The 140,760-nt window shown below is 51.9% G+C and overlaps 3 protein-coding genes across 3 annotated transcripts in view; 2 read left to right on the forward strand and 1 right to left on the reverse strand.

Moving 5' to 3' along the window:
- The first annotated feature begins 10,005 nt into the window (after positions 1–10,005).
- Positions 10,006–43,388, forward strand: LOC131917080 (rho GTPase-activating protein 23-like). The gene is made up of 4 exons (XM_059270718.1): positions 10,006–10,134; positions 40,614–40,775; positions 43,228–43,279; positions 43,363–43,388. The coding sequence occupies exons 1-4, from the start codon at positions 10,072–10,074 to the stop codon at positions 43,386–43,388; spliced, it is 303 nt and encodes a 100-aa protein (XP_059126701.1). The 5' UTR covers positions 10,006–10,071.
- Positions 43,389–44,940: 1,552 nt separating this feature from the next.
- LOC131917663 (rho GTPase-activating protein 23) lies at positions 44,941–106,358 on the forward strand. Its single transcript, XM_059271649.1, has 21 exons — positions 44,941–45,289; positions 45,473–45,551; positions 45,680–45,734; positions 48,492–49,650; positions 51,015–51,170; positions 51,337–51,448; positions 51,570–51,627; positions 53,570–53,713; positions 64,717–65,034; positions 66,040–66,101; positions 66,295–66,425; positions 67,255–67,376; positions 67,731–67,886; positions 71,234–71,312; positions 76,028–76,101; positions 76,338–76,427; positions 77,088–77,213; positions 94,163–94,204; positions 95,492–95,588; positions 97,409–97,440; positions 104,515–106,358. The coding sequence occupies exons 1-21, from the start codon at positions 45,223–45,225 to the stop codon at positions 105,532–105,534; spliced, it is 4,179 nt and encodes a 1,392-aa protein (XP_059127632.1). The 5' UTR covers positions 44,941–45,222; the 3' UTR covers positions 105,535–106,358.
- Positions 106,359–122,993: 16,635 nt separating this feature from the next.
- Srcin1 (SRC kinase signaling inhibitor 1) overlaps positions 122,994–140,760 on the reverse strand; it is a 59,389-nt gene continuing 41,622 nt past the window's right edge. The window contains exons 10-18 of the mRNA XM_059270719.1: positions 140,734–140,760; positions 139,522–139,697; positions 131,574–131,704; positions 131,314–131,461; positions 130,779–131,025; positions 129,955–130,189; positions 127,949–128,103; positions 127,525–127,677; positions 122,994–123,221 (exon numbers count right to left, since the gene is read on the reverse strand). The exon at positions 140,734–140,760 is cut by the window's right edge and continues 164 nt beyond it. Coding sequence (XP_059126702.1) covers positions 122,994–123,221; positions 127,525–127,677; positions 127,949–128,103; positions 129,955–130,189; positions 130,779–131,025; positions 131,314–131,461; positions 131,574–131,704; positions 139,522–139,697; positions 140,734–140,760 — 1,500 coding nt within the window. The remainder of the gene's footprint in view (positions 123,222–127,524; positions 127,678–127,948; positions 128,104–129,954; positions 130,190–130,778; positions 131,026–131,313; positions 131,462–131,573; positions 131,705–139,521; positions 139,698–140,733) is intronic.

Below are 140,760 nucleotides of genomic sequence, written 5' to 3' on the forward strand. Positions count from 1 at the left end.
ATGGGCGTGGTGTGGTGGGATGTGTGAAGGCAGAGTGGAGGGACTGGCTTGGCTTGACATGTCTAAGACCTTGGGGTTACCCTATGCCCGGGGCCCTGCCAACTTCTCTGCCAGTGGCTGGTGTTCGAGGTCACCGGAAGCATGGTTTGTAAAGGGGTGTTTCTGAAACCAGAGCTGCAGCAGCTCCTATTTTAAGTCTCCCATGTGCTGAGCCCTCTTGAAGGCAGAGAATCCTTTTATAGTGCAAGAGCCTCCCTGGTGTGTCGGCTTGGTATGTGTGGATTCTGGCATGTAGGGTTTCCTAAAGGGGAGCCTGTCTGGAATCTCTCCCAGGGGCTGGATTTGCCAGGTTCCCCCAATCTTGTTTCCAGCTCCGCCCCCTTTCCTCTCCATTGGACTCCCCTCTCTCCACCCAGGGCTGGCTTAGGGCCAGACAAAGGAGAGAGGGGCAGCTGCTGGGGATTTCCAGAGCTTCCAGGGGGAGGTGGGGGAGGTGGGAGCCACCCACCCCTTCCTCCTCTCTCCTTCCCTCCCTCTCTTTCCTTTTCCTCGGCCCCCTCCCTCTACACTCTTCGCTCCGTCTACCCTTCCAGGAGGGAAGCATGAGAACGAAGCAGGACCCCTCCTATGTGGGGGCTAGGCAGAGTCTAGGTCTTCTTACAGAACGATAGAATCCCTGGAACAGGAAGGGTCTGGCTGGCCTGATACCCCTCGGCTCCCACAATGCCCTGCGGCAGACTTTGCTCGAGTCCTGAGACTGAGCTGGGAAAGCCTGGATAAATTACTTAACCTCTCTGAGCCTGTCTCCTCATTCACACAGTGGACCTAATTATATCCGCCTTACAGTGTTCTCATGGAGTTGAACGAAATTACATTAGGCAGACCGTGAGACGTCATCATCACTCAACACAGTTCCGTCCCTTTCCCCTCCATCTTGGTGTTCCAAGGTCCTGCGACCTTTGTGAGCATTGTTCTCATGCTCAGCCACTCAGGCCATGGCCCAGGGGCTTCACTGGCTGATGACATACAGTTAGGGCCCTATTGCAGGGCAGGGACCCCACCCAGGGCCTCATCTCTTTGTGCCACCCCATAGGTTTTCCTAGCAGTCAGCCAGTTCAGATGGAGCAGAGTTATCACCTCCTGCTGTGACACTTGCCCAGGCTTCATGTGGCTGCTGCCAGCCCAGGGAAACTGCACCCTCCTGCTCCTGCTCCTAGCCAGCTGTCCAGGAGTTGCTGGGCTAGGGGCCCCAGCTGTTTGGCAAGTCCCTAATGACTTGGCCCTAACTTAGCCAGAGGCCCTCAACACTTCCCGAGTGTGTTAGGTAGGGTTTCTGGCAGCAGGGATCGAGTAGGGGCTGGCATCTTTTTGAATGAATAGTTTTCCCACTGACACCATTAAAAATCTTTGTGATAGCCGGGCGGGCGGTGGTGACGCACGCCTTTAATCCCAGCACTCGGGAGGTAGAGGCAGGTGGATCTCTGTGAGTTCAAGGCCAACCTGGTCTACAGAGTGAGTTCTAGGACAGCCAGGGATACACAGAGAAACCTTGTCTTGAAACCACCCCCCTACACACACACACACACACACACACACACACACACACACATTCTTTGTGATGCTTTAAGTCTTTAATCCCAGCACTCAGGAGGCAGAGGCAGGCAGATCTCCATCAGTTTGAGGCCAGCCCTGGTCTGTCTAGCAAGTTCCAGGCCAGGCAAGGCTACATTGTAGACTGTCTCAAGAAACAAAGCAAACAAAAGGATGTGAGTCTGCGGAGGGGAGCCGTGGGGTTACCAGAGCTTGTATCCCACTGCTTCCCTCCTTCCTCAGCTCTTTGCCAGTCAAGGGCCTTCAAGGGTCTACGCTAGCCTCCAAAGGCCACTGCCTTCTTTTCTCAGTACCCAGCCTCTCTCTTGTTTTTCTCGGGACTGTGACTGTCCCTCCATTGCAGCCCCATCCCAGAGCATCCTTTGGGGGTCCATCACCCTCCCTAGACTAAGGGTTCCTGGAGGGTAAGTACACCTTCTGTTTCACTAAACTGCCCCCACCGAATGCCATGGGCTTTGGAGATACAGGCTGTGCAGAGGACAGGGTTTCCTTTGGGAGACTAAAGAGGATCCAGGGTGCCAAGACCAGCTCTCCTGTCTAGCCCTACCCTCCTCTCTTCTTCCACCAGGGGGCGCTCGTTTTCCTTTATTGGAAGGGCTGCTGGAGAGGCCAAGTTCATGGCCCTTTGGCCCTTTAATCCATCGCTGCCATTTTATAGACAGTTCCTAGTATATGGTGCTCAAGTGATGACTTCTTAATTTTTTTTGAGACAAGGCCTTATTAGGTAGCCAAGGCTGACCCAATACTTGCAGTGTAGCCCAAACTAGCTCTGAATTGATGACAACCCTCCTACATCAGCCTCCTGTATGTTGAATTACAGGGATATGCCACCACACCCAACTCAGTGTACAAGGTTTTGACTTTACCATAGTGTAAAAGCAATATAACTTGAGCAGAAACCACATTCCTTTTTTTTTTTTTTTCTCTAAAAATAAGGTCTCATGCCAGGCGGTGGTGGCGCATGCCTTTAATCACAGTACTAGGGAGGCAGAGCCAGGCGGATCTCTGTGAGTTTGAGGCCAGCCTGGGCTACAGAGTGAGTTCCAAAGGCAGGCACCAAAACTACACGGAGAAACCCTGTCTTGAAAAACCAAAAAAAAAAAAAAAAAAAAAAAAAAAAAGAAAAAAAAAAAAGGTCTCATGTAGCTCAGACTGGCCTATAACTTTATATATGTGGTTGGGGGAGACCTTGAACATCTGATCCTCTTCTTTCCACTTCCCCAGAACTGGGATTATAGTATGCACTACCACACCCAATTCACAAAGATGGAATCCAGGACTTCATGTGTGCTAGGGGAACAGTCTACCAACTGAGTTCCATCCTCCACGCTTGTACTTCAGCTTTTAAACCTGACCTTTTCCTGAGGTGATGATATGTGACCAGGTCCTCTGTGGCAGCGAGGCACAATTTGCAGCCAACTCCTTAACCTAGGGGGAAATAATCTGGACCTTGAACTGTTTGACTAGATCAGGGTACTCTGCAATGTCGACCAGGATGGCTCAGAACTCACAGGGATCCTCCGGTTCTGCCTCCCCGGTGGGTACTGGGACTGAAGGTGTAGACCACCACACCAAGGAACTTAGGACGTTTTCAATGGAAATGAAACTGCGTGGAGCATCCTTACAGCTCCAGGGTACTTCCGGTCTGTTGTTAAATGTGAGCCTCCATGCCTCTCTCACAGCCGGATGAGGCAAGGCCTTAAAGGGTGAGATGGAAGTTCAGAGAACGTACTTGTCCTCAGTCAGCTGCCTGGTGAACGGGACTGGGCATCTCATCTCAGAGCTCCCATGATGACACTTTTTTTTTTTTTAAGATGTATTTATTTATTTATTTATTTATTATGTATACAGTGTTCTGCCTGCACACCAGAAGAGGGCACCAGATCTCATTACAGATGGTTGTGAGCCACCATGTGGTTGCTGGGAATTGAACTCATGACCTCTGGAAGAACAGCAGTGCTCTTAACCTCCGAGCCATCTCTCCAGCTCCCTAATGACACTCTTAAACTCCTTGCCAACTCAGGACCAGGCCCGACACTGAGGGTCCCAGTGCTGTGTTGTGTTAGTCCTGTGTTGTCTTCCTGGTCTCTGGCAGTCCTGGGATGCTTTTCTTCCAGCCACTCAGCTTCCTCCTGTGTGTCCTCAGTCTCTTTCCCAGGCACATGCTTTCAAATGCTTGGTTTAATTTTTAAATTTATTTCATGTGAATGGGTGTTTTGCCTGCATGTGCATCTGTGTACCACATGTGTGTCTGGTGCCAGTGGAGGGCAGGAGGGTCTGTTCCATCCCCAGGAGCTGGAATTAAAGATGGTTGTGAGCCACGATGTGGGTGCTGGGAACTGAACCTGAGTCTTCTAGAAGAGCAGCCAGTGCTCTCAACCACTGAGCCGTCTCTCCAGCCTTCAGATGTTGTTGTTGGTTTTTAACAAAACATTTACTGATTGATTGATTTTTGTGTGTATATTTGTGTGCACAGGCATGCATACCTGCCACTGTGCGCATGTGGAGGTCAAAAGACAAGTTTGTTCTTATTTCTCACCATGAGGATTCTGGAGATTGAACTCAGGCATTAGCCTTAGAGGCAAGTGTCTTAGCCTGCTGCACCATTTCGCTTGGCCCTATGTTAAAAACAACAATTACAACAACATTGTTCTAAAGATATATTTATTTTATGCATCTGGGTATTTTGCCTGCATGTATGTCTATGCACTACAAGTGTGCCTGGTCCCTATGGAGATCAGAAAAGTGCATTGGATTCCCTTGAACTATAGTTGTGGGTGGTTGTGAGCCACCATGTGGGTGCTGGGAACTGAACCTGGTCTTTTTTTTTTTTTTTTTTTAGATTTATTTATTTATTATGTATACAGCATGTATAACTGCAGGCCAGAAGAGGGCACCAGATCTCGTTACAGATGGTTGTGAGCCACCATGTGGGTGCTGGGAATTGAACTCAGGAACTCTGGAAGAGCAGTCAGTGCTCTTAGCCTCTGAGCCATCTTTCCAGCCCCTGAACCTGGTCCTCTTTAAGAGTGAGTGCTGTTAAGTGCTGAACCATCTCTCCAGCCCCCCTTGAAACACAGGTTTTAAAGATTTATTTGTTTATTGAGACAGGGTTTCTCTGTGTAGCCCTGGCTGTCCTGGAACTCACTCTGTAAACCAGACTGGTCTCTAACTCACAGAGATCCGCCAGCCCCTGCCTCTCCAATGCTGGAACTAAAGGTGTGCACCACCACACCCAGTTATTTTTATGTTAGATGGATGAGTGTTTTTTGGTTTTTGTTTTTCGAGACAGGGTTTCTCTGTGTAGTTTTGGTGCCTGTCCTGGATCTCACTCTGTAGACTAGGCTGGCCTCCAACTCACAGAGATCCGCCTGGCTCTGCCTCCTGAGTGCTGGGATTAAAGGCACGTGCCACCGCCGCCTAGCTGGATGAGTGTTTTACTGGATATATGTATGTGTACCATGTTTGTGTCTCATACCCAGAGGCAAAAAAATGGGTGCTGGACCCCGGAACTAGAGTCCTGGGAGTTATGAGTTGCTATGTGGGTGCTAGGAACCAAACCTAGATCTCCTGCAAAAGCAGCAGGTACTTTTAACTGCCTAGGATTCCCTTCTGCTTCTCCCCCTCAACTCCTTGTTTTTTGTGTTTTTGAAGACAGGGTCTCATTATGTAGCCCAGGCTATCCTCAAACTCGCTGTCTAGACCACAATGACTTCTGATTTGTGATCTTCCTGACTCAGCCTCCCAAGTGCTGAGATCACAGACATGGTCCACCATGCCTGGCTCAGGCTGCCTGTCCCTCAGGTCTTCTCAAGTACCTGTTTTCATATGATTTTTCTCATCTTCCCATGCAAACATCAGACTGCCTTAGCCTGAGCTCACCTGGGTTGTCAAGTGTCCTGGCTTGCCTTGCCCAACCCTAACCCCACCACCCTGCTCAGCCCCACAGCCAGGCTCCCTGTAGCTCTGCCTGTATGCACAGTTTGACCTTCATTGGCTCCCACCCATCTGCCTGCCCCTAGAGGCTGGTGTTCCTCCAGGCACTGTCCTTCATGTGGTCACCTCATCCCTTACTCTTTCTAGAGATTCTTCTACTACTTCCTCATCTCACTAGACTTCCACAATCAAGACTCTAGCTCAAGCCTGTCTTCTGGAGAGGGACTGGATCCATGATTTAAGCAGCCAGTGAATATTCCACCAAGTGTGGATTAAGTACGTGGACTCTCAGGGCGGTGTTGGTGCACACCTTTAATCCCAGCACTCGGGAGACAGAGGCAGGCAGATCTCTGTGAGTTCGAGGCCAGCCTGGTCTATAGAGCAAGATCCAGGACAGCCAGGCATACACAGAAAAACACTGCCTTGAAAAAAGGAAAAAAAAAAAAGTATGTGGACTCTGGAGCCCAAATGCCTGGTTCAAATCCTGTGTGGGTTTTCATGAGATACTTACTTAGGTGGTGGTGAATGACTGTAATCTTGAGATTATACTTGAGAATCTGAAGCAAGTGGGTCATTTGTTCAAGGGTAGCCTCAGCTACTTAGTGAGCTCCAGGCTAGACTAAGCTTATAGGTTGAGGACCTGTCTAAAAATAAAAGGCAAAGTAAAAGGAGTCTGGTGAGATGACTCGGTTAAGCGCATGCCATGCAAGTGTGGAGACCTGAGTGCAGACCCCTCGTGCCCATGGATCTAGGTACAGCTGGGCGCAGCAGCTTACATCTGTAATCCAAGTGCTAGGGAGGCAGAGACAGGCTGGATCTCCAGAGTTCTGGGTTCAGTGAGAGACCCTGACTCAGGAAACAAGGTGGGGAGTAGAGGAAGATATTCAGTGTCAGCCTAGTCTCCACAGACACACACAGACACACACAGACACACACACAGATACACATACACACACAGACACAAAGACACACACAGACACACAAAGATACATCTACACACACAGACACACAAAGATACATCTACACACACAGACACACATACACACACATACACACACAGACACACACAGACACACAGAGACACACATACACACACAGACACACAGACACACACAGAGACACACATACACACAGACACACACACAGATACACATACAAACACACACACACACAGATACACATACACACACAGACACACACATAGATACACATACACACAGACACACATACACACACCTACACACACAGACACACACAGATACACATACACACACAGACACAGATACACACACACAGACACAGACACATACACACAAACACACAGACACACACACACACACACAGTATACACATACACCACACAAAAACCAAAAAACAAAAACCATAAATGTATTTAAGTTGGTTGAACCCTAGTTTCCTTATCCATTAAACAAAATAGTAAATACTTGCATGGCAAAACCTTCATAACGTTAACTAAAGCAGAACTCACAATTTGGTGCCTGACCTGTTCACTCTCCTGGGACCATCCTATATAAACTGTCTTGAAATTGTTCTAGATTCTTCCATCTCCTTCCCCTTCACCTAGTAGGTTACCAAGTACCAAAGCCTCTGACATTTGTTGCTGGTCCCACATCCCTAACCTCCTTTCTTACTGTTCTTGGTTCCTGTCCTCACTGTATGCCTGAGAGAACAAAACACACCACTACTTCAAGTTTCTGCCAGACCGGACCAAAACCTAAGTGCCTGAGCCTTACTTACATCCTCCTGTTCCCTTCCTCATCCCTCCACACTTCCTGCCACACACCACCAGAGCCCTCCCTGCCTTTGTCTATGGGGAACCTTCTCCCCAGCTAGCCTCTCTCTCCCTTCCCCTCATCCAGGTCTGCTCAGTCACGAAACCCCACAGAGCCAGAGGCAGCTCCATTAGGCAGCCCTCCTGTTTCTCCAGCCTTCCATGGCTGCTCTGGGTTCTCGCCATAGACTCACGGGTGAGGAAGATCAGGCCACTGAAGGGAAGGAGCAGGACCTGGTCTTTAGATCCCCAGGACCACCTGCCACACCCTTGCAGGTCCCACGCTTCATGGGGTAGAACTCTGAGTCAACAGCCATGACTGGACTGATGGAGGGGTTCAGAAGGATGAGTTTGAAGGGGATCCCCCATGAGGATCGTAATCCAGTGAGGGTGCACTTGTCCCAGACTCCATAGAAGAGCCTACACGGAAGAAAGTGGATCCTGAGCCAGATAGTGGGATGTGCAGAGAGTCATACAGAGACAGAGGAGCTGGGGAGCCGGGAGAGCCTAGACGGGAGAGCCTAGACGGGAGAGCCTAGACGGGAGGGGGGTGGGGGAAGAAGGCCGGAGGAGGAGATGGATAGCAGTGGCGGGCAGGGGCGCAGGTCAAGGTGCAGGAAGAGGTGGGAGGGGCCGCAGGGTGGGGGAGCGTGGACTTTCTGGGAAGTGGGAGGGGATGGAGGAGGTTCGTGCTGTGCATTGTGGAGGGAGGAATTGGCCTGCCGGTCAGCGTGAGCTCATTTCCTCTTACCGCCTCCTGTAGGGTCTGAGGGCATCTGGCTCTGGAAAAAGTGAGCCAGGGGCACCCCAGGGGCCACCACCCTCCTCCCTGCCCCCACAGCCTCAGCTCAAATCTGCTCTCCTTACAGAGACAACCCTTTGTTCTGGGAGGAAAGGACCCTTGTGCCAGGGGGCCAATATGCCTTGCTACACCGGAGCTCCAGGCAGAAGGGCAGGAACTGGGACTCTTGAAAGTGAGAAGGTCCAGGCATTGTGACAGATGACAGTTAGGTGGTAGGAGGGACGTTTTAGGAGGAGGGGGTAATTCTGGCTTCTGACCTTGATGAGGTGAAAGAAGTTAGAGGGGTCATTATAAGAGAATCTTTGTAAGTGCTGGGGACTTAAAGCACACGGTGTGAGTCTATCAGTGGCCTTCAGGCTCTCAGGAGGAAGGACGGCCTGACTGATGTCCGCCTTCCCACAGCCTGCGTTCCGGAGCCTGAACAAGTAGCAAGGGGTGGGCTTGGCAACGTGGGTCTGTTGTGGTGGTGGTGGTCAGCCAGCGTCCTTATGAGGTCTCTGGGTTCAGGGAGTGGTGTCTTTGGGGGACACTTATTCTTTCTGCTTTGCCTGCCTTCCCTGAAATCAATTACTATTTCGTGGGGGATATCTGCTCCCCCCCCCTCATAATCTGAAGAAAGGAATACAGAAGCCTTTAAAACTGCAAGAAGGAGCCAGGTGTGGTGGCTCATGATTATTATCCCAGTGCTCAGGGAACTGAGGCAGGGATAAGCTTCAGTGCCACTCTGCAGTACTGTGGCTCAAAAACATCAAGTCACACCAAAGAAAACCCAAAACGGGGCAAGCGGCAGGCATAGTGCCATACCCTTTTAATCCCAGCAGAGGCGGGTGGATTTCTGTGAGTTGGAGGTCAGCCTGGTTTACATAGTGAGTTCCAGGCCCGCCAAGTCTACATATTTTATAAAAGAAGAAGGAGAAAGACACCCCCCCCCCCAAACAAAAAATCCTGTAAGAAGGCTCAGGAAGAGGTCAGCATAGGCAGGAGGAAGAGGAAGAATGAGGGTTAGGTAGCAAAAAGAACTTTCCAGCTCAGTGGAGGACCGAGGTACTGGTTGGTTCTCACTGGATTGTGTGGGGGCCTGTGAGCTGGGGAAACAGGGTGGGGTTCTGTTGGAGGGCTGGGAAATGAGTGGCTGGCCCAGGCCAGGAGTGTCTCTTTAGGCCTAACTCCCAGTGGAGCAGGGTAGCTGGGGGGATGGGAGTGTCTCTTTGTAGGGCCCTTGCAGAGCAGATCTTCTTAGGACCAGAGGTCTGAGGCACTGCACTCACTGGGATGGGCACCAAAAATCTGGGACGTCTGTCAGAACTCCCTCCCAGCCCTGACTCTGTGACCATCGTGGTATCCTGTCTAAGAATCTTCCTGGGAGGGGGCTTTTCCAGATGGACGGGGTCATACCTCACACCACATCCGTTGTGCTTCAACTTCCATGAGTCCCTAGAGTCTCCGCCCTAAGCCTGTCGGAGGTGAGGTGGCTTCATCCTGTCTCCGCCACTCACAGGCTTTCTGGACCTCTGGGTCCGTTCCCGACCCTCTCTAGCGTCCTTTCCTGGTGCTATCACTGGGTTCGGTGCCCTCATCCTCTTTCTATGCTCACCATTCAACATCTATCTGAGCAGGCCCCCTGCAGGCCCTCTCTCCGGAGGCTTCCCTGAGACCTCGTCGCTGGGCCAGGTTCGTTTCTGGCCCTTGGCTTCACGGTCGGCGTAGATCCCTGTCTTGGTTCTCTTTACTTTTCCGAACGGCATGTGGAAAGGCCCTTGGCTGTGCCGTGTCTGGAGCGTGGCTTGTGGGGCGGGGTGGGAGTAGGTAGGAGGAGCTACGTAGACCACGCCCCTTCGGGCCCCGCCCCTCTGTTCCCGGCCCTCCGCCCCCTGGGCCCCGGCCCGTGCCCCCAACAGTGCCCTGGCCGCAGAGCCTCCACTGCGGCCCGATGAATGGAGTCGCCTTCTGCCTGGTCGGGATCCCGCCGCGTCCGGAGCCCCGGCCCCCCCAGGTGAGGGCTCATGGTTCGGGCCAGGCTGGGGCGGGACCAGGGGCAATGTCCGGGCTGGGGTCACTGCGCCCCCGTCGGTGGGCACCGCTGCGGGAACTTGGTGTCCCGTTGGGGAGTGGCAGGAGGGACAGCTGCGCTGGGCAGAGGCTGGCTGGGACCGCCGTGCGAGGGGCCCCCGACGGGCCCGGGGCTACCGGGCCAGGGCCACCCAGTCGGTGGTGGTGCCAGGCCCTGGGCGGCCGGGCAGCAGGGGTGGGAGGCCCGCGCCTTTTGTCCGGGATTTTCAGGCGGGGCGCCCGCCGCCGTTTCCTCTGCCCGAGTTTTCGTTTTCCGTTGGCGAGGCCCCCGCACAGCTGGAGCCACAGGGAGTGGGGGAGGGGTCCTGGGGCGGGACGTCCTCGGCTCGCCCCCTCCGGGTGGGACTGCGCTGTGGGCTGCGGGGCTCGGGACTGGGACCCCAGCCCTGCCCGGCCCTCCCCTCTGCCCGCTCCGGCTGTGGGTGGGTCCGGGAGCGGGGTGCCAGGGGCATTACTCAGCGCTGGGCTGCTCTGCTTGGGTTCTTTCATCTACCAGCTGCTGAGGCTGGGGAGGGGCCCTCACCTTCCCAACAGGGTCAGTCCCCTGCCTTGGAGTCTGGCTGCCGGTCCCGCTCGATCACCCCCCAGCTCACAGTGGCAGTACAAGCTGAAGGGCTGAACACTGTCTGGCCAGTAGTTTTTCCTGAATTTGGAAAAGCCATTCCCTGGGATCCAGTTTGAGGGTCAAGGACAGAACTGAGCTGCTTCTTCTTTTGACACTCCAACGGGCTCCTGTCCTCGGGGTGTTGGTCCCGCGGGCATGTACTTCACAAACTCTTTAGGAGACTCTGGTGTCTGAACTGCATATATTAAAGTTCTCCCTCGGTCGGCTTCTCTACCCCTCCCTACAGCCAAAGTGTGTTTCCTAATTATAAACTTGAAATTCAGGATGGACAGGGGGCGGGAGGGGAGGTCATTAGGCTGGAGTCCTTCGGATGGATTCTTCCCCCCACAAATAGCGCGTACTTCATCCTTGACCCCTTACTGTCTCCACCCCTACCCCCCTGTGGGCTACTGGTGGGTGGCCTTTGATTCCATGTGGTTCTCCCCTCTGCCAGGGCAACAGCCCCATTTTCCAAAGTGGCCAACGCTGACGGCAGGAGATTTGAATCTCTATTGCAGAACCAATCATTTGGCCTGCAAACTTGGCCCAAAGGCCCCCAGCCCTGGTGGCTTTTTCCCATTGCCCACGTGTGGTTCGATCCACCCCCAGATGGCTGGGAACTCCAAGGCTCTGTGTCCTAGGCCCTACCTTCTCCTTTCACATGGTAACAGTGGATCCCCTCCATGCAATGCTCGATTCCAGGGTCTCAAAGCCCTCGTGAGTGTGTAGGAAAAGTGTTATGTTATTGGTATGTTTTTCCAGACAGGGTTTCCCTCTGTAGCCCTGACTGGCCTGAAACTCAGAGATTCAGCCACCTGCCCCCCCCCCCCCCCCCCCCCCCCCGCCTCCGTGGTTAGAGGTGTGAGGCATCATGCCTGGCAATGTTAGTGCCTATTTTACAGATAGGGTCTGACCTAAAGGTTTGGTGGTATTGTTGGGTTGGAACCTGAGTTCTGGTGGGTATAAATAAAGTCTGGGGATGGATAGGTTATTAGGAAGAAAGCTTGTATACTGCTGGGGTGGGGCAGGTTGTATGGTTCCCAGCTGGAGATGAAGGAGCTGGACCTGGGGAACAACCCTTTTGTGTGGGTAGTGTGGATGAGGCTTTCTGTGTCTTCTCTCCGGGCAACCCTGAACTCATGACGAAAGGATGCAGTGATGTTGGCATGGTTGGGGGTGGGAGTGAGGGAGGGTGTGGTATTACAAAGCAGGGCAGTGTGGGAGTGGGCAGTGGGTTGCTTCATGCCTCATTGCAAGGATACTTTGAAACTTCCCTTCTTGTGTAAAGTTAAAAGGCAGACTACAGCGAGGTATGGTGCATGCCTTTAATCCCAGCAGAGGCAGAGGCAGGCAGTTCAAAACCAGCCTGGTCTATGTAGGGAGTTCCAGGATAGCCAGGGCTACATAGAGAGACCCTGTCTATAATAATAATGATAGGCGGTGGTGGCGCACATCTTTAATCCCAGCACTCAGGAGGCAGAAGCAGGTGGATCTCTGTGAGTTCGAGACTACAGAGTAGATGACTGGACTAAGTGTTGGGGTGAGAGACTGGGGCTAGCTATTCAGAAGAACTTCCAGGGACAGGTTTGTGAGCTATAGCACCCTAGGGCAGCCTGGAGATGGTACAGGGATCTGTCCTCCAGTAGGTGGATTCCTGTGATGCTGGATTCCAATGCAGATGTCTAGAGAGACCCAGAGAACATGCAAATATATTCACATGAGCATATATGTTAATGCTAGTTTTGTTTTGTTGATTTGTTTTGTTTTGTTGAGCCAGAGTCTCTTGCTGGGTAGCCCAGGCTAACTGTTTGTCTCAGCCTCCTCAATGATAGCTGTGTTTGGGGTCAGGATTCGTAATTGTCACAAGTGTCACCTCAAGGTTGGTATTGTTTGTCATTGTCCCATCTTACAGTTGAGGGTACCGAGGCACAGTGAGCTAATAGTGTGGCCAAAGCTGCGTTGTTCATAAAGAACAGAGTCAGGGGCTGGAGAGATGGTTCAGAGGTTAAGAAAACTGGCTGTTCTTCCAGAGGTCCTGAGTTCAATTCCCAGCAACCATATGGTGGCTCACAACCATCTATAGTGAGATCTGATGCCCTCTTCTAGTGTGTAGGCAGAACACTGTATACATAATAAATAAATAAATCGTAAATCGAGAGAGAGAGAGAGAGAGAGAGAGAAAGAGAGAGAACAGTCAGGGAGGAAGGCACCCCCCAGGTTCTAGAGTCATGGCTGGCCCTCACTGCCCAGCCCCCACTTCTGTGCCCCTTTGGTAGAGCCTACATCGAATCCTCCTCCTGCCGCATTGGAGTTTGCTTGCTTGTCTTGGTTGGTCATCAGGATGGCACAGCCTCAGGTGTCCCTCAGTGTTTGTGGGTGGGGCATCCATTCCTCAGTCTTCAGCCTCCCTCTCCACCTCCCCAGGCTAGCCCCAAGCGCTCCAGGCCTGTGGCAGGCAGTCCATTGGCATTCTCCTGGTGGCGCATCAGCCCTGCTCTGCTGGCTGCAGGGGTTCAAAGGTGAGGTATTGGCTTGGTCAGGGATTTAGACAAAGCCTGGTCTTAATTATCCTGGTCTGCCACCCGGACTCTGTCATGAATAGGGCCTGTGGGAGCTGGCACTGCCTCTCCCTATGCTCACCCCCCCGCCCCCCCGCCTTCAAACAACCCGCCTTCAGATCTAGGCCCCTGTTTCTCATGAAATTGTGCCAGTGCGTCAGCAGGGCAGTGCCAGGCAGTACCGGGAGAGTGTCTTCTCCACCATCTCAGGGAGACATCAGGCCCAGATGGCCTTGGCTTTGGACATGGGTAGAGTTAGAGCCCTTGGGAGGGGGGTGTTATTTATTACCTGTCAGAGTGATCAAAACCAAAGGGCCCATCTTCTTTAACTTCTCATGCTAAAGGGGAAAAGGATGCCAGACTGTGTCATGCCCCTCAGACTGTGAGTAGCCAATGAGTACTTAGGTCCTCTGAGCCCCAGGCTCCCAGAGGGGCTGTCCGTGGCACTGTGTCCCCCCCAGCCCTCACCAGTGCTAGCCTCTGGGACTGAGTCCTGGGGGTGTGGCAGGGATGAGTGGACAATGTGTCTTGTTCATCTGTGTCCCCAGTGCCCGGCACAGGGCCTGGCACAGGGCAGCCCTCCATAAATGTTTGCAGAGTGCAAGCCAGAAGCCTCCCCCACTGGTCTCCCAGTGTGACCTGGGCCTAGCTCTTTCCCTGGCATTGGGATGGGAGACTTGTCAGTCTCCCTGTCAGACTAGAGTTACTCAAAGGCAAGAAAACAATCTAGAATCTCTCCATGGGGCTTAATGCTGGGCAGGTGTGTTATTGCTATCCCAGCTGATACAAAGAGATTCCATGACTTCCTACGGTCGGTCACAGGAGTGGGTGACAGGGCTAAGGAACTGACCATGCTCTTAACCTCATTCCAATGGCCTAAAGGTGTCATGTTTGTTACCACACAGTCTGGCACCTAGCCAGAGCCCAGAGACTGTTTGTTGACTGGCTGACTAACTGGATTCATGAATGGTGAGACAATGTGTGACAGAACCCTGTAACCCAGCATTTGCACGTAGGTGGGTTAGGGTCCCAGGAAGACAGTCTGGGAGTATTGCTGTGTTGTCTGCACTTCAGCTAAACCTAGAGAGGAAGGGAAAAGTCTCTGGTGGCTTCTGTCACCACTTGCCCTCCAAGGCTACCAGGGGCCACTGCCACCAAAACTCCTGGATTCTCTAGCTTTTCCTTGGCTCTTCATTTCTCTGAGTTCTGAGGGGAAGGTGCTGAGAAACAGGCGAGGAAGGTCTGTGGCTTTCAAAGGCCTGTGTTCCATCCCAGCCCTGAGGTGTTTAGCTCAGGCAGTGGGAAGTTCTGTTCTTGTCAAGTTGGAGGTGGTCTGAGTGTGTCTAGGACAAGGCCTGTCTTAGACCTTAACTGGTTTGTTTGTTTGTTTGTTTTTTTCATTTTCAGTGCTCAATCAGGATTGATATCAGGGTACACTGCCTACATGCTCTATGTCCAGCCCATTACCATCAATTTTTATTCTCCTGCCTGTACCTCACCAATGCTGGGATTAAAGGCAGGTACCACCGCACCTGATTTAGAACTGAGATTTGAATCTGGAGTCTTGTGCATTTAAGATGAGTGCTCTCTCATCTACATGCCTAGGCCCCATTTTTACTTTAATCTAATTAATTTCTTTATTTTTGGTTTCTTGAGACAGAATTTCTCTGTGTACACAGCCCTGACTGTCCTAGAACTCTCTTTGTAGACCAGGCTGGCCTCAAACTCACAAAGTTCCACCTGTCTCCACCTCCCAAGTGCTGGGATTAAAGGCGTGCGCCACCACTGTCTGGTACTTTTATTTAAATTTATTTTTATTATTTTATGTGTAAGGGTTTTGCCCGCATCTATGTCTGTGTACCACATGTGGACCTAGTGCCTGTGGAGGTCAGAAAAGGGCATCGGATCTTCTGGAACTAGAATTATGGATGGTTGGGAGCCGCCATATGAGTGCTGGGAATCGAACCCAGGTCCTCTGGAAGAGCAGCTAGCACTCTTAACTACTAAACCATCTGTCTAGCCCCTTTACTTTTTATTTTAAGACAGGATCTTGCTAAGTTAGGGAGGCTGGCCTTGAACTCACTCTTAAAAGTCCATCCTTGTGTGTCAGCTCCAGGATTATAGTCCTCTATCATCCAGCCTGGCTGCTATCAACTGTTTATCTCTCAAGCAACAGGTGTTGGATTTCCAGCTCGCATCTGTCCTAAACCTCGGGCCCAGGGACATCTCCAGCTTCCTCTGACCCTCACATGCCTGGGCTATCGGGTCACCTTCCTTTCTGTTCTTCTTTTCCTGGTCTGAAGTAGCATTAGTCAGTCAGGCCCGCCAGGCTACAACTTCATCTGCTCCTAGGGACCTGCGTACTGGGAGATATTTGACGTTCTGTCTTCTGACCCAGCAGACCGGCCCTGGGAGACACTGGGGCCTGGGCCTGGTATGCCCCTGCAGGCCGTTGGGAGTCTGGAGCACCCTGTGGTTGAGTGTATGGGTTGGGCCTTATCCTTCCTAGTTCACATTCTAACTCTACCCCATCTTTACTGTGTGGCTTTGGACACTAGCCTCCATTTTCTCTTTCATGTGGACTTAAGGCTTGAGCGTGAAGCTTATGTGTGCTAAGCAAGCACTTTGTGACTGAGCTATACCCTATCTCTTGACCTCCATTTTCTTACCTCAGATATAATCTATCAGCCTATTGAAAGGCCTGAGTGAGGGGAATCAGGCCAGTCTCTATCGGTAGCAGCCATTGTTAGGCAAATAATGATCAATGGGTGGAAATGAGAACACAGGCTTACTTGGAATCCGTGAGCTGTAACCCCAGCACATCTGGCTCAGTAGAGCCCTTTAGTCGGATGTGCTAGCTCACAGCTGCAATCCAAGCCCTGCTGATGGGAGGCAGGAGGCTTGCCACCAGTTCAGAGTCAACACTGGTTACACTGTGAATTCCAGAACAGACTGAGATACAGGGTGAGACCTGTTTCAAAAGCAAATAAAACCAACCAACCAAGCAAATAAACACACACACACACACACACACACAAAAAAAAAAAAAACCCAAACACCAAACATACAGAGGAGCTGAGATATAGCTCAGACATTACAGTGCTTGCCTAGCATGCACAGGCCTTAGGTTTGAGCTCCAGCCTTTATCAGGCACAATGGTGCCAGCGTATAATCAAAGCACTCGGGAGGTGGAGGCAAGAGGATCAAGATCATCCTTGGCTACATAATGTGTTTGAGGCTATCCCAGGCTACAGAAGACACCATCATAAACAAACAAAACAAACATTTATGGCCAGAGTTATCTGAAGAGGAAGTGAGCTGCCATGGAAGTCGTGAGGTCTCCATCACTGGAGGTATTCAGGCCCTGGTGCGTAATGATGTGGACTAGTGATAATTCTGGCATTGAGTTAAAGGTCAGCCCAGAACCCCCCGGGGCCCTGCTTGGAGATCTATGCTCTGTTACAGTAGTAAAAGCTGTTTCCTGGGCTCATGCACACTGGGAGACTGGGGCCAGCTGCCTGGTCTGGAAGAAGTATTAAGGGCTGGCCACTATGGTTGCGGCTAAGTGACCCCTCAGAGGCCAGATGTCCCTGACAGGCTGCTGGGAAGTCACCTGGAAGGCCTGGTGTGAGTATGAAGTGGGCTGGAGAAGGTGGGAGGCCACTATAGAGCCAGGAAGACTGGATGACCAAGGAGCAGGGAGGTACCTGGGCCACTGGTCCTGGAGGCTACCTGATCATCCTGGGTTTGAGTACCAAGGGAGAGGGAGAGATCCCTGGTCCACCAGCACAGCCTCTCATGTAGCAGGGGCCCCAGCTGCTCCCTCGAGCAGTCTGGCCTGTAGGAATGGAACTGGGGAAAGAAAGCCTTATGCCCAGTGCATTTGGGGGCGTCTGGGGGTCGGGGGAAACAGTGGAGCCTTTGTCAACAGCTGCCAGGAATCTGGCGGAGGAGCTGGCCCTGGGTCTGGCTGGGTTCTCCACAGACTGGCTGTCTTTGAAGTGACCCTTTCAAAGCTCAGCCTCTGTATCCCTGGGAAGAGAGGGAGCTTGGACAGACCGGGCAAAGGGCTTGCTGGCCTCTGTGGCATGGCCATAGGGCAGGAGGCCTGTGGGCCCCAGGAATGTGGTGGGCTGGGGGACATGTAGGAGCTGTGTGGGAGGACAAGTACCGGGGGTCTCAGTGATAACAGAGGTGTCAGTTCGGGAAAGGGCAGAGTTCGTTCTACCGGCTGCTGGCCTTCTTTCAGTCAGCAGTAAACCAGCACTGTCTTCTCCCTTAATTCCTACACTGAGGTGAGAGCTGCTTGCGAGACTAGGGCAGGAGTGCAGGACCCAGAGCTTAGGGAGAGGTGGAGTGGGGATCTGGGCCATAGGGGCTTTTCCCGCTCCTTAGAGCCTCTAAAAGGCTGGAGACCCCTCACCTCTGAGCAGAGACCTCCACCTCTGAGTGAAGACCCCTGTGCTTCGCCAGAGTTCTTTATCAATGAGGAGACAGTGATAGTTCTGCACAGGGGAGGACAGGAGGGAGGAGGGAGGAACAGCCAGTTAGGGTACCCTTCCCTGTCTCCCCATCTTTCCTTTTTTTTTTTTTTTTTTTGGTTTTTTTGGTTTTTTGGTTTTTTGAGACAGGGTTTCTCTGCGTCTTTCCTGGAACTCTCTTGGTAGCCTAGGCTGGCCTCGAACTCACAGAGATCCGCCTGCCTCTGCCTCCCGAGCGCTGGGATTAAAGGCATACACCACCACCACCCGGCAAATTTTTTTTTTCTTTTTTCCGGAGCTGAGGACCGAACCCAGGGCCTTGCGCTTGCTAGGTCAAGCGCTCTACCACTGAGCTAACTCCCCAACCTGCCCCCCCTCATCTTTCCTTTAAGGAAACTGAGACCTAGAGAAAAGGCAGGCTGGGAAGACTAGAGGCAGAGAGGGAGACAGGACCGCAAGAGCTGATGGGAGAGACAGGTCTGGTGACACGAAGTGACACATGAGGCTGAGGCAGAAGGGTCACAAACTCAAGGCCTGCCTGGGCTACGTAGTTGAGACTCTGGAAATGAAAATGGCTAGCTCAGTGGGAGAGTGCTTGCCTAGTGTGCACAAAGCCCTGGGTTTGATCCTGGAAGCTGTATAAACTGGGTGTGGTAGTGAGTGCCTGCCTGTATCCCAGAACTCAGGAGGTAGATATAGGGAGACTGGAGTTCAGCACCATCCTCAGCTCCATCTCTGTGAGGTCTTGAACTCACAGAGATCTGCTTCCAAGTGCTGAATTAAAGGCTTGTGCCACTGTGCCTGGCTTGAATTAAAAAAAAAAAAAAAAAAAAAAAAAAAAAAAAAAAAAAAAAAAAGAATGGAAGAAAGAGAAAAGATCCAGGTAAAGAAGGAGCAGGGTTTCCAAGGTTTGCTGAGGAAAGGGCACCCTGAGCATTGGGGTTGAGCGGTGGGCAGGGGAAACGTGTCCAGCCAGGTAAGCTCCCTGCCCCACCCTGATGGTGTGCGGCCTCTCTTGGCATCCTGACTACGCAGCCATGGGAGGCACAGTGAGGTTCAACAGAGGATTGGAGTGTATGTCAGAGAGTCCACCAGGTCACACTGCCTCGTAAGCTGGAGGAGAGTAGACTTGCAAGCAGGCTGTGATGGTCACACACTGAAACTGCCCAGTGACGCCACAGTCCTCCGAAAGTGTCATCAGTGGCGTGAACTGCCCTCACTCGACTTGAGGAGTCTTCTGGGGGTGTGGCCTAAGTTCCTCTCCCAGAGGGGACGGGGCTCTGCGTTGCTCCCTGTATCTTGAGCCCGCATCTACACAGCTGAGCTCTCATTAGCTCTAATGAGACCTTGGCCCTGGGCTCCTGCGCCCTGCTGCACCTGGGGCGTTGTGGGGACAGCTGAGGGTGGGCAGGTGTACAAGAAGGGAGCGATGGGATAGGTCACCCAGGCTGGTGTGAGAGTTACTTCACTTCCTTCCCCTGGAGCCTTTGACTCCTGCACCTGGTCCCAGAGGCCCAGGTTCCTCAGTGCTAGGGACTAGCTCATCTGAGGGACCAGGCATGGCCTGGGGCTGCCAAGGACATTCTCAGGCATGGCTGGCACAGTGTTCCTGTTGTCCTCCCCCTGACTACAGCCTGGGGCGGCAGAGGAGGCTCGGTGCTTGGGAAAAAGTGGGCAGTGGCCAGATCTTCAAGCAAACCAGCTTTCATTTCGTGGGTGATCATTAGTTGTAAGAACCCTGGGCTCCACACAGCCCTGCCCTCAAGGGGTTCCTTGTCTGTGTTTCCTATTGCCCAAAAGCCAGACAAAAAGACTCCACTAAGATTTCACAAACATGGCTTGTGAGATTCCCATCTCCATTACCTGCCAGTCCAGAATGTTCTCACGGCCCCCTGCCCTAAAATACCAGTGTTGAAAAAACACCCAGGCAGACCAAAGGAACAGTGTGGAGCAGACACAGAAAGCGGACTAAAGGCAAGGCGGCTGACAGACACACATTATCGATTCAGAAAGGCCTGGTTCAGTTTGGGTCCTGAGTGACCTTACAAGGTGGTGTTTTTATTTATTTACTGTTTCAGTTGGCAGGGTCCGTGTAGCCTTGGCCGGGCTGGAGCTTGAGGGGATCCTCTTGCCTCTGCCTCTTGGGTTCTGGGGTTACAGGTTATTTGCCCTCTCAGGAGCTCACTTTTGAATCTATAAATATCCAGGCACCTTGTAGTGGCCCTTGAATATCCTTCTTTGGTGTCTTTATTGCTTTAAAAATTTGTTTTTAGGTTTATTTATTTATTTATTTATTTATTTGGTTTTTCGAGACAGGGTTTCTCTGTGTAGTTTTTGGTGCCTGTCCTGGATCTCGCTCTGTAGCCTAGGCTGGCCTCGAACTCACAGAGATCCACCTGCCTCTGCTCCCGAGTGCTGGGATTAAAGGCACACCCAGCGGTAGTGCACATCTGCATGGTGAGACCTTGTCTCAAAAAACAAAACAAAAACCGATGAAGGCAGTTGCTGGTAAGGTAGCCCTGGGACTCAGTTAGAGCCAGTTTGTGGTGTGACTGCTCACTTCACTGTCTGTTACCACGCCTGAGGTTGAGATGCAGGGCCTTACCACCAAGCTGCAGCTCCAGCTCCTAAGCTGAGTCATGTTTTCTTTCCTTCTCTTCCTCCCGAGTGTGTGTGTGTGTGCACATGTAGACATGTGTGTGTGCACATGTAGACGTGGGTGTGTACCCTCCCCTTCTGCCCTTCATCCTTCCTCTTTTCCTTCCTGTGTGTTACATATGTGTGACTTATATGCATGTGTGTGTGTGTGTCCTCCCCTTCTTCCTTCCTGTGTGTTACATATGTGTGACTTATATGCATGTGTGTGTGGTGTATGTGCACATGTAGATGTGGGTGAGTGTCTTCCTCTCCTTCCCTCTTCTTTCTTCCTGGATGTGTGATCTATACGCATGTGGGGGGAGGTGCTACTAAGGAGGCCAAAGGAGACTGTGTGTGCCCTGCTCCTTCACTTTCTGAATTGTTCCCTTGAGACAGGATCGCTTACTGAACTTGGAGCTAGACTGGCGGCCAGCAGGCCCCGGCCACGCTCCGTCAGTGCCCTGCACAGGCACCTGTGCCCCAGCATGATTTCTAGGGACTTGAACTCAGGTCCTTGTGCGTACAGAGCAGATGCTCTTGTTCAGCTGAGCCATCTCCCCAGCCAACAGGTGAAAAAATTATTCTAACTTTGTAAAAATGTAATGTCTGTGGATGTTCTACTTGCGTGTATGTCTGTGACCCATGTATGTGCCTGGTGCCTGAAGAGGCCAGAAGAGAGGTTGTGAGCCACCATGTGGCTGCTGGGAATCAAACCTGGGTTCTCTGGAAGAGCAGTCAATGCTCTTAACTTCTGTGCCGTCTCTCCAGCCCTGGAAATTAGTATTACTATTTATTTTTTTAGACAGAGTCTAGCATATTCCAGGTAGCCGAGGATGACCTTGAACTTCTGGTCTTCTGCCTCTACCTCCCAAGTGCTGGGGTTACTGGTACATTCAGCCATGCTGGTTTATGCAGTGCTGGGGTTACTGGAGCATACTGCCATGCCGATTTATGCAGTGCTGGGAACCCAACCCAAGGCTTTGTACACACTACACAGGAATTCCGGCAAATGAGCCCTATCTCCAGTCCTAAGTGAGAACTCTTTAGTAAAGTACCTTCTGCTGGGTGGATGTTCAAAGGCCACCACTGCACAATTGTTTATTTATTATAAAAACAGAACAAACTAAATCTTGTATGGCCTGACAAAAAGCACATGGGTGATCACCTCCCACAGCCCAGCCTAGGCCCACTACTCCAGAGCCATGACCTGGGATCAAGGGAGGCCTGGCAAGGTCAGGAAGGGCAGCCATCCCTGCAGGTGGCTCTGGTAAACACACATCCACTTACAGCCTGAGAGTCAGACATGGACGTGAGTCCCAGTTTGTTCCGCCTTCTAGCTGTCTGTGTTGGACAAGCCACTAACTACTGCCAGGACATTCCATGCTAACTGTTCCAGCACTGATAAACCTTGCCTTGGTGAAGCCTTCTCGAAGCGTCTTGGAGAAGCCTGTGTTTACTGATATAACCCTGGGATGGTTGGAGGTGGTGACACATGCCTTTAATCCCAGCACTGAGGCAAAGACAAGCCGCTCTGTGAGTTCGAGGCCAGCCTTGTCTGCAGGGCGTGTTCCAGAACAGCCAGGGCTACAGAGAGAAACCCTGTCTAGCAAAGCAAAGCAAACAAACAAGAAAACAAAAAAGAAAGAAAGAAAAAGAAAGATGAACCCTGAGGTCCCTGGCCCCATGCAGAACAAACCCTGTCTGCAACTGCAATGAGTGCATGGTCCACTCTAGCGTCGCCAGTGATGACACCTTCCCCTGGCTGTCCTGGACTCACTTATGTAGACCAGGCCGGCGTCAAACTCATGGAGATCCTCCTGCCCCTCCTTCCTGAGTGCCAGGATTAAAGGCCTGCGCCACCACACCCAGCCCCTCCCCTGCACCTTTGTGCTAGGCAATATAGCAGTGACCACAGGACAGGTACAACATTTAGATGTGTGTGTTTATAGATATGTTTATATACTTTTTGTGTTTATGTGTGTGTGCCGCAGAACATAAATGGAGGTCAGGCAGTTCTCAACTTCTACCTTGTGGGTTCTGGGGATTGAGCTCATATATATATGTTTTTATTTATTTAGGTGGTGGTGTGGTTTTTTTTTAATTATTATTTTTATTTATACATGCAGGCAGGTGTTTTGTCTGTCTGTATGTCTGTGTACCATGTGTGTGTCTGGTGCCTGAGGAGGTCAGACAGAAGAGGGAATTGGATCCCTTGAAACTGGAGTTCCAAATGGTTGTGAGCTGCCATGTGGGTGCTAGGAATTGAACCCAGGTCCTTTGGAAGAGCAGGCAGTACTCTTAATCACTGAGCTATCTCTCAAGCTGATTGTTTTTGTTTTTTCAAACAGAGTCTAAGTTGTCCAAGCTTGCCTGGAACTCGTTATGTGTCCCAGGCCTTGAGTTCTTGGTGATCCCTGTCCCCACACCCATCCCCAATTCTGGGGTACAGACGTCCCCAGCTTAGGCATTTTTTTAAACCCTATGTCCACATCTGCTTTGTTTATTGCATGTCTACCTCTTTGATCTTTATAAAATCGGACTGCTTTTAATTTCTGCAAATCCTTTGGGACTTGCTGAACTAAAATTCGCTGAGCAGCTCCTGGATGCCAGGCATTCGGCTGAGTCCCCTGCAGGATCCCTCACAGCTGTGGAGGTGGAGGCTTGGAGAGGGAAAGGCTGAGGCCAGGTTACACAGTGGAGACCGAGCCCCCAGGCTTCTTCTTACCTAGGGTGCCAACCCCTCCACCCAGAGCCCCTCTTGGTGATAACCTTTCCATTGTCCTAGATTAGTCTCTGAAATTTGAATTGTTTGGGGACAAAGAGGGGGTAGGGTAGGGCCGCTGATCGACTCTCCTGTCCTTAAGCTTAACGTGTGTACCTCTGGGGCAGGGGCTGGTTCGATGTCATTTCCTAAGTGCTCAGCTGTTTGTGAGCTCTGACTTGTGAACTCCAAGAAAGCGAGGCTGACCTGGAGCTAAGGTAGTGAGGGATGACGTCTCAAGGAAGCAGAGCCTTATTTGGGCAGTGATAGGAACGGGGAGGTCTCCGGCAGCCCCGTGGCACCATTGAGGCTCTGCTCTGAGGTGACTGGTGACTGATGATGATCCTAAGGGGCACACAGGCTTGGGAAACGCAGCCGCTCCAGCTTATGGGCGTTGCTTGGGTAGAGTGTCCATTTCTGCGCAAGCTTCCGATGGTCAGGGACCCACCAATCAGAGGTGCCTGTTGTTCTTAGTTTGGGCGGCCACGCCTCTCAGGTTCACTTCTCAGCCCCGTCGCAGAAGCAGGTTCCGCCCCTTGGGCGCTCACCTCATTTCTGGCCCGGTGCAGTTCGTTCCGTGGGGCGGGGCGGGAGGCTGCGACCCGCCTGGCAGCCTGGCTGCACTATTCATAGCTCCGGGGCGGGCGTACTTCGCATATTTATCGCTCCTCACGTCTGGCTGGACCATCCCTCTCTGCCCTGCTCTGTCCCCTCCTCCCCGCTGCCTTCCCACCTTATCCCTGCAGCCTTTCTAGTTCTCTGCTGGCTCAGCTGCCTCCTGGTAGCCTGTGCACATAGGGAAAGCAAGGCCCACACCAGTGCCCCTTTGTTCTGGGCCTGTAGGGAGAAACTGGCAGTGAAGAGGCATGAGATAAAGTGGCCAAGAGTCTAGGCTTGGCCTGTCAAAGAAGATGTCCCTGGCAGGATCTGACACACGGTGGGACCTGGCCAGGTCCACCCCTCAGCTGCCAGGTTGATATCTGAGGATGGGGAGGCCAGTCAGGGGTCATAGGAAGGAGACAGGGGCCTGTGGAAGAGATGGGTGAATGCTGTGTCTAGCATGTCTGAGACCAGGTCAGGAGCACTGGTGGCTGGAACACCGAATGTGAGGACAAAGCATGCCTACAGAGGATGGAAGCGGATTTCCTGTCTGTGTGTGCCCTGCCACCCCCCCCCCCACCTTTGTACTCCAGTGCTCCCACTTTTGGATGTGGTTCCCAACAAAAAAGGACAAAAAGTTGAAGCATGGGCATGGTTGCACAAGCCTATGCTCCCCCCAGTACTTGAGGGCTAGAGACATGAGGATCAGAAGTTCAAAGTCGGGCTGGAGAGATGGCTCAGAGGTTAAGAGCACTGGCTGTTCTTCCACAGGTCCTGAGTTCAATTCCCAGCAACCACATGGTGGCTCACAACCATCTGTAATGAGATATGGTGCCCTCTTCTGGCCTGCAGGCTGAACACTCACTGTATACATGATAAATAAATAAAATCTTAAAAAAAAAAAAAAAAAGAAGTTCAAAGTCATCCTTGGCTAACCTGGGCTACATGGAACCCTATCTCAAAACAAACAACATAAAGAGTTGAAGCAGTTTCTGTTCCAGGTGGGCCCCCAGGGAAGAGGGGTAGTCACCCTAGTGATGAGAGTGGGTTTTGTTTGTTTGTTTTTTTGGTTTTTTCGAGATAGGGTTTCTCTGCATAGCCCTGGCTATACTGGGACTCCTTCTGTAGACCAGGCTGGTCTCAAACTCACAGAGATCTGCCTGCCCCTGTCTCCCAAGTGCTGGGATTAAAGGTGTGCGCCACCACCGCCAGGCAAGGAGAGCATTCTTTACCCCCCTCCCCCCAATTCAGAAACATTGTGCTGCTGCCCACCTGGACCACATGCTGTCACTTCAAAGCAGACACAGTCCTGAGGACTCCCAGCTAAAGGGGGATACAGGTGAAAATAGCCTCATAAACATATATGTCCTGAGAGGGTACCCAGAGACCAGGCATTGAGCACAAGGCAGTATGTGTGTGCAGTGACTTTTTTAAAAAAAGTTTTATTTTGTGTGGAGTGGAAGGACACATGTGGAGGTCAGAGCATAACTTGTGGGTCACTTCTCTCCTTCCATCATGTGGGGCCCAGGGATTAAACTCAGGTCTCAGCCTTGGTTGCAAGTGCCTTTACCAGCCGAGACACCTGGAGCTGGTGTGCTGCCAGACATTAATTCTGGGAGCTCCAAGGTGGCTAGACGTGAATCTGAGTGAGGGCTGGGGAAGCAGGAAGGGAGAGGAAGGTGACAGAGCATTCCAAAAGCAGCGTGTTGCAGCGGCCGGAGGCTGGGAGGGTGCAGAGCGCTCTCAGGAACTGGAAGGAGGCCAGAGGCCAGGGTGATTGTAGCACATGGAAGGGGGTGTGGTGTGTGTGGAGGCTGGAGGTGTGTCCTCCGGGGCCTGCTGGCCAAAATATTATCGCCTAGACTGACCTCCCAGAGGGAAACCAAGTAGCCCAGAGTGGGTGTGAGTGGGAAGTGGGCTGGCTCACTGGCCTTTGGGGGCAGGGTCCACCCTAATGGTGGGCAGGAGGCCAGGTGGATGACACCTCCCACCTATCCGTTCCTAGAATGCCTTCCCAGTAACTTTGCTGAGCAAAGAAAACCTGTGTGAACTTGACTGACAACATTGATGTTACCTAGAGAAGGACCAAAGTGAATGCCGGTGCTAAACGTGTCCCCTCCTGAATGCTGGGGTGGATGTAGGCCTGTCTCCCAGCCTTCTGTCCCCTCAGTGTCCCATGGGTGAGTGTAGAAGTCCCTATCCATCTGTGGCCTGGGTCAGGGAGCAAGGTGGTGATATCAGGGTGGCACCGCTCAGGTTCACAAGGTGCTGTGTGTGCAGAGGACCTGGATCTGCTTCTGTTGTGCCTGTACTTACATGTCTAGGGCAGAGCTGGGCTGACTGAGGGCGAGGGTCTGGACATAAGAGATGCCCTCTGTCCCTTTCTGACCAAGGGTCCCAACCTAGAAGCTCTCCCAACCCCGGCATAGTCAGGAGCACAGTGGAAGGCATTTGACATTATAAACATTATAAACATTAGGCAGGGCCAGCGTACAGGGGAATGCAGAGGTAGCCTGGACAGGTTGGGCAGGGCTAAGGTGAGGGGGTGAGTGGTTTCAGAGGTGAGGCTAACAGCCTCTTCCTGCAGAGAACCCCACATGCCCTGGGGGAGATGTTAGGAATCTGCTGAAACCTGCCTTCTGAGGGAATGTGATCTCAGCTGGACTGGAACTGAGCTGTCCCTCTGCCCTCAAAGAAACCAGTGAGAGCACCTGTTGTCTCTGCCCAGGTGGTTGGACAACAGGAAGAACTGGAGCTGGGGGGGGGGGCACAGGAGGGTGACTCACACCGAGTTTCTAGTCTGTCTCAAATGAGCTGTCCAGTGATGGAATGGGTGTGATGATTTTGTAGAGGAGGTACTTCAGGGAGCTCCTGCCTTCAGGAGTGACTGGAGTCTCACAGTCTCTTCGGGAGAGGGGATTAGGCCTCCTTGGTACTCCTGGACCAAAGGAAGGCTTCAAGGTTTTACAGGATTTGTCCCACAGGAGACCTTCTCCTGTAAGGGATTTTTTTTTTTTCGGGGGGAGGAAGGTTATACCTCAGCGGCTGAGAGTCCTAGAGAATGCAGGGTGGGTGACAGGCCACTGGAATGACACCCTGTCCCTTTCATTTCCAAGAGACGTGACCTGATGTGGCATGCATGAGCCGGCAGGGGGCTCTGCTGGCTGTGGCACTGACAAGCTGCGTCCTGCAGTGTGTAGTCAGGATCTCCTCCCCGGAGCTGCAAAGACAGGGCTGGGATGATGTGGGCACACCCGTGTGTGTGTGTGTGTGTGTGTGTGTGTGTGTGTGTGTGTGTGTGTTACAGGTGGTTGTAGGCTCACTGGGGCATAGCACAGACTGTGTGTGCTCTGGAAGGTTAGATCCCACACCAAGCCAAAAAGTTCTTCAATAGTCCCATCACCTCAGCACAGGGCAGGGCTGGGAACAGTGTCAAGGGCCATTGGTTCAGTTTCCAAGGCAAAGGATAGTACCAATAGCAGGGACCTTCTGTGTGTGTCAGGGTCCCTGGCAGCCCAGAAGCTTCCCCTGTGTGGCTCTCTCTAGGACCCCAAAGAGCATAGTAGCAGTCCTGAGAAGATGCATACTGGAGCCCCAGGTCTTTCAAGGCCACCTTGGCTAGGGCCTTCTAGGCCAGGTGTATGTAGCATCCTAGGCCACCTGCTCCTAGATATAAGGGTGGTAATTCATACCAGCTGCTATTAACATTTTTCCCCAGTCAGACTATGGTGGCGCACACCTTTAATCCCAGCACCAAGGAGGCAGAGGCAGGAGGATCTTTGTGAGTTCAAGGCCAATCTGGTCTGCAGAATGGGTTCCAGGACAGCCAGGGCTACACAGAGAAACCCTGTCTGGAAAACAACAACAACAACAACAACAAAAAACCCCAAATCAATCCATTTTTCCTCTGTGTTTGAATTCTGACTTTTCCAATTCTTTCAATTTTGACAAATTTATATAAAATTTATGAGCCAGATGCTAATCCCAGCACTTAGGAGCCAAAGGCAGGAGGAGCCCCACAAGTTCTGTGCTAGCCTTGGTTTCATAGTGAGTTCCAGGCCAACCAGGCCTACCAAAATTAACATCTAAAGCATTTTAAGAGATTTTTAAACGATTGTGTCTATGTGTCTGTGTGGGGTGTACACATGTACATTCGAGTACAAGTGCCCGTGGAGACCAGAGGTCACAGTTCTAACTGGAGTTGGAGTTACAGGCAGTTGTGAGCCACCTGACGAGTCCTGGGAACCCAACCTGGGCCCTCTGGAAGGGCAGTGAACACTCCTAACTGCTGAGCTATCTACAGCCCCTCACAAAACCATTTTTGAGTGTATAGCTCTGTGACACTAGTGTGTTTTGCATTGTCCCTGCCACCACTGGCCCGTCACCACCATCCATCTCAAACTGTAGCTCTGTAATTATTAAAGCAGTAAGTTTCTAGTCCCCGCTAGTCCCCGGCAGCCACCATTCTGCTTCCTGTCTCTATGAATCTAAGCATGACATACAATGTACTTCCTAAGAATCTCTTCTTTCGCCGTCGGTGGTGGCACATGCCTTTAATCCCAGCACTCGGGAGGCAGAGCCAGGCGGATCTCTGAGTTCAAGGCCAGCCTGGTCTACAAAGTGAGATCCAGGACAGGCTCCAAAACTACACAGAGAAACCTTGTCTCAAACAAACAAACAAACAAACAAACAAACAAAAGAATCTCTTTTTTTGTGTCTGGCTTAGTTCACTCAGCATGTCTTCAAGGCATATCCCTGTTGAATCCTGCATCAAAACTCCATTTCTTTTTAAGACTGAGTAATATTCCACTGTGTTGATATACTGTATCTTTTTTTTTTTTTTTTTTCTGGAGACAGTGTTTCTCTCTGTATCCCTCCCTGGCTGTCCTGGAACTCGCTCTGTAGACCAGGCTGGGCTCGAACTCAGAGATCTGCCTGCCTCTGCCTCCCGAGTGCTGGAATTAAAGATGTGCACCACCACTGCCCGGCTTGATAAACTGTATCTGATCACACTCATGTATTATATTGTTCACTCACTTATCTGTAGACGATGCTTGGATCACTTTCACCTCTTGGCTATTATGAAGAATACTGATGTGTCTTTTTTTATTTTATTGAGACGAAGTCTTGCTCTGCAGCCTTGATTGGCCTGGAACTCACAATGTACACCAGGCTGGTTTTGAACTTAGAGATCCGCCTGCCTTTGCACCTCAGGTACTGTGATTAAAGTGCTGTATGCTACCATGCCTGGCCAAGAATACTGTTGTGAGCATGTGACTACAGATAGTGTTTGCTGTGCTTTTGAGTTTGTGCTCAGAAGTAGAATTCCTGGATCATATGGTAATTCTAGATTGAAGTTGTGATGGAAGCTCCATACTGTTCCCCACATCAGCTGCATTATATATATAATATATCACATGTAAGATATATATATATATATATATATATATATATATATAACATATAACATATATATTCCCTCTATTTCAATTTCCCCACATCCTTTCTTTCTTTTTTCTTTTCTTTTCTTTTTGTTTTTTGAGACAGGGTTTCTCTGTGTAGCTTTGTGCCTTTCCTGGATCTCGCTCTGTAGACCAGGCTGGCCTCAAACTCACAAAGATCCGCCTGCCACCACCACCGGGCTCTTTTTTGTTTTGTTTTGTTTTGTTTTGTTTTTTTTGTTTGTTTTTTGAGACAGGGTTTCTCTGTGTAGTTTTGCACCTTTTCTGGAACTCACTCTGTAGACCAGGCTGGCCTCAAACTCAAAGAGATCCACCTGCCTCTGCCTCCCGAGTGCTGGGATTAAAGGCGTGCGCCACCAACGCCCGACCTCTTTTTTTTTTTTTTTAAAAACAATTTATTTATCTTTATTTTATGTGCATTGGTGTTTTACCCGCATGTATGTCTGTGTGAGGGTGTCAGATCTTAGAGTTGCAGACAGTTGTGAGTTGCTATGTGGGTGCTGGGATTAAACCTAGGTCCTCTGGTAGAGCAGTCGGTGCTCTTAACCACTGAGCCATCACTCCAGCCCCCCACATCCTTTTTTAACATCCAAATAATCCTCTTCCCTGCCCCATGCTCACAGAATCTCAAGTACCAGAAGTTGTCCTCAAACTCAGCATGTAACTGAGGATAAACTTGAACTTCTGATCTCCCTGGTTTTTTTGTTTTGTTTTTTTTGAGACAGGGTTTCTCTGTGTAGCTTTGCACCTTTCCTGAAACTCACTCTGTAGACCAGGCTGGCCTCGAACTCACAGAGATCAGCCTGCCTCTGCCTCCCAAGTGCTGGGATTAAAGGCGTCCGCCGCCGCCGCCGCCGCCGCCGCCGCCGCCGCCGCCGCCACTGCCACCACCCCGTGATCTCCCTGTTTTTAACTCTTGAATGCTGGCATAACATTCCTGTCATAAAATGTGTGTGTGTATCTAGGCGCACATGTGTGTGCATTTGTGTAGAGTCTGGGTGACAACTTCTGGTTACCATTTCTTGGTCACTGTACACCTAATCATTTTTTAAAATTGTTTTATTTTAAAAGGTTTATTTATTTGCTGGGTATGATGATGCACCCCTTTAGTCCCAGCATTTGGGAAGCAGAGACAGGTGGATCTCTGAGTTTGAGGCCAGCCTGTCTATGTCTACATAGTGAGTTCCAGAATAGCTTATTTCATGTGTATTGGTATGTGCAACACATGTATGCCTGGTGACCGTGGATGTCAGAAGAGGATGTCAGATCCTGAATTGGAACTGATGAGCCACCTTGTGGCTAGTGGGGACTGAACTGAAGTCAGTTGCAAGAACAGCAAGTGCTTTTAGCCCCTGAGCCATGCATCTCTCTAGAGACAGGATCTCTCATTTTCCTGGAGTTCAACAAGTAGGCTAGGGCCGTCTGGCCAGCAAACCCCGGGGATCCATTTGTCTCTACCTACCCCAGCACTGGGAATTTGAGCACACACTGCTACATCGGGACTTTTTTTGAAGTTCTTTAGGCTTGAACTTGGGTCCTCATTCTTGAAGGCCAGCACTTTACTGACTGAGCTCTCATGCCAGCCTAGTATTTTCTGAAAGTCTACCCTGGACAGAGGCTCTCTAGGGCAAATCCATTTCTGAAAAACAATGACTCTCATTCTTAAGGAGGCTGCAGAGGTACCCCGAGGACAGAGAGATGCTGGCCTGGTCTTCCAGAGACCCCAACATTGCCGCGAGGCAACAAGCCCTCACTCTCCGGGAGCTGCCAGTTTGATTCAGGGAGGCGTAGCCGGAGAGGACACCCAGAAGACCTAAGACAGCCAAGGGGCATCTGGGTGGAGGGGACTGTGTGGGCCCTGTCCCACACTGCCTGTGGTTGCCTTGGCAATGGCCCGGGTGTTTACTTTGTGGTTGACTCCAGGCTCACCCTCTTTTATAAGTGCTCATTTCCCACCATGAGCAAAGACACTGTCTTTGGGCCCCTCTCCCTTGGCGTCACCGAGGCTGGAAACGGCTCTCCCGCTGGCTGGTAGTCCTGCCAGCCTGGCACCTTTTCCGCGCTCCTCATCTGCTGGGAGCAGCCTCCACTTGGGGACTCATGGTGCCCATTCCCAAAGGGCCCAGAAGCCAGGTCTGTGGGCCTCTCTTCCCCTCTGAGGGAAGGCAGTGTTTCTCAGCCCATAAAAGCATCAGATCAGCTTGGGGTGGTGGAGGTGGTGGGCAGTGGTGGCACATGTCTTTAATCTCAGCACTTGGGAGGCACAGACAGGTGGATCTCTGTGAGTCTGAGGCTAGCCTGGTCTACAGAGTGAGTTCCAGGACAGTCAGGGCTACACAGAGAAACCCTGTCTCAAACAAACCAAAAGGCTGGGTCGGCTGTGGGAGGGGCCATGGTGCCACCGTGTGCGGTTGAGTGTCAAGCTCTGAAAGTGTGTGCTGTATCACGATGTTTTGTACAAACTTAGCTGAGTATCTACAGGTCTGGTTATCAAAAAACTTAAATTTTCAAACTCCTACTGTGTGCTCTGGATCCCCTACTGAGACTTTTTTTTAAATTATCTTCACTGTATAGGCATGTGTGGCCTGGGATTCACTGTATAACCAGGCTAGCCCCACACTGTCTTCCAGCCTCTCCAGTGTTGAGGTTACAGGCATGTACTATCACACCCAACTAAGACTTTCTTTTCTTTTTCTTTTTCTTTATATATATACATATCTTTTTTTGAGACAGTGTTTCTCTGTGTAGCTTTGTTCCTGTCCTCAAACTCACAGAGATCCACCTGCCTCTGCCTCCCGAGTGCTGGGATTAAAGGCATGCTCTGCCACCGCCCAGTGACTTTTTTTAGTTGACTTATTTTTCCCAACATCCTTTGGGTGAAAGTTTCTGTCCGCCTCCATTTTATCACTGAGGACTCTGGGCTCATGTGTTGACTCTTGTCTGGCATTGTCCCTATCTCTCCTGAACAGATTGGATGTCAGGCATAGAAAATGCTTCCCTGCCCCCTGCCCCAGCCTTCTTCTTTCTTGGCTATGACCCACTTTGAGAGGGGTGGGCCGTGATGGTGTGTCCACAGACCATCTCAACCCTGGGCACAGCGGTCTGAGAAGGACAGCATGGGTTGGGAAGACCTTTTGAATCACCTAGTCCTAGCTGTCTAGAGCAGCACGGGGTCCCAGCTGCTGCTGGTGGTGCTGGTGTGTCAATGAGGGGCTGGCCTGGAGCTTGCCCGGCCTGCTTGTCAACTTGGCCTGTTAGGGCATGTCAGGAGGGGCCTCTGCTCTATTGAAGCTGGGAGCTGGGATGTGAATGAGGCTAAAGGGTGGAGGAGGCCCGGGAGGCACTACCCTGGAGGGAGGAGGCTAGGCCAGTGGGCCGGCATTGTTTATCACATGCCCACATGCCTAGGATAGCCCCGACTGTGGCTTTGTCCCTGTGTGTGAGGTCGCAGGTGGCTTTGGGTCTGTGTTTGGTGGTGTGAGAGACCAGATGGATGGTTCTCTGGGGGTGTGGCCCTTGTTGGTCACCTGTGGTTTGGGACCTAAGGTCTGGGAGGAGGCACTGAGCAGGGGGAGGAAGGAAGAGCAGGCGGGGCTGACCTTGAGCCCTGTCCCTGGCTTCCTGAGCTGCAGGCTCCGAACGCTATCAGCTTCCCTCCTTCTGTCCCTGACCCTTGGGCTCCGGGACAGCTCTCCTCCCTTTCCCTGGTTCCTGGTGACCAGGCTTAGGCTATACAGGCTTCCGTTCCTCTGCTCTCGGCCCTCCTCTCCTGGAGGGCTAGCTTGGGAGCCCATGACTGCCCCTCTCAGAAGTCCAGGCCCCTGATGTCATGTAAGGAGCCCCCTTTGTGTGTGAGGACTGCCTGACCAGTGGCAGTGAGAGCAGCTGGCTGGACCGGAGTCTGGAGCCGGGGAACCCCGGAGGCCTCAAGAGCTGGGAGACACTCCTGATGGAAGGGCCCTGCTAGCTGGGACTGTGTGCACCTTAAGATTACAAGAGGTCTCACCCTGGCCCAAGACACCACTCTAGGTGTGGTAGTTGAATGGATAACCCAGAAGGTAATGTAGAGGGGTCTGGGGGTGGGGCCAGCCCTGGGCTACAGCCCCGTGACACACCAGTGAGGCCTTCCCTTTCTCTTTCCTTGCCCTCTTAAGTGTCATTATAATTTGAAAAATGGGGGCGGGGTAGGCATGGTGCCACACGCCTTTAATCCCAACACTCAGAAGGCAGAGGCAGGTGGATCTCTGTGAGTTCAATGCTAGCCTACTCTACAAAATGAGTTCCAAGCCAGTTAGGGCCACATATTGAGACCCTGTCTCAAAAGAAAAGTGTGTGGTTTTTTTTTGGGGGGGGGGCTTAGAAAGATGGCTCAGTGGCTAAGAGCAGATGCTCTCCAGCAAGAGGACTTGAGTTTGTTTCCCAGAACCCGTGTGGGTGGCTTACAACTGTCTGCATTCTTCAGTCCTCCCAGGTATGGTGGTGCACACCTATAATCCCAGTACTCTGAGAGGTGGAGGCAGGAGAATCAGGAGCTCAAGGTCACCCTCAGCTATACAGAGAGTTCAAGACCAGCCTTGAAAGCCTTTCTCTAAAAAAATAAAGTACTAAGAACCCTCTCTGAGCCAGGAATGGTTATAAATGCCTGTAATACCAACATTCAGGAGGCTGAGGCAGAGGAATTACTGTGAGTTCAAGGCCAGCCTGGGCTGTGTAGAGAGTTCTATGCCACCAAGGCCACATAGTAATATCCTGTGCCCCTCCCCCCCAAAAATCCATCGTGGATATCTACCACTAAGAGAAGGGTCACAATTAGAAGTACTTTTTAGAATTCTGGGTGCCCTTCCTTAGGGGTGCTGCCTTGAGCCCCTGGGCAGGGACCCTTAGGAAGATAAGTGGGATAGATTTTGCCAGCTGGTCCACTTAGTGGGCTGGGAGGGGCTGGCGGGTGCGTGATTCCGGCAGTGGGGGAGGAAGCGGGCAGGGTGTGGGGGGAGGACACACTGGGCAGGAAGGCTTGGAATAGAATCTCAGCAACGCCTGGTATTTCCCAGGCTTGCCCCTCCCCCTTGGGCTCTGGGGCCCACCCCACATTCCTTTCCCAGAGGAAACAGGAGAGCTGGCTCCCCAGGCCTGGAAGATCATGTCTAGCTGTGGCCCACCTTTGAGGCTCTACTGTGTGCACCACACCCACCCACCCTCCCTCCCCACTTGTCTCTTCTCTCCGAGTCTGTCTGCTGAGGCAGCCTTCTCCACATCTGCCAAGTTAAAAGACAGAAAGTGGACCTCGGAGATTCTGGTCTCTTTCAAGGTCTCTGTAGGCCTGGATACAATGTCACATGCCTCTGCCCTCCCTGTAGCAAGCACCCAGACCACTCCAAGTCTCAATGAGACCCTCATCATTGGTCAGCCATGAGAGGCCCATGGGGTGAAAAGAATGAAGAAACTCGGCTTAAATGTAAGGCCTGGGCTTGCAGCAAGATTAAAAAGGCAGTTGGGGACTAGGGAGATGGCTTAGCACGGAAAGGCTAGCCACACAAGTCTGGTATTTGGGTTCCAACCCTCGGAGTCTATGTAGAAGCCACAAAGGGGAATGAATGCAAAGGCTTACACTGGAGATTTTCCTCTGACCTCCTAGGGAAGTGGCATGCGTGCCTTCATGAACACACACATAAATACCAAAAAAAAAAAAAAAAAAAAAAAAAAAAGCCTGACAGGGTGGCGGAAGCAGAGGCAGGTGGATCAGGCTATCCTAGTCTATGTCTCAAGTTCCAGGACAGATAGGGCTATGTAAGGTGGCAGTTAGGTCCCTGGAAGGACTTAGTGAGGAGGCCTGATGGAGTCAAGGACATCTTTGTGTCTGCCCTCTACTTTGGGCCCCAGAGTCAACATGGCTGAAGACATCTTGGCAGATGGCCACTTGGTCTATGAAGGTACAGCTTTTGGGAGGAAGTGACAAGGTGAGCAGAGCAGGATGGTCAGATCCAGAGTTCTCCACTGGGAGACATGCAGAAAGTTTCACTGTCCCTGGCTGCCCTGCCGCCGTCCCTGACTGGTCCTTTCCTGCTCTCCCTGAGTCCTGACTCAGCTCATGGCAGCCTTGCTCTTCCCGTTGGGCTTCCGCAGGGTGGAGGTGGGGGTCCAGCTCCTGCATGGGCCCCACAAGCAGCAAACAGGAAACAGAAGAACAAAACCATTCCCTGGCTGACTCGCCCCCCCCCCCCCCAGGCCTCACCCTCACCCTTCCTCCTCTGTTCTTCCTTCCCGCCATCCTGCCCACCCGCTCCCTCTCTCTCTCCCTTCCTCCTCTTCTATGCCTTTCTGTAGCTACCTCTCACATGAGCCACCCTCCTGGCAAGTGAGGACAGTGGCTGGCCAGATGAGTGTTTGAAAGCCAGCCAGCCCTGTGGCTCTCCCCCTTAGGTGGGCTCTGGGCTTGTGTCCCCTTCTGCTGGGCATTTCCCTCTCTGTGCATAAACTGTTCTATAGCGGGGTGGTAGTGACAAATGCCTTCATGAACAGGGTATGAATGACAGTGGAGAATACAGACCAGCCAGGGCCATTGCCTGCCCTGCCTCTCTGCTGGGGCAAAGGATGGGGCCTGGAGAGCCAGCTTCCCATCTCACTCACATTCTGGAGGTGGCAGAGGGGGAGTGAAAAGCTTGGAGCCTCCTCTTAGCTTGGTGACGCCAGAGTTCATGGGCAAGGGTCCTGGGGAAGAGGAATGAACATGTTTCCTTTGGGAGACCGGAGTGGGGTCTCTGTATCTTAGGGTGCATCTTACACTCTGTCACATCTCATTCTGGGCTGGCGGTGTGCGGGCTGCTTGAAGAGCACAGTGTCCTGAAGCAAGCAGTGCTGAGCGGTGCATGCTTGTCACCAGTCTGCTTGTATGTGGTTAAGTGGGCATCTCTGTGGGGGCTGTAAGGGTCTGGCACACCTTCAAAGGCTGTGCTTGCTTGTGTTCCCCATGGGGTAGGGATGTTTGCATGGGAGGATGTCCAAAGGTGTGATATCCACACTGAGGTCTGTGAGGACAGCATGTCCCCGGGGAACAAGTGGACGGGATGCTGTGAGGCACACAGCTAGAACATGTTTCTGCAGGAATATGAAGCCAGTGGGCACATAGTGTGATTGCCCGGCAGTGTGAATCCTTGTGTTTGCATGGTGTCGTCGGTGTGTGCTGTGCCTGAGCAGGGACCGCTCAAAGCCTCTGGCGTGGGGCGGAGGGTGAGCTGGCGCGGCGCCGGGGCCGCCCCGGAGGGGGAGGCGTCTGTCCCAACGACTTGCCGGCGTGTCCCTGCCCGGCTCTGGCGGGCGCCTTCACCCGGGCGGCGCGGGAGGCGCGGCCCCGCTCCAGCCGTCCTGCCACCGTCCGCGCGGGCCGGCCGCCCCCTCGGGGCCTCGGGGCCTCGAGCCCGCGGCTCTGGGGGGCGGACTGGAACCCCTGGGCTCCGCCTGCCGCGCGGGGGTCCGAGGACGTCCCCCGCCGGGCGCCGAGCCGCCGAGTCCCGCACGGCGCGTCCCCCTCCAGAAGCCAGGCCCGGTGCGCGCCGGGGCCGCGACGGTGGCCGCGCTCGGGGGTCCCCGCAGGCCGCGCTGGTGGGCAGCGCCGTTTGGCGCGTGGAGCGGGCGGGCGTCGGGGGCTGGCGCTGGGAGCGCGCCGTCGGCGTGGACTGCAGCGCCCCGGAGCCGCGCTGCCTCTGGCTGCCCTGTCTGAGCCACAGCGACGGCCGAGCACCCGGGCTGCGTCCGGCCAGGGTGAGCAACAAACAGCTTTGGAGCCGGGCGGGAGCTGGATGTCAGGGGCTGTGAGCGCTCGGGTGACCCCCTCTCGAGCTCAGAGCGTCCTGCATTCCCAGGCGGACATCCTTGCAGTGTGTGCGTGAGAAGGCTGAGAGTCGGGGTGAGGTGGCAGCGTTTGTGTGGGAGCTTTCCCAAGGGCGCTGGATGGAACCTGGAGTGTGGGTAATGGCACCTGTGAACTCAGTACTTCTGGTTTACAGGTAGTGGAAGGATGGAATGGGGGCTGATGACTGGAGGAGTCGCTGGCATATCTAGGAATCTAGGCTGGCAGAGACCCAGTAAGAGCTAGGCATAGGGTCCCTAACCCGAACAGTGGGTGCCACTCTCTTTTCCTGTCTTCTTTCCTACCAGCAGAGACGCTGACACAGAGGCACATAAGGGTTTCTTAGTGGCCAGAGGAAGCTGAGGTGACAGAATGGCCCCCAGCAGGCAGCGGGTGATTTCCAGGGCGGGCAGTGGCCGAGCTGGGGGCAGTATTTCTGATGTTCGGGATCTGCCGGGCTGGGGCGTGAGTCACAGTGGGCGCCATGCCCAACCTCAATACTGTGTTCTCTGCAATGACCTCTTTATGCTGGGGTAGGCGGGGGCGGGCGGATCATACTGATGTGACCAGTCCATCAAGTGGCCACGTCTGCCTGATGTGTTCCCTGGGCTGTTGGCCCTTTTTTTTTTTTAAACAACAGTTGGTGTTTCTGGATGTCTCTTTGTTTTCAGACAAGAGAGTGAAGAGTGATTGTAAATAGATTCTAGCCAGGAGGGCTTAATCACCATGCCTGTGGCCCCTCTCTGTCCCCTGGCTGTGGGCCTGTGTCAGAAAGACAGAGTTAGGGGAGCTGAGCCGTACTTCTCCGTCTCCTAGCTCTCAATACTGGATCTCCCTGTCTGCTTCTGTATCTTGCACCTCTCGCCCTCAAGAGGAAAGCTAGACTCAGGGTTGTCAGAGGGGAGAAACCTGCATATAAGGTAACATGAGGGATTGAGGCTAAGTCTGAAAGAACTTCCCACAGGGGAGCAGCCAGCCCTGACTGGGTCTGTGGAGTCTCCTCTTCTGATAGGGGTGTGTGTGTGTGTGTGTGTGTGTGTGTGTGTGTGTGTGTGTGTGTCGGGGGGGGGGGGGACTGACATTCTCAAGAGACTAATTGGAAGGAGTAGGAGACTGGACCTGGAAGGAAAGACAGAGGAAGTGGGGAGGCTTAGATAAGTGAGAAGGGGGGGGCTGTTGGGCTGGGGTGAAGAGAGACCAGTGGGAGAAAGGCATACCCACTGTCCTGGATTACAAGCAGGTCCCCTCAGGGAGTGGCACCCCCAGGCAGCTGGCAGCTCTAGGCAGGATGTGTGTGTGTGTAGGGGGAGGGGAGGGGAGGGGAACATGTGGGGACCTGTCCCAGCCGCTTCACATCACTGGGGCAGCTGGTGGCTTAAACCTTAATCCAGAGCACCAGCAAAACAATGGGCCCTGCAAACACCCTCAGCTCTGAGCCTGGGTGGGAGTGGGAAGGAGGGCAGCCCACACTAGAGGGGGACAGGGGTTCTGTGGGAGAGCACTGGGGACCCATGAGATCATCTTTCCTATCAGGGAAATCAGGGAGGGGTGTGTTCAAATCTCAAGGAATTTCCAGTGAATGTTCTCCAGGCTCCTTGAACCCTATGAATGTAGGGCTCGTGGAAGAGGCCAGGGTGTAACCACAAGTAGATGGAGCTGAGGGGACATCATTGGGTCCCTGGTAAGGACTGGGACCAGGAGTAGTCTGGGTCTTGCTTGGACCCTTCTGGGAACGGAGAGCTCATGACCTAACCCCTTATAGTTTTTCAGTCTGTGGAATTGCCTCCTTTTCGGGAGCCTCGGTCAGCTGTTTTCTGTCTTCCACCTGGTTCTGTTCCCTGAGACTACAGTCCGCAAACCTAGTGTGTCGATCTCGTTTTTCTTTTATTTATTTGGGATTCGAGAATCTGCACTCTCCCCTAAACCTGCTGGATGGCAGCTAAGCCTCCTGGCTGAGCACCCTCACATGCTCTCACATGTTGACCAGGTGAGCAGGGGTGGACAGGTTCTCAGCGGCGCCTCTTAGCATCCCTGTTTGGTCAGGTGTTTGTGAGCTTTCTCCAGCTAGCTGAAGGGCAGCTTCCCAATCCAAGGAGCTCCTTACACCAGGTCTGATGGACTTCCACGGTCCATACCACCTGGGCCTTTCATCTCTTCAGGTTCCTGCCAGGGCCAAGGAGGAGCAAGGGTGGAGGCCTGTTGAAGGAGCTGGGGGGAAGCTTTTGGCATCCTGAGGACTTTGGATCAGAAGCAAATGCGAGCTCAGGCTGCCCAGTGGCTGTGGGGGTCTGAGTGAGGCTTTGCTGAAGGCTTCTTGCTTTTCTCTCAGCCTGTTACCCGGTACCAGTCCCTTCTGTCAGCCTCTCTGCATACAATTTGTCTCATACTCGTTACTGGCTGTTTATCTGCATGTCCAAAGACACTCAAGACAGTCTTCTCTGTCTGTCATCTCTTGCCTCCTGCTCCAGATGTGGTCCTACATGGCCCCCTCAACTCTTTTCTTTGGATAACCTGCCATGACATCCAGGGGAATCCCAAGCATTCTGGCAGGATGGACGGAGGGCAGTATCTGCCATCTGCCTTTCCAGTGAACCAGCCTGGCCTTTGGGCTGAGCTCTGCAACCTCAGCAAGTCCCTTTGGTGGCCTGGTGTCCAGTTGGGGCTTTTGATCCCATGCTGTTGGAGAGTGCATTTTTGTGCCAGTCTGTGCAGACATGTGGCTCTGTGCTATGTGAATGTGTGTATGCAAGACTGGTTATGCGTGCCTGTGCCCATGCTAGTGTGCCTGCATGGTACAAACATATGGTTCTGTGAGTCTGCCTGTATGCACATTTATTATTATTTTTTATTTTATCATTTATTTATTTGTTTATTTTTGGCTTTTTGGGACAGAGTTTCTCTATATAGCCTTGGCTGTCCTGAAACTCACTCTGTAGACCAAGCTGGCCTTGAACTCAGAGATCTGCCTGCCTCTGCCTTCTGAGTGTTGGGATTAAAGGCGTGCACCATCACGGTCCAGCTTATGTGTGCACATTTGTTTGTGTTCCTGTTTGTGGTATGTCTGTATATGTTGTATGTGTGTTTCAGTGTGTTCATGCATGTCAGTGTATGTGTGAGGATGTGCAGTAGTTTTATGCACAACTTCTGTGCAGAAAAGCTGTGTGTGCAGTGTCTGGCACACAGTAAGTATGTATTAGCTCGATTTCCAGGGAGGCCATGGTACCATGAGGAGACTGAAGGAGAAACTCAGAGGGAAGAAGCTGTCAGGCTTCGAAGAGTGAGAGAGGAAGGGTAGGGTGAAAGGGTCAGGGCCCAGAAGGGACCTGGACGCTGTGGCTGTGGATGATGGTGGTCCCTTTCAGGTCCTAGGCTCCTAGGCAGCTGGAGGCAGGTGCGGAGCCACGAGCATAGGCTACTCGATGTTCATCCATCTGTCTCCCTGTGCTCCTGCAGCTTCCCCTGGGCCCACGAGATGGGTGCTCTTCTCGGCGCCCCCTCCCCTGGCAGGGGCCGAGGACACTGCTGCTGCGCAAAAGTCTCCAGGATGGCTTTGGCTTCACCCTGCGTCACTTCATCGTGTACCCGCCCGAGTCAGCTGTGCACTGCAGCCTGAAGGTAGGTCCAGCTTGCCAGTGCCTGGCCACTCTGCGGGGAAGGAGGGTACGGGGGTGGTGGTGGTGTGGGGGGGTGTGCGGGGAGCTTGCCTGCCAGAGGAGTCCCTCCAGGGGTCCAGCCTGGCTCCCTTCCGAACTGTGTAAGAGGAGAGCTGTAAGGACGCAGTGCCCACTGTGCCTAGGACTCCTGCTCTGTGACTGTGGACAAACTCCTTAACTTTTCTGGAATGGGTCTTGTCAAGGGGATGCAGAGGTGAGAAGTCAGTACATGCAGAGCTGCATGCGCATGTGCAACACACACACAGACACACACACACACACACAGACATACATACATACAGACAGACATACAGATAGACATACAGACACACACACACACACACACACACACACACACAGACATACAGACATACATACACACACACACACACACACACACACACACACACACACAGTCTCTAGAAAGGGAATGATCATTTTGGGTAAGGGGCTCCTTGTTCGCTTGTCCACTGGATCTTGACCTGGATCAGCTCTTTCCATCCCCTGGCCGAGGGGTCAGGGACACCCCCCCACTTATTTCCTGGAAGGAGTCCTGGGGGAGGGGTCCAAGGGCCCCCGGCTCCTAATCCTAACTCAATGCTGTGTTGTGGATTTGGTCATTGTGGATTTAGCGCCATCTCACCCCTCTGTGACTGAGTTTCTCCTGAGGGCTACTATTGCCTTGATCCCTAAGAGCTTTCCAGCCCTAATTCAGATGCCTGAGGCTCTCTGAATCATAGATCCAGAACTTCTCAGGCCAGTACAAGGCCACCAGCTGGAGAGAGGGTCCCTGAAAGCAAAGAGTGTGGAAGACAGGCGGGTAGCCAGGCAGGAACGGGGTTCCCAGTCTCCCTTCCTGCAGAGGAGAGAGATTTCTATTAAAGTTATGAACCCCTCTCTCTCCTGCCCCCAAGGCTGGATCAGCCTGCACAACTGTTGGGGGATTATCGCTTGGGTACCTTGACCCCACCTGCCACACACCAAAGCATTAGGTTTCTCTGTATGTCTCTGCACCTGTGTATGCCTATGTGTATCGTGTGTGTGTGTGTGTGTGTGTGTGTGTGTGTGTGTAGGTTTGTGGTGTGCGTACATGTCTGTCACATGCTTTACGGCTTTCACATGTATATGAATCTTTGACACCAGGACCATCACTGTCATTGGCTGTGACTATGCCTAAGCGTCAGGTGACCAAGGGCACCAGCCCCGTCTCTCCTGGAACCCCTCTTTCTTCCTTTCCTCCTTTCTAGCTCCTGCCACCTTCTCTCAGGACACTGTGGAGAAGTGGCAGTGACAGAGACTGTGGTCTAGCCTGGTGGGCTCTCTTTCTCATGGGCCACTGGCCAACTCTGGGGCAAGACAAGTCAGGATCGCTCCCTCCCTTTCTAGAACCTGCCCTGGCCTGAGAGAAGCTCTCCTCCTGAGGCAGTAGGAGGCCAGAGTGCTCTGCCTGGGAGCCTGCAGTGAGCTTAGCTGTCTAAATGCATCTGTCTGCCTCTGCCACCCGCTGCCTATGCTGTCAGCTCACATCAGTGGGCATGCACCTCCCACGGGGAACTGGGCAGAGGCCCGGGCTCCAACAGCACTCCGCAACTTTCCTGGCCCACCTTGACCTGACTGGGCCACCAGTGAGTCCTGAGGTTGTGTCCTGGTCCTGCTGCTGAACGGGGGGCGGGTGGAGAGAGGGAGGACACAGCAGTGTGACCCTTAAGGTCCTGTCAACTCTGAGATGTTATAGTTGCTGACTCGGCCTGTCTCTGTCCTTCTCCTGGTTCTTCTCTAGTGCCAATGCCTTCCCCAAGATGGACCCCGGCCCTCCCAGCAGCTCTCCCTCACCCCTGTAGGTAGCTGCAAGAATCCTGCTCCTTGCCTGACACCCACTTCTGCTTATCAGAGAACCTTTCCTGCCCCCTCTTCTTCCCTTGCAGACCAGAATGCTGTAGTCTGACTTCTGCTACTTGCTGGTGTTGGCTCAGCACATCCAGCCCCAAGTGTGCACCCCTCCCCCTGCTAATCGGACCTCCCAGCCCAGTCTCTGAGCGAGATAGCCCTGTTTACACTTTCAGGCTACTTATCTTTGTCCTCCTGGCTCCTCTGCCTGTGTGATGGGGACCTCCTCCCCTGGGCTGCAGCCTCCCTAGGGGAAGAGGGCATGGATCCCTGGTAGAATGGATGCTTTTGGAAGCCTGGGATGCTAGTGTGATGGGATTGACAGGTCTGAGAAGAGGGTGAATGTATTACTGGGATACTTGTTCAGACCTGGGACTGCTCTGACAACTCTCCCATCTCCTTGCTGTTGGCCCGTTGGAAGGAGACAAGGGTTGGAGGGGGGACGGCTCGGCAGGGTTGCTCGGGTGCATGCTGCTGATGCTGCCGGGGCTGCACAGGTGCCACACCCATCTCTCTGTTCCCTGCAGGAGGAAGAGAATGGAGGCCGAGGCCGAGGAGGAGGAGGAGGAGGAGGAGGAGGTAAGGGGGTGGAGCTGGGGTGGGGCCGGGCTTCAGTCTCTCCGGCACCCAGTGGGCCCCACCCTCTTCTTGTCCCTGTCTAGTCTTTCTCCTCTCTGTTCCTGGCTAAGCTGGCTCCAGGCGTCTCCTCCTCATTCTGTGCTCCCTCCCCGTTTTTTTCCCTCTCACGGTGGGTGTCTTCCTATGGGCCTGTCGCTCCCACAGCCATCTGATGCTGAGTACTCTGGGTGACAGATCCCCATCTGGTCCACCCCTCCCACTACTTTCTCCCAGAAAAAAGTCTAGGCTAAGGCAACAGGGCCTGTGGATCAGGGTTGGGGCGTCCTGAGCATGGGTTCATCTTGTGGATGGACAGTGGACAGTGAGGTCCCGGAAGGGACAGTGGGGCCCTAAGGTGTGTCTTAAAGGTGACCCTAACTCACCTTATTGTCACCTGTGATGTCCTTTGTTTGTTTTCGAGACAGGGTTTCTCTGTGCAGCCTTGGCTGTCCTGGATCTCACCCTGTAGACCAGGCTGGCCTCAACCCAGAGAGTTCCCGATTGTTGGGATTAAAAGGGTGTGCCACCACAGCCCGGCCTACCTTGGCTATCTTAAGGGTCCTTTGCTGGCTCTCAAGCTCCCCAAGTATTTAAAGTTGAACTCCCCAAATAGGCAGCTTTCCTGCCTCTGTCTGTGGGCAGCCATGGGGACATGATTCTCCTGGGTTCTCGTGCCACTGTCCCAGCACAGGCTCCAATGGGGGAGTCCTGTTGGCAAGTGATGGAGTTAGTATCATCCTGTGCCCATCCTAGGACTCTCAGGCTTCTGCCTGGAGCCCCTGACCCTGGAGAAGGAAGAAGGGCGGGAGACATATTGGGTATCTCTCTGGTCCTGTGTTACCTCATCTCTCATACATGTGAGGTCTCCCACAGCTTGCATCTTCAAGACTTGATAGGTGCATTTAAAAAAAAAAAATTTTACGTTTGTGTGTGCCTGGGTATATGTATGTTTCTGCACCATGTGTGTTCAGGAGCCTGAGTATGTTAGAAGAGGTCATCAGATCCCCTGGAACTAGAGTTACAGGCAGTTGTGAGCTGCCACGTGGGTGCTGGGAACCAAACCCAGGCCCTGTGCAAGAGCAGCCAGTACTCTTAACCTCTCCAGCCCCGATAAGGGCTGAACATTATCAGTGTGTGTGCTCGGTTAATGCCAGAGTGTACCATGCCGAGTGTTCAGAGATCAGAGGACGACTTGGTGGAGTTCGCTCTCTCCTTCCACCTTTTGTTTTATTTTTTTTTAAAAATTTTTAAAATTTTATTTATTTATTTATTTATTTATTTATTTATTTATTTTTTTCCGAGACAGGGTTTCTCTGTGTAGTTTTGGTGTCTGTCCTGGAACTTGCTGTAGACTAGGCTGGCCTCGAACTCACAGAGATCCGCCTGCCTTTGCCTCCTGAGTGCTGGGATTAAAGGCGTGCGCCGCCACCGCCCAGCTTGTCCTTCCACCTTTATGTGGGTTTCAGGGATTGAATTCAGACCATGCAAACGTCTTCCCTACTGAACTGTCTTGTGGGCCCCGTAGGGGCCTCCCATATGGCACCCTTCCCTTGTCTTGTTCATTGTATGTGACGTCTGCTTGACGGTGAACTCTGGAAGGGCAAGGCTGTGTGTACACATCCTGTGTAGCCTGGCTTCTAGCACAGGATAGGGACTCAGCTCATGGCTGTGGGCAGCTCTTTATGTGTCTTTGGTGGTGTCCTTCTGTTGTGGGACCTTGTGTGGCTGTGGGCATAGGTCCTGTGGAAATGCGGGTCATTGCATGCTTGTGTCTGTATGTGATCATCCTCTGAGTGTGTGTCCCCTGTGTGTGTAGCTGTGCATGGGTGTGGCCTTCAGCAGCCACCCCCAGCTAACCTGGCTGATGCCCACCAGGACCCTCCCCTCGGCACCGCCTGGAGCCCATGGACACCATCTTTGTGAAGAATGTGAAGGATGGTGGCCCCGCCCACAGGGCAGGGCTTCGCACAGGTAAGCCTTCCCAGCGGTTTAACACACTCCTCTGTGGCTCCCTTTCCTTCTAACTGGGTTGGGGTTGTTGAACGCAGACACTGAGGAAGTTCCTCTTCTCTCACTGTCGTTCATGCTTGGTACAGGGGTACCGTCCACCCTCTGCTTTGGACTCTCACATGTGGTCCCACTCCTTGTCCCTAGGAGACCGGCTGGTGAAGGTGAATGGGGAGAGCGTCATTGGGAAGACATACTCCCAGGTCATAGGTCTGATCCAGAACAGGTGAGCACTTGACCTTCTTCCTTCCAGGGTAGCATGCAGACTCCCCTCCCCCAGCCTGGGCCCTGCAACTGGATCCCTCTCCCCCAGACTCTGTCGCCTCTGGCTTGACTCTCTCCCTGTCTCTGCAGTGATGACACCCTGGAGCTCTCTATCATGCCCAAGGATGAGGACATCCTCCAGCTGGTGAGTCCCTCAGTCTGCATGGAGGGCCTGGGCCCAGCACAGTCTTCTGGGCCCCTGTGGGAGAAAAGAGGAGGAAATTGCCTTTGGTTGCTCAACTGGGGCTTCCAGGCCCATCCCTGGGCTGGGGCTGCTTCTTGCCTCACTCTAGGCTGCTCTGTGCTAGGGAGGCAGGAGGTGCTGGCCTTGGTAGGCAGGATTCCTGCCAGGGTATCTGAAAGGGTGGCCCAGCGGGCCCTGCCAGCCTGGCATGTTCTTGTCTGCTCCTGTGAGAGATGCCTGCACCCTGCACCCCCTACCCACTTGGCCTGAGGGAACATGGCTCTATAGATGTGTCCATACATGCACACACCCAACACTACCTTTCAACACATCCCACAGTCACAGATACCACTTAGTATAGATCAGGACACTCACCCTTGCATAGCACTGTATGACTCAGCTCCATAGAAGACACACAGCATTGCAGGCCCAGGCTGACAGATCCTCTCTGTTTCTGTGTCACCATGGTTCACTCTCCAGGCCAGTGTACCACAACACCTGTGGAGCACACAGCAAGATCTCACAGCAGCCTCACTCACACCTCGGTCTTGTAACACAAATGCTGCACACATCTGGATTCGCTGCTGCTGTGACACAAACACACACTAGCGTGCTATCGCAATGCAGCCCGGAACCGTCACAGCATGCTGCAGCCCCTCTCAGGCGCCATGCTTAGTGATCTCACCGGACCCCAGATTCAGACACATGGGGATATAAATTCCGAATCCATCGCCCCAGTGCTTCATCACACTCAGAACATGATAGGGAGGGTGCCACCCAAAAGGCACGTCCCACATGTGTTGTGTAAAGTAAAGCCAAAGACCCGTGCCTGGAGCCTGGAACACTCCCTGTTGCCGAGTGCCCTGGTCTCGGTCTCCTGAATCCTATCCAGATGCCAGCTTGCTTGTTCCTTAGGTCGCTGCCCCTCCGAGGATGGCTCAGGGCCAAGCCCCAGAGGCTCGGCGCTGCTGTGCTGGCTCTGGCTGTGGCTCTGTCACTATAATGACAGGGCCACACTTGGCATGATGCCTCCCTGGGAACCTCCATTCCTGACCTCAGATGTCCCCTTGCTCTTCGTGGGGATGAAGAGGAGAGAATGGAGGCTCAGAGATGTGGATGGCTTAAAGCGCTTGCCTGTATGCCAGACTTGAGGCGAGGCCACTTATGAGAGAGTAGCAGGACATGACCCTGGGGTACTCGGGCTCAGTCCAGCTTTCAGATCCAAGGGGGCAGCAGCCTTGAACTCTGCCAGACTTAGACCCAAGTGGGCTGCCAGCCCCAGATGTCAACATCTGGGAGCTTCCACTACCCCGCCATCTCCAGCCAGCCTGAGGGTGGGGCCCAGGCATTCCTGTGGTTGGGAGCTAAGGCTGGAGGCCAATCGGGCGGCGGCAGCTGCTGACGCCACCACCGACGCGGCAAGTCCCCTCCACACCCATCCTCCCTCCTCCTACCGCCAGGCAGCCGAAAGAGAGCCGGGTGGGGAAGAGGGGGAGCTTCAGGGAGGGCTGACTGAGGGGACTGAGGGACCCAAATCAGCAGGGCAGGGGCTGTGGTGAGAGGCAGCAGGGTAGCAGGCGCGGGTTGGCGGGATGCTGCCTCCACCACCGTGATGCTGGGAGCCCCGGGAGCCGGCAGGATGGCAGGAGGGAGAGGTATGTGTTGCTGGCCCAGTATGCCAGGCTGGAGGGGCCGAGTGTGCGGGGGTGTGGTTAGCTGGTCCTTGTCACATGATGTTTGTGTTTGGGACTGGAGGGGTAGTTGTTTGTGTATTTCATTGTGTGTGCTGTATGTGTGTGTCAGGGTGTGTATTTTGCCATCTCTGTGATGCGGTGTAGTATGTGTGTGTCTGGGCTCACCCTCCCACCACCCTTTGCTTCTTCATCCTGAGACAGTCCCCCTCAGCTCAACTAGCGCTGGGCTGGGCCAGGGACACAAGACTGCTGTCCCTGGGGGGCTGCCTCCTTTTTAGGCTGAGTCTGGGCGCCAGCCCTGTCCCTCTTCAGCAATGCAGCGTCAGCTTTAGCAGCCCGTGCCAAATTCCAGGCCTAGGGGTGGCCGGAGGTGGCCCAAGGCCCCTTAGCCAGTCCAGCCCCTCTCTAAGCTGGCTACTGGGGAGCAAGAAGTGGTCATGTTCATCCCAAGGCTCAAGCCCTTGTATTAAAGGGCTTGATAATACCACCCTGTATTAAAGGGGCAGTGGGCTCTTCCAGCCTCTGCCCACCCTCAGACCACCCCTCCTTGAACACACCCCTTAGCCAGCTTTCTACTGTCTTCTTCCACTTTGACAGATTTCTGCCCATTTCCCAGTGTACTCCAGGGGCTGTGGGCATCGCTGGACATAAAGGAACAGTAGGCGGCAGAGGACAGGATGGGGGAGGCCCCTAGCAAACAGATGTTGGAATGTTTGTGGCTAAAGGCTGTCCTTGTTATAAATCTTAGAGAAATCTGGCTATTTCTTGAGAGAAGGGAGAGAGAGAGAGAGAGAGAGAGAGAGAGAGAGAGAGAGAGAGAGAGAGAGAGAGAGAGAGAGTCAGAGTCTTATTTCTTTGTCCTCCCTCAGGACTCTCCTTGGAGCATATACTCATCCACTCAGGATGCCCCTACTTAGGGATATCTCCCTTCCATTCCCTTCTGAGGACTTTGGCATCCTAGGGTTGTCTCATTTCTGTCCTGAGTCCAGTCTGGTCATGGTTCTATGCCTCTGTTTCCGGTCAGGCCTACTCCCAGGATGCCTACCTGAAGGGCAACGAGCCGTATTCTGGAGAGGCCCGCAGCATCCCAGAACCACCTCCACTCTGCTACCCACGGAAGTCCTATGCCCCGCCAACCCGGGCCTCTGCCTGGGCCACTGTGGTGCCTGAGCCCATGTCAGCACTGCCCACGGATCCCCGGAGTCCTGCTGCCTGGAGTGACCCAGGGTCCCGTGTCCCATCTGCCACCCGTGCCCAACTGGACAACTCTTTATTGGGGATGAGCCAGCCCCGCCCAAGCCCTGGTGCCTTTGCCCACCACCCTTCAGAGTCCCGGACGCCGCGTGCCTTCCCAGAGCCCGGTAGCCGGGTGCTCCCCAGCAGACTGGAGTGCCAGCAGGCCCTGTCACACTGGCTGTCAAATCAGATACCCCGCAGGGCGGGGGAGAGACGGTGCCCAGCCATGCCACCCCGGGCCCGCAGTGCCTCCCAGGACCGGTTGGAGGATGTGACTGCCCACCACCCATGGCCCTGCTCCACCTCCCAGGATGCCTTGAGCCAGCTGGGCCAGGAGGGTTGGCACCGAGCTCGCTCAGACGATTACCTGAGCCGGGCTACCCGCTCTGCTGAAGCACTGGGGCCCGGAGCGCTGGTGTCACCTCGCCTTGAACGCTGTGGTTGGGCTCCCCAGCGTCCGTCTGCCCGAACCTCTGCTTGCCCTTCTCGGGACCTTCCAGGGTCCCAGGCCCCTCCCCCGTCTGGCCTGCAGGGTCTGGATGACATTGGGTACATCGGATATCGGAGCTATAGCCCATCATTCCAGCGCCGGACTGGTCTCCTGCATGCTCTCTCCTTCCGGGACTCACCTTTTGGGGGACTCCCCACCTTCAACTTGGCCCAATCTCCTGCACCATTCCCACCAGAGGCCTCTGAACCACCTAGAGTCGCCCGACCGGAACCTAGTACTCGAACCCTGGAGCCTCCCACAGAGGATCACCGTGATGAGGTGGTCCTGAGGCAGAAGCCTCCAACAGGTCGCAAGGTCCAGCTGACCCCTGCAAGGCAGATGAACCTTGGATTTGGTGATGAGTCCCCAGAGCCAGAGACCAGAGGGGAACGCCCAGGCCGGAAGGTGGCCCCTTTGGCCACTACAGAAGACTCCTTGGCTTCCATTCCCTTCATTGGTGAGTGGTGTTACAAGCAGCTGGCTAAGGATCCTAAACTCTGTCCTTTTGTGTCCCCACTACCTGTCTACTGTGCCATGACTCTGGCTGTGTACTGATAGGCTCCTCTGGGTTTGCCCATCCTTCAGTCATCCTTTCTTCCATCCTGTCTCCCACTTATCCATTCTTCCAGCCATCTTTCCAGCCAGTTTTTCCTGCCTGCCTTCTGCCTTCCTTCCTTCATCCTTCTCCTCTTCTTTTTGCCTTCCTTTATTCCTTCATTCCTTCCATCTACTCATTCATCATCCTTAACTTTCATCCTTCCTTCCTTCCTCTGTTCTTCCTTTCACCCTTTGTGTCTTTCAGTCTTTGTTTTTTTTCCCGCCTGTCCTACATTCCTCCCACAAACATTTACGTCAGGCACTGTGCTAGGCTTCTGCTTCCCTGGGGGATGGAGGTCAGACAGAAAGAAATGGGACAGACTCTGGGGATGGGGAAGGGCTCTGTGGCCTAAACGGGTGTGGTCGGCACTGGGAAAATATTGGAAAAACACTTGGTTAAGAAGGATTCAAGGTAGACTGAGGAAGAGTGTTCAAAGAGGAAGATGGGACTGTGTAGCGCTTGCAGTGGGAGAGGCAGGATGCTCTTCCAGGCCATGTGGTCCTCCCTGGCCCAAGGCCAAGCTTGGATTTCACCCTAAGAACCGAGGAGGCTGTGATGGCTATAGAGTGGGGGAAGCAAGAAGGCAGAGAGGCAGGGGTGATCCCCAGCTCTCTGGCTTGCCTGGAGGGTGGCGCCTTATCTCTACATTGGGGGTAGGAGTGCCGAAAGAACATGAAAAGGGTTAGGGCTGTGAGGATGGAGGCTGGGCTGGGCTGGGCTAGGGGCTTTGGAGAAAGCCTGGAATGCAAGATGATGATGTTAGGCCTAAGACCTGGGACTGGGTTTGGAGCTGAGCAGCCTGGGAACTGAAGAGGAAGTTTAAATAGGGTGATGTGATGCCATCAGCAGCCTGCAGTGGGGATCCAGCTGGGCCTCTGTCAGGTGCCCCCATCCAACGGTCTAGTGGGGAGACATAGTGCTTGTCCTCAGAAGCCACCAATCTGATGGACTACTGTCTGTGTTTTAGGAGCTCGCTCCAAGTGGGGTGGCTCGGTCACACTCCTTGGTGCCCTTGATGCAATGGGAGGCTCAGCCCCTGCTAAGAGGATATACTCCCTGGCCACAGTCTGGTGGGCGAGGCACCCTGGGCAGTGGGCATGTGGCCAGAAATGCCCTCGTGAGGGAGAGTTGAGGGGTTTGCAGCTTGTGTGTGCCCAAAGCCTGATATGACTGGGGTATTCAGGCAGCTTGTGTCCTTCACACCTTCCGTCCTCTGCTGGCAGATGAGCCCACCAGCCCCAGCATTGACCTCCAAGCCAAGCATGTCCCTGCCTCTGCGGTGGTCTCCAGTGCCATGAACTCAGCCCCTGTCCTGGGCACAAGCCCATCTTCACCAACCTTCACCTTTGCCCTCAGCCGCCATTACTCCCAGGACTGCAGTGAGTATCTCCATCCTGTGTCACCCCCTCCTCTGCTGCCTGGTCCCTGTGGGTCTTCTAGGGCCCCATGGGAGAGCCCACTCCTGACCCTGACCGGAAGGGAGGGCTCCTAGGGTCGCTCCCAATCTGCTCGCTAATGCTGAGGCCTCGTGTGGCACCTTTTCAGGCAGCATTAAGGCAGGCCGTCGCTCTTCCTACCTACTGGCCATCACCACAGAGCGCTCCAAGTCCTGTGACGACGGACTCAACACCTTCCGTGATGAGGGCCGAGTGTTCCGGTGAGGCCCTGTCTGTCTGGGGTGGGGTGGCTTCTGCTCGTCTAGGTTTGGGCCGTGGGTTTGGGTGGGTGATGAGAATGAGGACCGTCCACAGCCCTCACCTTGGGTCCTTGCTCCCCAGGCGCCTTCCCAACCGGGTACCCAGCCTACGGATGCTACGGAGCTTTTTCACTGATGGGGTAAGCCAGCAAAGCACATGTGTGCATTTGTGTGTGTGTGTGTGTGTGTGTGTGTGTGTGTGTATGTGTGTGTAGAAGGGTGATAGCTCTATATGTCCTTGGTTCCACATCTGTGATTCCTGTGACCCCCTAAAGGAAGTACTCTGGCTCCTGGCCCCTTCCCTGTACCTCATCTTCATGCCACTCACATGACCTGCCTCCCACCTGAGGACTTTGCATTTGTCCTTGAATCTGGAAAGTCTCAAACCACAAAACTGCCAATCTCTCTCTCTCTCTCTCTCTCTCTCTCTGTCTCTGTCTCTCTCTCTCTCTCTGTCGTCCCCCCCCCCCGCCCCCCCCACTCTTCAGTGCTGGGAATGGAACTGAGGGTCCAGCACGGCAGGCGAGAGCTCTGGCTGAGCAGTGTCTCCTATTCTTTGTTGATTATTTGTTTTGAGTCAGGGTCTTAACTTTTATAGCTGTTGCTGGCCTCGCTCTGTAGCCCAGGCTGGCTTTGAACTCAGAGATCCACCAGCCTCTGTCTCTCCAGTGCTGGAATTAAAGGCACATGCCATCATGACCAGCTTCCAACTCTTAATCCCTCCCACCTCCAAATCAATCAATTAATTAATTAATTAATTAATTTATTTATTTATTTATTTATTTATTTATTGTGTGTGTGTGTGTGTGTGTGTGTGTGTGTGTGTGTGTGTGTGCGTGTGTGCAGCTGAGCACAGGTGCCTGAGGAGACCAGAGGCATGGGAGCCTCCTGGAGCTGGACCTGTAGATGTTCGTTAGCCCTACAATATGGGTCTTTCCAGATTCTTTTTCTTAATTTTCTTTTAGATTTGTTGATTTTGTTTCATGTGTCTGCGTGTTTTGCCTGTGTGTGTCTGTGCACCGTGCTCATGACTATTGCTGTGGAGGTCAGAGGAAGGGCATTGTTCCCCAGGATCTGGTGTCACAGATGGTTGTGAGCTGCCATGTGGGTGGGAACCGAACCCGGATCCTCTGCAAGAGGAGCCAGTGCTTTTTTTTTTTTGGTTTTTCGAGACAGGGTTTCTCTGTGAGCTTTGCGCCTGTCCTGGAACTCACTTTGTAGACCAGGCTGGCCTCGAACTCACAGAGATCCGCCTGCCTCTGCCTCCCAGTGCCGGGATTAAAGGCGTGCGCCACCACCGCCCTGCGGAGCCAGTGCTCTTAACCACTGAGCTGTCCTTCCAGCCCTCAGTTTTCTTAGGACAGGGTCTTGATAGACCATGAAGACAGGGTTTGAGTCCAGGCTGGCCTCGTGACCTTCCTGCCTCAGCCTCCTGAGTTCTAGGAGCACTGTCCCGCTGCTGTGCTTTTGCGGACGCTCTGAGGCTTGCTTTGAAGCCACAGCCTCGCGCCTGCTGCTTCCTGCCGCTCTTCGGTACTTGTGCACTTTCCTCGCACGCACATGTCTCTTGTTGGCTTAGCACCTTACAGACATGGCCACCCGGCTGCCCCTCATCACTTCCTCAGCTCGCTGACCTCTCCCTGGATGTGCCAGCTCTGAGGCTGGATTCCTGTTGCCACCACCACTTCCTGATCGACTCCTGGTGGGGCTGACTGCCTATCACTACTCAGTCTTTGTTGATGTTCCCACTTCCCCTGTTTACTCACCTCCTTATTGCCACAATCGCTTCCCCTGTTTCCTCAATTCCTTCAAGGCTATAAAGCTGAGGGAAGGCCCAGGTTGTCTTTTCCAGCGTGGGGAGGCATGCTGGCAGATCGGAGCCTTTCCTCTTCCTGGCTTCTTCATGAGGTCTCATGACCTCAACACAAACGGTCCAGTGAGGACAAGCAAGGCCCATGAGGTCACCCAGCACATCAGCACAGACACACGCCAGGCCTGTGTGGCTGCCAGTGGTCCATGGGCTTCCTGAGATGCCGGTACTGTGGGAGCCACCCTAAGTTGCCCTCTGTTTTCTCCCTGCAGTCTCTAGATAGCTGGGGCACCTCTGAAGATGCTGAGGCCCCCTCTAAGCGACACTCCACCTCTGACCTCTCCGATGCAACCTTCAGTGACATCAGGCGAGAAGGCTGGTTGTGTTATAAGCAGATCCTCACCAGGAAGGGGAAGGTAAGGTGGTCTGAGGAGGGAGGTCCAGGCTGGATGGAAGCTGGCTCTGACAGAACTTTCCAGGTCCTCTTATACCTGTCCTGAAGCTCTGGAGCCAGAAAAAAAACTGCCTTAGGCTCTAGCCTGACACTCAAGGTTAGATGGCAGGAAGAGCTTCTGGGAGAGGGGGGATTACTAAACCTCTAAAAAGGAGAGTGACAGACAGGCACTCCCTGCTGTGGAATACACAGCCGGCTGTGTTTGGAATCCTGACCAAACATTCTTCAGTGACCCTGAATGGCCACGGGGCTTATGGTAAAGGAGCAAGGCCAGGGGGTTGCTGAGGCCCAAGAAGAAAGCAGAAGCCAGTTTTCTCAGGGCCCTGGGAGGTCCTGGGGTGCAGGCTTAGCTTAAGGGCAACTGAAACCCTTGGGAGACTTAGAGAGTTCAAACACTCATGTGGCTTCCTGGGATGATGAGTTAGTGAGGGATGCCTTGGAGTAAGAAGACCATTTAGAAGTCACCACAAGATCCAGGTGAGAGACATGGGCCTGCGGGAGTGGGTGAGGAGGTGGGCAGGAGGGGACAGGCGGGATTCAGAAGAGAAGGTGGGGCTCTGATCTCCCAGGCCTGAACTTGAGTCCCAGGCTGGAGACCCTGGGCTGGGAAGAGGGGAGAAAAAGGAGGCCGGTGTGGTTCAGACAACCCTGGCCTTGATTCTTGGTGGTAGGGCTTGCTGCTGAAGGGCTCGGTCCCTCGTGTTTGTGACTCAGTGTCTCTAAGGGTGCTGACTAACACTTTTCCTAACCTCCTGCTAGGCGATTAAAGACATGGTCTGAACAAAGAGTGTACTATACTAGGTGTGGTGAGACTGGTCTGTAGTCCAAGCTATTTGGGAAGCTGAGACAGGAGGATGGAGGGTTCATGACTTGTCTAGGCTACAGAGTGAGTTCAATGACAGCTGGACAACTTACAAAATTCTTTCTCAAAATAAAATGTGACCATGTGGTGGTGGTGCACGCCTTTAATTCCAGCACTCAGGAGGCAGAAGAAGGCAGATCTCTGTCTGAGTTCAAGGCCAGCCTGGTCTACAGAGAGAGTTCCAGGACAGCCAGGGCTACACAGAGAAACCCTGTCTCAAAAACAAAAACAAAAACAAAAACAAAACAAAAACCAATAAATAAATAAACAAATAAATAAAATGTGGGCCAAGGGCTGGGAATGTAGATTATTGGTAGAATATTTGCCTAATAGGCATGAGGACCTGGTTTTAAGCCTTAGTCACACTACACACGCACACACATACACACACACACTTCTTATGAGCTGTGCTGATGAAACTCTTGCCTGACCTATGGAAGGGCCTAGGCTCCATTCCTGTCATTGCAGAAAGAGTGGGGGGAAAGTGGGGCTGGGGTTGTCATAACTTGGCACTTGGGGGCTGATGTTTTATTGCCTTATTGCCATTACAGACATCCCTCAATATCTAGAGGGGGATGGCTCCAGAAGCCCCCATGGGTACTAGACATCCATGGACACTCAAGTCCCTTTTATAAAGCAAATTAGTATCTGCATGCAGCTGTTGTAATCCTCCCATGCTCTGTAAGTCATCTCTGGATGGCATGTGCTGCCTCATACTATGTAATGCCATGTAAATAGTTGTTACAGTGAGTTGTTTATGGAATGCCGAGGAAAAAAGTCTACACCCCTCAGTACAGATGCAGGGTTTGTTTTCTGCATTTTCTGATCCATGGTTGGTTCAATCCATGGTTATGGAACCTGTAGAAGGGATGCCTCTAGGGGTGGTACCTGGAAAGAATAAACTTTGAAATAGTCAGACTCTGAATTCCCACACAGCTGGATTCCTACACACTGTTGCATGCATATGGCTTCAGGAGAGCCACCTTAACTTCCCCGAGCTGTAAGATGAGTCAGGAGGGGAGAAGCGTAGGCCAGAGAGCCCTGGAGTTTACAGACACAAAGCCTCTGGCTCCTGAGGGTCTGTCGAGCTTCTGAGGACTTAAGTGAGGGAGCCAGCTCGCCTGGTCCTGTCCTCTTGGGGTTGATGACCACAGAGAAAGTGCTAATTGCTCCTCAATGACAGGTGCACTCACTGTCAGCACAGGGAGTTTAGAGGCTTAGCAGGGTGGGGTTTAGCATGTCTAGGGGGCTGAGACAGGAAGTGTGTGGGAGTCTGGAGTAGAGAGAGACTGGGTGGGAGGGAGTATCCTGGGGGAGACCCCCTCACTAAGGGCTGGAGGGAGGCTCAGAGGAGTGTGCCAAGAGCCAGGTCACCTAGAGAACCCAGAGAAGGTGGAAGAAGGTGAAGTGGGGGTGGTACCCAGGGAACTTTAATGTCCTGAAATATGGGGTGGCGTGGGGAGATGTGTGACACAGGAGACTGGTGTGTCTGTGCTGGGAGGAGTTGGTATCATTGCTGTTGCTTATGTGAACCAGGCCCTGGGATGGGACCAGGGTCTGTCTGTAAGAGATTCTAGGGAAAGGTTGGCTGATGGCCTGGGCGGGGTGTGTGTGACTGAGGGAGGCAGAGGACAGGCTGAGCTTCCTGGCTTCCTGCATGGCTGGCAGGAGGGACTCCTCCTTGAGTTTCTGGCTGAGGAGCAGACTTAGGAAGAGGAAGCTCTGTTGGAGTTCTGTGACCCTCCACACACTCTGGCTGAGGTCCTGTGAATGGGAACATGTGGATGTGGCATACAGAGAGGCCCAACTGAAGGTCACCTTAGTCCACCAGCTGTGCACCAGTACCTGTGGCCTCAGGTACAGGGAGAAGGGGACAAGGACCAGGGAGTCTTTTGTTTTGTTTTGAGACAGGGTTTCTCTGTGTAGCCCTGGCTGTCCTGGAACTCACTCTGTAGACCAGGCTGGCTGCGAACTCAGATCCCACTGCCTCTGCCTTCCATTGCTGGGATTAAAGACCAGCCCCATGTAACCATAAGTTTCTCCCGTCCTGCCCAGACCCACAGTTGGGACGAATCTCTCCCACCTGTGTGCCGCAGCCATTGGTCCCAAGTAAACACACAGAGGCTTATATTATTTACAAAATGTATGGCCTATGGTCAGGCTTCTTGCTAGCTAGTTCTTGTACCTTAACTCAACTCATTTCTATTAATCTATATGTTGCCACATGGGCATGACATTAACGGTCTGCTGGCATCTTGTTGCTTCTTGGGGGTGGGCTAGCGTCTCTCCTTTCTTCTCCCATCTCTTCAGTTTGAATGTCCTGCCTAACCTTATTCTGCCTCGCCATTGGCCAAACAGCTTTACTTATCAACCAATCAGAGTGACCCATATTCACAATGTACAGAAAGACATCCCACAGCAGCCCACAACAGAGTCTTGACAGGAAATGGGAGCTGGGGAGGTAATGCTAGCCAGGAAACCTAAAAGACTCAGGAAAATGGCAGTCACTCCAAGAAGAGGTAGACTAGGAGAGGCAGGTGTCTGTGTGAATTGTGCAGGCGGAGCCCAGTGTGGAAACATCCTTTAAGACCATGGTAGAGAAGAGCCTGGCCCCTGCCTTGGGTGACCCTGGCAGCCCAGCTGCAGTGTTTTCTGGGTAGGGAAAGGCACTGGCTCTTTGGCTCACTGACCAGTCCTGAAGTAGAGGGGCTTCCTTCCCCTCTCTTGCTGGCCAAAACCCAGTGTCACTTGTTTACCTGGTGCCGTGCCTAGGAACTAGAAAAGGATCCTGGAGTCAGCTGCAGACCCTGGGTCTGTCTGGGGTCCCATTTTGTCACCTCCTGTCATCCACACTAGTAGTCTCAGCCTCTCTCTCCCACCCTCTGCCTGCTTTAGAGATCAGTGGCCAGGCAGAGGATGGGCACATGCATGTGGTACTCCTTAGGCCAGGGTCCAATTTGAGGGACATGACCATGGACACTCGCCACTTAGCTCTCAGTATTTGTTAGCAGTGACATTGATGCCAGGGAGAGACTTGACTTATTCAGGGATCTCCAGCTGGTTTAGTCTCAAAGGGGCCCTTGGGACCACCTCCTGCTAACACGGTCATTCTCTTGGAACGGGAGTCTCCTTTATTACATTAGTGTTAGGGCTGCTCCAGTTGCTCCAGCAGCCCTGGGCTCATACATTGGGATCTACCCTAAGGGAAGCTGGGCATGGCTGCTTCAGCCCTGCTCTCTGGAGGGCCCTGGAGCCCCCACCATCAGGACAGTGAACACTTGGCTTGCACCCAGCCCTGGGCTTGAAGCATTTGTCCCAGCAGCTTGCCACGTACCCAGGAAACTCACGGCCAGAACCTGAGATTATGGGGCTATCTGCAGGGCATTACAGTAGTCAGAGGTGTTTTATCAAGCAGCTGATGCTGGTGATGTGGAGGTGAAGGAGGAAGCCACATGAAGAAGTGAGAAAAGCTGAACACTTGGGAGTCTGAGGCACGAAGATTAGGGATTCAAGTACACCTGGGCGTGGTGGCTCACACCTTTAGTCCCAGTACTTGGGGAGCAGAGGCAGGCTGGTCTCTGAGTTTGAGGTTAGCCTGGTCTACAGAGCAAGTTCCAGGACAACCAGGGCTAAACAGAATTCTAGGATAGCCAGGGCTACACAGAGTTCCAGGACAGCCAGGGCTAAGGGCTGGGGAATCCAACTCAGTGGAGAAGGCTTACCTGATGTGCACGTACAAGTCCTGGGTTCAATCTCTAACACAACAGAAGAGACAGAAAGGGAAGAGGGATAACTATTTGTCTCAGCAGTGAGGTTGCCTCCTGCCAAGTCTGTGCTTGATCCCTGGGACCTACCTGGTGGAGGTAGGAAACTCATTCCTGCAGGCTGGCCTTTGACTTTCGCTAGCATGCTACAACACACCCACATTTCCCCACCCATATGAAATATATATATATATATATATATATATATATATATATATATATATATATGAGAGAGAGAGAGAGAGAGAGAGAGAGAGAGAGAGAGAGAGGGGACAGGCCACAGGAGAAGAGCAGCTGGTGCACAGGCCCTGAGAACGGAAGGCTATGGCCAGTCACTGGTAGGCAAAGGCCCAGTGGCTTGACAGACCAAGGAAGCAGGGAGATAAGTTTGGAGAGGGTCACCATGGGACCTCAGGACCTTCTGTTTGGTTCAAGGGGATGTTCAAAGGAGAGGCAAGCTCTTTCACTGTAGAAATTATGGTGGGGCTGCCTCCTGGAGGACCAAGGCCTGGGGGCCTGGGAAGGTTGATACTGTTGTCCAGATGAGGAGTCAATGAGGCGGGCGGGATGGCAGCATTCCAGGTGGGAACATGTGGTACTGGATGGGCACAGATGCTACTCTGAAAGCAGGAGCCTTGATTTCTGATAAGCTGGGTGTCAAGGGCAACTCCCTGGTTCCGGGCAACTGGGTGGATTGACTGAGCTGGGAAGGTGACATGAGGGTGGAGAACAGGTTTCAGGGCAGAGACTCATGCGCTACAGTGAGCAAGGAGCATGGGGCCTACCCATGTGACATGCAAAGTGGGGAGGGGGGTGTTGCTGAGCAGGCTATGAGCCGTTCAAGACTGGGCTGGTGCCTACTGCAGGCAGGCACTGTACGGTTGGGAGTTGCCGTGAGCAATCAACTGTTTAAGGTCACGGGTGTGCATGGTGTCCCTGCAGGAGCTGTGCAGGGTGAGGGGGGCTCAGGACAAAGCCCTGAGGCCCTGTTGTGCCAGGCAGGTCTCCTTCTTGTTCTCTGTTGCCTGTTGAGTCAGGACTGATGATTTGCTGTGGGGTGCTGTCTGGATAGGTGGATGGTCAGTGCCGTCCTGTGGGGTGCTGTCTGGATAGGTGATGGTTAGTGCCGTCCTGTGGGGTGCTGTCTGGATAGGTGATGGTTAGTGCCGTCCTGTGGGGTGCTGTCTGGATAGGTGATGGTTAGTGCTATTTTGTGGGGTGCTGTCTGGATAGGTGGATGGTCAGTGCCGTCCTGTGGGGTGCTGTCTGGATAGGTGGATGGTCAGTGCTGTCCTGTGGGGTGCTGTTTGGATAGGTGGATGGTTAGTGCCATCCTTGGCTACTCCCTGCTAAGCATATCTCCTTTCCACCATGTCTCCAGACAAATGTCTCCAAGTGGCAGTTCTTCCTGGGTAAGAAAGAACTGCAGGCTGGGGCTGGGGACGTGGCTCAGTGGTTAAGAGCACATGTTCTTCTTGCAGAGGATCCAGGCTCACTTCCCAGAACCCACATGACAGCTCACAACCATCTGTAACTCCAGGTCCAGGGGAGCTGACTTCAGCAGGCTCCAAATGCATATATGGTGCACATACATGTAGACAAAACACTCGTACACATAAAATAAAAATGGGGTAAAATAAAATGAACTACAGGTATAGAGCATGGACAAAAAACTATGAAGGAGCCCGAGAGAGAGAGAGAGAGAGAGAGAGAGAGAGAGAGAGAGAGAGAGAGAGAGAGAGAAATTGAGGAAAAGGCCAGAACATGGACCTCATATGTCAAAGAGGCATTGAAAGGAAAGAGAGGTTAGGCATGATGGAACACGCTTTTAATCCCAGCACCGGGGAGGCAGAGGCAGGTGGATCTCTGTGAGTTTGAGGCCAGCCTGGGCTACATAGTGAGGTCTGTGATAGCTAGGGCTACACAGAGAAACTCTGTCTCAAAAAAAAAAAAAAAAAAAAAAAAAGAAAGTAAGAAAAAGAAGAACAGGAGGAAGAGGAGGAGGAAGAGGAAGAGGAGGAGGAGGAAGAGGAGGCTGCCTGAGTCAAATGCTGCCATGGAATAGTGAGGCAAGGATCAGAAACAGCCACTGACTTTGGGGACATTATGATCCCAGGTGATCCTGAGAATGGCTTCCAGGCAGGACACCCTCTGTGGAGTCTTGAGGAAGAGTCAAGACACTGAGGGAGGGCAGCCTCCTGACCATCACATTTTTATTGAGGGGTGACATGTGAGGCAGGGTATACACAGGGGATGTAAGGGCTCAGGGTATACACAGGGGATGTAAGGGCTCGGGGTATACACAGGGGATGTAAGGACTCGGGGTATACACAGGGGATGTAAGGACTCGGGGTATACACAGGGGATGTAAGGACTCGGGGTATACACAGGGGATGTAAGGACTCGGGGTATACACAGGGGATGTAAGGGCTCGGGGTATACACAGGGGATGTAAGGACTCGGGGTATACACAGGGGATGGCTGGACTCGGGGTATACACAGGGGATGTAAGGACTCGGGGTATACACAGGGGATGTAAGGACTCGGGGTATACACAGGGGATGTAAGGACTCGGGGTATACACAGGGGATGTAAGGACTCGGGGTATACACAGGGGATGTAAGGACTCGGGGTATACACAGGAGATGTAAGGACTCGGGGTATACACAGGGGATGGCTGGACTCGGGGTATACACAGGGGATGTAAGGACTCGGGGTATACACAGGGGATGTAAGGACTCGGGGTATACACAGGGGATGTAAGGACTCGGGGTATACACAGGAGATGTAAGGACTCGGGGTATACACAGGGGATGTAAGGACTCGGGGTATACACAGGGGATGTAAGGACTCGGGGTATACACAGGGGATGTAAGGGCTCGGGGTATACACAGGGGATGTAAGGACTCGGGGTATACACAGGGGATGTAAGGACTCGGGGTATACACAGGGGATGTAAGGACTCGGGGTATACACAGGGGATGTAAGGACTCGGGGTATACACAGGGGATGTAAGGACTCGGGGTATACACGGGATGTAAGGGCTCGGGGTATACACAGGGGATGTAAGGACTCGGGGTATACACAGGGGATGTAAGGACTCGGGGTATACACAGGGGATGTAAGGACTCGGGGTATACACAGGGGATGTAAGGACTCGGGGTATACACAGGGGATGTAAGGACTCGGGGTATACACAGGGGATGTAAGGACTCGGGGTATACACGGGATGTAAGGACTCGGGGTATACACAGGGGATGTAAGGGCTCGGGGTATACACAGGGGATGTAAGGGCTCGGGGTATACACAGGGGATGTAAGGACTCGGGGTATACACAGGGGATGTAAGGACTCGGGGTATACACAGGGGATGTAAGGGCTCGGGGTATACACAGGGGATGTAAGGGCTCGGGGTATACACGGGATGTAAGGACTCGGGGTATACACGGGATGTAAGGACTCGGGGTATACACAGGGGATGTAAGGACTCGGGGTATACACAGGGGATGTAAGGGCTCGGGGTATACACAGGGGATGTAAGGACTCGGGGTATACACAGGGGATGTAAGGACTCGGGGTATACACACGGGATGTAAGGGCTCGGGGTATACACAGGGGATGTAAGGGCTCGGGGTATACACAGGGGATGTAAGGACTCGGGGTATACACGGGATGTAAGGGCTCGGGGTATACACAGGGGATGTAAGGGCTCGGGGTATACACAGGGGATGTAAGGGCTCGGGGTATACACAGGGGATGTAAGGGCTCGGGGTATACACAGGGGATGTAAGGGCTCGGGGTATACACAGGGGATGTAAGGGCTCGGGGTATACACAGGGGATGTAAGGGCTCGGGGTATACACAGGGGATGTAAGGACTCGGGGTATACACAGGGGATGTAAGGGCTCGGGGTATACACAGGGGATGTAAGGGCTCGGGGTATACACAGGGGATGTAAGGACTCGGGGTATACACAGGGGATGTAAGGACTCGGGGTATACACAGGGGATGTAAGGGCTCGGGGTATACACAGGGGATGTAAGGGCTCGGGGTATACACGGGATGTAAGGACTCGGGGTATACACAGGGGATGTAAGGACTCGGGGTATACACAGGGGATGTAAGGGCTCGGGGTATACACGGGATGTAAGGACTCGGGGTATACACGGGATGTAAGGACTCAGGGTATACACAGGGGATGTAAGGGCTCGGGGTATACACGGGATGTAAGGACTCGGGGTATACACAGGGGATGTAAGGGCTCGGGGTATACACGGGATGTAAGGACTCGGGGTATACACGGGATGTAAGGACTCAGGGTATACACAGGGGATGTAAGGACTTGGGGTATACACAGGGGATGTAAGGACTCGGGGTATACACAGGGGATGTAAGGACTCGGGGTATACACAGGGGATGTAAGGGCTCGGGGTATACACGGGATGTAAGGACTCGGGGTATACACAGGGGATGTAAGGACTCGGGGTATACACAGGGGATGTAAGGACTCGGGGTATACACAGGGGATGTAAGGACTCGGGGTATACACAGGGGATGTAAGGACTCGGGGTATACACAGGGGATGTAAGGACTCGGGGTATACACAGGGGATGTAAGGACTCGGGGTATACACAGGGGATGTAAGGACTCGGGGTATACACACGGGATGTAAGGGCTCGGGGTATACACAGGGGATGTAAGGGCTCGGGGTATACACAGGGGATGTAAGGGCTCGGGGTATACACAGGGGATGTAAGGGCTCGGGGTATACACAGGGGATGTAAGGACTCGGGGTATACACAGGGGATGTAAGGACTCGGGGTATACACGGGATGTAAGGACTCGGGGTATACACAGGGGATGTAAGGACTTGGGGTATACACAGGGGATGTAAGGGCTCGGGGTATACACAGGGGATGTAAGGACTCGGGGTATACACGGGATGTAAGGACTCGGGGTATACACAGGGGATGTAAGGACTTGGGGTATACACAGGGGATGTAAGGGCTCGGGGTATACACAGGGGATGTAAGGACTCGGGGTATACACAGGGGATGTAAGGACTTGGGGTATACACAGGGGATGTAAGGGCTCGGGGTATACACAGGGGATGTAAGGACTCGGGGTATACACGGGATGTAAGGACTCGGGGTATACACAGGGGATGTAAGGACTTGGGGTATACACAGGGGATGTAAGGGCTCGGGGTATACACAGGGGATGTAAGGACTCGGGGTATACACGGGATGTAAGGACTCGGGGTATACACAGGGGATGTAAGGACTTGGGGTATACACAGGGGATGTAAGGACTTGGGGTATACACAGGGGATATAAGGGCTCAGGGTATACACAGGGGATGTAAGGACTCGGGGTATACACGGGATGTAAGGACTCGGGGTATACACAGGGGATGTAAGGACTTGGGGTATACACAGGGGATGTAAGGACTTGGGGTATACACAGGGGATATAAGGGCTCAGGGTATACACAGGGGATGTAAGGACTTGGGGTATACACAGGGGATGTAAGGACTTGGGGTATACACAGGGGATGTAAGGGCTCGGGGTATACACAGGGAATGTAAGGACTCGGGGTATACACAGGGGATGTAAGGACTTGGGGTATACACAGGGAATGTAAGGACTCGGGGTATACACAGGGGATGTAAGGACTCGGGGTATACACAGGGGATGTAAGGGCTCGGGGTATACACAGGGGATGTAAGGGCTCGGGGTATACACAGGGGATGTAAGGACTCGGGGTATACACAGGGAATGTAAGGACTCGGGGTATACACAGGGGATGTAAGGACTCGGGGTATACACAGGGGATGTAAGGGCTCGGGGTATACACAGGGGATGTAAGGGCTCGGGGTATACACAGGGGATGTAAGGGCTCGGGGTATACACAGGAGATGTAAGGGCTCGGGGTATACACAGGGGATGTAAGGGCTCGGGGTATACACAGGGGATGTAAGGACTTGGGGTATACACAGGGGATGTAAGGGCTCGGGGTATACACAGGGGATGTAAGGGCTCAGTGCTGTCTGGAGCCCCTGTTCCTTCTCCCGGCCTCTTCCAGGTCCCTGCCTGGCAATGCTGGCATTTGGAGTGGAAAGAGGTTGGCATCGGGGGTCTGAGTGGTAGGTAGAGAGGTCTGGGCAAGTGGGCAGAGAGCCCAGCACTGGGCTGTTGGCCGGAGGCTGCCCAGGTGTATGTGAGGAGGCGGCGTCTGTCTCCTCTGTGGTCCACGGCTGCTGCTTCTCAGCCTCGGGCAGACCCGTGGCAGGCCTGGCTCTCATCGCTTCCCTGTCTCTCCCACCCCGTGTCTCCCTGCAGAAAGCGGGCGGCGGCCTGCGCCAGTGGAAGCGTGTCTATGCTGTGCTGCGGGCACGCTCGCTCTCGTTGAGCAAGGAGCGGAGGGAGCCCGGGCCGGCGGCTGCGGGGGCTGCGGCGGCCGGCGCAGGTGAGGACGAGGCGGCGCCCGTCTGCATCGGCTCCTGCCTGGTGGACATCTCCTACAGCGAGACCAAGAGGAGGCACGTGTTCCGGCTGACCACCGCTGACTTCTGTGAATATCTCTTTCAGGCTGAGGATCGGGATGACATGCTGGGCTGGATCAGAGCGATCCGGGAGAACAGCAGGGCCGAGGGCGAGGTGAGGCCCTGGGCTCGTGCCCAGCGGGCCACCAGGGCAAGGCAGGGGCAGGGCAAGGCAGGCCTCCTCTCAGCTGCTGTGACCTGGGGTGGCCACTCTGAGCCTCACTCCCTTTCCTAGAGCTATTGAGAGTCCACCTTGGGACGGCCTACCTGGGTTTGGGTGTGAGGACAGACACACAGTGACGGCAGCACAGCTGGCATCCTGAGGGTCCAGTGACGAGCAGACACAATAACAACTGCAGTAAGGACAGTAATTACTGTTATTGTCCGGACTGCCTTGGGCAAGCTCTGGCCCAGAGAGGTCAGCTCCAGGCCAGCCATAGCCTCTGGCAGGACAGAGTGGACAGTCTCCCGTGGAACAGGTTGCAGAATGAGCTGTCCTGCCCAGATGTACTAAGTTGGGGGGCAGTCACGCTGACCTTAACAGAGGCTTAGCCTTTGGCAGCAGGTAGGCAGGGGTTAGGCCAAGTGATTTGGTGGGGATTTGGAGACAGCTAAAAAAAAACAAACAAAAAACCCTGGCATCTCTCTTGGGAATTACCAGTGTCTTCCCTTGGTCTGATCCGCCCAGAGGTCATTTGCCACACCTGTGCAGAGGTTTGTGTCCACCAATGGCGGTGTGCGGTGTGCCTAGGCTCCACCCAGGACAAGCACTTTCACTGATGGGCTCCTCCCCTCCTGAGGAGCCTGGTCCCCTGTTCTGGAGGCCTGGCCAGGCTGTCTCCTTAGTTACTGTAGTAGCGGCCTCTCTTGGTTTGCCTGAGAGGAATACTACACAGTTCCGCACCCAACCCAGAGGCTGCTGTGTCTAGCTCCACCGTGATTATTGCTGAGGTGACTGAGGCTCGGAGATGTCAGATGGCTTACCCAAAGTCACACAACTGCCCAGGGTCAGTGCTGTCCACCTGGTGGATAGAGGCCAGGCTGAGGCAGGGCCAGGGAGGAGCCTTGGTGGAGGTGGTCAGCGGGCACTGACGTGGCGTCTCTCTTCTCCTCCGCTCAGGACCCCGGCTTTGCCAACCAAGCTCTGATCAGCAAGAAGCTTAATGATTATCGGAAAGTGAGGTGAGGCCTGTTCTCTAGGAGAGCCTGTGGTGGGGAAGGAGCCCTGCAAGCTAGGGCGTTCCCAGGCAGAGGTCTCCCATCCTCAGACAGCCCTGGGGAATCGTCTCTAGCTGGAGGGGATGGGGGCCAGTGAGAATGGCATGCCTGGTCACCCCAGATGAAGACACCTCCTCCTCCCTTTTTCCCTCTGCAGCCATAGCTCTGTGCCCAAAGCCGATTCCTCCCCTAAAGGCTCTCGGGGCCTGGGAGGCCTCAAGTCTGAATTCCTCAAGCAGACTGCAGTCCGCGGCCTCAGGACTCAGGACCAGCCTGCAGGAAGCAAGGGTAGGAGGACTGGGCACACTGTGTGCTTGTGCTGGGCAGTGTGTGTCCAGGGTTATTGTGCATGTCTGCCCTAAGTGTGAGCCTACAAGGGTCTGGATCCTCAAGGCTTCAGGGCTGGAAGTTCCTGGATCCCAGTTGGATGGTCCTCTGGTCTCTGCTTGTGTCCTTTGGGAATGAGAGGGTCACTTGCAGGCAGTGCCCATCTTTATGCTCTGGGCTATCAGGAAGCACTTCCCAGGCTGGAGAGATGGCTTGGTGGCTAAAAGCACTTTCTGCCCCTCCAGAGGACCAGAGTTGGGTTCCCAGAGCTCACAACTACCTGTAGCTCCAGCTTCAGGAGACCCAACAACTCTGACATCTCTGGGCACCTACACTGTGCACACCCACACAACCCATGCATACACACATAATTTCTTTTAAATGTCAGCCATGGTGGTATGTTTTTGTGATTTTTTTTCCTGTTTTTTTGAGACAAGGTTTCTCTGTATAGCAGTCTTAGCTAAACTCACTTTGTGGATCAAACTGGCCTCAATCTCATAGAGAATTTTTTTTTTAACTTTTTTTTTTTTTTTTTTTTTTTTTTAAAGAAAGTGTTTCTTTTGGTCATGACAAAATGTACAACACACTGCCACTTCACAGGTTGGTCCTTGAGGCCACCAACAACCATTACGGAGCCATGGTCTCCTTCCTGGGGGCTAAGCACCTCATCTTTTAAACGCTCTCTCAGTGGATGTCATTTTTAACACCGTAGTGTGTGGTTGTGGCATTGAACGCGTGGGACCCTCTGGGCTCCTCCAGCTGATCTAGTTCTCTTAACTGTTCATCCCAGAAGACAGTGCTGCAGCACCCAAAACCCCCTGGGGTATCAACATCATCAAGAAGAACAAGAAGGCTGCCCCAAGGGCGTTTGGGATCCGGTTGGAAGAGTGCCAGCCTGCTACTGAGAACCAGGTAGGTGCCCGCGTTGCTTGAAGCAGGCAGTACATGGAAGGCCCAGTCAGGAGCCAGAGCTGTAGGAATGTGGCACTAGCCTATTCCTCATACACACAGCCTCATGACCAGCTCAAAGAGGGGATCCCCGAGTCCTGCAGAGGGCCCTACTCAGCCGAGGCCCACCCTCACTTGTCCCTTCTAGGTCAGTGGTGAAATGCTCATGTTAGTTCTGACCCTTAGAAGGGAGGCAGTCAGAGCTTCATCCAAGTCCTCGGTGTCCTGCGGCACCTCTGGGCTCTGTGCTCTCCTCACATTAGCCTTCCGCAACTTCCAGCCGTATCCCTAACCCCTCTCCTCTGTCTGCGCCCCCAGCGGGTCCCCCTGATCGTGGCTGCCTGTTGTCGTATTGTGGAGGCGCGGGGGCTAGAATCCACTGGCATCTACCGGGTCCCTGGCAACAACGCCGTGGTGTCTAGCCTGCAGGAGCAGCTCAACCGTGGGCCCAGCGACATCAACCTGCAGGATGAGGTGGGTGTGGCACGGCTGCCTGTAGAGTCCCGTGGACTGTCGTGTGGCACTCACTGTGCGTCCCGTGGACTGTCGTGTGGCACTCATTGTGCGTCCCGTGGACTGTCCTGTGGCACTCACTGTGCACTACTCTAGATATCCTCATCATTGGGCCTGAGTGTCCAGGGGGCGGGAGAAAGCCTGTCCAGTCAGCCAGCCCCAGTGGGCTGCTGGGTGCTGAGACAGAGGCAGGCAGTTTGGTTTGGTTTAGTTTGGTTTTTTTCCGAGAGGGTCTTCTGTGTAGCCCAGGCTGATCTTTCTGCCTCTGTCTTCCAAGTGCTAAGATTGTAGAAATGTGCCACCGGCAGGACAGCTGTCCTCCTGGCTGGATGACAATTTTACATGAGCACTTGGGACGGCTGAGTTCACTCAGTTACAGTCAAATATGGGCAGAGCGAGGGCTGAACACTTGCTGGGAACTAAACTTCCAAGAAAGCCGGCTAGTGAGTGGTTTCTTTTAGGCCTCCTGCTGAGTTCTCCCCCACCCCTCCACCCCTCCCACCCCCCTCCCCTCCTCCTGCCCCCACTCCTCTTTGCCGTCCTTTTAGCACCAGGCTGGACAAGAAATGGGGTGCTGGCTGGAGTCCATGGGCCACTGAGGCCCGCAGAGCCCTGGCCTGCAGGAAGGGGATATACCATGCTCTCAGGGTGGCCAGCCACCAAGGCCATAGCCTGGAAAGGGAAGCGGGGCTAAGAGCGGCCTGTGGAGGTGGTGACACCTCCCCGAAGAGCTTGTAGCATGGCTGGTAGTTCTCAGATGATTCCTAGAGTCTGAGGGTCCCAGAGGGGCTTTGACACAGGCCAAGACCCCTCCCTTTGCTAGGACAAAGGCCATCCTGCTTTGCTCTGAATGTTACCTTGGATTTTTTTCACATCTGTTTATTATTTGTTGAGGGGCCCACTATACGTGCCATGGCACATGTATAGAGGTCGGAGGACATCTTGTGGGATTGGTTCTCTCCTTGCACCATGTGGGTCCCGGGGACTGGTCACACTTGGCAGCCAGTGTCTTTGCCTCTTGAACCTCTCTCGCTAGCCCGCCTCGGATGTCTCTGTAGGACTCCATTTGACCAAAGGGAGTCTACTGAAAAAGGCTTTGGGTGGAAGCCGTGAATCTGGCTAGGGAAGCACGGTAGACCGGGGACAGAGTATTGGTGTCCCTGAGATGGGAAGAGAAGACAAATAGATGTGGCATCAGGAACAAAGAGAAGCGTGATCTGTCATCGAGGGCTTGTGTATAAGAGGAGGGACTGCTGAGGGCTGGAGCAGGGGCAGCCTCCAGAGTTCCTGAGGTGTAGGAGAGCAGGCGGGTGGCCCTAGTAGGGAATGACAGCATTGTTCAAAACTCATGGAAGGGCTGGAGGGTTGGACAAAAGGTGGCCACATCTTCTGTGTTTGGGGGTGGGGACAGTAAGGCCCAGGGCATGTGATGGGTTCCTGGAGCCTTTGACCTTGAGCCAGTGGACAGTGGGGAGCATTTGGTAGTTCTTACACTGACCTTTGACCTTGAGCCAGTGGACAGTGGGGAGCTTTTGGTAGTTCTTACACTGACCTTTGACCTTGAGCCAGTGGACAGTGGGGAGCTTTTGGTAGTTCTTACATTGACCTTTGACCTTGAGCCAGTGGACAGTGGGGAGCTTTTGGTAGTTCATCCACTGGGAGGCACAGTCAAGAGCACCAGAGTGGTGCTGAGGCTTCGTGACAGCTGAGTGGAGAGCGGGAAGAGCAGAGGGTGGGGGAAGAAGAGGCCCCTGAGGTGTCGGGGTCACTGAAGGTCAGGCTGCTACAGTGGGCCCTGGGTAAGTAGAGGCAGAGAGGGAGGAACGAGGGGCAGAGGCCATAAGGGAGAGCTGCCAGTTGCAGGAGGAAGAGGGTGGCTTGAAGAGAGGCTGAGGGGGGTGAGTCAGATGGCGGCCCCATTGAATCTGGGGTGATGGCACATCACCTGTACGGGTTGACGGTATCCTCAGCCCCTGACTGAGTGGGGTCATGTGACAGCCTAGAACCAAGGGACTGCTGTCTGGGAAAAGGCAAACTGGCACCAGCTTGGAAGGGCAGAAGGACAGGCTCTCAGGAAGCTGGTCACAGGAGACCGGAGGCTGAGCAGAAAGGTCTTAGGTTTGGCGGCCGGGAGATGAGAGGCGCTCCCTCCTCAGGACCGAGAAGGAGTAAGGATGGAGAGAGGCCTGTAGGAGCTACTCCACTGGGTCAGCATGAAGTGAAATACATCAGCTCGCCTTGGCCAGGGAGAAGAGGGGCCAGACTTGGAGGGACGGCTGGCCTGACCCAGGGTCAAGCAGGCATGCCCAGTGTGCTGACTGTGCAGTTTGGTAGCATCCATCCGTCACACTGGTTCCTTTGGGGTGTGCAGGAAGTCAGTGCTCTGTGTGGAGTCTGTGGAGAGAGGGTGATGTTGGGGACTACCTGGCACTAAGCTGAGGCTTTTTGTGATAAGTGTGCATAGGATTGTATCTTCTATTGACCATGTTCCCATGCTTTCTAGGCAGTTCTGAGTGGTTCCCAGGAGGGTAGCTAAGCCTAGTTCCTAGCTACAGCATGTAGGGTGTTGGTGCCCCCTGGTGGACAGAATGACCTAGTGGTTCCTTCTTTATTAGAGCAGTTTCTCTACCCTACCTAGCTCAGTGGCCATTTGGGGCAAATTATGTATTGATGCGTAGTGTGTGTGTGTGTGTGTGTGTGTGTGTGTGTGTGTGTGTGTGTGTGTGTGTGTGTGTGTGTGTTCTTTTGTATTGTACTGGAGGTCATTTAGCACTATCCCTGGCCTCTATCCATCCATGTGTTCCGTGCTCCCAGATACTGCCAAACACTCCTGGGGGTCATGAGAGCGTTTGGATCCCTGCCCCTCACAGAGCCCAGCCTTACAGGAGGTAATGACAAGCAAGCAAAAGAAACACCTGGAAGAAAGTCAGAGTGCAGTGCAGATGACCGGGTAGTGGCATCCGTGGCTGCTTGGGCTTTGGGAGCGAGACAGGGTGAGGGGCCAGCCCTGTGAAGAGCAGAGGTTCAGTTCCAGCAGGGGCAACATGTGCAAAGGACCTAGGATCAGAAGGGGGCAGCATGTGAGGCCTGTGCTGTGGACACTTAGATTGTGGGTCCAAAGGGTGGTCTGAGGGTCACCCTTAGGCAGTGTTGAACCCACTGGACTAGCTGGAGTCAAGTTTGTGTTCTGGACAGACATGGAGGCCTGGGCACTTGGGTGGCCTGGCAGCTCCTAGACCTGGTATGGATGTGGGATATGGGCACCTGGGACGAGCATGCCTTGTCCTGACCTCTCTGCTCCTCCTCAGCGCTGGCAGGACCTCAATGTGATCAGCAGCCTGCTCAAGGCTTTCTTCCGAAAGCTGCCGGAACCCCTCTTCACCGACGGTGAGTAGTGGGCAGAACTGGAGGGTGAGGGAGAGGGACATACCATCCATGCCATTCCTCACCACTCCCTGCCATACACACATTCTCTCTCTCTCACTCGTGGTTGTTGGTTTTAATTTTGAGTTTTATTTTATTTATTTATTATTATTATTATTTTAAAGATTTATTTATTTATTATGTATACAGTGTTCTGCCTGCATGTATGCCTGCAGGCCAGAAGAGGGCGCCAGATCTCATTACAGATGGTTGTGAGCCACCATGTAGTTGCTGGGAATTGAACTCAGGACCTTTGGAAGAGCAGCCAGTGCTCTATTGAGCCATCTCTCCAGCCCGAGTTGTATTTTATATGTATTTCTTTTTATTCTATTTTTTAAAACACCAAAGGAATCTGTGCATGTCAAACATAGAGTCTGTGCAGCTGTGTGTCAGTCCTGTCGCTCTGTCCTCCTGCCGCGCTGTCCTCCCTCCTTGAGGTCATGGCCATCCTCTGAGCATTCACTGTAGTCTAGCTTTGCTCCCTGAAACAGTTCTCCAAATAGGAACTGTTACTAAACTCCTTCATGGACCAAGACATAGGGGCTCAGAGAGGTAAAGTGACTTGCTAAGGTCACCCAGCCTGTGAGTGACACAGCCAGGATTCCACTTCAGGCCTCTGGCCACAAACCCATCGACAGCCCATGTACTCAGCTGCGTGTTATTAACAGCTTGAATGGGTATAGCAGTGCACGCCTTTAATTCCAGCACTCAGGAGGCTGGGGCAGGAAGATGATACTTTTGAGGCTAGCCTTGGCTACACCAAGAGCTATGAAACAGAAGCCTATCTCAAAAACAAAATCACAGACTAGACATCATGGCACACACCTTTAGTCCCAACACTTGGAAGGCAAAGGCAGGCAGATCTCTGTGAGTTGGAGTCCAGCCTGGTCTACATAGTTCCAGAACAGCCAGGGCTAGGTAGAGAGACCCTGTTTCAAAACTCAAAACAAAACAAAAATCATAAACAGGCAGACAAGCCAATTCTGCCATGCTGTTGTGTTTCTTTCCTGACTTTTATGCTGTGAGACACCCAGACCACCATGGGGTGGAGTGGGTAGACTAGCTCTGCAGGAGAGGGTCCTGGTTTGTTGCATTTTCCAATTTCTGTGGTGTAAAAATATTCTCACTGTGACTTATTTCAAGCCACCGGCATGGTGTTCCCAACACAGACTAGGAAAGAGACACGCGCTTGTACCTGCGGAGCCAGTGTGAGCAGGCTGCGACTTCGCTGTTGAGTTGATCGTAGCAGCAGCTGGATCTCAGGCTGGAGGGACGGCTCAGAGGTTAAGAGCACTGGCTGCTCTTGCAGGGGACCCTGGTTTGATTCTCAACACCTGCATAGTGGCTCACAGCCATCTGCAGCTCACTTCAGGGGATCCGGTTCCCTCCTCTGACCTCCCTGGGCACCAGGTGCACACGTGATATAAACATACACACAGGCAAAACACTCAGACACGTGAAATCAAAATCAGATTCTAGCCGGTGCCTTTTCTGATTGCTCCTCTACTGGTGGGTGTGTAGATCGCCTTCCACCTTCCAGCGCCCTTCCTTGAGTCTGTCCTTACAAGACTGGCCCTCTTCTGTAGGTGGGTGTTCAGATGCGGAGTGGTAGGTCAGTGTCTCCCTGTGAGAGCTGCTGTGGATTGCACACTGAGGAGGCTGAGTTCACACTCCCATTATTAGCACAAGCAAGTGTGTCTCTGACATACGTGTCATAGAGTTTCATTCTTTTTTGTTGTTTTATTTTTACTTTTTATATTTTATTTCTTTTGTGGGATGTGGGGCAGGTGTGCATGTGCTGCCTGTGGAGGTCAGAAGACCCCTTGCAGGAGCTGGTTCTCCCCTTCCAACCTGTCAGTCTCGGGGATTGAACTCTGGTCGTCAGGCAGCAGCCCTTTTGCCTGCCACGCCATCTTATCAGCCTTACTTTATTTCACTTCTCTTTTCTTTTGGTTTACTCATTTACTTTATGTGTATGGCTGTTTGCTTGCATGTATGTCTCTGCCTGGTGCCTGAGGAGGTTAAAAGAGGGTTCCAGATCCCCTGGAACTGGAGTTACAGTGTGGGTGCTGGGGACTGAACTTGGGTCCTCTGGAAGAGCAACAAGAGCTTTGAACCACTGAGCCCTGTCTTTGGCCCACTCTTATTGTTTGGTTTGAGACAACAGAAGTTACTCAGATTGGCTTTCAGTGTCTGGTTGTCTCTTACCTCTCCTCCTGAGTATGTGGAATTACCGGCAGGTACCACCACACCTTGTTTATTTTTTTCCTTTTCTGCAGCCTGGGCATCAAATGCAGGGCCTTGCACATGTGAGCATGCACTGGGATGGCAGCCTCAGCTTTGTTCCAAGTGTTTGAAGTTTTTGCTGATCAGTAGGAGGGATGGTATCTTGTTATGATTTCATTGTTGCCCCCATTTCTAGGGAGACGCAGCCTTTTTCCCTTAGTTTATTGGCTCTTTCCATTTCTTCTGTAATTGAGTCTTCCTGCTCTGTACCTGTATTTCTGTTGGGTCATCTTTTTCCTCTTGATTTGTGGGAACAAATGCATTGACCCTTGTTGATCTCTACAATTACTTGTTGTAGCATCCTCTCCTCCCCCTGCCTTTTTTACTTTTTTCTTAGACAAGGTCTTGCTAGGTACCCCAGGATAACTTCATACTTGAAGCAGTCCTCCTGCCTCAGCCTTCCGGATGCTGGGATTACAGGTTATACCATCATAGCCAGCTGCCATTTCCCTTTGGACTTTTCAGTTTAGAAATGGAAAACTGTTTAAAATCTTAAAATTCTTCCCATTTTTATTATTTATTTCTTATTTTTCTTCTTCCTATTATTATTATTTGTTTTTGTTTTGTTTTGTTTTGTTTTGTTTTGTTTTTTTGAGGCAGGGTTTTTTTGTGTAGCCCAGGCTGTCCTAGAACTCACTCTGTAGACCAGGCTGGCCTCAAACTCACAGAGATCAGCCTACCTCTGCCTCCCCAGTGCTGGGACTAAAAGCGTGTGCCACCACTGCCGGCTCTATTTACTTATTGAGTGTGGAGGAGAGGGAACCACAGCCTGCATGTGGAGGTCAGAGGTCAACTTTCTAGAGTCAATTCTCCTTCTACCAAGTGGGACCTGAGGATCAAACTCAGGTCGTCAGGCTTTGCAGCAGATTTATTTACCCATTGAGCCATCTCACAGACCCCAAAACAATATTTTTAAATGCCTAAACACTTTAATGGGTTGAAAATCTCATGTTTAGGCCTTGTGATTATAAAAATATTTTCTTCTGTGATTTTGTTTTTCCTTTTGAGACAGGTTCTTACTCTAACTTAGGCTGGCCTTAGACTTAGGGAAATCCTCTTGCCTCAGCCTCCTGAGTGCTGAGATTATAGGCATGAACCAGCATGCCAAGCTTGCCTTTGCTCTTTTAATAATTACATTACATTTGTTTGTTTATTTATTTAGTATGGGGAAGGAGTACGCAAGCTTGCCAAGTCATTCATGTCGAGGTCAAAGGGCAGCTTGCAGGATTCAGTTCTCTCCTTCCACCACGTGGGACCCGGGGGTTGAACTCGGGTCGTTAGACTTGGCAGCAAGCACTTTTACCCACAGAGCCGCCTCGTAGGCCCTCACCTTTGGTGTTTTGATTTGTATATTAGGCTCTGTGTCCTGGAACTAAACTAGCTGGTGTTGTATGATGTAGAAGTGGGCGCTCTCTCACTGGTCCCTGGCATGTGGGGGTGCCTGCATCCTCCCCGCTGCCCCCCCATGTGCACACCTTCAAAAGCCAGTGACTGACATCCAGTGTCTTCCTGCATCACTCTACACCCGATTTCAGAGACAAGGTCTTTCACTGAATCTGGGGCTCCCAGTTAGTGAGTTCCGGGGGTCCTCCTGTCCCCCCTCTTCCAGTACTGGGGTGACAAGGCATGATGCCACTCGAGCTTTTTTTTTGAAATTTATTTATTTATTTGTTCATTTTATGAATATGGGTGCTTTGTCTGTGGTCTGCATGCATGCCTACACACCAGAAAAGGGCATCAGATCCCATTATAGACAGTTGTGAGCTGCCATGTGGTTGCTGGGAATTGAACTCAGGACCTCTGGAAGAGCAGCCAGTGCTCTAAACCTCCAAGCCATCTCTCCAGCCCCATCACAGTAAGCTTTCCATGTGGTGCTGTGGATCCAGCATCCTGGTCCTCATGCTGGTACAGCAAGCATGTCCCCCACTGAGCCATGTCCCTGGCCCTAAACCATATTCTTGACAGTCCTTGCACATGGCTCATCTGGACAAACTATGTTTTATATTTTGGGGTGTTGGGGATGGTATTGAGGGCCTGGCCATGCTAAACTCTTATTTGCTGGAAGTTCCATCCCAGCTAACCTGATGGAGGCTGCACCCCCATGGAGCATGGGAAAAAGGGCTTCGGTATTAAAATTCCTGGGACATCTTTGGGAACCTCAGAATCTGGGGACTGTTGAGGTCGGTGAGGTGTCTGAAGACTCTTCTCCTTATTTCTGACCTACTGAGTCTTGAGATCCTTGGCCTGAAGACAGGGGTGGGGACCCTTTGCAAGGATCAGCAAAAAGCCCTGGTCTTGCCTGTAGCAATGCCTTCCCCTCCTGGCTGGAATCCTCAGTTCCCAGAGTGGGGAAGGGGCTGCCTCCACCTCTGAGCATCTCTCCTGTCTTCTAGACAAATACAATGACTTCATCGAGGCCAATCGGATAGAAGACTCCAGGGAGAGGATGAAGACTCTGCGGAAGCTGGTGAGGACAGGAGCATGTCAGGCAGGAGGGGCAGCCTGGTGCCACCCCCCCAGAGGCTTTGGAGAAGCCTTTCTCCACCGATAGCCTCAGTTTCCCCATCTGAACCAAGGAAGGGGGTTGGCAGGTGGATTCCAGCTCCCTGCGGTGGGGCAATGGGAGTCTCTTTGGAGCATGGTGGAGGTTGGATTGGAGAGACTGCCACAGCCTGGTCCCTTTTCCCTCCTCCTGTCCCCTAGATCCGGGATCTCCCAGGACACTACTATGAAACGCTAAAATTCCTCGTGGGCCATCTCAAGACCATTGCAGACCACTCAGAGAAAAACAAGGTGTGTGTAATTCCCTGGTGGAGTCTGGGAAGCACTGGCTGCATGAAATTCGTGCCTCCTCAGCATGATCTGAGGCCCCGTAATCCCCACCTCCAACACTTATTCTACACCTACCACACTGGGCCAGTGTACCAGCCTGAAGCTGGGCCAGTGCCATTCCCTCATAGAGCCAGCTCCTGAGTTGCTGAGGACCATGTAGAGGCCAAGAGCCACAGTCCCCCATGCCAAGTGGCATCTGTCCTCTGGTCCAGTGCCAATCCCTTCCCTTTACGTCTTCCTAATCCAGTTCTTTCTGTCTTTTGGTTCTGCAGTAGAGAAAAGGAGAGGAATGAAGGGATTCCTCCCTGTTCTAAACTACACTTAGAATCTCCAACATGTCTCCCACACCAGAATCCCCATACTATCACAAACCACGAGGGCTACCCTGGATGGGTGTGTGAGGTGGGCACTGATCATGGCTGCCAGGCCTGGAAATGAGAGAGGCTAAACATCTGGCTTGTACTTCACCTGGCAAACCTCTCCATGCCCATGTGGGGATGTTCAGCCCCTAATCTCGGAACAGATCAGGGTTGGGGATGGGAGTCTTAGTGACCTGGAGTAAAGGGTACCGGTGATCGTTCTCAAAGCAATGATCCTGGGATTTTTCCCTCCCCAACCCAGATGGAGCCCCGGAACCTGGCTCTGGTCTTCGGGCCAACGTTGGTAAGGACATCTGAGGACAACATGACAGACATGGTGACCCACATGCCAGACCGCTACAAGATCGTGGAGACGCTGATCCAGCACGTAAGTGCCCATTGTGTGCTTGTAGCCTGGTGCCCAGGGCCAGGCTCTGCTCCTGCCCAGCCTGGGTGCCCCAGGATGCTTGCAGCAGCACCTGCAGCCCAAGAGGATACTGCTGGGGGATGCATGACCTTCAGCAGTGACAGGATGCCATCAAGGCAAAACAACAATGCATCCAAGTCCTTAGCAGAGGAACAGGGGTGGAAGTGGAGTCAGGGAGGAGCAGGGATAGCAGAGACTGGCTGCAGAGGGTCCTCAGGTTGTTCCAGGAGAGGTGGCCGGCAGAACTGGGCACACAGGTGTCAGGAGGTCTAGGCTCCAACACCCGCTGGGTCAGGGGGCACAGATGGTGTAGGAAATGGAGCAGAGATCAAGGCCACATTCTCCATGGTGCTCTGGTGCAAGTCACTGCTTCACCTCCCTTCTGACTCCTGGAGGGTCCAGGGAGCCCCTATATTCTGCTATATCAGTGGTTCTCAACCTTCTTTTTTTTTTTTTTTTTTTTTTTTTTTTTGATTTTTTTCGAGACAGGGTTTCTCTGTGTAGCTTTGTGCCTCTCCTGGAACTCACTTGGTAGCCCAGGCTGGTCTCGAACTCACAGAGATCCGCCTGCCTCTGCCTCCCGAGTGCTGGGATTAAAGGCGTGCGCCACCACCGCCCAGCGGTTCTCAACCTTCTTAATGCTGTGACTCTTTAATACAGCTCCTCGTGTTGTGGTGACCTCTAACCACAAAACTATGCTGTTGTTACTTCATAACTGTAATTTTGCTACGGTTATGAATTACAAAGTAAATATATGTGCTTTCTGATGGTCTTAGGTGACCCCATGAAAGGGTTGTGACCCATAGGTTGAGAAGCACTATGGTGGGTCCTTGCTTTTGTCTAGGGAGGATGAAGAAACCATAGTGGCCAGCAGAGGGCGATAGAGGCCTCTGCCTTCTGAAGCCCACCCAAAAGGCAGTTTGCCGACTTCTAGGGGCTCAGGGATTTCTTACCAATCTGTGACAGCCACAAAGTGTGGACCCAGAGTCCTCTTCTGCAGAGGGAGTAAGATTAGCCATTGGTCACAGGAAGGAAGCTCTGTTAACCCCACTTTATAGATGAGGAAATCAGGGCTCAGAGAGGTGGTGACTTTCAGGTCTCACACCAAAAGATGGCATCTCCAGGATTTCAAACAGGTCTGTCTACCCAAGTCTGTGCTCCCTCCCTACCACCTCCCCGCTTCCGGCCAGAGCTGAGGAATGAGGCTTCAGGTCAGGGAGTGAGGCAGCAGCGGACTTCGATCATGCTGACTCTGTGGCCTGCCTGTCCGTCCTACACCCCGTGGTCAGGGCCATGGCTGCAGGAGGGAGCACTGTGGCCTCTTCTCCACCTAAAACTGCTATGGGTACCATGAATCTCCTTTGTCCTGGGAGGGTTTTGTTCTCGAGTACCAGGATCTCCAGAGACTCCCACAAGAAGAACCACGGTTAGGAAGGAGGGCTTCTGGCTGTGCAGTTTCCGGAGAAGTTGCCAGAAGCCTGAGGTCTGTGGTCAACACAGGAATTGGAACAGCAGCCTTAAGAGAGAAGGCAGGCCCTTAGCAAGCCTGTTTTTCCAGAGGCAGCATCTGTGCCTGGGGTGGGGGTTGGGTCACAGGTGTGCATGTCTGCCTCAGCGCCTAGCCTAGTGCGTAGTGAATGCTCTGTTTGCTAAGCGAATGAGTCAGCAATGAGTGGACCTCTGAGGCTAGGCCGGCTGGCTTTCCACCCAGGGACTCATTCTGACAAAAAGCTGAGCTGACGACCTTCCCTTCCCAGCCTCCCAGGCCTGGGGACATCTTTGATGCTGAGCAGGCTCCACCCTTGCAGCCCCCTTGGGCCACCCACCTGAGAGTCCAGGGGCTCTCTACAGGAGCGGCAGAGACCAGGCAGGGGTAGGCTGTAGAGGCTGGTCAGCCCTGGCCAGACAGTGACCGCTGGAATTAGTGGGTAACATTGACTCTGCCTGGAGTTCCAGCCAAAATGGCTTCCAACAGGGGTTCCTGTCACAAAGGGAAGCCTAGAGCAGCCAGCAGGAAGGGGTCTCCAGGCATCCAGACCAGACTTCCTGAGGTAAAGGGTGGGAAGTGAAGGGTGAACAAGACTTCTACAGAGCAAAGAGAAGCGCAGACCCAGGTGCTTGGTGGAGGTCACCCCACAGCCCTGTTGTGTTCCCCGAGTCAGCTGGCATCCAGAGCCTACGGTGGGGGATTTAGTCTTTTATTCAGCACATGTGGGACCCTAACACTTCTCAGCCTTGGCATTTTGGTCTTCTTCCTGTGTTAGGGATGGTGCCCAGGGACTTGGCCGTGCTATGCCAGAGTTCTCGCACTAAAACGCGTCACAGTCTGACTGTGCCCTCCTGTGTGTTGGGAATGGGGGTATTTGATACCACTACCGGCCCCCAGCCCTCGATGCCAGGCTGTCTCATCAACTGTGACAATAGGAAAGAGGCCTGTGTCAGGCAGGAAGAGCAAATTCAAGGCCATCCTGGACTTCATAGAATTTTTTTTTAAAGATTTATTTATTATGTATACAGTGTTCTGTCTGCATGTGTGCCTGTGGGCCAGAAGAGGGCGCCAGATCTCATTACAGATGGTTGGGAGCCACCATGTGGTTGATGGGAATTGAACTCAGAACCTGTCTTGAAAAACAAAACAAACATAAAAAAAAAAAAAAAATCTACACTTCTGTCCATTTTCTGGTAGATGTCATGATTCTTATTTTCCTTATGACTAGATAAAATTCCGTTGTGTGTATATTACATGTTTGTTACCCATTCATCTGGTAGTGGACATCCAGGCTGGTTCCTTTCTTAGCTGTCATGAAAAAATGCATCGGTAAACATGGCTATGCAAGTCGTTTTTAGTTTTCTGAGGAATTTCACACTGTCTTCTCAAGTGGCTGCACCGGTTTATGTCCCCACCAGCAGTGAGGAAGCCCCTTTCCTCACATCCTCAACAGTACTGGTTACTCTTTGTCTCCTCCTCTTCCTCCTCTCAACCTTCCTTCTTCTTCCTCCTCCTCCTTTCTTTTTTTGAGGCTGGCCTTGAACTCCTGTTCCTCCGGCCTCTACTTCCCGGAGCTGGGGTCATATGTATGCACCACATTGCCCACTTGGGTCCTCTTACCCTGTCCTTCGTCTGTTTCATTACTAGGGCTCTGGAGTATAGTTTGAGCTCGGGAATTGTGATGTTTCCAGCACTGATCTTTCTATTTGGAATTGCTTTGGGTATTTGGAGTCTTTTGTACTTGCTTATGATTTTTTGTTTGTTTGTTTGTTTGTTTTGAGACAGGGTTTCTCTGTGTAGTTTTGGTGCCTTTCCTGGATCTCACTCTGTAGCCCAGGCTGGCCTTGAACTCACAGAGATCCGCCTGCCTCTGCCTCCCGAGTGCTGGGATTAAAGGCGTGCACCACCACTGCCCGGCATCTTACCATTCTTATTGTAGAGATCTTTCACCTGCTTGGTTGGGTTTATTCCTAGAGTTTTAAAAATGATTAAATAATTTGTGTGTATGCGTGCACATGGGCATATGTGTGCCACAGTTGTGTGCTATAGCATATGTGTACAGAAGTCAGAGGACAACTTAAAGGAGTCTGCTGTCTCTTTCCACCATGGGGACTTGGGGGTTGAACCTGGATTGTTAGGCTTGGCAGTGAGCAGCTGTGCCCACCTGTGTGTTGGGGCAGGAGATGGCATGTGTGCCGCTGCATACTTGTAGAGGTTAGAAGATAGCTTGCTGGGGTCAGTCCTCTCCTGCCACCAAGTGGGTCTCTGGGACTGTGCTCAGGCTGCAGCCTTGGTGGCTTACCCTCTGAACAATCTCACTGGCCCTCCTAGGGTTGTTGATTTTTTGGTGTTTTGGTTTTCTTTTTGTTTTGCTTGCTGTTTGAATGGATTTTTTTTTCAGAGTTTCTTCTTAGAGAGTTCATTACTGATATATAGAATGGCTATTGCTTTCTGTCTGTTGATTTTATTATTTGCTAGAAGTGTTCATCGGATCCAAGAGTCCTCTGGTGGAATCTTTTGGGACTTTTAAATGTAGGATCATATTGTCCGTAAATAGGAATACTTTGGCGTCTTCCATTCATGTTTGTATCCCTTTATTTTTTTCTCTTATTGCTCTAGTGAAAACTTCAACCTCTATATTGAATGAGAGTGATGAAATGACCACTTCATTGCATTCCTGATTTTACGGGAAAGGCTTTCAGTTTTCCTCATTTAGTGTAATGTTGACTCTATGTGTGTCACACATGGACTTTCTATGTTGATATATGCTCCTTCTGTTCCCAGTTTGTGCCATGCTTTGGTCATGAGGGATCTTGAACTTTGTCAGAGGCCTTCTCTACATCTATTGAGGTGATCACATCATTTTGTCCTTATTATAGATTTACACATTGTATTACACTTATTGATTTGCACATGTTGACCCTTGTACACCTGGATGAAACCACCTTGGTCATGGTATGTGATCTTCTTAATGTATTCTTGGGTTTGGCTTGCAAGTATTTTGTTGAGAGTTTTTGTGTCTGCTCATCGGGGAGATTGGTCTGTAGTTGTGTTCTGTGTTGGATTCTTGCCTCATTTTGGTATCAGGATATTCTGGCTTTGTAGGGTGACATGAGTGGTGTTCTCCCCTTTCTATTTGGGGAACCAACCATTTCAGGAGTGTTAGCTCTTTAAAAGGTTGGTAGAGCAAGTGAGTTCCAGGAAAGGCACAAAGCGACACAGAGAAACCCTGTCTCGAAAAACAAAACAAAACAAAAAACAAACAAACAAACAAAAGTTGGTAGAATTTGGCAGAATTGTGATAGGCATTTTATTACTGCTTCAATCTGATTGTTTTCGTGGATCTGTTGATATCATCTTGTGGTTCCCAGTTTGTTGGTTTGAATGTAAGTTTTCAAAGGTACTTCTAAGCTTTTCTAGATTTTTCCCTAGTTGTATAAATTTTACTTCCACTCCTGAAAAGGGTGTTATGTAGCCCAGGTTATGTGATTGGGGCTAGCCTTGAACTCTTGATCCTCTGGGATTACAGGTGTGTGCCTCCATACCAGGCTAATTTATCTTTTTCAAAGAGCCAGCTTTTCATTTGCTCGATCCCTTTGTTCTTTTAGTCTCTATTTCACTCGTTTCTCCATGATCTGCATCGTTTGTTGGCATCTATTGGTGTTCAGCTTATTCTCATTTGCATAAGACCTTGAGGCACATCCTTCTGATTTAGAAAAAAATTACTATTATTGTGTGTGCGGGAGTGTGCACGTGCTGTGGTGTGTGTGGGTGTGTGTGCACGTGTGTGTGCGTGCACACGCGCTGTGGTGTGTGTGCGTGTGTGTGTGTGAGTGTGTGTGTGAGTGTGTGTGTGTGAGTGTGAGTGTGTGTGCGTGTGTGTGTGTGTGTGTGTGTGTGTGTGTGTGTGTGTGTGGAGGTCAGAGTGCAACTTTGCAGCATCAGTTCTTCCTTTCTCTTTTTGTGGGTCCCATCACTGAACTCAGGTTGCTAGGCCTGCATGACAAGCAGCTTAACCAACCAGCCATCTCGCTGGCGCCCTCTTATCTTTAATGAAGTACTTATTATTGCTGTAAAGTTTCTTTCTTTCTCTCTTTCTCCTTTTTTTTTTTTTTTTTGTTTTTTTTTTTGTTTTGTTTTGTTTTGTTTTGTTTTGTTTTTCGAGACAGGGTTTCTCTGTGTAGCCCTGGTTGTCCTGGAACTCACTCTGTAGACCAGGCTGTCCTCGAACTCACAGAGATCTGCCTGTCTCTGCCTCCGGAGTGCTGGGATTAAAGGTGTGCACCACCACCGCCTGGTGTAAAACTGAGTTGAATTCCCTCCCTGGTTTCCTAGTGAGTCACTAGACAGTGTATTGTTCAGTCTCCAAGTATCTGTGTCGTTTCTTTTACTGTTGATTTCAATTTTTATTGCATTTTGATCTGATAAGATATATGTAATTATTTTGAATCTTTTGTATTTGTTAAGACTTGCTTTGTGCTAGAATGTAGACCATTTTAGAGAATGCTGCATAAGAAGAATGTGTCCTCCATATCTGTTGAAAGGAGTATTCTGTGGTTACCAGTTAAGCCCATTTGATCTACTGTGTTGTTTAAATTTTTTTCTAGATTTTTTTTTTTTTTTTTTTTTTTTTTGAGACAGGGTTTCTCTGTGTAGCCATGGCTGTCCTGGATCTCACTCTGCAGACCAGCCTGGCCTTGAACTCATAGATCTGCCTGCCTCTGCCTCCCAAGTGCTGGAATTAAAGGCACCATGCTTAGCTAAATTAAAAAAAAATAATAATGTGTACGTGTGTGTTTATGTGTGTATGTGCATGCAGTACCCATGGAAGAAGGTGTAGGGTCTGCAGAAGTTACAGGTGCCTGTGAGCTGCTCAACATGGGTAAGGGAACCAAACCTAGGTCCTCTGGAGAGCAGTGAGTGCTTTTAACCACCAAGATATCTCTCCAGCCTCTTTTTGATTTATTTGTTTGTTTGTTTGTTTGGTTGGTTGGTTGGTTGGTTGGTTTTTCGAAACAAGGTTTCTCTGTGTAGCTCTGCTGTCTTGGAACTTGTTCTGTAGACCAGGCTGGCCTCAAACTGGAAGAAATTCACCTGCCTCTGCCTCCTAAGTGCTGGGATTAAAAGTGTGCACCACAGCCGCCCAGCTAGACCATCTTTTTTAATAAAAAAATTTTGTGTGTATGGATGTTATGCCATGAATGTCAGAAGAGAGTGTTGGATCCCTTGAAAATGTAGCCCAAGCTGCCCTCAAACTCACTCTATAGCCAGGGTGACATTAAACATGTATACTACATGTCTGGTTTCTGTGGTGCTAGAAATCAAACCCAGGGACTCATGGATGCAAGGCAACATGCTACCAACTGAACTACATCCTCAACTCAAATAATTTTTATTATTAATTTTTCTGGTCCAAAGAGTGGCTTTTTTTTTTCCATGCTGAGTAATGAATTCAGAGCCTTGTGCATGTTGGGTAAGCACTCTGCCAACTGAGTCAGCCACCAGCCTGGTTCTTTCACGACACGCAGCCGTCTTTATTTCTTCTGACTCTGTGTTGAAGTTGACTTAGTATAGTACACACTAGAATTGCTACCCTAGTGTGTTTTCAGCTCCCATAGTCCATTGCTTGATGGACTGATGTCTGTCCTTTGACTCTGTCTAGCAGTCTTGGCCGATGAAGTGTGTTTCTTGGAAACAGATAATTGGACCTTTTTTTTTTTTTTTTTTTTTTTTTTTTTTTAAATCCAGCCAGCTAGTCTCTGTTTCTTTATTGATGGGTTGAGACCATTTACATGAAAGGCTATAACTGAGTGGTGTTTACTAATTCCTGTCATTTGGTGGCTTGGGTTATTGTCTTTTCTCCCCAGTACTATTAAGGATTTTTCGGGTTTATTGCTGGACCTTTGTGTATCTCTTCCTCATGAGAGTTACTCTTTCGTGTGTCCTCCTGATTGAGGCTCTCTGCCCCTCTGAGTAGAGGACTCCTGTGTCTTCTGCAGTTCTGGCATGTCTGTCAAGAACTGCTATAGTGTGCGTGCATCCTGAAATGTTCTTACTTCCTGTCAATGTAAGCGGTAGCTCTGCTGGGCCCCAGTTGGCAACTCTTTACGTGCTTCTCAGCTGGACAGGCACAGTTCCATGCTTTGCTGGCTTCTGGCTAGCTGGTGAGAGCGTCTGTATATTTCTGATGTAGATGAGTCCACATTTCCCTTACCTCGTACAGTATTGTTTGTTTCTTTTTATTTTTACATGTCACCTGTAATCTGTCTTGAAGAGGTTCTTCCCGCTTGTTTGGGGTTCTCTTTGGGTGTCCATTTGTTCTCTAGGTCTGGCAAATCATCTGCTGTATTCATAGAATAGAGTCTGTATACTCTGAGTTTGAATCTCAGCTCCCTCTATCCTGTGACTGCCTCGGTTTGGTCTCTTGATCACGAGTCAGAGTTCCTAGCCATTGTGGTCATGCTCATGTTTTTTCCTCTGTTGTTAGACTGTTGTATTTTGTCCATCTGTCCTCTGTCTTAGTCAGTAGCTGTGATGGAAGACCATGACCAACCTGGGGAGGGAAGGGCTTGTTTGCTGACCTTTCCACATCACAGTCCTTCATCAAAGGAAGTCAACGCAGGGACCTGGAGGCAGGAAATGAAGCAGAGACCGTGGAGGAGTGCTGCTTACTGGCTTGCTCCCTATGGCTTGCTCAGCCTGTTTTCTTATAGAACCCAGGAGAGGCACCATCCACCATGGGCTGGGCCTCCCCACATCAATCATTAATCAAGAAAATGCCCAACAGAGTTGCCTATAGGCCAGTCTTATGTGGACGTTTTCTCAGTTGAGAGTGTCTCTAGTTTGTGTCTGTTGGCATAAAACTAGCCAGCGCGTCCTCCATCCCTGACGTTTGTTCCTTCTCTGCTCCGTTGAGTCCATCGGCACGGCTTCCTACTAGGGCTTTTATTGGATTTTCATTTCCAACAGTTCTATTTTTTCCCAAATCCGTTTTTGGTTTTTGTTTTTTTCTTTTTTAGTTTTCGAGACAGGGTTTCTCTGTGTAGTTTTGGTTCCTGCCCTGGATCTCACTCTGTAGACCAGGCTGGCCTCGAACTCACAAAAGATCCGCCTGGCTCTGCCTCCCGAGTGCTGGGATTAAAGGCGTGCGCCACCACCGCCCGGCTTGGTTTTTTTTTGTTTGTTTGTTTGTTTGTTTGGTTTGGTTTTTTTTTTCTAACCTTTTCCTTTACTTTGCTGACTCTCCCCACCAGATCCTAAATTGAGTTTATCTGTCTGTTATTCGTCCTCTTTCAATAACTGATTATTTTTCTAGTAAACTTATCTAGCATTTTACTATTACAGTATCTCGCTCATATATATGTGTGTATATACTATATATGTAATGTGTATGTTTTGCCTGTATGTATGTATGTGCACCACATGCCTGCAGAGCTTATGGAAGCTTCTGGAACTAGGACTACAGAGGTGTTGGCCATGTGGGTGCTAGGAACTGAACCCAGACCCTCTGCAAGAGCAGCAAGTGCCCCCAACCACGGAGCTATCACTCCAGCCCTATTTCAGAAGATCTGCTTTTGGAAGTTTATTGGCAGTTTTTTCATGTTTCTTGGTTTCTTTCTGTATTGTGTTTTGGATGTCACTGCTGTGTTATTTGCAGATCCCTTGAGGGCCCAATCCCCAGTGCCACTAAGAGAAGAGAAAACAATTACTGTAAAAGCAACAATGTCAAACTATGCTGGAAGCCAGGCTGTGGTGGTGCACACTTTTAATCCCAGCACTCGGGAGGCAAAGACAAGCAGATCTCTGAGTTTGAGGCCAGCCTCGTCTGCAGATCGAGTTCCAGGACAGCCAGGGCTACACAGAGAAACCCTGTCTAAAAAAAAAAAAAAAAAAAAAAAAAAAAAAAAAAAAAAAATCAAGAAAACAAAGCAAATCAAACCATGCTAGACACAGAAAATACAAAGATATCCCAATATTAAGAAAGTTTGAACACAAATTCAGGGCCAGTGGGATGGCCTAATGGGTAAAGATGCCTGCTGCCAAGCCTGAAGACCTGAGTTCAATCCCTGGGATCCTTAGGAAGGAGAGAACAGACTCTGCTGCAAAATATCCTCGGATATATACACACACAAACACAATACACAATGTTTTTAAAAATTAAGTAAATGTGGCATGTATGTAGTGCACATATGTGTGTGCAGGCAAACATACAAATAAAATAAAAATAAATAAATCTTAAAAAGAATGAAAATTAGCTGGGGTGGGGTGGGGTAGGGTGGTGGCTCACTCCTTTAATCCCTGCACTCAGGAGGCAGAGACAGGCGGATCTCCGAGTTCAAGTCTAGCCTGGTCTACAGAGTGAGTTCCAGGACAGCACAGAGAAACTGTGCGCTGAAAAACTATAAATAAATAAATAAATAAATAAATAAATAAATAAATAAATAAATAAATATTAGGTAACTATAAGAAGAAGAAATAAAAACAAGAGCTTTTAAAAAAAAATTGGCACACTCCTTTAATCCCAGCACTCAGGAGGCAGAGGCAGGCAGATCTCTGTGAGTTCAAGGCCAGCCTGGTCTACAGAATGAGTTCCAGGACAGCCAGGACTATGCAGAGAAACCTTGTCTCGAACAACCAAAACCAAACAAGCAGAAAATAGGGTCTTGCTGTGTAGTCCTGGCAATACAGAGTAGGCTGGCCTCAAGCTTGCAGTGAACCTCCTGCTTTGTTCTCTCTAGAGAGCGTGAGCCACCACCCTGGGCCCTCTCCCAAGACTTATTTCAGGCAAGATGTCTGTTTTGCAGCATGAGGACAGATTCCTGAGTTCACTGCCGCTGCCAGGGAGCGGTGCGTTGGGCCGTGGCCAGAGTGCTGCCTGGCCCGTCTCTTCTCTCAACACACTTCCAACACGTTCACCCTTCATTGTATTTAAAAAGTATGCTTCTATCTTTTATTCCTTTCCACACACTCTTCTAATTTTGTTTGCACATTTCTTTTCTGTGTTCTTTGTCCTTTCTTCTTCTTCTTTCCCTTTTGTTCTGTTTTCCTCTCCTCTATGCTTTTTTTTTTTTTTTTGTTTTTTTCGAAACAGGGTTTCTCTGTGTAGCTTTGCGCCTTTCCTGGAACTCGCTTTGGAGACCAGGCTGCCCTCGAACTCACAGAGAGCTGCCTGCCTCTGCCTCCTGAGTGCTGGGATTAAAGGTGTGTGCCAATTTTTTTTAAAAGCTCTTGTTTTTATTTCTTCTTCTTCTTCTTATAGTTACCTAATATTTATTTATTTATTTATTTATTTATTTATTTATTTATTTATTTATTTATTTATTTATAGTTTTTCAGCATAGAATTTTTCTGTGTAGCCCTGGCTGTCCTGGAACTCACTCTGTAGACCAGGCTAGTCTTGAACTTGGAGATCCGCCTGCGTCTGCCTCCGGAGTGCTGGGATTAAAGGCATGTGCCACCACCACCCGGCTATCTATGCTTTTTGGTAGAGTTTTGACTTTATTTTGTGTTTCAATTTTTTGTTTTGCTTGTTTGTTTTTTAAGAAGAGTGGGGGATGAGGAGTCTGGTGGGGAGCATAGAAGAGTTAAAAAGAAAAACTGAGGTACTAAAGAGAGCACCTCCTGGCTCCCCACAACTTGGAACTTGCCAGTTCTCTGCACTGGGCGGGCGGTGTCGGCTGGCCTTGTGGTCAGCTGCCTTTCCCAAGGTTGGTGTTGATCGAGTCTGTGTTGGACAAGCTCTTACCAGAGCATCTCCTTCCTTTAGTTGACGCCTGTCTACAGACACACTTAGCTTTGCCACCTGTGGGATGGGCAGACTTTTCTAGCCTTCTTGAGACCCCTAGGGTGGGGGTCTCCCAGATGTGTTGGGGGTATGGGAAGTAACCTCAGCAGAGATCTGCCCAGGTGGAGGACTGTCTTCCACCTTTTAAGGCCTCCTCAGTGAAACTCTCCCTGCTGGAGGGATGGAGCTACTGGTGTGAAGGAAAGCCTTGGAGTTTTCAGGTTCTGCAGCCGTGAATTCAGACTGGCTGTTGCTTTGACAATTCACTCGCGAATCTGAGGCTCAGGGCTTCTTCTCAGCTCCCACCGAGGGTGGGGTCGTGTGCTTCTTGCCTGAACTGAGCCTACAGCAGGCCCTGCTTCCACTTTTCAGACTCAGGGTTTTTGTTTTGTTGTGTTTGTTTTTTTGTTTTTCAAGACAGGGTTTCTCTGTGTGGCCCTAGCTGTCCTGGAACTCACCCTGTAGATCAGGCTGGCCTCGAACTCAGAGATCTGCCTGCCTCTGCCTCTGGAATGTGACCGCTTTTTAGACTGTTAACAGGCAACTCTCTGGCTTTCTATAGTTGCTTTTTGGGGTTCTTACCCTGGGACTGGGGGTCAAATCCAGCCTCCCTGACTGGTATTGCCCCTTGTTGTCAGGCTTCACGGGATGTATATATTATGAGACTTGTCTCCCATAAACAGGCTGGCCTCCAACTTGTGCCATTCTAGAGATCAAACCCAAGGCTTTGGCATGTTAAGCAAGTACTGCAACTGAGCTACATCTCCAGCATAGCTCAGTTGTTCATTTTCAAATGTTTATTATGTGCATGGGTGTTTACCTGAATTATGTCTGCAGAGGGTGTTGGATCCCCAGGAACTAGAGTTACAGGTGGTTGTTAGTTGCCATGTGGGTGCTGGGAATTGAACTCAGGACCTCTGGAAGAACAGCCAGTGCTCTTAACCACTAAGCCATCTCTCCAGCCCATCTTCATTTGTCTTGATCACACTTATCAAAGATTTGTGTATCTCTTTTTGCAAAGCCTCATTTTAAAAATCTTTTAGTATGGTTGGGTAGTTCATGTCTGTATCCCAGCACTCCAGAGGCTGAGGCAGGAAGATGTCTGTGACTTTGAAGCCAGCCTGTGCTACATTGTAAGACCCTGTCTCAACCACCACAATAAAAATTCAATGTCTTTTTACTTCGCACTTTACTTTTTCCCACTTTAAGGTTGTTCTTACCTCTTGTATCATCAGGAGTCTCTGGTTTTTACCCCTTAGCTCCAATAAGTAGGATTCTTAGCTTGTCTGCCTCAGTTGCCTCTATTTTCTGACAATTGGATACAAGGTCACAACTTTCTTTAGTTCACTTTACCTCTTTAAAAAAAAAAAAGAATTTATTTTTATGTGCATTGGTGTTTTGCCTGTCTGTATGTCTGTGTGAGGGACCCCTGGAACTGGAGTTACACACAGTTGTGAGCTGCTCTGTGGGTGCTGGGGATTGAACCCGGGTCTACTAGAAGACTTCAGTTCACAGCCCTGGGTCCTATACCCAGCACCACTGAGACTCGGACAGCTCATTTTAACCACCTCCTGGCATTCATAGTTGGCATTAGAGTTCCATCCGGTATGTTCTGTGGGCCTGGACAGATGTGCATGTGATCCTCATTGTAGTATCACACAACCATTGCCATGGCCCTGGCCCTCCTGTGTGCTCGGCCTGCGTCTCCCTTACAGCCCAGGAACCACTGTTCTTACTGTGCCCACGGTTTGCCTTTGCCACACTGTTGTGTAGCTGGAGTCACTGGTAATATGGAAGCCCACTGGTGACAGAGAAGTGGTTGGGGGGGGCAGGCGAGTCACCTCGAGGCTTTTCATGACTCAGTGGCTCTTTTCTTTGTGCTGTTTTGCTTGTTTGCTTTTGAAACAAGATCTTGATGAGTCAACCAAGTTTGCCCTGGAACTTACATCCATCCTCCTGCCTCTGCCTCCCAAGTGCTGAGATTACATGTGTGTACCAGCATCCCTGGCTCTGATGCTGAATAAAATCCCATTGGATATATGATGGTTTATGCATGTGTTCCTCTCCTGAAGGATATTATTAGTCAGCTCTCAGTCATTGTAGTGAAATATCGGAGATAATTAACTTGTTGAGAGAGAAGTTTATTTTCACTCCCGGTTCTGAGGTTTTTGGTTCATGTAAATACCTCTGTTGCTTTTGGCCTCTGGTGAGGTACCACACTGTGACTGGAGCTGGAGCAGACAGGAGTAAGACTTCTCACCTTATTAGCCAGGGTCAAAGAGAGAGAGGGAGACAGGTAGGCTGGGTCCCACCCTCCCCTGCAGGGGTGTGCCCACAAGACCCCACCTCCTAAAGTGCCTTCTAGTAGAGCTGGCTGAGACCAAGCTTTCCTTTAATGCATGGGCCCAGGAGGGATTGTCCAGACCACAGCAAACAGCCTGACTGCCCTCAAGTCTTAGCCATTATAAACACAGCTGCTTCAGACAGCTGTGCACACCTGTGTGTGGACTTAGGCTTTCCATCCATTGGGTTAACACACACGAGCACACCTGCCAGGTCACACGAAGAGTGTAGTTAGCTTAGTAAACAATCAGGAGTGCCATCCAGAGTGGCCTGCCATCTCGTCCCAGCGAGGAAAGAAAGCCAAAAGTGGCTGTTTTTCTCGTCTCCCTTTGTGTTTCGTTTCTGCCCTGTCTGGTCTCGAACTGTGCAGCCTCACAGAACTCACAGGGATCCTCCTGCTTCGGCTACCCCACCACACCAAGCCTTGTTGCAGGTCTTGTCAGGATGGGTGTTGTCAAGATCATTGGCCTCCTCCTGACAACTGCATGGTACTGTGTTGTTTAATCTGTGTGTCCCGGAGGATGTCTGATGTGGGGCCTCAATCACATGTTTGCCCACTGGGCATTGAACCCACAGCCTCCCGCATGCTAGGCAAGGGCTCTCCCTCCGAGCCCCAGCCCCCGCCCTGCACACTGCCTTGACATCTGTGTTTTCTTGGGTGGGGTGTCCAGGTCTTTGGCCCACGTCTGTTTATTTTCCTAGTTTGAGGTTGAAGAGCTCTTTGTGTGTTTTGCATATGAGGCCTTTATTGGCTGTCTCTTTGCAAATATGTTTTTCTGCTCTGTGGTTTGTCTTTGCCTACTCTCAACATCTTCTGTAGAGAGAAACTTCTCCTCAGAAAGTCCACTTTATCACTGATTTCTTTCATGAATACATCTAAGTGCCATTTGGACTGAAGGACACCGAGGGTTTCTCTTCCTGGGTTTTCATGGGTAATGGTGTTCTGATGTCACTCTGTGTACCATGACATGTTTCTCCATATGTGAAGTCTGGAAGGGGCTTTAGCGCTTGTAAAATTATCACTAGTTCTTATTTTACTCCATTGTGAGTAGAGGACACGGATTGTGCAGTTCAGACTCTGGAGAGCCGTTGGAAACCCACAGTGGCCCAGGGTAGGCTTGGCTTTTGAATGATTTGTGTATGTTTTTATTGATTTTTTTTTTTTTTTTGGTTTTTTGAGACAAGGTTTCTCTGTGTAGCTTTGGGAGCCTATCCTGGAACTCGCTCTGTAGACCAGGCTGGCTTCAAACTCACAGAGATCCGCCTGGCTCTGCCTCCCAAGTGCTAGGATTAAAGGCGTGTGTCACCACTGCTGGGTTTATTTTTTTAAAAGAATGTATTTTCTCTAATTGAGGGCAAAGTTCCAAGTATGTTCACTAGTTCAGATTTGTCTATTGAGTTGCTAAAGGAATAAATATTTTTGCATATATGTATTTTAATATTTTATATGTATGGGTGTTTATCTGCATGAGTGTCTGTGTACCCATGTGTGTGCAGTGCCTGCAGAGGCCAGAAGAGGGCACCAGATTCTCTGGAACTGGAGTTACAGCAGATTGTGAGCTGCCATGTGGTTACTGGGAATCAAACCTGGGTCCTCTGGAAGAGCAGCCAGTGCTCTTAACCACTGAGCCATCTATATAACCCCTGAGTATACTTTTCTAGTCTCCTGCAGGTCTGTGAATCTGTGTGTGCTGATGCATTTGCCTATGTGTGCACATCTGGAGACCAGAAATGGACAGTATCTTGCTTTATCACTCTCCACGTTATTAATAAGGTCTCTCACTAAACCTGGAGCTCACTGTGTCAGCCAGGCTGGCTGGTCAGCAAAGCCCTCTCATCTACCTGTCTGTGCTCTCCAGTGCTGGAGTTAAAAGCTTGTATCCCCGTGCCTGCCTTTTTACACAGGTCTTCATTCTTACGCCACAAGCACTTTATCTACAGAGTCATCTCTGCAGCCCCTAATTTTCCTTAAAGTATTTTAAGCTATTTTAGAGCCAGGTGTGGTGGTTCACACCTATAATCCCAGCACTTGGGAGGTGGAGGCAGGGGCATCAGGAGTTGCCATCCTTGAAGGCCAGTCTGAGCTACATGATACTTTGTCTCAAAAAATAAAAATGACAACATATATGCTACAATTTCTTTTACTTTTTTTTTCTCATGTAGCCCTAGTTGGCCTGACTAGGCTAGCCTCAAACTTGTGGCAATCCTCCTGCCTCTGCCTCCTTAGTGCTGGGATTGTAGGTATGCACCAGTATGCCTGGTTTTGTCCTTAAATTTAAATGAGAGTGTAGGAGGATATAAAATTTCTGGTTTCAGCTGGATGGTGGTGGCGCACACCTTTAATCCCAGCACTTGAGAGGCAGAGGCAGGTGGATCTCAGTGAGTTAGTTCATGGTCAACCTGGTCTACAGAACCCAGGAGAGCCGGGGCTACACAGAGAAACCCTTAAAAAAAAATTCTAGTTTCAAAACGATATTCCTTCAGCAGAGAGGAAACATTCCTTGCTGTCTTCCGTCTTCTGCTGCTGGAAATGTAATTCGGTCATTTGTAAGTAGTCTGAACCTCTGGATTCTCAGATCCCGTTTTTTTGTTTGTTTGTTTTTTGTTTTTTGGGTTTTTTTGTGTTTTTTTGGTTTTTTTGTTTTTACTTTATCTTTTAACCTGTTTTGTTTTGTTTGACAAGGACTTCTGTAGCCAGGCTGGACTGGAATTCACAGTATAGCCTGGGCTGCCCTTGAACTCAATTCTCTAGCCCCAGGCTTCCCACAGGCATGAGCTACCACGTCCAGTGTATTTGGCATTTATGAGAAGCTCTTGCCTCTTTGTCTCTGAGGGAAGTTGAGACCTGTTTGCAGGTATTTTCCTTCACTGGATAGCGTGTCACACCCCGGGTGTCAGTGCGGAGCCAGGAAGGGATGGTAGGGTAGGAGATGCTGCCCTACGGGCTACTATCTGGCTCCCCCCACCGTCAGTGCACCCAGTGTCCACTAGAGGGCGCTGCTGCCCAGGCCTTCTGCCTGGCTATGGGGGCCGTATACCATAGTGAGAGACCCAGGACCAGTTTGTGAAAAGCTTGTAAGCAGCTTGTGGTGGCCTCTCCCTAGCTCTGATCTATTTCTGTCCCACGTGGTGGCCCCACTTTGTCTCCCCCTAAGGGTTTCTCATAGCTGTGGAGCTGTCTGAGCCCTCTCTCCTAGGACTTACTCAAAGGAGAGGTCACCCTCAGGACTGTTGAGGAACTGTGACTTCCCCCTCCCCATGCTAATGTCACCCTGTCATTTGTCTCTTCTGCAGTCAGACTGGTTCTTCAGTGATGACGAGGACAAAGGAGAGAGAGTAAGTGATGAGAGGGTGGGTGGGGTATGGTCTGAGGTGAGTGTGTGTGTGTGTGTGTGTGTGTGTGTGTGTGTGTGTGAGAGAGAGAGAGAGAGAGAGAGAGAGAGAGAGAGAGAGAGAGAGAGAGAGAGAGAGAGAGAGAGAGAGATTCAAATGGGTGTGGCCGTGGAGAGATGGCTCAGAGGTTAAGGACACCCAATGTTCCTGCAGAGGACCTGAATGTAGTTCCTGGGTCCACAGTCAGTTCTCACAACCACCTCCAACTCCAGGACTTCTGATGTCCCACACACACACAGCCTCCATGGGCACTACACTCAAGTGCACAAGCCCACACTCAGACCCAGATAGTTACATGTAATTAAAAATAAAAGAGGTGGGGCTGGAGAGATGGCTCAGAGGTTAAGGGCACTGGCTGCTCTTCCAGAGGTCCTGAGGTTCCCAGTAACCACACGGTGGCTCACAACCATCTGTAATGAGATCTGGCGCTCTCTTCTGGCCTGCAGAGATACGTGCAGACAGAATACTGTATACATAATAAATAAATAAATCTTAAAAAAAAATAAAAAATAAAAGAGGCAGCTGAGTGGTGGTGGCACAGGCCTTTAATCCCAGCACTTTGGAGTCAGAAGCAGGCAGATCTCTTTGAGCCAGCCTGTCTCCAGGACAGCCAAGGCTACACAAAGAAACCCTGTCTTGAAAAAAAATAATAGTAAGATAAAATAAACGAGACTGGAGAGATGGCACAGAGAACCCAGGTTGGAGTCCAGGACCCCAATGGCCACTCAGCCATCTGCACTCAAATTCCAGTGGTATCTGATGCACAGGTATACATACATATATATAGTCAAACTACCTAGGCCTATAAAAAGATTAAAATAAAAATAAAATCTTAAAAATAAAACAAAAAAAGATTGAAGCAAGAGAGACTCCTTAGGCCAAGGCACCTGCAGTCTGATGGAGGAGACACAGTCCTTCCCTTCAGGAGCACCGGTCCGAGGCGGGAGATGCAGGTCAGACTCTGAGGAAACCCAGTGTTTAGCGTGTAGGATAGTCCAGTCTGATGGGAGAGACAAGGCCCTTGTTCTCAGCTGAGGTTGCCTTCGGGATTCCGTCCTGGTGAGGCGACACCTAATAGCACCATGGGACCTGTCAGATCTAGTCTCATGATGTTCCCATTGAGGAGACGGCCCCGCCCATGGAGGAGTGGTGCATCCCATCATCAGGTTCTGATGAGCTGCGGGCTAGCCATCTGGGAGGCTGCTGGCTGACCCCTCCTCCTGTTTGCAGACCCCTGTTGATGACAAGGAGCCACAGTCAGTGCCCAACATCGAATACCTCCTGCCCAACATTGGCAGGACAGTGCCCCCCAGTGATCCAGGCTCAGGTGAGTGCAGGGACCTGGGAGGGGAGAGATGGGGGTGGTTCTGCCTTCCGGAGGGTCCCAGATACCTGGCCAGATGGTCATCTTCCCTGCCCCCCACAGGGTCCTGGCCTGGCAGCACCCCAAGATGGGCCATAGTGGGCTTTCCCCTCTCTGGGAAAATCCAGCTGTGTGTTCAGCATCCCCAGGACCGGGCGGGGCTGTTTGGCCGTCTTCACTGGCCTCTCTCCTGAGCTTTCATTTTCACAGCTGGCGGCGTTCTTCTGGGTGCATTCCTCCTTTTTAATTTCTCTTCCTTCTCTCCTTGCACCCTGTCCCTCCTCTTCTTCTCCCCTCAATCTCCTCCCACCACCTCCGTCCCCCCCTCCCTCTTCTTCTCCTGCCCTCCTCCTCCAGCGGACCTGTTGGAGATTTAAAGGGTATAGTGCGGTGTCGCGGCCTCGGTCACTAACAGTGGCGGGTGATTATAAGAAGGCTGGGCAGGCGTGAGTGGTAGACGTGTCCCCAGCAGTGAGGACCCCAGCGAGACATAGCAGTTGGCAGTGCTGGTCCACAACGGGCCCGTGGCCCCACCCTGCCTCCTCCTATTCCTGTCTTCCCTTCTTGGGAGGAAGCCAGACCCCTTGCCCGCCACCAGATGGCCCCCCTTCCCAGCCCCCAGCTCTGTGGCCTTCCCTGTGCAGAGCAAACACTTCTGGTTGACCAAGATGAGCAAAACTTGTTGGGGGACCCAGCCTCTGCTGGGACCAGTGATACCACCCCTAGAAGCCTTTCTAAAATGACAACTCCTATCTCAGGTCAACTCAGGACAACTCCTGTTCCAGAGGAAGGATGGCTTCTGCGCTCAGAGGCAAATGAATGCCCCCTTTCTTCTTGGTCCCAGACACTAGCTCATGTCTGGCTACACTGCCCTGGCAAGTCCAGTTCTTGTCCCAGAGAGAGGGCCCCACAGCAGCCCTAGTTATGAGATTCGGACTGGGAGTGGGGTGGTAGACAAGCCCCCTGTCTCTTCTAATCACCTGCTGCCGCCTGCCCCGTGTGTGTCCAAGTGTGGTCAGCCATCTTGCTCTTCTCACCGTTTGCAGGGGGAGGGGGCTGGGGGGGGCCGCTAACCTGCCTGCCAGAGAGTGTGGATTAACTGCACCTGCTCGCTATGCCGGATTTTGTTATCTGGTTCCTTCTTCATCCTGGAGACACCAGGGAGTGGGACTCTAGTCCCCCAGATGTACCGGTTTTGACTGGCTTTAAAAGGGTCCTTGCCCCTTAAGGGCAGGTAGATGTTGGCTCTGTCATCAGTCCACTGCCCCCCCGTATCTTACCCACCTCATTTCTGCTCCTTCACTCCATCACTTGGTGTGGTCCCTCTTCCTTCTCATGTAGGGGGGTGGGGTGCACACCTCTTCCTGCACTGTGTGGTCTCCATGGTCTTCAGAGTATCTGTGATGTGCTGTGTCGCACCATTGTGATTTCTGTGGACTGCATCCGATACTGGCATTTTCTCTCCAGTGCTTCAGAGTGACGGGGCAGGAGGGGGAGGGGAGAGGAGCCAGGCCCAAAGAAAAGCCCCCTTTGTCCTTAACCCGAGCAAGTGAAGACTTGGTGGCCCACAGCCTGATGTCACTTCCTGCCTCTAAAAGAAGTGGTGGCTGACATCATCTTCTGCTCTGGGCCATCCCACAGAAAATGCCAGCAGAACCAATGGCACTCCTAGGGCCTGGGAGAACACCTTCATCTCTGAACCTTTGAGGCAAGGAAAATGTGTTACTATGACCCGCACTTACCCTTCCTGGTCTAACATCCAGTTTTCTTTCTTTTGCCAACAGATTCCACCACCTGTAGTTCAGCCAAGTCCAAGGTTAGTGCCGAGACTCCCTAAATGTGTTCATTCAAAGTGGACAAGTGGCCCACTTTGGTTTTTGGTCAAGAGAATTAGAATGGTAGTTGGACTCAGAGGGAAAGTTGAGGGTTCCATGGGAAGGAAGGTGGGAAATACTGAGTGTCCAGGGGAAGCTGAGATATTAACCTTGGTGGTGCTTGGAGAGGCATCTGATGTAAAGAAGAGTTGATCTTAGAGTTGGGTGGCTGAGAGGCAGTGTGTCATCAGAATAGGCTCTGGAGGCAGGAAACCCTGAGTTTGAGTCCTGGCTTCATCACTCAGTTTTAGGATGCTAGGGTAATTCTTTCTGGATTGCAGCTTCCTGCTCTGTAAAATGAAAATAACAGCAAATATGTCTGCTGTGATAAATATGCTTTAAGGTCCCTAGGGGAAGCTGAGTATGGTGGCTCATGCCTGTAATTCCAACACTTGGGAGATAGGGGCAGCCTGAGCTATATACTGAGTTCCAGATTAGCCAGGGATACATAGCAAGATCCTGTCTCAAAACCAAACCAAAAAAAGGGGTGGGGGGGTGGCACTGTCTGGGAAGGCTTTTTTTTTTTTTTTTAAAGATTTATTTATTTATTGTGTATACAGCATGTATGACAGCAGTCCAGAAGAGGGCACCAGATCTCATTACAGATGGTTGTGAGCCACCATGTGGTTGCTGGGAATTGAACTCAGGACCTCTGGAAGAGCAGTCAGTGCTCTTAACCTCTGAGCCATCTCTCCAGCACTGGGAAGGCTTAACAAAGTAAAAGGAAGAAAACAATAAGATGAGTGAGAAATCAATGAAATTGAAAACAATTAAGAAAAATCAATGAAACTACAAGCTGTTTCTGTGGGGAAAAAAAATCAATAATATTGATAAACTTCTAACCAGACTGACAGAATAAAGAGATGGCACAAATTACAATGCTAAGGATGACATAAGTACATCGACAGACCACACAGGCACTCACACAGGACATCAGTACAGACCACACAGACACACCACACAGGACATCAGTACAGACCACACGGACACTAACACAGGGACATCAGTACAGACCACACAGACACTCACACAGGACATCAGTACAGACCACACAGACACTAACACAGGGACATCAGTACAGACCACACAGACACTCACACAGGACATCAGTATAGACCACACAGATACTCACACAGGGACATCAGTACAGACCACACAGACACTAACACAGGACATCAGTACAGACCACACAGGCACTGACATAGGACATCAGTACAGACCACACAGACACTCACACAGGGACATCAGTACAGACCACACAGACACTAACATAGGACATCAGTACAGACCACACAGACACTAACATAGGACATCAGTACAGACCACACAGACACTAACATAGGACATCAGTACAGACCACACAGGCACTGACATAGGACATCAGTACAGACCACACAGACACTCACACAGGGACATCAGTACAGACCACACAGACACTAACATAGGACATCAGTACAGACCACACAGGCACTAACACAGGACATCAGTACAGACTACACAGACACTCACATAGGACATCAGTACAGACCACACAGACACTGACACAGGACATCAGTACAGACCACACAGACACTGACACAGGACATCAGTACAGACCACACAGACACTGACACAGGACATCAGTACAGATCACACAGACACTGACATAGGACATCAGTACAGACCACACAGACACACCACACAGGACATCAGTACAGACCACACAGACACTAACACAGGGACATCAGTACAGACCACACAGACACTAACATAGGACATCAGTACAGACCACACAGACACACCACATAGGACATCAGTACAGACCACATGGACACTAACATAGGGACATCAGTACAGACCACACGGACACTACTAACACAGGACATCAGTACAGACCACACAGACACTAACACGTACATCAGTACAGACCACACAGACACTCACACAGGGACATCAGTACAGACCACACAGACACTCACACAGGACATCAGTACAGACCACACAGATACTCACACAGGACATCAGTACAGATCACACAGACACTGACACAGGACATCAGTACAGACCACACATATACTCAGAGAATACTATAAGCAACTCTGTGCCCATAAACTCAGTGACTTAAAAGAAATAGACCTATACTTAGAAGAATTCAAACTACCAAAAGTTGCATAAGAAATAACCTAAATAGTCCTGCATTTAATTGTGTGGAAAAAACAAAAAAACAAAAAACCCTCCAACAGAGAAAATGCCAGGTTCAGATGGCTCCACTGGTAAATTTTACCCAATATTTTAAGTGGAAAATGTTTTGGTTTTTTTGTTGTTATTTTTAAAATTACATTTATTTATTGTGTGTGTCTGTGCACACTTAAGCATTGCAGTGTATGTGCCATGGTGTGTGTATGGAGGTCAGAGGGCAACTTTTTCACTATGTGGGTCCTGTAGGATTGAACTCAGGTCCTCAGGCTTGGTGGCAAATTCCTTTACCTGCCAAATCATTCATTCATTCATTTATTTTTGAGACAGTGTCTCTCTATGTAGTCCAAATTCCTGCTTTTTTCCTGAGTACTGGGATTACAAGTGTATGCCATCACACCTGGCCTATTTTTTTTAATTTTAAATAAGTAATCTATTTATCCAATTCTATAGAATCTTAGTTATAAAATAGTTGTTTTAGTCACTGTTCTATTGCTGTGAAAAGACACCATGACCAAGGCAACTATTATAAGAGAAAGCATTTCACTGGGGGCTCGCCTACAGTTTCAGAGGTTTAGTCCATTATCATCATGGCAGGAAGCATGGTGGCATGGAGGCAGACACTGGAGCAATAGCTGAGAATTACATCCTGATCCACAGGCAGAAAGAGAAACTCAGGGCTTGGCATGGGCTTTGGAAACCCACCCCCAGTGACACACTTGCTCTAACAAGGCCACACCTCTTAATCCTTTCAAATAGTTCCACTTCCTACTGACTCAGCATTCAGATATACATAAACGATGGGGCCATTCTTATTCAAACCACCACAGTAATGTAATTTAAAAGTCAATGGTGATGCAGACCTTTAATTCCAGCACCCAGGAAGCAGAGGCAGATGGATCTCTATGAGTTTAAGGCCAGCCTTGTCTACAAAGCAAGTTCCAGGACAGCCAAGGCTGTTACACAGTAAACACAGTGAAACCTTGAAACCTTATCTCAAAAAACCAAAAAACCAGAAGTCTCCTATTTCACAGTGACATTGTAGTCAATAGTGGGCCACATATACGAAAGTGGCCCCACAGCCTTATGTGTGTAGTAGGTTAATACTGTCAGGTTTATATAAGTACATACTATGATGAAATCACTTCATGACATGTTTCTTAGAGTTCATCCCCACTAGGAGGTGACCCACAACTATATTTGTCTAGTATTTAAATACTTATTTAAAGTGTACACAGGGGCTAGAGGGATGGCTCAGCTGTTGAGCGTGGACTGCTCTTTCAGAGGACCAGAGTTCAGTTCCTAGCACTCACGTTTGATGGCTCACAATCATCAGTGACTCCAGCTCTAGGGGATCTGGCACCTTCTTTTGGCCTCCAGGCTCATGCATGCATGCACGCACATGTAAGCACACGTACACACACACACACACACACACACACACACACACACACACACACAAAATAAATAAATAAATAAATAAATAAATAAATAAATAAATAAATAAATAAATAAATAAAAAAAACAAATCTAAATAAATGTTGCTTACATAGAAATACTACCACAGGGGTTGGAGAGAGAGATGTCTCAGAGATTAGAAGTACTGACTGCTCTTACAGAGGACCTGGCTTTGGTTCCCAGAACCCATATGGCAGCTGGGGTGTAACTCACACATGCCTGTAATTCTGGCCCCAGGACATCTGATGCCCTCTTTGGGCACTGCACTCAATGTTGAACATACAGGCATGCTCTTACATATAGGCATTAAACAAAAAATAAAATTTAAAAAAGAAACACATACACAAAAACCTACTACCAGTTCTCCAAAATCTCTTCCAGGGGGTTGAAGAGGCGGGACTCCTCAGCTCAGTGTGTAACACTGGCATTCCCCAATATCTAAGGAATATTCGTCAGGAGTCCTGCCACAGATCTCAGCTGAACCTCCCATACATGGCCTCTCTGTACCAAATGCTGAGGATACAAGAAGGAGCTGAGGGGCTGAAGATACGGCTCAGTGGTTGAATACTTACTGCTCTTCTGGAGAACCTGAGTTCAGTTCCCAGTCCCCACATTGATTAGCTCACAACCACTAGTAACTCTGAGTCCCAGGATCTGACACCCTCTTCCGGTCTCCACAGGCCACACCTTTTTTAAAAAGATTTATTTATTTATCTGTTTATCTATCTATTTATTTATGTATTTATTTATTATGTATGCAGTGTTCTGTCTGCATGTATGCCTGCAGGCCAGAAGAGAGCCACCATGTGGTTGCTGGGAATTGAACTCAGGACCTCTGGAAGAACAGCCAGTGCTCTTAACCTCTGAGCCATCTCTCCAGCCCCACATGCCACACTTATAGACACAGGAACACATACACACACACACACACACACACACACACACACACACACACACACACACACACAGAACAGACACACACTTCAAGAATTAAAACAGAGCCGGAGCCGGGCGGTGGTGGCGCACGCCTTTAATCCCAGCACTCGGGAGGCAGAGCCAGGCGGATCTCTGTGAGTTCGAGGCCAGCCTGGGCTACCAAGTGAGTCCCAGGAAAGGCGCAAAGCTACACAGAGAAACCCTGTCTTGAAAAACCAAAAAAAAAAAGAAAAAAAAAAAAAAAAAAACAGAGCCGGGCGGTCGTGGTGCACGCCTTTAATCCCAGCACTCGGGAGGCAGAGCCAGGCGGATCTCTGTGAGTTCGAGGCCAGCCTGGGCTACCAAGTGAGTTCCAGGACAGGCACAAAGCTACACAGAGAAACCCTGTCTCGAAAAAAAACCAAAAAAAAAAAAAAAAAAAAAAAAAAAAAAAAAAAAAAAGAATTAAAACAGCTGAGCAGTTAGATTCCTATCCAAGCAGGGCTTATCTAGATTCCAGTATTGTTCTAATAAGCGAACAACACTAGCTGGTAGGTTATTGGGACACTGTGGAAGCAGAAGCTGGGTGGAATTCAGATCTCTGGGGGTTGGGGGTGTGGGGGAATGCATGAACAGACATGAGAAGCCTAGCTGAGACGAATTCAGAGCAAAAATGCAAAGCCCTGTGGGTACAGGGAGGCTTGTATGAGAAGAGGTGGGGCTGAGATACATACCCCAGCCCTCAACCGCCACCCCCAGGGGTAGCAACAGGAAGGAGGAAACATGGCTAGCCTTAGGGCCCTGGTGGTGGGTTGTGAGGGCCTCAACTGAGTCAAGTCTGAAGTGGGTTGAGGAAGCCTCAGAAGGCTGCTCTGCCTAGCTAGCTCAGTGCCAGATAGGGATGTCCTCTGTACGAGCCCCTGGACAGAAGTCCTCCTCATTATCCCCCGTGACCACACCTGTCTGCGGTCGACATGACACCTCCCCAGGTTCTGGGCCTCCTTAATCCCTGTGTTAGCCTGGTGGCTCCTCTGGAGGCCCCTGCTTAGCCACAGAGCCTTGAACATACACAGCATGCTTTTCAGAAAGTATCTGTATAGACTGACTTGGACATCCAAGACTCTAGTGAGTTCCTCGGTCACTAGTGTGTGAGCTCATGTTTGCAGACATACACTCACACCAACTCCATGCCATCTTTACTAGACCTCTGAGTTCTGTTCCATCCTCATGTTATAGATAGGAAAGGCAAGCGTGGGGGGTCATCAAGGGGTGGGGATCTGCGATGTCCTCTTTCCTTGCTGAATGCCCCCCGGGGGACCCGGTTTTGATCCCTGCTTCACTCACAACTGACTGTAACTCCAGATCCAGGGGATCCGAGGCTTTCTTCTGTCCTCCACAGCAAAAGGCATTCACACAGTCAAAACATCAAACACATGAAATAAAAGAAACCTTTTAAAAAAATTAAGAGCCGGGCGGTGGTGGCGCACGCCTTTAATCCCAGCACTCGGGAGGCAGAGCCAGGCAGATCTCTGTGAGTTCGAGGCCAGCCTGGACTACCAAGTGAGTCCCAGGAAAGGTGCAAAGCTACACAGAGAAACCCTGTCTCGAAAAACCAAAAAAATAAATAAATAAATAAATAAATAAATAAATAAAATAAAAAAATTAAGAAAAAGAATCTGGAAAGACCCATATTGTAGGGCTAACAAACACCTACAGGTCCAGCTCCAGGAGGCTCCCATGCCTCTGGTCTCCTAAGGTACCTGCACTCAGCTGCACACACTACACACACACACACAACTAAAAATAAGTAAATCTGAAAAAAAAGGAAAAGACAAAAAAAAAAAGAAGGAACTCAAGAGTTGGAAGCTGGTCGTGGTGGCGCACGCCTTTAATCCCAGCACTGGAGAGGCAGAGGCAGGCGGATCTCTTGAGTTCAAAGCCAGCCTGATCCTATGGGGAGTGAGGTCAGCCAGAGCTACATAGAAGCCATTGAATTGATCTAGGGTTGGAGACTGGCGGGTGAAAAGGCAGAAGTGACCAGGGTGGCCCTGGAAAGGAAGGCTTCTCAAGTGGGGTGAGTGGCCAGTGAGAAGGGTAGATGCTTGTAGCCAAGGAAAGACCAGCTGAGGAGCAGTGTGCTCGAAGCATTAGCATTTACAATGGGGGATCCCATAACCAGACACACTGACAAGGACTGTCACTAGTGTGTCTGAAGAGTTTATCTGGAAGTGGCTGGAGAAGACCCTCCCCAGATCAGAGAGGATACTGAGTTATGGAGAACAGGCGGTGATGATCCTTGGCTGATGGTGACACTCCAGCAGGCACCGAGTGGGCGGGAAACTTCTCGCCTGCTGGTGTGGGGACTGGCTTGTTTTGGACATGGTAATCGGATGCCATGTGGGGAGTAGGACTGTGCAAGGTGATGCGGATGATGAGTCCTTCCTTGCCCTCATTGTCTCCTCCCACAGGGTTCGTGGGTCCCCAAGAAAGAGCCTTACGCCCGGGAGATGCTGGCGATCTCCTTCATCTCTGCGGTCAACCGCAAACGGAAAAAGCGGCGGGAGGCGCGGGGCCTGGGCAGCAGCACCGATGATGACTCCGAGCAGGAGGCACACAAGGCTGCGGCGGCGGGGACGCAGGAGCCACCCGAGGAGCAGCTGCCCGGCCCCGCAGCCGTGGAGGCCCCCGGTCGCCTCAGCCCCCCGACGGCACCCGACGAGAGGCCTGCGGCGGACACGCGCTCCATCGTCTCGGGCTACTCCACCCTGTCCACCATGGACCGCAGCGTGTGCTCGGGCACGGGCGGGCGGCGCGCGGGCGCGGGCGACGAGGCGGACGACGAGCGCAGCGAGCTGAGCCACGTGGAGACGGACACGGAGGGCGGCGCGGGCCCCGGGGGGCGCCTGGCGCGCCGGCCGTCCTTCAGCTCACACCATCTTATGCCGTGCGACACGCTGGCGCGCCGTCGCCTGTCTCGCAGCCGCGCGGATGGAGAGAGTCCGGGCGCGGGCACGGCCCGGGCGGGTCCCCGCGGTCCCGAGCCCCCGGGCTCCGCGTCGTCCAGCAGCCAGGAGTCGCTTCGGCCCCCGGCGGCCGCCCCGGCGCTCGGATCACGACCGTCGCGCGTGGAAGCCCTGCGGCTGCGTCTCCGCGGCACCGCCGACGACATGCTGGCGGTGCGGCTCCGGCGCCCGCTGTCGCCAGAGACCCGGCGGCGCCGGAGCAGCTGGCGCCGCCACACGGTGGTGGTGCAGAGCCCGCTGACCGACCTCAACTTCAACGAGTGGAAGGAGCTGGGCGGAGGGGGCGCCCCGGAGGCCGCGGGCGCTCGACCGCACAGTGACAACAAGGACTCTGGCCTCAGCAGCCTGGAGTCCACCAAGGCACGGGCTTCATCCGCCGCCTCGCTGCCATCGGGGGACCTAGGGAACCTGCAGGGCCTGCCCCCGCGCCGCTCGGCCGCCGCCCGCCTCCACCAGTGTCTGTGACACCCTGTCCGGTGGTCGGGTGGGGAGGAAGAGCGGTGCTGGTGCCGCGGGCTGGAGTTTGGTGGGATGGGCAGAGGAGAGTCGAAGAGGGAGTCTTCAGAAGAGGGGAGGGGCTGCTGGGATTCATGTCCCTTGGATAAAGGACTGAGTGGCCCTTTTCTGTGAGTCCACTTAGGGACCCTTGTTGACAATGGAGTGTGTGGGTGGACCGCCCAAGTTTCATACTGAAGGAAAGATAGAGCCGGATTTTTGTGTCTGTCCTCTGCCCGTCTCTCACCCCCATTAGCTCCTAGCCAAGGAGGGGAGGATGAATGTTTGGGGAGCGGATGTGTAGGGTTGGATGTCCATGGGAGAGGGGGCTTGTGTGTGTGAGTGTGTGTAGTCACTGTGCAAAGGTGTTTCCAGTAGCAATTTGCCCCAACCCGTTCACTTCCCCACCTGTCCCGAAGCCAGGACCTTTGGTGGGCACCTTATCCCCAAGCTTGTCAGAGCCTGAGACTGGGTTGAGGCCCCTTCCAGAGGCAGGACTGAACCCCGCCACTACCACGTCACTCCTCACACCCTTTGCCAACCTCCGAAGTCACCCCTCTAAGCTCTTTGACCTGTGGACCTGCCTGCTCCCCAGTCTTTGGAGTGTCCAGGACCCCCTGCAGCTGGCGCATTCCTCCATTTCACCCTCGTTCCACAGCTTAGCATGAGACTCACCTTCTCCCTTCAAGGGAACAGTCAGGAAGAAGGCATTGATTTAGAGGGTCCCAGCTGGGCTGTTCTTGCGGGGTGGGTGGGACCCAGCCCCCCTTACCCCACATTGTAAATAAACCTTGGAGCACACTGTCCTAACCCCCCCCCCCCCCCCGCCCTCACTCAGCCCTCACTCATTCCAGGGAAGCCCGGTGGGGCTGCCAGCCCTGCCCCCCCCCCCCCCCCGTCTGTCAGTCTCCTTGGTTTTCTGCAACGATTTGCTGTAAAGTCTCTTCCCCTTCTCCCTCTACTGTAAATATTGTCTCTAATGTGTAACATATTATAAAGAATTTATAAGGATTTTTAAAGATGTTTTGCTCATTTTAAAAAGTGTTGTAACAGTGTTGGATAAAGCCCCCTACGTCTGCATGGCTCCACCCACTGTGTCCATGACACACCACCTCTCTAGGCGATAACTAAGATTCCTGCTTCTGAAAGTCCTGTCTTAAAAGTACAGTCTATATCTTGGAAATAAATGGCCTTTCTCAGGCTCGAACCAGCGTCTCACTTGTTGATGGGGAGAGGGACATGGCAGCATCGGGATGGACATGGTGAGATCCGTGTCCTTGTGAGGAGGGTACCGGGGCTGAGTGGCAGGGTAGAGGGAATCTCTTCTCTGGTGGCTTGTGTCCTAGGAGACTGGTATGAGTAGACAGGCACACAGAGTGGGTGGTGTGTTGTCCCCACACTTCCATCCCGACATCAGCAAGAGCCCCCCCCCCCCCAGGCGCCCACTCTGCAGTACCTGCAGAGGCTCCTTGTCTCTCAAGCCTTCAGAGTGGCCTCAGATACTACTCCACAGCCAGGAGACTTAGCCAGTTGCCACCATAGGCATCTCAGGCCCAGCAGCATTACCAAAGGACACTGTAGGACTTGCCCATTTTCTGTATCATCTATGTAAGCCTGCAGGCTCCCCTCAGTCATGGCTCTGCAGCTGCCGATACTCGAGTGAGCTCAGAACCCACCTTGAGAGCTTTGCCCTAAATCCCACCTCCAACCCTCAAGCTCAGTGCCGTCATGATGTCCTTTCTGGATGTGAGAAAGCTGAGGCATGGCACAGGATGTATCTTCCCAAGGTCACCCTGTTAGTAAGCCGTGGAGCCAGGGAGCAGACACAGAGTGAGGTTGAGACAGAGTTGGGGTGAGGGTGGGGACTCCCTCCTCACAGGGTGACCTTCTGCAGACAGCTAAAGACTCTAAAGATGAGACGGTCAAACGAAGATACTTCTAGATAAGAAAAACTAAGAATTCAGCTGGGCAGTGGTGGTGCACGCTTTAATCCCAGCACTCGGGAGGCTGAGGCAGGCAGATCTCTAAGTTTGAGACCAGTCTGGTCTATACAGAAACTCTCTTGAAAAACAAAAACAAGACAAAAAAGACAACTCACACACAAAGCAATAACTGCAAAACTGTTGTCCATAAAGGTGTGATTTGTATGACTAATCACATGAGGGAAGGGGGAGGGGCTGGAGCAACATTGGAGAAACATTTTGGTTTTCGTTGTTTTGTTTTGCTTTGTTTTAGTCAGGGTCTCACTATGTAACCCTGGCTGGCCTAGAGCTCACAGTGTAGACCAAGCTGGTCTCAAACTTACGGCAATCCTCCTGTCTCAGCCTCCTGAGTGTTGGGGATTCCAGATGTGTGCCACCATTCCTGGCTTATGGTTTGAGTCAACTGTCTCCCACAGGCTCAGATCTTGAGCTCATGGTTCTCAACTCACTCAAAGCACTATTTTGAAGTCTGTGGGGCCTGGCTGGCAGAAGCAGGTGACCAGAGGCAAGCCTTTGGCGGTCGGTCACAGCGCCCTCCGTCCAGCAGCTGGCTGCGGTCCGATGTGTTCTCCACCACGATGGATCAGAACTTCCTTGAAAGTGCGACGCAAAATAAACCTTTTATTTACTAAGTTGTTTCCGTCAGGGATTCGGTCACGGCAATAAATAGAATACAATTTTAAAATGGAAGTTTAGAATAAGAAACCATGTGAGCTAGGGTAACTATTCCAGTATGAGACAGAAACTCTAACTAGGGATGAGGACATTTTGTTTCTAACCAGGTTCAAGGACATTTTGTAACAGTCTATAAGCCAGCCAATCAGGCCATCAAGCAGGTGTGTTCCCAAGGACAGCCCAGATTCGGGGAGTCTAACAGGCTTGAAGGGAAACTATACAACTTACTATGTTAGTTGGAGACTTCAACATCCCATACTCAGTGGTGGACAGAACTAACCACAAGGAAGAAAGCCCGACCACTGTAAACCAGCTGGACTCAAGATCTGAAGAACACTCCAAAGGACAGAACAAAGGTACACATGGAACATTCTGGGGCAGACCATAGAGTCGGCCTTCAGCAAGTCCCCATGCATGTCAAGGAGAGGAGTCACACAGTCTTGTTCTCAGCCACGATGGGATTAAGTTAGAAATTGAGAGGTTTGGGGTCAATGAGATGGTTCATCAGGTAAGGGTGCTTGCTACTAAACCTTACAACTCGAGTTTGATCTCTGGGACCCACTGGGTGGAAAGAGAACCACTCTTTTGTTGTTTGTTTTGTTTTTCGAGACAAGGCTTCTCTGTGCAGTCCTGGCTGTCCTGAAACTCGTTCTGTAGACCAGGCTGGCCTCGAACTCACAGAGATCCGCCTGCCTCTGCCTCCCGGGTGTGTGTGTCACCAGGCCCACTTAGCTGAAAACCACTCTTGAAAGTTGTCCTCTGAGGCTGGGCCTTGTGACTCATGCCTTTAACCCCAGCACTCAGGAAGCAGAGGTAGGCAGATCTCTGAGTTCAAGGCTACCCTGGTCTACAGAGTGAGTTCCAAGACAGCCATGGCTACACACAGACCTTGTCCTGAAAAACACCAAAACAACAACAAAAAGAAGAAGAAAGAAAGTTGTCCTCTGGTCTCCACACAAACACCATGGCACAAGACCACACAGAAAAATAAAAAAGACTTACAATCAAGATATATGGCTCAGGTATGGGACTCAATTCCCAGTACCACATAAGCCGGGTTGGGTGGTGTATGCCTGTGATCTCAACAATTGAGACCGAAAGGCAGGAAGTTGAGAAGTTCAACATCAGCTTTTGCTACATTAAAGAGTTTGGGGTTAGCATGGGATACACGAGACCCTGCCTCAAAAAAAATGGATACCAATATTGATATCTAGACCAGATAAACAGAGCAATGTCAAGAACATAAGAAGAGCTGAAAAAGACATGGAGAAACCAGAACCCTCTTAGGTGGGAATGGAGTCCAGAGCTGCTGCTTCGGGATGGTGTGGATCAGCCAGAAGAGCATATGCCACATGCTGGGTCGTTCTGGGTCGTGCTGGACAGGACCAACCCGAATTTGATCCCCAGAATTCACACAAAAGTACAAGGAAGGAACTTACTCCCCAAAGTTGTTCTCTGACCTCCACACACGTCTGCCACCAGACATACACTTGTTACCTGCACATGCATGTACTAATGACCTAACGGGGGACTGATACACACATGAATATTATGTCGCATGTGCATGGAGAAGGCCTTGGCTGGAAATGGAGTGAAGTTCTGATGCCTGCTGACCCACAGCTGCCTCTGCAACACACGGTGTCAGAAAAGAAGCCAAGCTGCGGTGTGATCCCATCCACGGGGAAAGTCGGGGGGGTCCACACAGGGAGGGGAAGGAGATGAGTAATTCCCTAGGGATGGGGTGCCGCAGACGAAGAAGCTGAAGTGGGTAATGACAGTTGGGGTCAGAGTTTTTGCAGGTGTTGAAAATATTCTAAAATTAGACTGCAGCGTTGGCTGCCCGTCTGCAAACACACCAAAACCCACTGAGGTGTAGACGGTAGGTGGGGATTTCATGGCTTGTGAAATGCACCTGACTACAGCCACAAAGACGGACAAGCAAGCTGCTCTCTGACCTTGCTCCCCTGCCCGTAAGGTTTGCTGTTTCCTCAGAAATGTTTCTCCGAAAAACTCTAGCTCTGCTGGGCAGGGGTGGCGCACGCCTTTAGTTGCAACACTTGGGAGGCAGAGGCAGGCGGATCTCTGTGAGTTTGAGGCCAGCCTGGTCTACAGAGCAAGTTCCAGGACAGCTGGGGCTCTGTTAAACAGAGAAACCCTGTCTTGAAAAAACAAAAATAAAGAGGAAGAAAAATTCCAATCCTTTTTTTTTTTTTTTTTTTTTTCTTTTCTGGAGCTGAGGACCGAACCCAGGGCCTTGTGCTTGCTAGGCAAGCGCTCTACCACTGAGCTAAATCCCCAACCCCAAAATTCCAGTTCCATTAGTGTTGCAGAAGAGAAATGCCCTGCCCCCATACACACAACTACCACTTTTCTGGCATAGGAGAGGACAGGATCATGGTTATGTGGGCCAACTAAAGTAGTCAGATGAGTGGCCAGGGGCCAGGGATAGCGTCCGTTGGAGGGAGTCCTGGGCTTCGCTCCGGATCATTATTTAATGTCACTGCCAAGACTACTGACACTCCATTCTCCTCTCCTGAGATGCTGAATTGTCACCCACAACTGTGAAAGCTGCAGCAGGAGCCATTTCTGCATCACGTGGGCAGCTCTTGCACACTTAAGAGTACATTGCTCCCGCAGAGGGCCAGTGTTCGGTTCCCAGCACCCACATCAGGCAGCACACAACCACTCCTGTTCCAGGGGATCCAATGCCCTCTTCCAGTCTCTTCAGGAACCTAAACTCATGTACACAGACTCCTCTCCCCACCCCCAACATACACACTTAATTAAAAATAAAATATAGCCGGGCGATGGTGGCTCACACCTTTAATCCCAGCACTCAGGAGGCAGAGGCAGGCAGATCTCTGTGACTTCGAGACCAGCCTAGGCTACAGAGTGAGTTCCAGGAAAGACATCAAAGCTATGCAGAGAAACCCTGTCTCAAAAAACCAAAAATAAATAAATAAAATGTAAAAATGTATGAAAGATCCTCATCACTTGCCACAGTTCCTAGAAGACATGCAGCTTCCTGTTCCTGGCCCATGGCCCTGCCCATCTCCCTGATTGTCCCTCCTTGAGCTACTTGGATTTTATTTCCTAGAACCCAAAGGCTACTCTCCCTCCCCACCCCCCCCACCCCCGCACCACCCCCCTGTCTAGGACTCTGAGTTATCAACTCTACCAAGTGACTCACCTATTTGTCTGGTTGGCTAGTTGACTTTATTGAGACAGAGTCCCACACAAAACTCAGGCTTTTAACTCAAGGTAATCCTCCTGCATCAAGTACGGGGATTACGGGTGTGGGCCTTGTCTGACTTGCATTTTTTCTGGAGAAGGTCTCTCTCTGCAATCCAGACTGGCTCTAGAGCATCCTGCCTCAGCACACACGCACCCCTGCCCCAATGCCAGGATTCTAGGCATACCACTCACGTTGTGTACGTTTTATTAATTTATTGATTTACAGATTTTATTGGGGGCGGGCACAGGATTATGTGGCAGGCAGAGGACAACTTGCAGGAGTCGGAGCTCTCTTTCCACCATGTGGGGGGTTCCACCTTTACCTGTCAAGCCTTTCCTCAGGTCTTGTTTGTTTTGAGACAGTGTCTCATGTATCCCAGGCTGGCCTCCAATTCACAGCATAGCTCAATCTGACTTCACTTCCTAACCCTCTGCTCCCACTTTCCAAGTGCTGGGATTACAGGCCCGTACCCGACTCCCAACTCCACCCCTCTTTTTGTGACTGTTTTGTTGTTTTTGAAGACAGGGTCTCACTTTGTAATCCTGGCAGTCTGGAACTCACTGTGTATACCAGGCTGGCCTCGAACTCACAGAGATCCACCTCCATTAGGAAATTTGCTTCACTTTTTAAAACTGTGTGTTAGTGTTATGGGTGTGTGCTCATTCACACATATACAGAGGCCGGAAGTGGGTGTCTTTCTCTATTGCCTTCTAGCTTCTCTTTTGAGACAGGGTCTCTCACTGGACCTGGAGTTCACCTATTGGATAAAATGGCTGGCCCGTGAGCTTGGAGGGATTTGTCCCCAGCACCCTCTTCCCACTCTAGGGTCACAGACCCGAACCTCTACGCCTGGCTTTTATATGGGTGTCGGGAATCCAAATTCAAGTCTTCATGTTTGTGTGACAGACACCTCAGCCACCACCCCAGCTCTTTCATCCTCATACTTAAGCTCTCCGAATCTGAGGAGCTCAGGGCCTGGCCACCCCGGGCAGTCCCCATTGCTCCTTGCCACCACAGTTAGAGTTGTTCTTTTGTTCCGCTGCTTGCTGTCAGCCACAGTTTGTAGGGGTGTGCCTGTTTCCCAGCCCGCGCCCCAGCCAGAGGCTAGGCCCAGTAGCCAGGGCTATTCGGAAGCCATTTGAGGGTCAGGGAGGGCCCGGCATAGTCTCTGGCAAGCAGGTGACTTTGGTGCTATTTGTTCTCCATGTTAAATTGCCAGTGGAAGGGAGGGGGGAGGGGGAGGGTTGCCTGACCTGTTTTCCCGGAATACGAAGGGACATGGACAACAGGACCTGCTGACATTCTAAAAGACACAGGGACAGCCTCTAGGTGGACCGAGGTCTGGCTGCATTGGTGTCTGAGGGGGGCAGTGGCAGGAGGCGGCTCATGAGGCAGTATTCCCAGTGAACAGTGAGCAGTTTCTCAATTCTGGCTTGCTCGTGGGTCTTAGAAGAGGTTCCAAAAACGGCTGCGAGTTTGTAGCTTCAGGACCCTGCCACCTCACGGGACAGAGGTAACTGGGGAATATGGCTGTTCAAAAGGTCTGGTAACTCCAGGCCTTGCCAAGTAGAATATGGGGAAGCCTCTGTGTCAGACCATGCAGGAGCTGTGGCAGACCTTTGAATTCTAGTAACTCCAAAACCCTGGGCAGGACATCTTGCCCATTCCCTGAGCAGTGTGGGGAGCAGGTACATTTCATTACATCTCGGTGTTTCAGGTGGGAGTTCCTGCTAGTTCTGGAAGTCTGGAAGCGACTGTCCTAGACATGACGTGAAGGGTCATTCCTCCCAGAGGGCCAGAGGCTGAAACCCAACATGGCGCTGCTCCACCTCTAAGCATTGGCTTTGAGGCCAGGTGGAGCTGAATTCAAATTGTGAGTTTACAGATTGCTAGTTCTGTGACTCAGTATCTCTGGGCTGGCTTTGTCACTCATGGGTGTGAAGAGTCACCTCACTGGTAGTTATGGGGACTAGATGGGGCCTCTCCTGCATCATCTAATCCAGAGCTGTTTCTTAAGAATTAGCGGGGTTAGCAGGGTGTGATGCCTCCCAACACTCGGTCGGCAGACAGAGAGGCCTTTGAGTTTGAGGTTAGCCTGGTCTACAGAACCAGTTCCCAGAATGCCAGGGCTACATAAAGAAACCCTGCCTTGAAAGTCCAAATAAATAATTCGTGGGGTCTTTCTTCTATGTCCCAGTGGTATCAGCTGTCATGAGTCCTGAGTAGTGCCAGCCCTATGGCTCCTGACCTGTCTGTCCTTTCTCCATGCCATGCCTGCCGATGTGAGGCATGCTGGCTTCAGAGAGTCCCCACCCCTAACTAACTAACCCTGTGTTAGTCGCCCCAGTTCCTTCCAGACCCCCGAAGGTGAAGAAGAGAAATAACGAGGCAGAAGCCCAGAGGAAGAAGATCCAGGAGAGAAAAAAGGAACAAGTTTTATTAAAGCCCCAACACTCGGCTAGAAAAAACCAGAAGGGAAGAGAAGAAAGCAGGGAGGTAGGGAAGAAAAAAAAAAGACATTAAAAAAGAGACAGAAAACACAGCAACCCTTTCCATTTAGAAATTGTCAAGTTACACCGACAGAGGTCACAGGATATCCACAGAAGCCATCACTGCTACACCAACACAGGCCCTACGGGGTGGATGAGTGGGTGTGGAACCAGGCTGGCCTTGGGGGGCCCCACTTGGGACCCCACTAAAGCCTTGGCCCTGAGGCCCCTGGGGAAACAGTATATTGTGGAAGGGGCCAGAGAGAACCCCCCATGCGAGTAACACAGCACAGTGGGCAGGGGTGAGGGGACCGGGTACAGGGTCCCCCAATGTGGCAGTTTCTCTTGGCAAGCACACACTGATGGACAGAGCGGCGGCGAGGCGCATGCAGCTGAGGGGGGCATTGACGTGCTGTGGGCTTTGAGAAGGTGCGGGGAGGGAGGCCTCAGGAGGGGAGCCGGGCGAGTGGTGCAGGGATGATGGAACACACACACATGCACACGCACACTGACACACACAGAGGCCCTCTCACACGCCTGCCTGCATCTGTACACAGCCATACCCACAGCTCATGTTACCTCTATCCATCCACATATGGTACTCACATGAACAGTCAGGCATGTCTGCACACACATTACACATGTTCTTACTCTCACGGTTCCTTTCACACGATCATGCTGATGCCCAGGCAGGTTATGTTCACATACATGTACAGAGCGTCACACGTACAATATAAGTTCTGCCTATGTACACACACTCCATGCATGTGCACACACTTAAGTTGTGTAGGCTTGTGCCAATGTGCACACACACATAGGCTGCACACAATCCCATACAAATGCCCTCCAGCACACACAGCGCAGGAACCAAAGTGAAGAGCTCTATAAATCCCACAGGCCCTGTTTGAGCATGTGGGCAACCCCCATAGGGATGGTCACTTCTGGCTCCCCCTCCCTCCCTCCCTCCCTCCACAAAGGATACTCAACTCAGGACAATGACAGAGGGGCACACACTCAAGTCACAGGGCTGAGGGGGTGTGGGGGCAAGCAAAGAGTAGCAAGCAAAGAGAGATGGAGTGGAGGGGCTCCTCCCCCTCCCCTCCCAAGCCAGGGGTCTCTGTACAGCCAAATCAAACTGCTTCACCGGACTACAGAAGCCAGGTCACACGCCTGTCCCCCAGCCCCCTCCCCTGCCAGACAGCAGCCAGGGAGAGTGTGCTGTGGTTTTCTTTTTTTTTTTTCTTTTTTAAATATTTATATATATTTATATTACGTATATTATATATATATAATATGTAAATATATTTTTAAAACAATATAAAATGTTAAGACACTTCACTTAAATGTAAAGAGTTGCTTGCAATTAAAAGTAATTGCATCATTGTGAGGTCCTTTTTTTTTTTTTCTCCCCTATTTTCCAGGGTTTTTTTGTTTGTTTTCTTTTTTGTTTTTTTTGTTTTTTTTTAAATTTTTGTGTTTTGTTTTTTTTTTTCTTTTTTTTCTGGGAGGGATTTTTTTTTTTCTTCTTCTTTTGTTATTTTTCAAAAAGGCTTGCTTGCCTTGGTACAAAAAATGACCCAAAGCTAGAAAACAAGGATGAACCAACAAAACAGAAATAAAAAAAAGAAAAGAAACACAACCCAGTTTTCCCTCCCTCCCCAAACTCAACAGCTGCCACTGGCCTCCCCAGCCAGGCTCCGGGGCCTTGGGGTTCTGTCCCTTCAATGGTTCCTCTCTGTGCTTACTGGGGGACGAGTCCCAAGCCCACATCTCTGTGCTTCCTCTACTTTGTGCTCCAGATGGAGCCCCGTCAGCCTTCTAGCCCTCCCCTATGATCCTCTTTCTTGCTCTGGCCCCTCTGTGCCTGCTGGGGACCAGGCCAGGATCAAGCCACCCTCTCCCATTGCCTCCAGGGCCCACTCAAAAGCCAGTCTGCCCTGTTCAGGACTCCTGCAAGGTATCCACAGACTGGAGGACTAGCTGGTGGTCCTGCCTTGGGGATCCTCAAACACCTCACGGTGGTCACCAGATCCCCACAGAAAAATCACATCTCACCCCTTCCCTGAAAACCCTCAAGTCATAAAGGCTGGTTGAAGGTCAAGTTGCCCCGGCGAAGGGTCAGAGTCTTTACTGCACCCACCCCCTTCTCCCAATGTCCCTCACAACCAGGCCCTTCCCACCCTCCAAACATGTTTCTAGGCCCTTCCATCTTGCCCACCCCACCCCCATAAAATAAGTTAATGGCATTTAAAGTGCTAAATTAGGAAACTAAAAGTACCAAGTGCCCTGCTCAGGGCTGCCTTCTCCCAAGGCAGAGCCCCAGGGGCAGGCTGTCCACAGGAGCACCCCTCCAGAACAGGGGGCCTCCTTCTGTCCTTTGCTAGCACCAGCCAGACACTGAGCAACAGTGAGCCGGCTCATCCCCTGGCACCTCGTGTCCCCCTTCCCCCCAACACACACTCAGCCTTGGCCTCTTCGCTGGGGATCCCATCCGGCAGGCCTGCTTACAGGCCCACCCTGGTTCGAGAGGAACTGGCAGGCCAGCAGCAGAGTTCTGTCTCTTCGAAGGCTGGACAAGCAGTGGGGTGTCTCCAAGGCCAGGGTCTCCCATGTCCATTGTCCAGCCTGATGCTGGGTCAGTCCATGTCCATTTGTTCCTCCAGGAAGGAACCCAGTAACGGGAGGGGGATCTCTCTCCGCTGCAAGTCTCCGTGGCTCAGAGTTTGTTCCAAGTGTTCTTGGGAAGTTAGGGGAGGTGGGAACTTTGGATGGATTTGGGGGGAAGAGGGAGAAAGAGCAGAGGGAGAGAAGATGACAGGAAGTAGGCGGAGCAGGAGCCATTAGGAAACGGGAAGTCAGGGAAGTTGGTGTGTTTGGTTTTTAGTTTTCTCTTTTGCTCTTAAAAAAAAGGAGGGAAGAAAAGATAATTAAGAGAGAATCACTTAAAAAACCAAAAACACCAAGAGGAGCTGAGAGAGCCGAGGGCCATGGCCCCAAAACCCTTCAGGTGTGAGAGTGGGGAGGGCGGAGTGGGCATGAGAGGAAGTGGAGAATGATGGGGAGTGAGGGAGGGCAGGCTGGGGTGGAGGCATGAGGGGCTTCTAGAAGGAGATGGAAGAATTCCTTGCCCCAAAGGAAGTCAATACAGGGATGGAGGTTCTGGAACCAGAGGGCTTTTCTGAGACTGGGCTCGAGGTCTCATTCGACCCGCTCATCTCTTTAGATGGTTTAGTGGCCTGGAACAAAAACAGGGTCAGGGGTCAGAGAGAGCAAAGGCCAGCCTCCATGCTGGCTCCTGGCTGAAGTGTTGGAAAATGGAAAAATTCCATGAGTCCGAGAGAAAATTAACTGCAAAAGCGAGAAACCAGAGGGGACATCTGGAGAGAGTGGCCCTCTCAACTGGGAGGACAGGGTGGGGAAGTGTCTGGGGGGCAGGGAGGGGGGCAGAAAGAAGGGTGAGGGGAAGCATGGGGTTGATCAAAGGCCTGGAAACCAGAGTGGGGGTGGTTTCAGTCCATGGTTACTGAGAGGAAAGACAGAAGAGAGAAGAGACCCAGCCCAGGACAGGCAGAGGGGACAAGGGGTGGGAGAGTGGGTAAGGGGGGAGAAGAAGTAAAAAGTTAGCAGCAACAGGGGTGCATCTGAAGCCGGCAGATGGGGGTCAGTAGCTCAGCCCAGCAGGAAAGGTCCAGCTTCTGGCCTTGGTGGGAGGCCAGTGCTCACCAGAAGGCCCCTGGTGTGAGCTAGCCCCACCTGGAAACTCAGAGAAGGCATCCACTAGCATCCCTCCCAGCCCAGAATCCCCACTGTAGCCCTCCCTGGTCTGTCCCCCAGCTCTGCGTGCTCCTAACAGTAGCTGGAGACCAGGCTATATTCCCAGGCTAGCTCTCCCAGTCAGAAGCCCCTGTGCGCATGCGCGCGCACACACACACCCTCCTTACTTCTATATTGGCCCCCGGGCTGGTCCTTTGGAGTCATGGTCTCCAAAGTATGGTTTAAGAACCGCCTGCATCACCTCCACTGGACAATCCATGGCATGTATCACAAATGCAGGTTCCTGGTACCCTTTCCGGAACCGTCTCTACTTTGGGGTGGGAATGTGCATTTTAAGCAGGTGAGGGTGACACTGGGTGAGGGAGACACAGACCGGACGGCTCAAACCCTGTAACTAAATCCAATGACTCACCTGGAGTTTAGCTACCAGGGTGATAACTGAAAGGCCTTGATTAAAAAAAAAAAAAAATAGCTGGGTGGTAGTAGCAGCAGCGCACGCCTTTAATCCCAGCACTCAGGAGGCAGAGGCAGGCAGATCTCTTTGAGTTCGAGGCCACCCTGGTTTACAGAGCTAGTTCCAGGACAGCCAAGGCTACACAAAGAAATCCCGTCTCAAAAACAAAACAAACAAACAAACAAAACAGGCTAAGGCAAGAGTTTGGGCTACACAGCGAGACCCTGTATCAAACAAACGAAACCAACCAACGAAAGTCACTATGAAGAAAGAGTGAAGAGTGTGGCACACTCCAGTGACCTGCCTGAGGGTCCTGAGGTCAACGCTAGGCCTGTCTCTTCCTAAGGACCTATGGGGCCACCCCGCTGATAGAAGGCTCTCTCTTGAGTACTCTGGAGTGGAACACTACCATCTCAAGCGAGCCCTGCTTACCGCAGCCTTCAGGACACTGGGAGGCTGCCACTTGGCTGGTAACTATGTCCTTCTCTTTGGCAGGTGCGCGAGTGGCCCACCAGTGGTTTATATAGGCTTTACCAAGCTTCAGCTGGTAGCCAAGGCTTCCCTTCCAGGAGAGTCAAAGCTAGCTGTGGATTCAGTAGTATATCCTCTACCGTGGCCCTCATCATCAGTCAGGGTCCTACCCCACAGCAATCTTTGTCCATTGCCATGGGCCAGGTGTGACCCAGTCCTCCTGGCTCCAGTACCCGGGCCTCAGAACAAACTCCAATCAGGCACCTAAGTCCTCTCTGCCAATTGCCTTGGGTTCAGTTCTGCCCTCCCCACTTCTGCCTTAGTGTCCCTTAAAGTTATATAGCTGAGAAGCTGGAGAGGAAGGTCAGTGGTTAAGAGTGCTTACTCCTCTTGCAGAGGACCTGGGTGCAGCTCCCAGCACCCACACGGCAGCTCACAGCTGTAACTCTAGATTGAGGGGTTCTAATGCCCTTTCCTGGCATCTATGGGTTCCTGCACACATGTGGTGCACAGGTGCATACAAACTGACTCTGACTCACAACCGTGCACATTAATAAAAAATTAAGCCTGGTGGTGGTAACACACACTTTTAATCCCAGCATCAGGAGGCAGGGGCTCTGTAGACCAGGCTGGCCTCCAACTTAAGAGATCCGCTTGCCTCTGCCTTCCGAGTGCTGGGATTAAAGGCTTGTGCCACCACACCCGGGTGCATTCACACGTTTATGGGGATGCATGTTTTGGGGAGTTCTTACGAGCCTGCTTCCACCTAGGGATACAATGGTTGTTGCTCCACCCATGATCCACTAAGCCAAAGGGAGTGGGCTTGCAACTCTATGCCGCTCAGAGTTCCCTAGTCTCCGAGGGTTTCTGTACATCCACATCACCTGCCAGTGGTCCTCTGTGAGTTCTATTTTTTTTAAAAGATTTATTATTATTTTATGTGTATGTGTGTTTTGCCTGCATGTATGTATGTTTGTGCACCACATCTATGCCTGATGCCCATAGATGTACCCATGGGGCACCAGATCCTCTGTGATTGGAGCTACAGATGGTTGTGCACCACTGTGTGGGCACTGGGAATTGAACCTGGGTCCTCAGTGAGAGTAGCGATTGCTCTTAACCACTGAGCCATCTCTCCAGCCCCTCCCTCCACCCCATGGGTCTTGATTTTGTTAAAAGTAGCAGAACTTCCCCACCTCTGTGACGAGACAGAGGCCTGCCTCAGAGAGATTCAGCTTTCCTCTGGGAGAAGCAGGACACTTCTGGACACAGAGGCCATGACAGCACCCTTCCCCTGCTAGACCACACTGCACCAGATACTCATGCTACTGCAGGACACCTGTCCCTCCATGCTCTGACCCTGAGTCCCCTATGGGGCTGGTTCAGGCTGGAGCCGCACACCCCACTGGCTGCCTTAGCCAGGCCATTCTGGTGTTACCCAAGGACTACCAGGAACTGGACTCTGTGCTGTTACCTGACTCTCTCCCCCTAGGGTGCTCACAGCTGCAGTTAGTACTAGTCCCTGGTCTCTCTGTTCCCTCAGTACTCTGGTGGTTCCCTCACGTGAGGCATTAAGAGACAGAGTAAGTAGCTGGCCTAAAAGAGGTGTCCATTCACCAAGCCCCGGATTCCTCAGCTCTGGGAATGCAGTTCCTACCCCATCCACCTTAGGTCCGACGCACAGCGGCGCCTCCGTCATGTCCACTGCCATGCCCAGCCCTCTTGGAATTTCCTTTCTGCACCTGCGTCCCTGGTCCCCACCACTTCCAATTCTCTTCATCTCATCAGGTACAAGAGCTCCGAGGGTAGGGCTTAGTGCCGCAGGCCTGTCATCTGACCTACTCAGGATGCTGAGGCAGAATCCACAGGTCGAGGTCTGCCTAGGAAACTGAGTGAGACCTTGTCACTCACTGAGGTGGCCAGAGCATGTGTGCACGCCGGAGCAGAGCCTAACGGAGGACCAGCGTGCGGCCTGAGCAGCCGGTGAAGGGCCCAGGGCAGCAGTGAAGGGATTCAGTCTGGGGTTTGAGGGCGCAGATTTAAAACTGCTATGTGTGTGAGCTATCATCTGCACTTTAGAAAGTCCTCACAGGTCTTAGAAAATTGATGAGAGGTGACAGTAGTCACAGATGACCTTAGAAGACCATGAATTTAGGTGGTGACACCGCCTGGTTTGGTTTCCATTTTGTTTTTGTTTTTTTTTTTTTTTTTTCCTACAGTCCTGGGGGATCAAACCTGGGGCCTCATCCCTAGCAGGCAGGCAATCCTCCACTGAGCCCAACCTCCCCATATCTGCTACTTTACTGTTTTCCTTATTTAACAAATCTCCTAAGAAACATGTACGGCTTTGTCAGAAAGAGAATGTGTTTTGAAAGGGCAGACCCTGGTACAGCAGAGGGGCAGGAATGGCCTGGCCAAGGGCAGCAGGGTGGGAAAGAGGCCCGTCCTTGGGTGGGGAGGGGCAGGGAGGGACCAGTGGAACCCAGCAGCTGTGGGGTTTGGGGGCTGGGTGGTGGTTCTGGGGGGACTACAGCTGGAGAAGCCACAGGTTGGAAGGGCTGTTATGTCCAGACAGAGAAGGGGTGGAGGTGAGGAGCCCACCACAGTGGCAGGGCAAAGCAGGAAGAGAAAGGAGGCAGGTATGTGACAGTGGCCTGGCTGTGACATCTGTCCCCTCACTGATTGTCAGGGTTGATTTGGCTGGTCTGTCTGGCTAGGTGGGTACCCCCCCTTCCTCCATATGCACCTCTCCCAGGGCTGCATGGTTGGTCCAAGAGGACAACCTTTCCCTTTTCCTCCAGAGAAGACCATCCTTGGGCCAAGGGCATACAAGGAGATGCACTCTCCAGCTCAAACCTTCAAACAAGCTTTTGAGGTTCATAAAGGAACCAGGGAGGGCTGATGGGAGAGCTGGGGGTGGGGGGGTACCAAGCCAGGCATAGATATGGGGGATGTCTAGACAGCCACATGACCCAGAGGTAGGGAGAGAGAGCAAAGAGCCTGCCTGCATGGCTCTTGGAGGCCTGGCCACACCCTGGGGAGAGGTAGGAAGGCTGCAGAGGGTGAGGCCCAGGATGTCCAAAGCTGACCCACAGGACAACAGGTAGCAGGATGGGGCTTCAGGAGAGCTAAAACACAGGGTGGGGGTGGCGATGTGGAACTGTAGTGGGGGGTACTGACTGGCCCGGAGCAGGCGTGTGTACATGGTGGAAGCCTGTCAAATGGCGTGGATTTTCATCCAGTCTGGCTCTTCACCTCTCCAACTGAGGTAAGGTCCTACCTCAGACGGCTATGAAAACAGACACTGCATGCGCCTGGCACAAGAAAACATCCACAACCACCAGCTGTTTTTCTGGGCATGAATGAGGGGACTCCACTACCACAGACAAGACAAGAGGTACCCACTGTAGTAGCAGAAAAGAACTGAGAAGATGGGTCTCACCAGGTGGGCCTGGGGCTCATGAGAAAGTGGGGGCTGGTCAAGAAAGGCTGGGGGAGGACTGACTGCTTGTCTTCCCAGGAGCCAGCGAGTAGACAAGGTTGTGTGTGTCAGGGCTATCTGGGGCCTGTGGTAGGAAGGGGTTTTAAGACAGCTAGGTCAGTCTTGGCTCTAATGCCATTGCTGTGCAGGTTGGGAAGTTTCTCTCCTGCTATAAGCTGAACTACATAGCCAGCCTTGCCCGTCCCGAACCTTCCACTTCTGAGCTTGGGGTCTCCATCTGGACAGAACAAGGCCTACCTGGGACCTCAAACGGGTCTGGCACACAGGAGCTACTCAGGAGAGGTTCTGAACTGAGCAAGCGCACACTGAAGGACTCTCAACAGCTACATCCAGGGCCCTCCTCTACTCTCTGACCAGGCAGACCACACAAGCAGGCTCCAGGGTCACAAGGACCATGGGTAAAGTCTGTCAACTCCAAACCTTCAAAGGGAACCCAAAGGGATTGTTGCAGGGTTCCTACCACACCTCATCGGCCTTACAAAGGTCAGCTGAGCCCACCAACCTGTGACCGAAAAGCAGGTGTGCCAAAGCAGCTTCTTCCTGAGCTGAGAGAGAATGAAAGGGCAGAGCAGGTGGCGGCCATGCACAGGAGCAAAGGTGGGCAGGAGGGTAAGACGGCTGTGGGACAGGCTGGCATTAGAAGGGACCCAGCCACTGAGGAGGGAGGTGAAACCGCCCCGGGCAGGCACTGAATGGGCAGGGAGCGAGGCTCCTCTGTCCTTGAGCAGGAAACTGGCTGGGAATTCAGGGACTCCTGTCTAAACCAGATCCAAAGCACCGGGGCTGTAGGAGGAACAGGATAGAGGTCGGGGCATCATGGTGGAGGGACCCACAGTAACTGAAAACATCACTGGAACAGTGGCACATAGCAGAGGCTTGGCGTACGACCCTCCAGGGGCCTGGGTGTCCCGTATCTCACCCTCACCTGCTGCTGGGCCTGGATCCTCACGTACTCCGACCTCTGCTTGCTGTGTTTGCCTTTGTCTGGGCTGCCTGCTGGGCCCTGGGTCGCCGCCTTCAGCCGAGATGCTCCCGGAGTCACCACCTTCATGGGTGGCACACTGCCACCACCACTCTGTGGAAAGAGAAACAGGGCTGGGGTGGGACAGTTCTGGTGGAACTCTAGGGCTGGGTGGAGTCTCTGGGGTTAGGACCTCCACAGGGAGGCCCTTGGAGGCCTGGAGATCCCTTCCCTGACTCCACACAAGCATCCAAGACTCAAGTCCCTCTGAGCCCAGGTTCAAGGCCTCCCTGCAGGAGATGATCAGGCTAGGCCTTGTCCTGAGTGAGAGCTCATTTGTGACTTTCCTGAGGGGCCCAGGGGCAGCTGGCACCCTCCTAGGAAGCTACTTTTACACAGAAGGCCCCAGTACCACTCAACGCCCAGCCAAGGACACCATCCTGGTCCAGGAGACAGAGCTGGAATTGGGGTCTCTAGGAAGAGAACATCCCCAGGTCCACACCACCCCCAGAGCAGAAGGCAAAAGGTGAAATATCTCCCCCAGAGATGGGCACATCTGGCCCCCTGGCCATCCCCGTCATGTAACAGCCCTTCCCAGAGAGACTCTGGGGACCCAGAGGCGCGAGCGTGAAACAGCTGACAGAAAGACTCAGAGACAGGAGGGGGAGAAAGGGGTAGAGAAGAGGAGAAAGCTTTATTCTCTGGCTTACAGAGAGCAGGCAGGGACAGAGCCCACCTGGTTCACGCCCAAGCAGCAGAGCTGAGTCCTGGGTGGGCCGGCTTCCCGGCCGCCCCTGGCTCTGCCCATAGGCCCTGGCCTGGAAACAGGCTCCCGGAGGGTGTGAGGCTGAAACAAAGACAGTGGGAATGAGGGGGGTGGGCAGAGCTCCGGTGGTCCCACTCTCTCCACTCTGCAGGCCCAGAGACCGGAGAAGGAAGGCATCAGGGGAGAAGAGGGAGGCAGCCACCTGGGGGCGTGGGGGTGGGGGCTGGGGGCTGCTCGGACACTTCAAAGTGTTGGCGCCCATCTCGCTCAGGGTGGCTTCTAGCTCCTGGAGCGTCTCCTCCAGGCTGTCCATACGCAGCGGGACAGTAGCATCCTGTACTGTGCTGCCTGAGCTGATGGCCTGCTGAGCTCTGTTACAAGCTTGAGGGTCACATTCAGATCTTTGAGGGGTCTCCTCTGAGTGGGTCTCAGCAGTAAAAGGCTTCTGAGTTTCATCTGGGGATGGTCCCCAAGGACAGAGAACTCCGGCTTCTGCATTGTGTGGGCTCTGTAGAACTGCTGTCTTATTTCTGGATAGAGAGCTGCTCCTGGGCCAGAGTACTTCAGCAGCTAGTCCTGGCAAGGCCTGTGGGTCATTCCAAGCCCTTCCAATGCCAGCCAGGGTCCGGGGTCTCGGTGTGGGGACTGTCCTGGGACCCAGTTCCTCTAAGCTGGTCTCTGACAGAGAGGGAGAGCTGGAAGGGCATTCTGTCAAGATGATCTGAGGGATACAGAGGACCCTGGGACCTGAGGCATCCTGGGGGACAGAAAAGGAGAAGGACTGTGATCCCTGCAGTCTGAATCCTGAGCTAGGATGAGCCCACTTCTTTCCTCTCCCAGATGGGGAAACTGAGTCAGGGAACGTCCTGATGATGTCACCCAATAAACTGGAGGCAAAGCTGAGCCTAGAGTGCTGGTGTCTTTCCATCCGCACAACCTACGGTCTCCCTGCTTCCTCGTATCACCGCCAGGAAGTTTGGGGGTGCGCTCCTTTCCCATCACCCAGGTAAACTTGGGAGTAAATCTCAGGCTTCATCCCATGCACAATGAGACAGTAACATGGGGTGCGCAGCAAAGCAAATGAGTCCAGGAGGACACTCTACTAAGTGCCTGGCATCATTTGAGCAAACATAAGCTAGTGGCTGAATTGAGCCAAATAATGGAGATCTTCTGCAGGGAGTAGATGCTGGCTTCTACCTCAGGGAGGGGCCATCTTCCTCATCCTGGGCTCTGCACTCACACCTGTGAGGCCTTGCTCGGTGAACTCAGCTATAAAGGGGAGGAGTGTGGCCATGGCCAGCTCCTGGGTCTCACACACCGGGCAATGCTGCAGTTAGGCACCTGTTTCTGTGGGAGCAGCTTGGCTACGGCTCTGGGCTAGACTCAGAGGCCTCAGGGACCTTGTGACCTGAGTGAATTCTGCTCGAACTGTACGTATCAGCCCATGTCAGACACTATGGCTTATCTTCAAGGCTTTCTGCAACCCATGAAATGACTGCCACTCTCCTTGCCCCCGACTCACGGGTCAGGAGCATTATGACGCATATCTCGTCCAACCCTCGGCTAGCTAGTGGTAGAGCCTGGATCTGGACCCAGATAGCCTAGGTTCAAGACCAGCGCTCTTTGCACTAAACAAACTGGGGGGAGACCCCTCCTACACCTCCCAAGGCAACCCACCCAGCCCCGCCACTGCTTACCTGGAAGTAGGGTGCACACAGGGAAGGCAGAGAGGGCCCCCCAGCTCGCCAGGCTCCTCTGCCTGACAGCGCCTCAGGATGCAGAGAGGCAGCCAGGGAAGGGGGCTTGCCTGCTGGGTTCCCTCATGACTGAGCCCCAGAACCAGAAAGGGGCAGAGCTGGGTGCTGAGGACAAAACCAGTCAGGAAGTGCCCCTCTCACACTGCTCAGGCCCTGAGGACGGCTGGGGTGGACTGCAGACAGCGCTGTCCACCTTCCAATGCCTGTCTGCACCCCTGCCAGAAAACCAAAGGCCACCAGGCCTCAATCCAGGCCACAGTGCTGGTGGCTGCCATCATGGTCCCCACTGTGGGCTGGGAAAAACCACACAAGGAAGGGGAGGGGTGTGTGCGTGGGAAGTTGAGGACAGAGGTCCTCTTACCCCAACCTGGCTGGGCAGAGGGAGAGCTCCCCCAGACCTTTCCCCACCCCACTCCTCAAGCACAGTCCCCTGGACTGCAGACAGCAGGCCCACCCCCAACCATCCCAAGAGGAAGTAAATACAGCAGAAGAGCAGCAAAGGCTGGGGTTAGGAGAAGGAAGAACTTCTCAATGCTGAAAGAGAAGCCCGGCAGCCAAGGAAGACCACGGGCTTCTGTCATTCCAAGCTCCCTGACCAAGGCGGCAGGAATGGCCATGGGGCAGGGAGAGGCTTAGGGAAGCCATCCCCCTGGTCTGTCCTGAGCACCCCAGTGCAAGGCACAGATTTCAGTGAGAGAAGCAGAGCCCCTTCCTGGCAAGAGCAGCAGAGCAGGGCATAAGGGAAGGACCAGGCAAGGTCTCAGGACAAGGTCGGATCGAGCTGGACTCTAAGCCATTTCCCGAACAAGATCCAAATTCCAATCTCGGCCCAAGACAACTCACAGGCTTTGGACCCAGCCTAAACTCAGGCTGTACATGGGAACAAAACATCCAAGAGCCAGATAGAATCAGGTCTGGAAGTGAACTTAAGGGTCACACCAGACACCCAAGCTGCAGTCTCCAAGGAAGACCCCCCCCAGGAAGCCTCAGGAAGGGACAAGTTGTGCAGTTGTGCGCTGCCCTTGGCATGTGCAGGAGACTGAGTCCACAGGCGTGAAGCTGGGGCAGTGGCAGAGGGGCTGGCGTGGATGGCGTGTTAGCGGGTTAGCGTGAGAGGGGCGGAAAAGGAAGCTGTGGAGGAACAGGCAGAGAGAGCCGTGAGAGGTGCAGGGAGGCCCGGGAGGCCTGTTACCTTCCATGGGGAGCCCAGAGCTGAGCCCCCAGGGGACCCCAGGTCCTGGGGGGACAGCAAGGTGGGGATCGGCTGGCGACGGGGCGTAGGGGGAAGGGAAGATACTGAACTTCTTTCAAACACCTGGGGAGCAGAAGGCAGGGGCAGGTTTGGAGGACGGGGCTCCAGTGAGGACCCAGGTGCTGGCTGAGTACCTAGGCACCTGTGGAGAGTGGCCCAGGATGGCATGGGCCCCAGTGTCACCCTTGGCACCTCTCCATGGTCACTGACCCACTGGGCAGTCTCTCGAGTCTCTCCTCCCTATAAGCTGTGTCTTGTAATAATGCTAGGCCCTTTAGCATGAGGGTCTCCAGGAGTCTAGTCCCAGAATACTGAGGCACGAGGGTTTTGGAGCATGAGCTGTCCTCAGGATTGCTTGGGTAGCGTCTCAGTAAGCTCAGAATACGCAGGTCTGGGGCTTTCAGACTATAGTGGGTCTTTGGGTCCGTGGAGGAGCTGAGAGATTATAATGAAAACTCAAACCTTCCAGGAGGAACTTTAGGCTCTCCTTCCATTTCACAGTGGAGAAGAAATGGAAGCTTAGAAGAATAGGTCCTAGGGCTAGCACTCTGCTGCCTGCCCAGGGCCTGCTGCCCAGCCCTGAGGAAGGCTTGGCAGGGAACTTGGCCTGGCTGCGGCCTTGTTCAGTCATGCCTGACCCACCTCCAGCTCAGCGATGATGCGCTCCTCATCATCTTCATCCTTGATGGCAGAGGCCATGATGGGTGGTGTGGAGGCAGGGCGGGCCACCTCAGACACAGCCCGGCGTAGCTTCACCTGGGGCTTCTGGACCTCCAGCTCCTCAGACTCGGCCTTCTGTGAAGCCCGGGGGTCTTATCAAGCCTAAGTCCTTCCCTCCCTCCATCAGGGACTCACCCCCCACCCCGGGCCCACCAACCATAGCTCCACCGGTTCCCTGCCAGGAAGACCCACCCCTGACCCTGCCAGAGCTTGCTGCGGGATTAGAACAACACACAGCCCTAATTCCAAGCTAGAAGTCAAGTTGGGTTGCACCGGCTGACTCCCATCCTCTGAGAGGTCATCTTGAGCTTAAAGCACCCCTGAACCCCACCAATTAGAAGTGTACCTTAATGAAGGCCGAATCTTTCTTGCTGGTGACCACCACCTCTCCAGTACGAGTGGTGGTCAGGCCGTGGGAGGAAGGGAAACTCCGGCGGGGCGGGGGTGGCGGGGGTGACTTGGAGGGCTTCTCTGTGCGGTATCGGGGCACCGTGAGCTCATCTGTAAGCAGTGGGGATCTGGAGTCAGGGACCCACCACAACAGTATCCCCGAGTACTTGCTCCTCCAAGAATGACTAAGAGGTCAGGGAAGAGGAAGAGGAAGCAGGACCCCTCTCTTTCCCTCTTCCCAGGCCTGCCCCCCCCCCCCCCCCCCCCGGCTCACTCAGCCCCACTTTCTCCAACAGCACTCAGCTGCTCAGTGCTGTCTGGGAGCCAGGAAGACTGCAGCACCTGACAGGCCCCCTGCCCTGAGCTGCTGACCCAACATGGGCATCCTAACGTCCCCTGAGGTTCATGGCCACACTCAAGCCTGGGACTTAGTGCCGCTCTGATCTGTCTCATGGCCACAGCTGTTCCACGGCCCCACCAGATTCAGAGTTACAGCCTTTCAGCCTTTCTCTGAAGAGCCTGGTCCCACTCACCATCCCCCTTCCTCCAGCCCGGTTTCCATGGCAACCTACTAAAAGGTCACTCAAACTATAACACCCTCGCCTTTGATTCTCCCGTGGCTTTCCACCAACCCAAATAGTCCTAGTTCCTAGTCCAGCACCTTCCGCCACCTCTCAGCCTTGCTCTGCATTAAGGCCCAGTGTGAACCCTGCTCTGGCCAAGTGGCACCTCCCTGGCATTTGCCACTCTGCCCCCTGGAAGGTGCACTCACAGCTGGGAAGTGCCTGCTTGCTCCTAAGGCTCCACTGGAAAGCACTCTCCTCCCTTCTAGAACTGCACAGCTCCAGCCAAGCTCAGGAGCCACACTTAAGCCCCTTTGTTCTAGGGACACATTAAATGTGGCCTGGGACAGATTACGTAACCACTTGGAGTCTGTCCTCTTTGTGAGGAGGGAAAGACTGTCTGCCTTCTTCAGCTGCTGCAAAGTCATCAGGACTGACCCCCAGAAGGTATCATGTAGTAGGTGCCGGACAAATGTCACAGCCTGTCCCACCGTTACATGCTAAGCACAGCCTGGAGAGACAGCTCAGAGGTTAAAGGTGCCTGCTGCACAAACCCGATGACCTGAATTTGATCCCCTATCAGAAGGAGAAAATTAATTCCCACAAGTGGTCCCCTGACATGTATGCACTTTCATTCACACACACACACACACACACACACACACACACACACACACACACACACAAAGATAATTAAAAATCTTTTAAATAAAAAAAAAATTCTGGGGCTGGAGAGATGGCTCAGTAATTAAAAGCACTGGCTGCTCTCCCAGATCCAGGTTTGACTCCACCCAGCACCCCTGTGGCGGATCACAGCCATCTGTAACTCCAGTTCTAGGGGATTCAACACTCTCGGGCCTCCTCAGGCACCAGGCACACACATGATGCACAGACATACATACAGGCAAAACATCCACACACATAAAAATATAAGTTCTGAGCTCTCTGAAGCACCTTCCACAGTCAGTGTTGCCGGAAGGAACGCACGAACTAATGATGGCCGTACCTGTTGATCAGATGTTACCTCCCCACCATCCTGCAGGCTTGGGATGACATTCTGGTCAGGGCCCTGTCATACTGGTAAGCACTGCACTGCTCAGAGCAGACTGCCTCTTTCCTCTGTCTCCCTCTGTCTCTCTGTCTCTCTGTCTGTCTCTGTCTCTCAGGCAGGGTAGGCAAGGATCATTCTCCTTGGATGTATCCCTTGCACGAGCCTTCCAGAAATAGTGGGGAGAAAACTGATGGACAAGAGCTTACCCTGTCCTTCTGTGTCCCGGTCCCTCCCGTGATGGCTAAAGGCTAGCACCCCATTTCTCCAGCAGCCCGGCTACCATGATGCTCACTCCTAGTGCCTCCCCTATAAGCCACGCTCTGAGGATGGGACCTTAAATCCCCATACCTGAACCTCTTCTCCCACTGGGCTCTGTCCGGGGGGCTGCCTTCTGACCATGGGGTGCCTTGGGGGGCTTGTGGTCTGGGGTGGGGGTGGGTCCCGGGTGGGCCTTGCTGGCACAGTCCAGGTCAGGGATGGCCTTGAGCAGTTCAGCCTGTGTCTCCTCCAGCAGCCGGTTGATGTCCTTGGCACTGTACTGGGTCAGGGCTGCCCGCTTCTCTTCCCAGTCTCTCTCTGCAGCCTTGAGAGAGGAAGCAGAGCTGGGGTCAGGACTCCTGCCTGTGACACCCTGAGCTCTGGCAATCAGCCCCTTCCCCAGCCACATGCACTAAGAAGAGAATTTCATGGAATTTAGCCCCTCCTACTGGGTGCTACACACTGTCCCTGTAGCTTAGAGAGACCACTTTCATTAAATACAACATTATTAGGTTTATTCCTGGATGTTCCATTCTGTTTCATTGACTACCCAGTCTGTGTTTATACAAGCACCATATTGCTTTATTTATCATTTTATATATACTTTCTTTCTTTCTTTTTTTTTTTTTTTTTTTTTTTTTGTTTTTTGAGACAGGGTTTCTCTGTGTAGCTTTGCGCCTTTCCTGGAACTCACTTGGTAGCCCAGGCTGGCCTCGAACTCACAGAGATCCACCTGGCTCTGCCTCCCGAGTGCTGGGATTAAAGGCATGCACTACCACCGCCCGGCATAGTATACTTTCTATCAGACTTCTCTGATCCTCCTCCTAAAGGGCCCATGTGTTCCTTCGGTACCTGCCATTCCAGGTGGCAGCAAGAACTGTGAGCCTAGCTTGTGCCCTGCCCTGGCCCATCACCTCAACAGACACAGCTTTGTCCACGCTTCTCTTCCCGGGAGCATCCAGGCCTTTGGTGGGGTTACTGCTCTTTGGGGTAAGAGGGGCTCCTTCAGCAGGCCCACTCAGCTCGTGGAGGTTCAGTGGAGGACTCGGGGGTGGTATTTCGAAGTCCAAGCCTTTGCTGAAGTCTGTTTCAGCTGCCACCTTCTTGGGAGACTGGCTCAGGAGATTATTGGGGGGTGGCCACACACCCTCATCCACTTGCCTAGGGTTGGGAGAGTTAGGAACAGCAAGTGAGAATGGTAGCCTCTGGAGCGGAACCTGCAGATGTGAGGGGGGCTCTGTGATCTTACAGGAGAGAGGGGGGAGCCTAAGGTGGGGTGTGAGGGAGGGCCGAGGCATTTGCATGCAGGGGTCACAGGTCCAAGTTGAAGAAGAGATCTCGCTGGCACAGAGGGACCTCCGCGGGGTAAGGATAAGGGGTCAGGTGTTCCTATGGGTCCGGGCCCGGTGTGCAACGCCATGGGAAACTACAGACAAGGGAGAGAATGACCTGCGGATCTGCGCCAGCGTGTCCGTGACCCCCCGGCAGCGCTTGAGAAGCCCATCGAGGCGCTGAGGCTCCTCCTTCAGGAACTTCACTGCTTCCACCTCCACACGCAGCACCACCCGCATCTTACTCTGCAGGCCTGGGAAATGGGCTGAGAGGGCAGGAGGAGTCAGCTGGCTGGGAGGGAGCACCGGGGAGTCGGCACGCTGCAGGGGAGCACAGCGGGGACCCCCTCAGGGTCACCCTTGCCGGGGCAGGCTCACCCTTGAGCTCTGTTAGCGTCTCCCCAAGCTGCTTCAGCACCAGCGCCTTCTCCTCCAACTCAGGACCGGGCACCAGCCGGTGGTTGTGGGCCACATCCCTCTGGATCTTCTCCACTGACTTCTCCAGGTCACTGCAGGCACAGAGAGACCCTTCTCAGCCCCTCTGGCCCCAGCCTAGCCCCCTGAAATTGAGCAGCTGGAAAGAAATTATGCCACCAATCAGATCAAAATTAAAAGCTATAGCCAGGTGTAATGGCGTACTCCTGTAATCCTAGCACTTAGAAGCCTGAGGCAGGAGGATTGTTGAAAGTTTGAGGCCAGACTGGGCTACATAGTAAGACCCCCACACACACTCAAACAAAACATAACATTAAAAAAAATTTACAGAGTCAAAAGCCATCCACCAGGCTACAAACCCAAGGGAAACCAGAAAGGCTAGACCTCAAAGATGGAATTTTCACACAGTTCCTTAAGAGGTACCCAGGCCTCCCCACAAGCCCTAATCTATGGGAACATCAGCTTGCACCTCTTTCCCTATAATGTGCAATCTCAGACTCTAACTCTTCCACAGAAGCAGCGAGAACATGGAGGCCACACAGAGTCTTACAGAATCCTAGAGGTGGCTGTGTATGTCTGAGGGCACAGTCATGCCCATCATCTTTTCTCAAATGATCCTGCCACAGAGCCCTTCACCTTGAGGCCAAAACCGCCTCAGGTTTTCAGCTGGTTTATCGTAAACATTATGATCTCATATCTTCCTAAAATGTAAATCAGGAGCCGAGCACAGCAGCACAAATGTGTCATCCTAGCACTTGGAAGGCTGGGGGAACAGGATCCCAAGTTTAAGGCCAGCCTGGGCTACAGCTGTCTCAAAACAAACAAACAAACCAAAAACCCAACAAAAGCAAACCAAGTCTTTACTCTCTGTGTTAATTTCTTTCTTTCTTTTCTTTCTTTCTTTTTTTTTTTTTTTTTTTTTTTTTTTTTTGGTTTTTTCGAGACAGGGTTTCTCTGTGTAGCTTTGGAGCCTGTCCTGGAACTCACTCTGTAAACCAGGCTGGCCTCGAATTCACAGAGATCCACCTGCCTCTGCCTCCCAAGTGCTGGGATTAAAGGCGTGCGCCACCGCCGCCCGGATGTGTTAATTTCTTAATGTGTGGGTGGGAGGGAGGCCAAGGCTGGCTCAGTGGGAACAGTGCCTGCTGCAAGCATGAGAAGCTGAGTTCAGACGCCCAACACCCATCCAAAAGGGGGCAGAGACAGACCAATCCTGGGGGCTCACTGGCCAGTTCCAGTGCCTCCAAAATTAGGGTAGAGAGGTTGGAGAGATGTTTTAGCAGTTAATGAACACTTGTTGCTTTTGCAGAGGACCTGGGTTCCGTTCCTAGCACCCATATGGTGGTTCAGAATCCTAACTCCAGTTGCAGGGGATCCAACACCCTCTTCGGACCTCCCTGAACACCAGGCATGCACATGGTGCACATACATGTAAGCAAACATACACATAGAATAAAATATATAGATCTTTTAAAAAAATGGAAAGTAAAAGACATGATATCAACCTCTCACACTCACGTGTGCACCCACAGACATATGTGCACTCACAGCCACATGTGTATACCACACGAGCACAATCTATATATAATAGATAAATAAAAATGAAACCCTAAGTGGAGCCACCATCCTGAGGCTAACCCCCAAACTTAGCTCTACAGTCGGTGAGCTCTGAGTCTTTTCCCTTCTCTGTTGTCCCAGCAGAAAGCTCTTGCACAATCACCTAATGTCCCTGGGCTCTCAGGGCCTCAATCTTCTCACTCAAGAGGAGTGTGCCGGGGCTGGTGAGCTGGCTCAGCAAGGGGGCACACCTGCTGCCAAGCCTGAAGACCTGACTTCCATCCCCAGGACCCACACGCACACTGTGGCACTCACGTATACACACTCAATAAATAAATACATGTAATTTTTTAAACAGGGTATCAAAAGTTCTAAGTTCCTGGCTGGCCTGGAACTCACTGTGTAGACTCATGTGATCCTCCTGAATGGAAAGTACCACTATACCCAGTCTAAAAAGAAAAAAATAAAATAATAAGAAAAGAAATGGGTCTGCTACGAGTGTCTCCCTCGTGGCTACTATGAGGACTAAAGCAGCCAGTGGTCCCTGGAGATGACTCTTGCGTGTCTCTCTCTCTCTCTCTCTCTCTCTCTCTCTCTCTCTCTCTCTCTCTCTCTCTCTCCATCACTACCTTCCCTCCTTGCTTCTGCTTAGATCATTCAGAAGTTCCCGGAAGTCCTTACAAGCGCTGCTCTCTCTAGCCCTTTAGAACACCATAGAATACTCAGTCTCGAGTATTTACCTGCACGCACACGCTAACTGCCATGTTAATTTCATCTCGGGTCTCAAAAAGAAGCCCTTCCCGTCTCCTCACTCAGGGTTGGGAGTCTTCTGCCTCCCAAACCCGAGGCTCCTCTTTGCTGGCTTGTGAACTTTCTGCACCACTAGCTCAAAGCAGGCAAGAACAATGTCTTCTCTTGTATAATATTAGAAGGACCAGCCTTAATATTATACTTGCCAGGGGCTCAGGAGAGAAAACTACGAATGGTGAGAATTATTTTCGGGAAATGAATCTAAGTACACCAAGCTCTTTGTCTGTCTTCTTTATTTCTCTGGGATAAAATCCTACCTACACAGCTCCGTTCTTGCCTGATTTCTCTCTACATTTATCTACTGCTCCCTCTAGGTTCCATCTTAATGCTCTCGTCTTAATTCTGCTTCATCTAGGTCCTTCTCATCTTGTTCTTACCCTGCTAGCACTTCCCCATCTGGCTCTTCCTCATCTTCCATCTCATCCACATGTTCTCTCTGGACAAAATCCTCCTTATCCCTCTTAGTTCTCCGTCCTCAAGTTCTCCATTCCTCTCTTCCTCTCTGTCTCCTCATACTTCTAAGTTCTATACCTCTTCTCTGGAAATAAAACTGCCTTTTTATCCCTTTGACCCTTATCTCTCCAAGTTATCTCTGCTCCAGCTGTTTCTGGAAAGTGTGCTTCGTCGCTAGGCAACTAGGCCAGGCAACTTCCATCACAGCTAGATGTATCTGCAAGCTGTAACCCTTTAGTTCTGAGTTAATTGCTAAGGGTTGGTCTAAAGCACCCTCTAAGTCTTAGAGATAAGACTTTGGAAAGGAGAAAGTTAAGCTTAATTGGCACATCTGCCAGGCCTTCTCAAACAGGTAGTCTGTTCTTAGAGAGTGCAGAGGTATCTCTGATAAGGTACTCTCCTCCGTCTGGGGATGGACCTGGCCAGATGCCGCCAATGGCGATAATTACAGGGAGGCTTGAACTGGTGGGGTTCTGGCTGTACACAGCTGTCAGCGCAGAAAATTATCTAAATATTTCTAGAAGTGGTTACATAAGGAGTTAGAGGTCTATAAAGTCAGTAAGGCTGTAAGAAAGGAGGGTCTGAGCTAAATTGTGCAAAGCTATTACTTAATATTACTTATTACACCTGACCTAGGCGGTGTCTCCTTATGAAATTTTCCTTAAATCAGGAGAGTAGCATGTGGTGGTCTGGACTGTTATTTCCGTTAGTCCTTGAAAGTGGCTAAGGGAGATATCTGATTCCAGGGGAAGCCTTTCTTGAGGCTGTTCTCCAAATACCTGGAATGTATGTTTCCAAAGAGTGATCAGTCCACACTGTTAGCCCTTCTTAGGGAAAAGTCAATTGGGAAAACTATGAAGGCACACATGATTTTCATAACAGAAGACAGCTGATATATAACAAGCCAAATAACACCAAATGCTCCTTGGAATTTGGCTTCCTCTGAAGGAATTCCTTAATCCCTTCAGGTAGTGACTTTGCCATAAACAGCGGAGTTCTTTTTTCTTTTTTTCTTTTTTTTTTCTTTTTTCTTTTTTCTTTTTTTTCTTTTTTTTTTGGTTTTTCGAGACAGGGTTTCTCTGTGTAGCTTTGCGCCTTTCCTGGAACTCACTTGGTAGCCCAGGCTGGCCTCGAACTCACAGAGATCCGCCTGGCTCTGCCTCCCGAGTGCTGGGATTAAAGGCGTGCGCCACCACCGCCCGGCATGCAGCAGAGTCTTATGATACATTCCTGCGGCCCGCGGCACTCTTCCAGCTTCATGTCTGGAAAGCACCCAGCTCGGTGCCTGGTTTGGAGCAGATACACGGTCAATAATTGTGGAAAGGGGCTGGAGAGATGGCTCTGCGGTTTTGAGCACACAGTGCTCTTGCAGAGGACCTAAGCTGGATTCCCAGCACCCACACCAGTGGGTTCTGACACCTCTGGCCTCTGTGGGAGCCAGGACACGCATGCATATACCCACACACAGACACAGATGTTATAGATTTTTTTAAATAATTTTTATAAATTAAATATTTTTTTAATTGTCAGATGAAGTGAGAAAGAGCTGCTGTGGGTAGGTAAGTCATCTCAGTCCTGGACTTGGGTCAGTGGCATTCCTTACCCACATGCAGGACTTTATATACAGTTCTGGCAAGTCCCACCTGCTGGATTTCAACTCAACAGGGCAGGTGCAAATGACTTGAATCTGTTCTACCATCTGATGTGTCTGCTCTTTCTCTCTCTCTCAAAGTTCAGTGTCATCAGCCCAGCTCATCAGCATGCCTTAGATATCACTATCCAACCAGCAGGTGAAAAGACCCGACCAGGGCAGAGCCAAGGGCAAAATCCCGAGATTCAGCACCACTGGTTAAAGAACTACTTTGCATTAAACACTTCCTGTTCATCAGGTGCCACATCAGTCCTATACATCCATTTCCTCATTTTAACCTTAAAACAGGTCCTGGAGGTAGAACATTACTTCCAGTTAGCACATGGGCAAACAGTGGTTCAAAAACTAAACTACATTTCCCAGCTTTCCTTGCAATTAGAAGTGGGCATTCGACTGTGGCCTATCTAGTGAAATGGGGATGGAAAGGACACACGCTGTTCCCAGATCTAGTCCATAAACACCTCCTATGCAAGCTCCCTCTACAGTCTTTCCCTTTCTGGTTGGTTATGAAGACCATGATCTGCTGGGTGATTTTGGAAGGCACAGGCTGAACATGGCAGAAACTCTATCAGCCTGGATCCCTGACTGGCTGCATATGGGAGAGAAATTTGCTAACCCATCTAGCATTTTCTAAGAAAGATCTCTCTATCTTTTTTTTTTTTTTAAAGTTTATTTATTTATGTATACACTGTTCTGCCTGCATGTCTGCCTACAGGCCAGAAGAGGGCACCAGATCTCATTACAGATGGTTGTGAGCCACCATGTGGTTGCTGGGAATTGAACTCAGGACCTTTGGGAGAGCAGCCAGTGCTCTTAACCTCTGAGCCATCTCTCCAGCCCTTTTTTTTTTTTTTTTTTTAAAGAAAGATGTATTTATTGAGCTTTAGGTGTGTAAGTATTTTGCCTGCATGTATGAGTACTGTGTGCAGGCCTGGTGCCCACAGAGGCCAGAAGTATACATCAGAATCTCTGAAACTGGAGTTACAGATGGTTGTGAGCCACCATGTGGGTGCTGGGAACTGAATCTGGGTCTTTTTTCACTACAAGAGCAGTAAGTGCTCTTAACCCCACAGTCAGCTCTGTCCCCTTTAAGTTTTTGAGCTGGGATCTCAATATATCCCAGGCTGGCTGAAGATACGCAGCCGGGGATGACCTAGGGCTGATGATGGCTTTGCCTCTACCTCCCCAGTGCTAGGATTACAGGCTTACACCACCACACCCAGTCTAATGTCTTTGACTTTAGAGCCATTAAACGATTTGGGAGTTTTTTGTTGCAGCAGCTGCCTTAAATAAATAAGGAATCCTAACTGAGGTTTGGCTTTCAAAAAGGGGGGTGGCAGAGGCTCTGAAATGAACTAGTTCAAGGTCACACAACTGTTCTGTGGCGTAGCAGTATCTACTCATGTGGAACTTCAGCCACTGGCTCCCATGTGTCTCACTTCCAAACTAAATGATGTCACCTACCCGCTGTCCCACCTAGCCCTCGCTCTACCACATGGGGAAAACCAGCCCTTTCCCACAGCCAGCGATGGGTCAGCAGACAGACTCGGGAGTCAACAGGCTTCAGTCAGCGGAACAATATCCAGAGAGAGCCCAAGCCTTTGGCTAGACAGACAGGTGAGTGAGCCCAGCAGGAACAAAACCAAAACCCAGCCTCAGCTGCCAGCAGGATGTCAGAAAAGAGGAAAGAACAAAGGAAAATGGACATGAGAGAAAGAGAAAGAGAGGGAGAGAGCCGGACAGCGCGAAAGAGAGCACAGGCGAGCACGTAGGGGCTGCAGGGCTACTGTGGGGCGGCTAGGGCAGGAGGCAGGGCATGGTTCTGAAGGCCAGACCAGAACCATCATAAGGCCCAATCCCTGCCTCAGTCAAAAGAGCCAAGTGCCAGGCTGGAGATTGGCATCTCCTGAGTTCTCTACAGTGAGCAGTCTGAGTAATGGGTGTGATAAGGCAGAGGATGGGGACTCGCAATGCTCCTAGAGAACTAAGGCCCCTAGGAATTCAGGAACCAGACACTCACGAAGACCAGGGCATACATCAGTCCTTTTATCTCTTTTGCCTCCGTGCTTTGATGGTTCTCTTAATTTCCCTTTAATGTCTCGGTCTAACTCCTTTTGAAAACCCTGGCCCAGCTCCTCTATGCAGAATGGAAAGAGACAGGAAGGGATAGGGAAGCGGGGAACCAGAGTCCCTGGACGAGAGCATGGCAGCAGCTGCTTAGAGGTCTGCCTGTGGCTGTCACTAAGTCACCCCACCTGGACATGATGGAGGGCTGGGGTTGCTGCTGCTGGCTTATTTCAATTACTGCATCTCAGCGGCATGGTGTCACAGGACTCCAGGACTCCAGGACTCCTTGCCTTAAACATTGCCAAGACGCATACCAGGTTTGCATGGGCCCCCAGGCTGACCTGTGACGACCTCACGGAGCCCCTGGTGAGGTCTCCAAATATGACTTAGTAGGATAGCACTGTCTAACGGCTCTCTTGGCTCCCTGGTCTCAAGCCCCTTAGTGCAATCCAAGCCCTCAACTGCTTCGGAAAGAACTGCCAAAAAAAAAAAAATCTCAGTACTGATGAGGACGCTGAGGCATAGAGAGGGGCAGCAGCTACCTTGATCACATAGCCCCTTGATCCAGAGCTGTCTCTGGATCCCCTACTGCACTGTGTCACTAAAAGGGACCACAAGGAGGGGTGGGGCCTTTGCCTCAGCCCAAGTAACTCAGGAGAAAAAGCTGCGGTGGATGGCGGTGGATGGCTGCGGCGGCGCTGCTTCCTGAATGGACGCAGGAAAAACAGCAGCATCTCCCTTCCCAGGTGCCAGACAATGGAATTGCGGCCAGACAGCCATTTGCTAAATCTGGATCAGACTGTCTTCTGTTAACCCTTCTGTGTCTAAGCACTCAGAGTGGGTTGTTCTCTGTCCCTCCTCCTTCAGGACTGCTAGAGCCCAGCTGCACTGTGCTGAGAAGCGGGGCGGGTTTTCCTTGACTCTTGGTCTCAAGGATCAGGGCGGCAAAGGGTCAGCAGCCACCTGGACAGGTGACGACACCTCTGACTCGCCACCTTCTTGCTCAACCCAGGGGTGAAGTTGCATAGGTCTTAGGTCATAAGGAAAGCAGGCAGAGGTCAGAGGGGAAATAGACAGCTGGCTTCATGAGAGTAGGCTGCAGGCCACAGGAAGCAACACCATGGCAGAGGCAGGCACCAAGCCAGAAAAAAAAGAAATCAGGAATTATGCCAGATGGCCAAAGGTTTGTGGGTCACGGAGAAATCAGGCCACAGTGGAGGGTGAAATCAGACTTCAGAACAGACCAACGTCATCTATGATTCCCAAGTAAACGAGCTGCGCCTCCCATGCAAATCAGGCTGGGTCACCCCCCCCCCCCCAACCCCATCCGCGCGCGCGGGGGCCCAGCCTCACTTGAGCTGCTGAGTAATGAGCTCCTCGTCATTGAGGTAACGCAACCGCTCCTCCTCCACCAGGGTGCGCTGCCGCTGCAGCGGGTCCTCCTGCCGCCGCGCCGCCTCCGACACGCGCATGCTCAGCTCCGCCTCGGTGCGCTTCAGCAACGTGCGTACCGACTCCTGGTTCTGGAGCTGCGGGGCGCAAGGATGCCCTCGTGGGCAAGGATGCACGCGTGGACCGGGCGGGAGGAGGACGCATGTTGCTTGGGAAGGGCTGGCAGAGGGCTGCCCCGTGCAAGCAAAACTCCGCGAAGACGTGGCAAGATAGACACAGGGGTCAAGGGCTGAGTTGGGGAGAACCCAGCAGGAGATCCGGACCGAGGATGATAGGGCTCACGGAGAGGGCAAAGTTATTATGGGTTTCGCTCAAGTTATAGCAGCATGGCTGTGGCTTCGGCGGCGCGCAGCAGCAAAGGGTGGGACAGCCGGGAGCGGATACCAAGATTATATTCTGGAGTATAGGGGCAGGAGAATGGGATGAGAATTGGTGTGGCCAACGGGTGGCACTAGGTAGGACCCTGAGGACAGTGTGACTGTGTCGCTATGGCCTCAAGTAGCCCTGAGTGGAGACAGGGCCTGGGGTGAAGGACTCAAACTCTGTGGTTGGTAGGGTCTGCCGCTGTGGCTGGGACTGCAAGATGAAGGTCCAGATCTGAGCCCAAAGGACGTGGGTGGGCGAGATCTTACCCGGGGCCCAGATGGCAGCTCTCTGCCTCCCCCTCTCAGCCTGTCTCTGCTCATTATCCTCACCTGACAAGCCCTGAGCCCCTCTTGAGGAGGCGGCGCAGTGATGCCAGGCTCCTGACAGGTGGGACCATCTGCCAGGCAGGGCAGGACAGCCACTACAGGCTCAGGAAGGAGGAGCTGAGGGGACTTTGGGAATACCGATGTGGAGCCTGAAGGAGTTGGGACAGTCTCAAGGGATGATGCATGGGGGAAGGGGTGGGCTCAGGGAGGGAGAAGGGGACTGAGGGTCAGTGAAGGGTCGAGGCTCAGTGAGTGGACCAAGATTTAATGAGGAAGTGGAAACTGGAAAGGGAAGAGAAGAAAAGGCCCGAAGAAAGACCACTTAACAATGAGGGATGGTGGGGAAAGGTGGGGGCAGAGCTGGGGGAGAGGAGTTATAGCCAGCAGGTGGGGTGGGGTGGGGTGGGGTGGGGGTCGGTACCTGGAGCTTGCGCAATTGCTGAAGCTG

This window comes from Peromyscus eremicus, chromosome 8a, assembly GCF_949786415.1.
Source record: "Peromyscus eremicus chromosome 8a, PerEre_H2_v1, whole genome shotgun sequence".
Classification (NCBI taxonomy): Eukaryota; Metazoa; Chordata; class Mammalia; order Rodentia; family Cricetidae; genus Peromyscus; species Peromyscus eremicus.

Bases quoted from the DNA above. Each gene is read 5' to 3' on its own strand.
- LOC131917080 (XM_059270718.1), top strand. From the start codon at position 10,072: ATGAATGGAGTCGCCTTCTGCCTGGTCGGGATCCCGCCGCGTCCGGAG. The intron at 40,776-43,227 runs GTAGGTCCAGCT...TGTTCCCTGCAG, and splicing joins CTGTGCACTGCAGCCTGAAG to GAGGAAGAGAATGGAGGCCG. The intron at 43,280-43,362 runs GTAAGGGGGTGG...GTCCCTGTCTAG, and splicing joins AGGAGGAGGAGGAGGAGGAG to TCTTTCTCCTCTCTGTTCCT.
- LOC131917663 (XM_059271649.1), top strand. From the start codon at position 45,223: ATGGACACCATCTTTGTGAAGAATGTGAAGGATGGTGGCCCCGCCCAC. The intron at 65,035-66,039 runs GTGAGGCCCTGG...TCCTCCGCTCAG, and splicing joins ACAGCAGGGCCGAGGGCGAG to GACCCCGGCTTTGCCAACCA. The intron at 77,214-94,162 runs GTAAGTGCCCAT...TCTCTTCTGCAG, and splicing joins TGGAGACGCTGATCCAGCAC to TCAGACTGGTTCTTCAGTGA.